The sequence below is a fragment of the Telopea speciosissima genome, chromosome 7 (assembly GCF_018873765.1).
Source record: "Telopea speciosissima isolate NSW1024214 ecotype Mountain lineage chromosome 7, Tspe_v1, whole genome shotgun sequence".
Lineage (NCBI taxonomy): Eukaryota > Viridiplantae > Streptophyta > Magnoliopsida > Proteales > Proteaceae > Telopea > Telopea speciosissima.
The window spans coordinates 57,432,675-57,553,912 of record NC_057922.1 but is presented as its reverse complement, the minus strand read 5'-3'; the positions used below and the strand labels follow the sequence as shown (position 1 = coordinate 57,553,912).

General features: G+C 38.4%; 4 protein-coding genes across 7 annotated transcripts; 3 read left to right on the top strand and 1 right to left on the bottom strand.

Annotated features, from left to right (window-relative positions):
• Positions 1 to 1,511: 1,511 nt before the first annotated feature.
• On the bottom strand, positions 1,512 to 22,450 carry LOC122667874 (SNW/SKI-interacting protein A). Of its 2 annotated transcripts, XM_043864328.1 has the most exons (3): positions 22,383 to 22,450; positions 19,927 to 21,744; positions 1,512 to 1,527 (listed from the first exon to the last, which is right to left on the bottom strand). In XM_043864328.1, the coding sequence occupies exon 2, from the start codon at positions 21,734 to 21,736 to the stop codon at positions 19,931 to 19,933; it is 1,806 nt and encodes a 601-aa protein (XP_043720263.1). In that variant the 5' UTR covers positions 21,737 to 21,744; positions 22,383 to 22,450; the 3' UTR covers positions 1,512 to 1,527; positions 19,927 to 19,930. The 2 variants fall into 2 exon arrangements, with proteins under 2 accessions (XP_043720263.1, XP_043720262.1); XM_043864327.1 differs by lacking the exon at positions 1,512 to 1,527 and having other exon boundaries at positions 19,917 to 21,744.
• A 4,903-nt stretch (positions 22,451 to 27,353) lies between these two features.
• LOC122668060 (probable inactive ATP-dependent zinc metalloprotease FTSHI 2, chloroplastic) lies at positions 27,354 to 57,615 on the top strand. Of its 3 annotated transcripts, XM_043864605.1 has the most exons (14): positions 27,354 to 28,806; positions 30,821 to 30,993; positions 31,376 to 31,477; positions 31,577 to 31,741; positions 31,885 to 32,025; positions 32,117 to 32,275; positions 37,659 to 37,744; positions 37,993 to 38,071; positions 41,039 to 41,161; positions 41,264 to 41,320; positions 41,420 to 41,641; positions 54,682 to 54,686; positions 56,512 to 56,521; positions 57,204 to 57,615. In XM_043864605.1, the coding sequence occupies exons 1-11, from the start codon at positions 27,489 to 27,491 to the stop codon at positions 41,633 to 41,635; spliced, it is 2,619 nt and encodes an 872-aa protein (XP_043720540.1). In that variant the 5' UTR covers positions 27,354 to 27,488; the 3' UTR covers positions 41,636 to 41,641; positions 54,682 to 54,686; positions 56,512 to 56,521; positions 57,204 to 57,615. The 3 variants fall into 3 exon arrangements, with proteins under 3 accessions (XP_043720540.1, XP_043720539.1, XP_043720541.1); XM_043864604.1 differs by lacking the exons at positions 54,682 to 54,686; positions 56,512 to 56,521 and having other exon boundaries at positions 41,420 to 41,636; positions 57,159 to 57,615; XM_043864606.1 differs by lacking the exons at positions 54,682 to 54,686; positions 56,512 to 56,521; positions 57,204 to 57,615 and adding an exon at positions 57,013 to 57,041 and having other exon boundaries at positions 41,420 to 41,637.
• Positions 57,616 to 60,764: 3,149 nt separating this feature from the next.
• On the top strand, positions 60,765 to 61,453 carry LOC122668727 (stellacyanin-like). The gene is made up of 2 exons (XM_043865263.1): positions 60,765 to 60,957; positions 61,065 to 61,453. The coding sequence occupies exons 1-2, from the start codon at positions 60,765 to 60,767 to the stop codon at positions 61,451 to 61,453; spliced, it is 582 nt and encodes a 193-aa protein (XP_043721198.1).
• A 3,410-nt stretch (positions 61,454 to 64,863) lies between these two features.
• LOC122668858 (dolichyl-diphosphooligosaccharide--protein glycosyltransferase subunit STT3A-like) lies at positions 64,864 to 106,280 on the top strand. Its single transcript, XM_043865412.1, has 23 exons — positions 64,864 to 65,064; positions 65,227 to 65,289; positions 69,210 to 69,265; positions 69,380 to 69,451; positions 69,655 to 69,760; positions 69,847 to 69,897; positions 70,894 to 70,989; positions 71,220 to 71,279; positions 71,358 to 71,471; positions 71,822 to 71,908; positions 84,934 to 85,037; positions 85,343 to 85,438; positions 98,033 to 98,153; positions 98,259 to 98,339; positions 98,443 to 98,574; positions 98,695 to 98,943; positions 101,151 to 101,294; positions 102,324 to 102,510; positions 102,640 to 102,737; positions 103,693 to 103,772; positions 103,853 to 103,940; positions 105,664 to 105,753; positions 105,874 to 106,280. Exons 1-23 carry the CDS (start codon positions 64,948 to 64,950, stop codon positions 105,940 to 105,942), a joined length of 2,361 nt encoding a protein of 786 aa, XP_043721347.1. The 5' UTR covers positions 64,864 to 64,947; the 3' UTR covers positions 105,943 to 106,280.
• Positions 106,281 to 121,238: the final 14,958 nt, after the last annotated feature.

The following is a 121,238-nucleotide window of genomic DNA, read 5'->3' as shown; positions in this document are numbered from 1 at the left end:
GAGATGATCTAGTCAAATTGGTTCTAAAGCCCAACGGATTTGTTGCTGAGTGGAAAGGTATGTGGGAACAGATCGAGTACAGAATACAAATCAAACCACTTGTATCCATATATCTCTAACCCAGCCACAAGTGCCAGGTTGTAATGCCAATCTAATTACGTGGATTTCATTTGCAGAGCTACACTGATTACTAAGAAAACAAGGATTGGGGAAGAGACTCACCTGTACCAGAAAAGTGGAGAACCAGGGCAGAGTCTGGAGTCAATTCCTCCCCAATTGGGGCCGCTGCAAGACTGTCAGAGACGGAGAAGATGAAGGGGCCTCCAGCAAATTGAGATTCAGAGTTAGGTTATGATTTACGAACATAAGACTAAAGAAAAAGGAAAAAAAAAAAAAAAGGAATTGGGGTGTTGGGGCTTTTGTTTCGTTTACCTTTTTTTTTTTTTTTTTTTTTTTTTTTGGGAGGGGGAGATTATTATTCATGTAGTAACTGTAACTGTTTGGGGACAAAAGTGGTTCCTGAGTTGTTGGATTGATTATCGATATAATGTTAATTGTTTCTACAGTTGCTATTCCTACAGTGAAGCTTCTGTGATATGAAACTTAATGGAGAATGGAGCTTCAGATGTTGCATGATCATACTGAAAGCAGTACTGATGTTGTGGATTTTTCAGCCCTGCAGAAAATTTTTATAGACATGAAAAAAGGTTGTTTGAGCTTGGAATTCTATTGCATCGAGTGAACATAGGCCAGAAGCTTTATTATTGCTGTAACATGGCAATGGCTGTAATATCCCTAATGAATGAAAACCTTTTTACCCCTGGTGCTATTGGATTTCAAGGACATCCTCCCAAGGTGTTAGCTGGATTTAATCCCAATATCATAGGACATGGCAGGTTCTTATGAATGTCAAACAAGATTGGGTTGCACCGAGCTTTCTAGAGAGCCACCACCATGCTTACCTTCGTTTGTCCCATTCTTGTTTTACTCTTCTCCCCATTAGTTCAAGCACAAATTTGAAAGTGAACAAGCTGGAGCAATCCACAAGGACCTTTAAGAGCTCAAACCCATATAACTGTACCCAACATAGATGAGGTGCATCACCAGTACCCCAATATTCAAGCAATAAAAATCAAATTGAGGTTCAGCAGGAGGCATCCACAAGCACCTCTAAGAGCTCAAGCCCATCTAAGTTTACCCAACATAGAAAATGACCCCAAGCGCCCAACAACCCAAACTTATCGTCTCAGAAGATCGAACATTAGCACATGACCAAGGGTCTCCAACTCAAGCAGTCAAGTTTCAGTATGGAACAAAGCAAAGTAAAAACCCCAAGAAACTATACTTGTCCACTAACTTTTGCGTAATGTACCAATTAAATGGATGTTTTGGACTGCATTTGAGGAGGGACCCAAATAAATCAATATTAAAAAAGAAATCAACCGGAGACAAAACCAGGTTTTAGAAGAAATCAGCAATCATATAAACCCTAGGTACAAAAATTCTCTGTGAATGTTACAAATTGAAACAAAAACCAGAATTTTTCATCTCAAATCGCATGAGCAGGGATCAAATAAACCCTACGTACCTGGGATTTGGTTGCTCTGAGCAGCGTCTTCAATCGACAGTCAGAAAACAGAATTTTTCATCTCAAATCGCAAAGACAGAACTTCACGGTTGCAGAGACAGCTTCTTGTTGAACAAGAAGAGACATACAAAGAGTACTTCGTTCGCTTGGCTTGAAGAAGAAGAGAGCTACAAAGATGGCGTTCTTCGATTGGCTTGGAGAAGAAGACACAACGGCTGTTCACATTACTATCATCTCAGTCCTTCGCTCAGCTTGAGGAAGAAGAGCTAGTACGAAAACTTCGATTGGCTTCAGGCAGGTAGTGGGTATGAAAAGAGGTAGCAGGAGTTACAGAGCGAGCTTCGATGGAGTTCCGTAGTGGAGGTTCTGTGTGTTCCTTTCGGTTGAGGAAATACCGAGTATTTTCACAGGACAATAAGGAGAGATACTCGGCCGTGGATTTTCAAACGATCAAAGCTGTTTTTGACATATTTTCTGACTTGTATTGTTAAAAAATTAATTTAGACAAGAGTGGACATTGATAATAAATGGAAAATCAGGTTTCCTGATTCGACTTGTCTTTCAAGAAAACCCTAGTGACTCGGCCTTGTTAAATCCAAATTAGGTGAATCAAGTTTTTTAATTTTTTAATATAATATATATGTATAAATTAGTAAAAAATAAAAAATAGAGGGAAAAAAATATGAGAAAAACAGATTAAATAAGGAATCACATATCAATAATTTTGAGCTTATTCCATTGAGTAAGAGAAGAAAGTTGGAGAGTTCAGGGTTTCTTAGTGTTTTAAAATACGGATTTACTATTTTACTCAACTCAGATTCTAAGTAAACCATAATTGTAAAACTGGGTTTTGATTGGGGCGAGTCACCAGAATTGAGTCAAATTTTGAAAAACCTGGTCAAGAGTGTGTAGACTAAGCCAGGGTAAAAAATGACGAGACTAGGTCATAAATGGTCTGAGTCAAATAAGACTCAGTATTTTTTACCCGAGTCATGAAAATATTGCCTAGTTTAATCGTTTTTTTTTAAATCATAAAACCAGTTCACTTAGAAACGGAGTTAACTAAATGGTAAATCCACAATCTAAAACAATAAGAAAGCCTCATCTCCTTGACTCCCTTCTCTTGTTCAATGGTATAAACTCAAAATGCATTGATATGTAATTACTTGATTTTTTTTTTCCCTCGATTTTTCTGTATTGTTATGATTTTTTACTAATTTATACATATTTATGGCATTATAAAAAAATTTTAAATGACTTATCTTGACCGGGTTTGACAAGGCCGAGTCACCAGGTTTTAATAGATGATGAGTCGAGTCAGAAAACCTAGTTTTCCAACAATGAAGTGAATTAGCTTTATGGTTTTTTAAAAAATGACTAAACTCGTCAAGTTTGTCATTACTCAGGTAAAAAAACCGAGTCTTATTTGACTCGGACAATTTATGACCCAGTCTCATCATTTTTTACCCTGACCTAGTCTACACAACTCTTGACCAGGTTTTCCAAAATTTTGACTCGACTTGGGCGACTTGCCCCAGTTAAAACCCAATTTTCCAATTATGCGTTTGGTGTAGTAGGAATGTCTCCCCAGTGATAAGCGTTTCTTATGTTCTGTTATTGGCATCAAAGAGATGTCTTTCTTATGCAGATCACCGCATTTTGATACAATTTGTTCTCTCGTCCATTCCTACTTATCCTATGTCATATATTTCCTTCCCTCTTAAAACTTGTCGGTCTCTTGATTCTATTTGCCTTTACTTTTGGAATGGTAGCGCTTCTTCTTCCAGAAAACTATCTCTCATTGCTTGGAATAAAATGTGTACGCCCCCATCACCAATGGAAGTTTGGGCCTTCGAAAGGCTTCAATCAATAATTTGGCCCTTATCCTTAAGTTGTGTTGGAGATTAATTAGTCAACCATCTACACTGTGGGCATAGGTCCTTGAAGCTAAATATTTTCCCAATAATTCTATTTTTAATCCCAAGATAATGGCCAAACGTGGAACTTGGTCTTGGAATAGTATTGTCAATTCTCTACCTATCCTTAAAAGCATGATTTTGAATAGAATAGGCAATGGTAAGAACACTTTCTTATGGGATGATCCTTGGATCCCATCCATCGTGGATTTCTCAATTCCCCAGTCTCTTAATATAAACTTACGGCGAGACATGGTAAGTCACTTGTGTTATTCTAATCAATGGAATATTTCTTTACTTTCATCTTACCTCCCTAGCAGTTTGGTTCAAAAGATCATTGGTATTCCCTCATCTAATGATGATGATGTTTGGTGGTGCACTCTCGCTAAAGATGGTAGATTTTTCACTCACCGTGCAACTAATTTTTTGACTCACAATGTTGTTCATTTTAATTCTAGGAGTACCACCTGGTGGAATTTTGTTTGGAAACTTTTCATTCATCCCAAATTTAAAATATTTTTCTGGCGTGTCTAACAATATGCAAGGATTCCAAAAAAAGAGCGACTCTTTTGAAATGGATCCCAGTCGATCCCCAATTGTTTACTTTGTGGATCTTCTATGGAATCTATATGGCACATATTCCTCTCCTGTAATTAGGCTAAGCATATTTGGGTTGCTGGTCCTTTGGGGTTGAGAACAAAGTTTCTCTCCTCTCCGTCCTTGGAATAATTCTATACCACTTTCCTCACTCATAATCGTCTTGATAAACAATCTTTAAAATGGTTTTTTTTTTTCTGTTTATTATTACCTGTTATTTTATCTAGGATGCAAGAAATAAGTTTGTGTTTGGGAAAGCTAAAGTTTATCCTATGAAGACTATCTTAATTATCAATTGTTGGATCTCTGATTTAAATATTCATCCTCCCAACCTATTATCTTATGCTGATCTTATTTCATCATACTTGGATAATCCCAACTCTTATAATTTATCCTCTCTACTATATTTAAACTTTCTTGTGTTACTTTGCGCAGGAGTCTTTAAACCAGGTTTAGATTCCTCAACCTAGGCTTTTTGCATTTTGTTAGAAGGACGGTTCATTTTGGTAGTTGCAGGATACTTGTCTTCTCATCATGGGTTGGAATCGAAGGTGATGTCGATAATCAATGATCTCAAACAAGCTTCAAAGATGGGCCTCAGGGTGAGAGAGATTTGGTGTTCAAACAAGGCAATTTTGCAATATGTTCCGCAACCTTCCCAGGATGCTTGGTCGTGGCTATTTTACCTACTCTTCTCCAAATTAATTCTCTTGCAAATGATGACATTAATTTTTTGGTCCCTCTTAATAACTATATTACTTTTTTGGTAACCAGGATTGCTCGTCTAGCAATCCAAGGTCATAAAAGTTTTTGCTATACAAAGGACAATGTAGATATTTCCCTTTTTCTCTAATCAATTTAGTTTTCTTTTCATGAAAAATAAGGGAGAGATACTTGTATTTGTTTTTTTGTTTTGGTGAAGGATAAATTTACTGAGCAAAAGGGCAAGAGGAACTCAAGGCTTCCTTACAAATGTCTAGAAGCCAAGGAGTGGAATGTGGCCAATCTGTCGTACTTGTCATTGATAGGGCCTTCCAGGCTAGGTAATGAACAACTATATTTGCTTCCCTAGACATAGCAACAAAATTACATTCGGTGAAATTTAGGAAATGCTTTGAATATCTTGAAGAAATCCAAGTGCACACAGAGGAGGAGGTGTAATCCGTGGTTGATGATGTCAACTATGTTAGGGCTATCGGATTCCACAATGATATGAGACAAACCCATCTCCATTGCACGATGAAGCCCTGTTCTCATGGCCCAGAATTCACCCATGAGAGCATCTGAGAAAGTAACTGGGATTGATGAGGCCAGAATAATATGACCTAGGTGGACGATCACTCCAAGTCCTCCATGGTTAGACTCCAATGGTAATGCCACATTGTGAGGACAATGGACATGGCGGGGAACGCCACGTGTCCTTTGCCTCATCCCTCTTTTGGGAAGAAGAGAGAGGAGACGGGGGTGTTGGAGTCGCCATCTAGAGGAGGGTTTAAGACCCATAATGTAAAGTTGACTCTCATGTGATGCCCATTGGGGACAGATTGGTTCATTGGTCTAAGTACGGGTCAAGTTACGGTCCGAGGAAGGTATTAGGCACCCCAATCCTCCCAGACTAGTCGGTCTTTCTATTACTAGACACAGGTAATGGCATAACATGCTTTTGAGAGGGGGGATGTAAAATGAAAGAAGATCGTAAGAAAATAAAATACAGGAGAGGTAGAGAGACACATAACCATAGGTTCGGCTGCAAGGTAAAGGTTAGTTACAGGAATGTAAAAAGGAAATACTTAGAAACTCAAATCCCAAATAAACCTAAGCATGATTGACACTAGGCTAAGCATGGTGGTGCAATGCATACACGTATACGAAAATGGCGATTTAATACATATGCATGGCGAAGCATAGAAACTGAAAATAAAATAAAAACATACATGCATGGCATGCGAGGGAACTAGTGAGAATGACATGGAGAAATCTTATACTATAAGGGATGAAGATCATGTGGAAGTATGCATGCATGCTAAAAGATGAGGAACATCATAAGAGAAAAGAAACAAAGTAAAGATAAAGATAGAAAAAAGGTGTGATCACTGTCTAGAAAGATGGGATCACACTTCCTTGGGAGATGCAAAACGGAAGTTAAGCAAAAAATAGCATGTATTGATTAGAATTAAGAGGTTAAGGGGGGACTTACCTAGTTAGATGAAAACAATGGTGTGGAGGTTTCCCTTTCATAGCTCAGGAGATTTATACGTAAAGCAAGTATCGTTGCTTATTGTGGCTTCTCTTGTCCCTTTATAAGTGAACACTTTGTTGCCAAGCCGAGATTACCGGATTGGTGTCTCCAAGCTTGACATTCAAGTCTCAAGTAGGATTGTAGCACTCAAGAGGTAAAAGGCGGTGGTAGGCTTTAAAGCTCATAAAAGGTGCATATAACCTTCCTCAATGTGAGACGGGGTGTATTTATAGATGTAGAGGGGTGTGTGCACTTCCAAATTCGTATAGGTATGGTTGGATTGATCTGGATCGTCGAAAGAAGGTGTATTTGCATCGATAGTGGGTATAAAGTCAAGGTAAGGACCAATAGATGGGTGGCAAGTGGTAAGTTGCCTTAGGGAATGTTTCTTGGGGCCTAAGGGAGCCAAGATTGAGATTCAAGGTGCCAAAAATAGTCTAGGTCACGAAAGGAATCGCAATCGGAGTAAAATATGGCAAGTTTAGGCTTTTACAGAGATTCGACATTGAAATCGCCCGAGTAGACATCGAAATGGATTGGAATCGCCATCGAGTAGTTATCGATGAATAGGACTGACATCGAGGGTTGGTGATTGAGTGTCGATTGTCATTGTCTAAATGTCGAAGTAGGATAGATAGTAGAGATGGACTATTCGACAGTGAAAGGGCATGGCTCAATGTCTATGGAAGGTGGTTTAAGTATCGACTCTGGGCCTTTGCGTGTTAAACTAGGTTTTAGTACCTATAGGCATGGAATTGGTTATTTGGGCCATGCTGGTTCCAAGGGGTCTGGGTCAGGGCTAGCCTTTCTAGGGGTTCTTGGAGGGTTTGGAGGCTTTGGTTTGGGCTCTAGCAAGGGGAAAAGGATGATCGATATACGGATTCGGGTACTGCACACTGACGCTACATCCATAGATACACCGGTTCTAGGCCTTGGAGGGTGCTCATCATCGTTATAGAAAACCTCCAGGGAGAAAGATAAAATGAGGTGTCTACACACGTCGCAATTGATCTTCACGAGCTTTGGATTTGGGAGACTCCGTTCATGCTGAGTAGTAACCAGACTTTCCCTCTGCTGTTGAGGCTTGGTCAGGGACCAAAGTTCGATAAAGGCTCATTGGGCCCTGGAAAACACTTCCTCCGGAGACCAAATCTTCTCGTTGAAGCATAGATCATTGTGGGCAACCCATAAGTACCAACAAATGTAGAAGAACATGCTTAGCATCTCAATTTTTAGCTGCTTAGATGTGAAATCAAAGTTGTCCCATTTATAGAGGATTTAGCTTGATTTTAAACACTCAAAGTTAGGCATTGTGAATGTGACATTACTCTGCCCCAGCTGGCTTTGTCCAGGTTCCAAAGGGCGACCCTGGGCCAAACAATCATGGCCAACCCGGCCCAAATCCCAAAGGTGAGTGTAAAACCCTAAACCCTCCCCGAGGAAACCCTAAACCATCGTTTTGGAAATGGAGTTTTGTATGAATGGTATGAATGGAGAAGTTTCTGTTCGTTACAACATCGTGCAAGAGGATGGTTACTGTTACGTGCGAGATAATCTAGAAATAAAATAAAATAAAAAAGAAATAATAGGGATAGAAAGAGAGGAAGAGAGAGATAAATTTGGGATAGAGTTTTGCTTTACAGATGAAGCAATGGCGTCTGGCTTGTTGGGAGGTAGCCTGCCTCTCTCAAGATAATCTCTAGAGAAAAATTAGGATTCCAAAAGTCTGATTTCTATTTCACCATTCACAACTAAATACACGTACAATAATTGGTTATCACAACTACCCACTTCCCACTCCTACAACTTCTCCTACATTTTCTCTTTAACTCATCCGGTTGCTAATAACTAATTACACACTTACTACTAATTAATAACTTAATAATAAATAAAATTACTATTACTAATTAACTACTTAATATTAATTAACTATTAAATAAGATACACATGGAGTACGTAACAATCCTTCCCCCTAAAATTGGTCTTGTCCTCAAGACCACTCAATTACAAATGAAAATTTAAAATAATTCCACCCGGATCCCAAATCTTGTTGGCAAAATTCCCAAGTTGCTTTTGTCGATTGTCAATGCTAAGCCCACGAACTCGTCGGTTCAATAATACTTGAAAAACCTTATGAAAATCTCGTATGGACCCGAGACGGTCAATCTCTGTTGAACAAATCGTTTCCATCCAACCGTTAAACAATGGAGGATACATCTGTATAGACCCGGGACGATCAATTTCCTCCACCATGCCTGGCTTTGATACCAGTTACCTTGGCCATGGATTTAGTTCCAAATTCGATGTTTCTGAGCCGGCCTCTTTTCATGCTTTCCAACGGTTGAAGGGCAATTTTGCCATATCCTGGTCATCAACGCAAGTTTATTTTGAAGCCATGCGAAACTCTAACTCAGACTTTGTTTTCAACCCGACAGGATATCTTACATCGAAACTCAGGATAAAACGGAGGGCGTCCTAGCCATTGATTCGGCACGGACTCTCTAGAATTTGGTCGCCTGCTGGTCCCTTATTTACGTTGAAGGACAACAGAGCCGTGTTTTACAATCTTGTCCTTACAAAAAATGTTAAAAGGTAAAATCCAAATTTTGGATTATCTATTTCACCATTCACAACTAAATACACGAATAATAATTGTTTATCACAACTAACTCATCCGGTTGCTAATAACTAATTACACACTTACTACGAATTAATAGCTTAAAAATAAATAAAATTAGTAGTACTAATTAACTACTTAACATTAATTAACTATTAAATAAGATACACATTGAGTACAAAATAATCCTTCCCCCTAAAATTGGTTTTGTCCTCAAGATCACTCAATTACAAATAAAAATTAAAATAATTCCACCCAGATCCCAAATATTGTTGGCAAAATCCCAAATTGCTTCTGTCGATTGCCAATGCTCTATGCCAACGAACTCGTTGGTTCAATAATACTTGAAAAACTTTATGAAAATCTCGTATGAACCCGAGACGGTCAATCGCTGTTGACCAAATCGCTTCCATCCAATCGTTAAACAGAGAAGGATACACCCGTATAGACCCGGGAAGGTCGATTTTCTCCTCCATGCCTAACTTTGATACCAGTTACATAGGCCATGGATTTAGTTTCAAATTCGATGTTTCTGAGCCGGTCTATTTTTATGCTTTTCAATGGTTGAAGGCAATTTTGCCATGTCCTGGTCATCAACGCAAGTTTATTTTGAAGCCATGCGAAACTCTAACTCAGACTTTGTTTTCAACCCGACAGGATATCTTACATCAGAAGCTCAGGATAAATCAGAGGGCGTCCTAGCCTTTGATTCGGCCTGAACTCTACAAAATTTTGTCGCTGCTGCTGGTCCCTTGTTTACGTTGAAGGACAACAGGCCGTGTTTTACATTCTTGTCTTTACAAAAAATGATGAATGGGATAATCCAAATTTTGGATTATTTATGTTGTAGAGGTTTTCATCTACATTCTATTGTAGAATCTATTGTCATAGGAGCTGTCCATTTTTATTGAATTCGTATTTCAAAGCATCATAAGAATAATCCACGTGAAGATTTTACAGTTATTTGTCAAACAAAACTTCTTCAACTGAGGGGTCTGATCCAACACTTTTCATGCTTTTCAACGGTTGAAGTGCAATTTTGCCATGTCCGGGTAATCAATGCAAATTTATTTTGACGCCATGCGAAACTCTAACTCAGACTTTGTTTTCAACCCGACAAGATATATAACATCAGAAACTCAAGATAAACCGGAGGGCATCTGAGCCATTAATGCGGCCCAGACTCTATGGAATTTTATCGCTGCTGTTGCTCCCTTGTTTACGTTGAAGGACAACAGGCCATGTTTTACAATCTTGTCCTTACAGAAAATGTTGAAGGGGATAATCCAAATTTTGGATTATCTATGTTCTAGAGATTTTCATCTACATTCTATTGCGGAATCTATTGTCACAGGAGCTGTCTATTTTTGTTGCATTCGAATTTCAAAGCTTGATAAGAACGATCCACGTGAAACTTTTACAGTTATTTGTCAAACAAAACTTCCTCAACTGAGGGGCCTGATCCAATATTTTGATAGCTTACATGCTTGTACCTATCTTATTCAGCTGTTTAACAAGAACCCCACTAGGGAATGGATCTTTCAGGCACCCATATTCTAGGGCCTGAGGAAAGAAAAAGATACTTGCTAATTGTCTGGGATAATCATGGACATTCCATTCCTACAGTAGTAGTTCGTAGTCCAATTATTTCATTTCTTAGAAAGGCTGGGTATACTCATATGACAAGGAAGCCTTATCCCGATTGGTAGAAATTTATACTTGTGCGGTACCCCCTTTATACAAATGTTTACCGCTATCCATGGACGCCCCAAGGCATCAAAAATTGTGTTAAGCCATATGACTCTGCACCACTAGATCTCCTTCGATATTGCCACAATTTGCATTGTCACAATGCTGCTACTACAATTCAACAGATCGATATGGAGTTTCACTCTACTCTGAAAGAGTTGTTAACTGCATTATATGATCGATTGGGTCCTTTATAATAAGACTTGTAATTATGCATGATGTGAACATGGAAGTGAAAGATACTACCACGAACTCGTCGGTTCAATAATACTTGAAAAACATTATTAAAATCTCGTACGGACTCGAGACGGTCAATCGTTGTTGAACAAATCGCTTCCATCCAACCGTTAAATATAGGAGGATACTCCCGTATAGACTCGGGACGGTCGATTTCTTTCGCCATGCTTGATTCTAATACCAGTTACCTTGGCCATGGATTTAGTTCCAAATTCGATGTTTTAGAGTCGGCCACTTTTTCATGCTTTTCAACGGTTGAAGGCAATTTTGCCATGTCCTAGTCATCAACGTAAGTTTATTTTGAAGACATGTGAAACTCTACCTCAGACTTTGTTTTCAACCCGATAGGATATCTTACATCAAAAGCTCAAGAAAAATTGAAGGGCGTCCTAGCCTTTAATTTGGCCCAGACTCTACAAAATTTCATCGCGGTTGCTGGTCCTTGTTTACGTTGAAGGATAACAATTCGTGTTTTACAATTTTGTCCTTATAGAAAATGTTGAAGGGGATAATCCAAATTTTGGATTATTTATGTTGTAGAGATTTTTGTCTACATTCTATTACAGAATCTATTGTCACAGGAGCTGTCCATTTTCATTGCATTCGTATTTCAAAGCATGATAAGAATGATCCACGTGAAGATTTTATAATTATTTGTCAAACAAAACTTCCTCAGCTGAGGGGTCTGATCCAATACTTGGATAACTTGTATGATTTTACCTATCTTATTCAGCTGTTTAACAAGACCCCCACCAGGGAATGGATCTTTCAGAACCCATATTCTGGAGCTCGAGGAAAGAAAAAGATACTTGCTAATTGTCTGGGACAATTATGGACATTCTTGCAGTAACAGTTCTATGCCAAATCTTCTTCCAAACTGATGGACGGATGTTGTCCTAGTTATGGTTGTGCGATGAGGATGCTTCAGCTGTACTTCGGAAATCCCTCAAGTTGGATAGGTGATGATATGCTAATTTTATAGTGAAAGAACCATTCCTGGAACCTCCCAATACTAGACGGTCCTCATGGGGTAATAAACTTAGGTTGACACTTTTGATAGCTTAAATGTCCGATGGGTGGAAGTGAATTTCCAGCAAGTCATCCCTCCATGTTCGGTTCCCATGGTTGATGATATTGGAGACCTTTGAGAGCTCATATAGAGGGGGGTTTGGGATTGAAGGTTGAAGGTAGCTAAAGAAGGGATCTAGTTGTTTTTCTATATATCAGCCTTTTCACCATTCCCTATGTGCCATAATAAACCACTTTTAAACGCCTTCTTTCCTTCCAAAATACTCCACCATGCCCATGATGGCTTGTTACCAGTTTGAGCTTGAAGAAAATCAAAGTTGGGGTAGTATTGGCCTTTGTGAATTTGGATCATAAAGAATTTGGGATGTGAAGCAATCTCCATGCCACCTTTACGAGAGGGGCTCTATTGTGGAGGATAGGGTCCTGAAGTCCAATACCACCCCGCTCCTTTGAACGACATAATCTAGTCCAAGAGATCCAGTGAAGTTTCCTCTCTTTGCACTTTTGACCCTAATGGAAATCTGAGATAGCTTTCCAGATAGTGTTGTGATAGGATGTAGGAAGAGAAAAATGAGAGGCAACATAGGAGGTCATTGACGAAGCTACTGATTTAATCATCATCTCACAACCAAAATGAGTAGAAGTTATTCCCTCCAGCCTTGAACTCTTCTAAAAGTTCTTTCTCAGATTTCCTTGAAAATTTCTGCCTTAGAAACCCCAATTCTTGCAGGTAATACAAGATATTTCCCTAGGCCATTTGAATATGGAATTTTCAAAATGCGGGAAAACCACCTCTTGAACCTGGAATGAGTGTTTGGACTAAATATGATAGTAGATTTCTTCAAGTTAATTTGTTGGCCACTAGCATTGCAATACAAGTCCAAACAATCCTTCAGATGGTTGATGTGATCAAGTTTAACTTCTGAAAACAAAAGGCAATCATTTGCAAAGAGAAGGTGGATGATTGGAGGCGCACGTTGTCTCACTTTGATTCCTTTGATAAGGTGAGCATTCTCCACCTCGCCAATGATAGAGCTTAGGACCTGTGAACAAAAAATGAAGATAAAGGGAGACAAGAGGTCACCCGGCCGAATGCCCCGAGTGAAAGAAAAGGAGCTTCTTTTCGAGCCGTTAATAAGCAAGGTATAGGAAACTGAGGAGATAAATTCAATGATCATATCCACCCATCTATTACAAAAACCCAAGCTAGATAAAGCATTTCTATTGAAAGGCCACTCGAGCCTGTCATAGGCCTTTTTCATATCAAGTTTCAAGGCTATGTATTTTTCTTGCTCTTTTTTCCCCCCCCCCCTGATGCTTAATATAATGATAAATCTCATGAGCAATAAAGACATTATCTGGAATTAAGCAACAAAGGTAGCCTGAGTGGGAGATATAATACCTTGAAGAGAGGTCTTGAGTCTATCCACCAAAATCCTTGTGATAACTTTCACCACAACCCCACAGAGGCTGATTGGTTGAAGTTATTCCGCAAGCTCAGGGTTTGGCACCTTTGGAATAAGACATATAAAGGTCCTATTCAACTCCTTTGGAAGAATACTCAATGAGAAGAACTTTGTGACTACCTAAAAAATGTCATCCTTAGTGATATTATAGAATTTGAGAAAGAAGAGAGGAGGGAATCCATTCAGGCCAGGGGTTTTGAGTGGTCCCATGGATGAGAGAGGCGCAGAGACTTCTTCCTCGATGGGGAGAGCATTGGGCCGTGTTGGTCTCCTCTATAATGACTGGTGTAATAGATGCAAGTGCTTGCTGAAGAGCTAAGGGATAGACTCCTTGGGATTGAACCACTTCACTAAAGTGATTATGAAGCTCTGAGAACACCTCCTCTTCTGAATTGGTCCAACCTCCTACTTGATTTTTGAGTTTGGGAATATGATTATGTAGTCACCGTTGTATTGTTGGGGCATGAAAGAAAGCCGAATTGGTGTCACCACAATTAATCCCGTGCATTCTTGCTTTTTTATGCCACATGATCTCTTCTCTAGCTAATTCTTCTTCCAGCTCACTAAGGATGGCTTCCTTTCGATCTTGGCGATGGGCTGAGGGGGATAAGCTTTGATGCATTTCCAACTGCAACTTAAGATTTCTAATTTTTGATTGGATGTGTCCACAATCCTCGTGATTCCACTTGATAAGAGCATCCCTGCAATTAGATGTCTTCTGGGTCCAAAAGTGTTGATCTGAATCAGGAGAAGTAAGAGACCATGAAGATGAAACCACCTCTTTGCATCAAGGGTGGTGAAACCACAGTGCTTCAAATCGAAATGGTCGAGGACTGATCGATTTGCCCCCGTTTGTATCCACAAGAAGAAGATTGTGATCAGATCCAATAGTCGGTCACATGAATACAGTTGCATTCTCGAATTTTATTCTCCATGCCGATTCGTTGGTTTTCTTGAATTTTGAAAAGAATTTGGGTGGGTTGGAGGCTTTGAGCTCAAACCCATTAACGTAGAAAACCAGTGATCTCTGTGAATTGTTTGAAGAGCCTATAGAACTCAAATGTTAACCACATTGTCACTGAATATACCAATCAAAACTATAATTTACTATGCCTATCTCATTATTTCATCATCTATCCCAATCACAAATTTGATTGTATGTTGAATAGTTGTTGTAATAGGCAAACTCTATGAGTGAAATGTACTCATCCCAGCTACCTTTCAAGTAAATGGCACAAGCCTTGAGCATGTCCTCTAGGGACTAAATGGTCCTCTCCGATTGCCCATCAGTTTGTGGATGAATGTCATACTAAAGTTCAACAGTATGCCCATGGCTTTCTAAAAACTACCCTAGAACTTAGATGTGAAATCTGGGATCACGGTTGGAAATGATACTAACTGGGACACTATGAAGGCAAACTACATTATCCACATATAATTTGGCCAATTTGTCCATCGAAAATGTCACTTTCATCAGGCTGAAATGGGTTGTCTTAGTCAAGCGATTGACAATCACCCGATGGCATCCATACCTCTAGTCTGCGAGGTAGTTCAGGTCAAAATCCATCGTGATATTCTCCCACTTACATTCTAGAACAGGTAACTATTGTAAAAAGCCACATGGTCGCTGCCTTTCTGCTTTAACTTGTTGACACATGAGGCATTTTGACCCATACGTGGCCACATCACCTTTTATTTCGATCCACCAGTACTTCCTCTTCAAATCCTTGTACATCTTGGTGCTGACGGGATGTACAGAATAAGGTGAACTATGCGATTCACTCAATACTTCATTCCTCAACTGCCCACCACTTGGTATACATAATCTGCCTCTAAACTTGAGGATGCCGTTCTTAGTTCGGGTGAAGTCCCGATCTTATTACTTTCCTTCTCGAATTCCATCTCTTAACTTTTGCAAGGTTATGTTGGTGGGCTGGGCCTCTCTAATCCTCTTTACTAGTGATGTTTGTACCACCAAGACTGCAAGTGATATGGTGGCACCTTCGATCAACAATTCTAGGTTCATTCTCCTGGCTTCTTCGATGAGTTGCTCACTAACGCTAATGATGCCAATAACAAGTGTCTATGATTTTTTTGAGGGGGGGGGGGGGGGGGGGGGGGGGGGGGGGGGGGGGGGGGGGGGGGGGGGGGGGGGGGGGGGGGGGGGGGGGGGGGGGGGGGGGGGTGTGTAGGTTACAACATTAGCCTTCCCTAGGTGGTAGTGAATGGTACAGTCATAATCCTTCATCATTTCTAACCACCATCTATTCTCATAGTAAGTTCCTTTTGAGTGAAGAAATATTTAAGGCTTTTGTTGTTGCAGTATATGTCACTCTTTTCACCATACAAGTAATGGCGCCAAATCTTCAATGCAAATACTACCGCCCCCAACCCCAAATCATGAGTGGGGTAGTTCTTTTCATAGTGTCGTGACGTATAGTCAACAACCTTGCCATTTTGCATGAGCACACAACCCAGTCTCAATTTCGGAGTGTCACTATACACTGTCATCCCACCTTGCTGGTCGGATGATTCAATACTCAGGTTGTGACCAACCTAAGTTTCAATTCTTGGAAGCACTTCTCACACTCCTCAGACCACTCAAATTTCATTCCCTTCCTTGTCAATTGGGTCATAGGGGCCGAAATGTGCGAGAAGTTTTCTATAAACCTTCGATAGTATCCGGCCAATCCCTGAAAACTATGGATCTCACCAACATTCTTTGGTGTTTCCCAATCAAGTATTGCCTTCACCTTCCCTGGATCAACTTTGATGCCCTTTTTCGAAACAATATGCCCCAGAAATGCTACCTGAGGAAGTTAGAACTCACATTTGCTAGATTTCACATATAACTTCTTCTCCCTCGGTCGCTGCAATGCCAATCTCAGGTGCTCACCATTTTCTTCTTCATTCTTGGAGTAAATCAAGATGTTGTAGATGAATACAATGACAAACTTATCCAACACATCTTAAAATACCCGATTCATCAATTCCATAAATGCAGCCAGTGCGTGTGAGGATTGCCACAGAGATGGTCCATTCCTCTCGTGGGAATTGGTCCTCCCTTCGAGGACCGAAAAATATGGGTTGCACAATCATCGGAGGATTGGGATCATGCAATCATATGAAATGGAGTCACCACCAAGGATTAGGGCCTAGGGCCCAATTGGTGTAGCCCTATGAAGGGCTACATGATTCCGTTTGGTCTGATAAAAAATTTGGGATAAGTGGTCAGGTTACGAGAGTGGGAAGGTGTTAGGCACTCACTTCGCCCTGGTAAACCGATCTTTCTACTAGATGTTTGTTTTCGAATATTCTTCCATTATAAAACGCCTTATACCAAATTATGTACGGCTAACCATAATGCCTAAACTATTTGAAGAAAAATAAACGATATTATACCAGGTATTATGTACACTACACATGAACACTTAGGAGTCTACATTGTGTCAAAGTCAAAGGTTAACAATAGAAATGTATATCTGCACAATGAACCAATGCGATTATGAAAGATGTAAGATGGAAAGTATCTCTTGGCTTAGGTGGAGACAAATGATTGACTTATTCTCTATCAGACAAAGTAACGACTTACAAATGTTAAGTCTTTGAGTCTTTGGCAGAATAACGACATCACGAGGTCTTGGGAGCCAGATCCTCGATCCTCAGACAGAATAACGACGTCACGAGGTCTTGTCTGCCATATGCTCAATCCTCGGATAGAATAATTACACTATTGATAACTCTCTGATCTTCAAGGAAATGGTATGAAAATGGGTTGGGAAAGTCGAGTTCGGATGATCCAGACTCTAGATAAGGTAATAAGGCTCAAGCGTTCAAAACTAGAAGTGGGACAAACCCCGAAACAAGCAAAACAAGCAAAACAGAGCTCTTGGAGACAAAAAAGACGAACTAGGTTCTGGGAATGCGTTTCCTGAGAAATCTTCCCCTCCATAAATGAGAGAGGGGACCCCTATTTTCGAACTACAGGACCACAGTGGTGATGTGCACTGAAGATGGGTTGTAGGTTTTTTCTCTTTTTTCTTGCAAGGGTATTTTTGTCATTTTATCCATTGATTTTAACGTTGTTAGTCCTACACTAACGGAATGAGAACATGTGTTAATTTTTTAGAAAAGTAGGGGCACACAAAATTTTCCAAAACTGACAGATGTTTTTGTAATTTCATGATACCTAGGGGAGATACGTGAAAATTTCCATTTTTATATGGAAAAATTTCAATTAAAAAACTTTAGAAAGAGTACAAAGTTGGTAGTTGATCTAATACATCTCCTGAGATGAGACTTCTACGAGAATGGTTTGATAAAATATGGGGAAGGGATGTAGTTCTTCTGTCCACTTTATTAATTAAATCATGATTTGTAAGTTAAAATCTTGAAGGCCAGAGCTGTGCTTCTTCTCGATCATGCTTCGGATATTAGAATAGAAAAGAGGAAAAAGAACTGTTTCTCTATTTTCGCATGTGTTGTTTTTGTTTGTTTACTGTGATACATGCTGTAATATATCTGAGCCTGCTATTTATTCTGCAACTAAGGAATATGAGACTTAAATTTCTTTTCTCATTAAAAAAAAAAATTTGATACTTTGACCGTTAGTCAAGCTCCTCGAATGGGCCTCTACATAGCCACTATTGGGAGCTCTTTATCTGCCACGAGAATTGGGCATATGGCAAATTTCAAAGACCAAAGCTCAAATCAATTATGGCCAACAATGTTTTGAGCTTTCTCAAGCATAGGTCTAAGAAATGTGATCAAACCACCCATCGAAAAAACACATGATCGTAACTACATTGCCGAGGAACACACCTAAGAACAAACAAAGTGCCTTACCTTGAAAACCCCAAATCAAGAAGCCAGATCATGGTTCTAACTTCAATATATAAGAATCGTATTGGCTAAAATTGGCTAGAGATCGACATCAATGTAGATCGACTTCAATCTGCTTATAATGGCATCCAACCCGAAAGCCTGATTTTATGGGTGGAAAGACGAAGGTCATAAACCAAACTGTCTCGCGCTACCTGACTGATATGAAACTAAACTCCCCTTCCATTCCTGGTCCACATTCACCGCATCAGCTTGCCTGCTTGGTGTGCTACATTTTAAAAAATAATAATAATTATGAAATAAAGCTATAAATTACAGAAGACTTGCACAAAGAGAAAATAGCAATCCTTATCCCTTACTACATTCCAGGTAACAGACAAAGCATCTCAAAACAGAGGTAAGTTCGAACAAAATATGAAAGTAGCCCCTTAGCCCCATAGGCCATTTGCTACCGGCCAACTCTGTCAAAAACTGCATCACCTCATTGGAATCAGTAAATGAATCCCCGACACCATTGCTCCCTGAAAACCTAAAAGCAGTCCCCACTCCTTACAGTTGCCTCCACCCTGTAGACTACACCACCAAAGTGTGTCCCCATAAAAACAACCTAATTATGGACAGAAAAGGGCGCGGCCCAACCCGCCAAGCAATCAAAAACATAAAACACTCAATTAACAACTAAAATGGCACGATCCTCATCTTGTAACTTGGAAAGAAAATCACAGAAATGGAAGCCATTTAGACCAAGAGCTGACGCAAAATCAAAGCATAAAACCGTAGAAGGGGGAATACAAAGAAGAGTAGTCAGCTGTTTGTCAAGGACAGACGTGGCTAGGAGAGAGATTGTGATAAACGCAACCCGATGCCTATGTTCCCAAATGAAATATAAAATGACAAGACAGAGACTAAAGAACCATATACATTCCAACCAGAATGAAAAATTAGAGGAACAAGAGAAAGAGCTTGGTGTACTACATTGATCCCTAGAGATGATCAATAACCAGAAACTTTTGGTTTACTTCCAACTAACCCAAGCCAGCAGAGAAGTAGAAGCAACTTGGACCATGGGAGGATACCATCAAGCAAAGAGGATGAACAGCTAGCCTTGTTTATCCTTTTCTTCTTCTGAGATTTAGTGAAGAAGGGTGATCAGATGATAAAAGTAGACCAATTGATGGATAATTTCGAAGTATACCATCTGTTCCCTCAAAAACATTTGTGCCCCTGAACAACAGACCCAATCAAAAATTAAAAAGACTCATTAATCCAATTTCAAGAAGCATTAATGATACACCAGCAATCATAGAGAAAAGCACACAAAAAATAGTACCTATTATTGTGTCTTCTTTGACAGCAAATAAATACGCACAAGAAAAATATCATCTCAAATATGCTTTTGCAACTTTGTTCAACACTTGATCAACTCTGGTTTATCACTTACCAAAAAAAAAAAAGGATGCCCATACCATCAAACTAATCTCTACAATTCTTCCCCTTCCCTGCATTTAACAAACAGAATTTGATAAACAAAAGCATGCTTGTCCTCCTAAAACCTTAGGCAGCAGACTTCACATGATATATGGGCAATAGGTATTCCAGAAACTTGTGTATGCATTACAAATGCAAAAATAAACTAAGACATTCGCATTTCTAATGTCCCCTTTCAAATCCAATTCGAGTTCGGCCAGAACCTTTATCATGGCCATCACGCATCGAAGATCCAGCACTTGCACTCATGGTCCCTCCACTACCAACCTTTTCCATTGCCTTCTTACCCTTCTTCACCTCCGTCAAGAACATATCCAATCCAAATGGATCTTGCTCCTCAGCAGCCTTTTCAAAATCAACTGGACCAGTTCTTGGAGCTGCCCTCTCCGGGGCACCTGTAAATCCTTTGTCAGCCTTGAAACGGTCTGTCTTCATAATCTTCTCCAGTTGCTCATCAGCACCTCCATACATATCGGCGTCAGCATCTTTCTTGGGTTTGTACAAGCTGGAGAGGGTAGATTGAGCAGTAAAGAGGCCTTTATCATATATGTTGTATTGATCATCCGTAGCAAATCCAGAGTCCATTCCTTTCTCCTGGTTGAACAGCCTCTGGTCATACATCACCTCACCACGTGCAGTTCCAGTACTTGCCATACCAAGTGCGACCTTCTCACTGATATCACGATCTCTATCCCTAGTAATCTTACTCTTCTTCCCCATTGCAGCGTCTTTTGCCTCCAACCGTCTCTCTCGCTCCCTCTCCCGACGACGTTCTTCACGTATCTTTTCTCGTTGCAACCGCTCCTCTCTCTCCTCCTTTGTCTCCCTTGAGGGCTCCCTATCTCTCTCTTTCACCCGTTCGCCATCACCCCTCATTTCGCCGTCCATCATGCCCTTGTCAACAGGGATAGGAACAGCAGCAGGAGCTGCACCACCAGTCCTCTCAGAACGAGCTTTCTGAGCCAATGCACGCAGTTCTTGCTCCTTCCTTTCCTTCTCTTTCAAAAGCATCTCTTTCTGAACCTTTGATCTCATTGCAACAGCTTCTCTAGCCTTCTGCTCTGCAACATACAATGACTCTGAGAGCTTGGCAAAATTGTCATTGATTTGAACCTCTTGTAGACCTCTTCCATCCGCTGCCAGACGTTTATCAAGTGGGATTGTATACCCTTTTGGATTTTTCCAATTTGAGATACAAGGAGGTATTTTCCAATCTTGTTGGTCTTTCACTGTTACAGGACGTGGGGGAGAATGCATAACTGGCACAGGAGGCGAACCAGAAGCCTTTGGAACACGCTTGTGCTTGAACTTTGGTGGCTCAAGTGGGTCCACTGGCATCTCGACCATCCGTATAATCCTCTCTTTGGCCCCTGAGTTGAAGGCTGCCGACTGCTGTGATGGTTTATACTTGATGAACTTGGAATCAGAGGACTGTTGTGGAACATTTTTTGGCTGCGCTGCACTCAGTCTCACATTGACAATTTTCTCGAGTGCAGCTTTTGTGCGTTCTGCTGTTTCCTGAATCTCCTTCTCCATCTCCTCTGAGTCCTCCTCCTCCTTCATATCTGCCGTCAGAATCTTTGGGATGAGGTCTTTATGCTGAGAGTACACAATCTTCGAAGCATTCTCGTTCTGTTTCACGATCGCATCAAAGGCAACACTACCCTGGGAGTCTACAGTGAGCGCGAGAATTTTTGAGCCAGGCTTTGCGTCTTTCCTGCCCATGCCAAGAGGATACTGGGCCACATGAATCTCAGGAAATGCGCCACCATCTCCGAAATCCTCAGGCTTCCGGGGTACGAAACCCTGACGCTTCAAGTATGGAGGGACAGGATTGATTTTAGCAGCAGCCGATCGCTCGGCCTCGCTGGAACTGAAGCGCTGCTTGAACCAAGGGTCATTCGAGTGATCATAAAGCGATGCCTTCGAGGACTTCACAGGAGGGAGCAGGTCCTTCAGAGCCGCCATGACGACACCAGAAGGAGAAAGAGAGACCCCAATGAAATATCAGGATTCAGCAACCTGGAAAAAAGAGAGAGTGAAAATCCATTAGAGAATAAAAGGCATGGGCCATACGAAGGGGGAAAATAGAAATTTAAACAACCAAACCCTAAACATAGATCCAATGATAACAAAGAAACCCCGATGAAATAGAAATTTAAAAAACAAAACCCTAAACATAGATCCAATGACAACACAGAGAGACCTCCGATGAAATAACAGGATTCAGCAACCTGAAAAAAAAAATCCATTAGAGAAAAACAAATAATCCTTATAGATAGATACAGACATGAAAAGAAACCTTCGTTAGACATCTTGAATCCAGAAAACAAAAAAAAAAAAAGGCATGGGCCTTACGAAGGGGAGAAATAGAAATTTAAACAACAAAACCTTAAACATAGATCCAATGATAACACAGAGTCCCCAATTCATACAACGGAATCAAAGAGACACAAACACATGAACAATTTTTAGATAAGATTTTGATAAAGAAACCAAAACCCTAAATCATGATCTCGTAAAAATTTACTCAATCTAATAGCCAAAAGCAAATTTCATCGCACATAAATAGAAACACAAAGTAGAAACGAACATGTAAAGGACGAACCTAGATATCGCTATGAGCTCGTCGTTCTCCTCTGGCCAAAATCTATTAATTTCGCAATCGGCTTCTGCTGCAACAGTAGTGAGGTGGATGACAACTTGAAGCGGCGATAGAGCGACGACCAAACGAAGAGCGTTTTCCCACATATATACGAGGAATTGCCTGAGTGCCTGACCTTTCCTAACTAAGAATCGGTACTTAAGTGGAATTCATTGGTTCGAGAAATCGGGATCGGATCGGCCGATCTCGATTTGAATCGGATCGACGGATTTGGATAGGAATCAGCACTGGATGATGGATCCCAGCTTTCTCAATAGAGATGTAAATGGGTTGAATATGGATCGATTAGGTGTGACCGGATATGGATACCCTAAATGGATATGGACGCGAAGCGAATCGGATTTTTCAACTATCAATTTACATCTTGACTTTTGTAATCTGGACCTTCCTCCCTCAACGGATATGATTCGTTGTCTTAGATCTTTTCTTTCTTAGCTCTTTTCCTCGTTCTGTAGAACCCAATGAGTCTTCAAGAACCCCCAACATCATTAGCTACTCAGTTATTTAGGGAAATAGAGTGCTACCTAGTGGCTTGCAGTACGCGGCCCTACGCCCATACATAGGGCCGCCCACCACACGCGACCAATTGGCATTCTTTCTCTCAACTATTTATTAGGGGTGTCAACCGGTCGAGCTCGATCGATCTTGGTCGGGCCTAGCCAATTTTACAGGTTGCACCGTGTCTGACCGTTTAGACATTCGGGCTTGCCTTAGGTGGACATGGTACGGTTTCATTTCGGTCGGTCGGTGTTCGGTCTTTAATCGGGGCAGTCTTATTCGGGCTAAATGGGCCTAAACCGGGCTCAAAACGGACTAATGAGCCACTTAAAGCTAAACGGTCTCTAAACGGTGTGGGTTTACTAATTGACATGCAACCAGAATTTTAAGTTCAAACCATCATACCATTGGGCAGTCATGGTACACCTCAACTCAAAGTCAAATAAAGCTTATCCCAACTAAAATAGTAGCACAAAACCGAATAGAAACACATCTAACAAAGTAAGTAGAGGGGGAAAAATAACAGTACAACACCGAATAGAAAGCACATCTAACAAAGTAAGTAGAGGGAAGAAGAAAAATTTGCAGCACAACACCAAATAGAAACACATCTAACAAAGTAAGATCTAAAAACTAAAAACTAAGTCTCATTTCACCTACGTTAGTGTATCTAACCAATAAATGTTAAATACCAACAAAGAAAAAAACAAAAACAGGAAATTTGGAGGGCAGGGGAGGGGAAGTTTATAAGTTAAAGGGTCGGACTGGGTCGGGTTGTAACCAGTCGGTCTAGGTCGGGCCTGGAATCGGTCGGTCCGGTTAGGCGCCCGACAGGCTAGGACCTCACACCGGGACCGCCCTATTACTAGGCTCGACACGTCTAGTAATCGGCCAGGGTCAGGTCGGGCTTTAATCGGGTTGGCTCGATCAGGGCTGCCGGGCCGGGCCTAGAATTGACACCCCTACTATTTATTAAGGAAAAGGTTCTCTGAACCTAAGGCGTACACTACCCCCCTCCCTCTCTCCCTATCTATAATCGGATAGATTATGTTTCAAATTATCTGAATTCAAATCTTGATACCCTCTAACTCAATACGGATATGGATGCAAATCCAAATTGGATTTTTGACTATTTGTTTACATCCCTAATTTTCTAGTGCCTTTTTGCCAATTGTAAGGGTTTTTTTGGCTGATTCATTCTGATTCAAATTGGAATCGGATAAGATTTATCGACAACTTATTCTGATATCGGATTCCGATTACTTGAGCTCTATTTCTAATTTGCCTAAATCGAGCCAAGTCAATCCAAACTTGTGTTGGATTTTGTTCAAATTGTACCGAAACAAGCCAAACTTGTGTTGTATTGGATTGCCATCAACTTAAAAAAGGGGTTGTAGTGAGATTTTTTTTCATTATTGCGTTTGAAATCTTTATCACTAAAAGCTTGACAAGCACTCTAACCCCACCCCCCTTTAAATAGTCTTTTGGATCATCATCCCTGTCTAGTGGTTGCCCCCTTCCTGGTACCATATCAACTTCATCTACGGTTTTCACGCCGGCCACTGTCATTGCAATCTAACCAACCATCTTCAGATCCAACCAAATATTAAACTTACTCTGATGATGATACGTACACAATTGATGATGTGTTTATTGTATTATGTACAATAGTCCCACAACAGTCTCGTAAGGGTTTGGATGTGGGCATATATTATATTGGGTTCCCTCCCTTTGTAGATAGGTTTATGCGGGTGAGTTCTTTCAATCGTAATATTGGTGCTTTCATTGACCCGTCCTTTGCGGTTGACTACTTGGGAGCGGAGACCTGGTGTTAGAGTGTGAGCCGCTAGGAAAGGGATACCTGCCGCTAGGCAGAATCATGGAACAGGGTGGAGCCGCCTAGAAAGGGCTACCTGATCCGGAGTGGGCCGACGAGGACGTCGGCCATTAAAGGGTGGGATAATGTTATGTACAATAGTCCCACATCGGTCCCCTAAGAGCTTAGATGTGGGCATATATTATATTGGGTTCCTTCTCCTTGTAGACCAGTTTATGAGGGTGAGTTCTTCCAATTGTAACACGATGCTACTGAAGCAGTTATTACTGCTACACATGAAAACTCACTGGTGGGAAAGATCCTCGTTGGGAAACCATATAGGAAACAAGCAGTTTATGAGGGACTACTGAAAGCATGGCATCCTTCTCATTATGTGTATGTTTGCCCTCACTAAGATGATCAGTTCTTATTCAATTTTACTCATGTCATGGATTTAAAGAATGATCTTTTTGATAGGCCATGGTCTGTTATTGGCAACCTTTTGATTCTGGATAAATGATTAAGGCCCGAAGAAAATGAATTCCCTCATGTGGACTTGTGGATTCAACTTCATGATGTTCCTATGGATCTTCGACAAGTGTGAATCATTTCCAATCTTGCTTCAAAGGTTGGACCTCCACAAAAATCATGGCGACCTCAACTTTTATTAATGGTGATCGGGTTGTCTTCTATAGATGTAGAGTGCATTTGGATTTTCATCGTCCCTTACGTTAAGTGATTCATATCAAATGAGGCAGTGTATTGTAATGACCCCGATCCAAGGACCAGGTGGGGCTCATGACACCAGAATCCAGTCGGGACCACACAGGAAAATATTCAATCAAGCATTCAATATAATCAAAGTGCATGAAATTAAAATAAACAATAAGCGGAAGATAACGATCTAAAAACTTAAAAACATGGTACTGATGACTCTAACGTCTATGACCCATACTCTCCAAAGAGAAGAATAGAACTTTTAAACATATTTACAGTCATCCGAGTCCAAAACCCTCATCAAAATAAAATAATTTACATCAAAAGAGTTGTATCCACATCAAAGTAATAGACTCAAAAAATGATCCTAAGATCATCACTCTTCATGTCTCTTGACAATAGCAATGCCCTTGCCCTAGCCCTTGTCCATGTCTGTCTCATTTGTACAAAAATAATCATTCAAGGAATAAGCTAACGACTAGTAAGAAATAACATTGCCAATCATGCTCACAATATAACAGTCAAATAAAGTTTCATTTTCTATTAGCATGACATCATTTTATAGCATTTGCAAACAATTGATTTCACTTTGTTCTTTCATTTGTTGGTACTCGAGTCATTATTTGATAAATTATCATTATAAGGCATTAACAAGGAATGACTACATCATCAGTCGTCATACATGGACAACGGAGGAGGTGATTCATTTCTCAAACCGAGAATATTAGGAATTTCAGAATGCAATATCTATACAATATTCTGGAAACAGGTACAATGATTATCCAAGAGACGATTACAACCCATAATAGTTGGTGTGTGCCATCAAAAAACTTCGTTAAAGTCAATTATGATGCGAGTTTGATTCTTGGTGCAACAGGAGGAGATCTTAGGTTCATCTGTCATGATCACTTCGGTTGTTCATTATTTGCAAATTCTGCTCCAACAACTTTCAACTCTCCAACAGTGGGTGAAGCTATGGTGATCCGATTGGCAAATTTGCAAGATATCACTTTCTTGTTATTTTATTTTGTTTCTTGTATTTTCAACTTTGTTAAGGGAGGTAACCGCTTGACTGACATCTTGACTAGGAGGGCACTATCAATGAAATGTATGACGACTTGATCCAATTATGATCCATGGATCTTGTAGATGTGTTCTTATTTTCCATGAATAATTCCCTCCTCGATTCCAATTCAAATTGGAATTAATAGAGGCCGACTGGTTACGGATTCAGAGTTTGTAAACCTTGCCCCAAATGCATTTTGTTGGATTTTGGACATTCATCCATGGCAAAATCTTCATACATGATTCAAGTTGCAAGCTTTAATTGATTAATTGAAAATTGGTGAAAATTTTCTTCACCTGAAGGGAAGGAGAATTCTAAAAGATTTGCTCTCTTCTTTTTAATTACGACTCGTTTGTGGTCAAGACCAGGGTTTTAAAAATCGGTGAATCGGATTGGAATTTTTGCCATTCTGAATTGGAATATTCAAGCCAAAAACCCCCGATTTCTACTGTTTCAGGCCTATTCAAGGGTTTTTGGACTGATTCTAGCTTACTACGAAGCCATCTGAATCGGTGACGGTCACCGGTTCCTGGTTTTAAAACCCTGGTCAAGCCAGCCTGAGGGGGAGTGTCCTGTAAACTGGATTTTGCCATTCTGTAGAACTTTTTAATGTTGTTACACTTATACGAATCATTGACGAGTTATGACTTATGAGCTCTTCATCTACACTACTGTTCGTTCGAGAGACGCGAGCTGTTCGACACCTCTAACCCGACGATGAGTTTCTTTCTGTTATATCCATTTCTTATCGCCCATTCTCTCTGTTCCACGCGAACAGTGATTTAGGGCAAAAAGTTTTTTTAATTCTTCTCCCTCGCTAGAGATTTCACATAATACGTGTTTGAAAATTGTCTGCAACTTCAATGTCTAATCGATCAAGTAAAACATTATACTGATTATCTCATTTCAATGTAAAGCTGTGGGTTATCAGTTCGTTTTTGTTGTTGTGTCAATTTCCATGGACGGTCTTAAGCTCGGTTGTTTGAGGTTCTCATATCTTCCTTCGAGGGATATACCGTTTTATCGTCGAAGTAGGAGTTCCTTCTATATACCTTCGCAGGTTTATTGTCATTCTAAAAGCACAGAAGAACAAAACGAAGAAAGTAAGAAGAAAAATGGACTCAATTTGCTCCAATACAGTGTTACTCTCACAGTTATATCTTCCTCGCTCCCTCAAGCTCATGCCGCAACTAAGGTTTCGGAGAAAAAACGTTCGGCCAAAAAGATGGAAGCCTTATCGCCGGAAGAATTGAAATCGTGGTCTCAGGGACTCCCCATTGTTACTGATCGGATTCCATACACCGAAATATTGAATTTGAAGGAAGAAGGGAAGCTTAAACACATAGTCAAGCTATCTACATCCAGTTTGAAGCAGCGGCCGGATACTGTTCTTGTGGTACTGGATGATTCGAGGGTTGTGAGAACTGTACTACCGTCGGTCCAAAGTGACGGAAGATTTTGGGAATCTTGGGATAAGTTACAGATGGATTCAGTTTGCGTGAATGCTTATACTCCGCCCATAAAAAAACCAGAAATTCCATCACCGTATTTAGGTTTTCTGTCAAAAATTCCACTCTCAATTTTCTCGCGTTTGAAGCCAAAGCCACAATCAAAACGGGCATTGGAGTTCCAGACGTTTCGTAAAGAGATGCAGAAGAGAAAGACCGAAGAATTAGCCAGATTGAGGGAAGAACGTGAAATGATGGAGAAAACGATCAAAGCTCAGAAGAAGATAGAAAAGAAGAATAGGAGGAAAGAACTGAAAAAGATCAAGTACGAAGAATCTTTGCTTAGGGCAAGGAAGGATTATCAGTATATGGCATCGGTGTGGGCTGGCTTAGCTCGGGATCAAAATGTATCAACTGCCCTTGGGGTGTTGTTCTTCTATATATTTTATCGGACAGTTGTTCTTAACTATAGGAAGCAACAGAAGGATTATGAAGATAGGATGAAGATTGAGAAAGCAGAAGCAGAAGAGAGGAAGAAAATGAAGCAGCTAGAGAAAGAACTCCAAGGGGATGAGGTAGAAGGTGATGAGAATGAAGAAGGAACAGATGAGAAGGACCTTTATCTTAAAATGGCTAAGCAGTTCATGAGGTCTGGTGCTCGTGTTCGTAGAGCACGTAATAAAAGGCTGCCTCAGTATCTGGACAGAGGTGCTGATGTGAAATTCTCAGATGTTGCAGGGCTTGGGAAAATACGGCTTGAGCTTGAGGAGATTGTGAAGTTTTTTACACACGGGGAAATGTACCGCAGAAGAGGAGTGAGAATACCAGGCAAGAGTTCTCTGTTTCATATTAGAGTTGGTGCTTTCATTTGAAATATTTTATATCCAGGCAAAAAAGGAAGGAGTGAATACAATGTCAAATTTCTTTGCATACTGTTAGGGTTAGTGCATTCCTTTTGATTAATGCTAAATATTGAGGCAATTTAGGGTTCCCTAACATCATTTTGAAGGTCATTCATCAATAAAAGCAGAAACCATATTTATAAGAATGATATATTTGTGATTTCATTCAAGACGTGTATCTTATGATTGTATTTCTGCACTTTGATTGGAGCAAAAGATCTGAGTGATCCTGAACAAGATCGTGTGATAGTATGGTATACATTTGCCTATCCCCATTTATGTTCTTCAAATTCTCACTGGACCATTTTAATGACTGTACCAAGTCTAACTAGATATGCAGATCCTGCAATTTATCCATATGACCATTAGATTTCTTGACTGAAGATGCTGCTGCATGGATATGATGATTATCTAAAGGAGGAATTAGCCGAAAGTCTGTTTGCACCACTGAATTTAGCTAAATGTGAGAGTTCCAGGTCAACCACCGTCTGGCCTTCAGATAATGTAGTTAGAGCTTTTGTTACTTGATGTTCATAGCATCCATTTTGACACTTAAAATAGGCCTAAGTATCTGACATCATATTATTTCTGGTTTGGTTGTGATGTTTATTACTTTATTAGTGGGATATCTGTTCTTGCCCAAAGGGGTGCGGTGAAATTGGTTTCGTCTTTCATCCAACCAGCTGTGTAGTCTGGTTTTGCTGTTATGTTAGTTTACATTGGTTTTGGTTTTACGTTTGCATGTTGTTGTCTTAGTTTCTTTTTTGGCTTCTCTACAAGAGGGTTGTTTTTTTTTTCAGACTTCTTTTGTTGACTTTGCTTTTCTTTTGGCCAAATTTTCAGGGCTTGAAACTTGCCTGTGTTGCATGATTTTGTTGTTATTTGATAAGTTAGCCACCTTTCCAATGAGACCAGGATTTTGCAAACACAAGTTGATTAGGAAAGTTATGACCAAATTACCAGTGGGCTATAAGTCCATGATGGAAGTTCTATTCTTGCATGAGTATGTTTATTTAGGAGTCCAAGGGTCTGTATTACCCCATGTGTTTCATATTTTCGTGAATAAATGGAATATTTTCTACTGTTTAGTTAGATTATTCTCTAATTGAAATAGTGCTTATTTCCAACTCTTACAGTCTTATTATTTATGAGGTCTATTCAGCAACTTTCTACACAGCTGGATTCCTCCCCCCCTCCCTTTCCAATGGATAACAAGAAGCTCCAATGGAACTACCAATGAATTGGCAAGGCAAAAGGTCATTCAACCAAGATTTTATTTTGGGGAAGATATTCCTTTGTGAGTTGTACTAGCTGTGAACTATATTGTAATTGTAATGGGTTAGATTTGTGAGCTATGGTCCTTTTCTCAGGATTGTATCACTATGTTTTTTCATGAATAAAATGATAATTATAAAAAGAGAGTCTAATTGCTTAGGAAATAGGAACCCTTAGTGCGATTATATATTCTTTCTTTCTTCTTGCGCAATTTTGAGCTGTCCCTATAGAAAGTATACGAAGCACTCTACACCCTTGTTTTCACGAGCCTACAGAAAATCCAATTTATTTTCTTTTTGGTCCATCTGGAACTTTATGTGTCCTGCATCACAAAATTAGTTGGTAGTCTGCCTTGACCTTCTTGACTTTTCAAACAATGTTAAGTAGATATCTGGGGCTTGCAAATTTCTATGTAAGCTTTGATTATTGATTAGGAACTCATCACTTTGGGTGTTCTCCTCTGTTTTATTACTGATTCTCTTCTAATATTGTTCTTCTATTTCATGCCAGTTCTTAGACCATGTAGGCATAATGCTAACAACATTTCTTTTGCTAGCACATTCTGTCCCATGACATTTAGGTTCCATCAAATTTACCATGGTGGGCACATCATAGGTTACTTAGCTTCAATGAAAGCATCTAATCAGATGATCATTGCTTTCTAGGTGGCATACTTCTTTGTGGTCCACCTGGAGTGGGGAAGACATTATTGGCAAAAGCTGTAGCTGGTGAGGCAGGTGTGAACTTCTTCTCAATTTCTGCTTCTCAGTTTGTGGAAATATATGTTGGCGTGGGAGCTTCTCGTGTCCGATCACTTTACCAAGAAGCAAGGGAGAATGTAAGCACTTTTTGTAACCTATCCTTTTTCTTTGGTTATTTAGTTTGGGCTTACTCTTCTTGATGTCCAATATCCATCCACATCATGAAATTGTTCTCTAACATCAATAATTGACATGCCTGTGTTTGTTATGTCTTTTTTCCTATATTTTCTTCTCTTTTTCACTGAATAAATAGAAGACATATGATGTAGGCAAGCAGCAGGTTAGTATGGTTCTTTTTATCCCTTTCCTGCATCAATCTTTGTTCCAGAAAAGCTTAGTTTTTTTCTCCCCTCAATGATTCTTGCTATTACTGTCGATGGTAGGTTGCTTTCTCTTGTCTTGGATATGCTTTTGTTGGAGGTTCACATTCACATAGAAATGATATTTCTTATTCTGTAGGCACCCGCTGTGGTTTTTATTGATGAGCTAGATGCTGTTGGAAGGGAGCGTGGTCTTATTAAAGGCTCTGGGGGGCAAGAACGTGATGCTACTCTCAACCAGGTTGGTCGGAAGATATTCAATATCTAAGAATGATGAATTATTGCCACTCGCTTTTAGTTGTACATATCTAATAGGTATTGGTGTTTCCTTGTCTTATAGCTCCTTGTATGCTTGGATGGGTTTGAAGGAAGAGGGGATGTGATAACTATTGCTGCCACAAATAGACCAGATATTCTGGATGCAGCACTTGTGAGACCTGGACGGTTTGATCGAAAAATTTATATCCCTAAACCTGGCCTTATTGGCCGAATTGAGATTCTGCAGGTAGTGCTTTTTACCGACACATTGATTCATTTTTCTCTCTTCGTCACATCTATTGGTGTCCTTTGTGGAATTTATATCTAGATCCTTGTTATGTTGAGCTTTTTGCAGTTAGATATAACTTATGATTTTTCCTATATTAACAGGTCCATGCTCGTAAGAAGCCAATGGCCGAGGATGTGGATTATATGGCTGTAGCTAGTATCACAGAAGGAATGGTTGGTGCAGAGCTAGCCAACATAGTTGAGATTGCTGCCATTAATATGATGCGTGATGGAAGGTCTGAGGTGGGACTTGTAAACTTAAGAGTTAAGACTAATAATATAAAATCACTCGAATTAGTAAAGGATTGGTAAAGTTTTTTCTTGATTTCCACAGATTACAACTGATGACTTATTACAAGCTGCTCAAATAGAAGAAAGAGGATTGCTTGATAGAAAGGAGAGAAGCCCAGAGATGTGGAAGCAACTAGCTCTTAATGAAGTAGCTATGGCCGTAGTAGCTGTGAACTTTCCCGATCTTAAGAATATTGAGTTTGTATTGTCCTGCACTCAACTCTTTTATTTCATATATTTACTTACACGTTGTCTCTTGTGTTCCTCTTAGTTTATAAAGATTTCTAAGACTAATATCCAACAGTATACGCTAGTGCAAAGAAATGGCCATTGAGCACCTAACAATGTTGAAGTAATGGATAAAAGAAGAATAAAAAGATAGGCATTGTATCTAATCAACTCTGGCTTAGCGTCGAACCCACTTCGGCAACCAAGATAGAACCACCAAGGCAAGGTAACGCGTACACCACCAACTAGTCCACTCGTTATCCCCTTCTTTGTTTGGTTCTCCTTTAGCGCTTTCCCTTGGCCCCGGGGTAGATAAAACAAAAGCATGGAGTGAATTGGTTTGACTCACCACTTTTTGATGACTAACAAGCACGGTATTCCGCCGAAAAATCTGTTGATGCATGATTCCATCACAATGGACGTAGAACGTCGGTTTTGATGCCTCCTTAACTGACTATAGCTGGGAGTAGAATGGGTGCTCCTTCATCCCTTCGAGAACATGACAGGGCAGGCAATAAGTGCCAACTTGCTTTTCTCGGGAAATCTAGATCGAAAATGGATAGGGAAGGGCGAGGTCCTCTCCCAATCAGTAGTATGCGGTCCACTTGGCAAGTCTCAAACTAGGACTCAAACTAAAACTAGGATTCAAAGCTAAATCCCAATTAGGATTACAACTCTAAATAGAACTCAAATAAAAGACTAAGCAAAATTTTAATAAATTCTAAACCTAATCCCACGATTTAGTGCTGGTGTAGGGGAAATCCCTACACCTACCCTATACCTACACTACTGCTGGTGTAGGGAAGAATCCCTACACCTGTGGCTGGTTTTAGACAGCCGATCTACATTAGATATTGGTATAGGACCTTCTTTTGGAAGGATGTTTGATGTATGGATGGGCCTTTCTCTGAAACTTTTGCAGGTGTTTCTGGTGTGGAAGTTATTAAAGATGCGAAGGTGTTGACTACCTCATTGTTTCTGTGAACAAATTTTGGACTATTATTATTTGCTGTGATATTAAAGATTGATGGGAACGACAGTTTTCTCAGTTATTGGGCTTTTAGGAGGACTCATTGCAAATAAAGGTGAAGGTTATAGATGAATCTGGATGAGAGAAGATGCTGGGGCCTATTCTTTGTTAGTTTCTGTTAAAAAATTATTTATCCACCCGTGTCCCCCTTTGGATAGTTCGCCGTGTTAGAGCTCCTGTATGATATACATATTGTTTCCTCCCTTTCCTACAAGGTCGGCCTTTTAGAGGAAGCGGTTCCAACATGGTATCGAAGCAGGCAAGGGTTACGGTATCGAGTCCCCCCGGGAGCGGGCAGGTGTTAAAAAATTATTTATCCACCCGTGTCCCTCTTTGGATAGTCCGCTGTGTTAGAGCTCCTGTATGATATACATATTGTTTCTTCCCTTTCCTACAAGGTTGGCCTTTTAGAGGAAGCGGTTCCAACAGTTTCTCTTTTTTGAAGTTATTGAAGATACAAGTGAGAAAAATTATCCTGTTGATTTAGTGGAGTGCCCACTTCCCACCAAAATCCAATTCCTTATAGGCATAGTGGTGAAGGTGCATTTTGATATATTATGCTCACCAAGTGTCTGTTTGTTATGCTTCAAGGATGTTGAATGGGTATACTCCACTTGTTTATCCACTGCCTCTGCTTTTGGGGCATCGGTCTGGAGTTGTTAAGGAGCTGAATGTCAGCCAGACAATGCCACATGATATTTCCAACCTATTATGGAGATGGAAGAAGCAGCAATTCAGTAAAGGTAAGAAACTGTGGGCCTTAATCCCTGCGGTAGCCAGTTGGAGTATTTGGCATAAAATGAACAATAGGTCCTTTGGGGGCTTTGCTGAACTATAAGGTTTCTTCAAGGGTTAAGGCTAAGATATTCTTCTGTGCAGTAATGCACAGAGACTTTTGGGTGTCGAATACTTTGGATAATACAAGATCACGACAAACTTTTTCCTTCTCCCTTGTGTGTGTGTGTGTGTGTGTGTGCGCGTGTGTGTGGAGGGGGGGTGTTTGTGTATGGTGATCTATGTGTCCTCATCTCCTCGACACTTTAGAATAGAGGCCACACCTATGTCTGCCACCTTACATGTTTCTAAACTACAAAATACTATATCTCCAGGTAGTGTAGGCGATATTGTAGATCTCTTGGTTTCCTTGGCGTGTAGCGTTATAACAGCCCCAAGAGGTGTGGTGGGCTTCATATTAAAAGGTTCAATATAATCTTGTGTTGCAACTGCTTATCTCAAAAGCTCGATGATGTAGATAGATTCTCGGTTCTCATGTGTAACAACTAGCCACTCCCTTGGCATGATATTGTCCACTTTGGCCCCAAGGGCCTCACGGCTTTAAAACGCGTCATACCAAGTAGAGGACTCCTGACCCCGGTGGTGGGGCTAGGACACCGAGGATGCTGTGTCCTGTAGAGTGGGGTGAGGCTATGCCAAGAAACGAGGAGGTGAGACCTGGTGAGGTGAGCCAAGAACTTTAGTCTCACGTCAGTTAGGGAGGAAGATCCTGAGCTATTGATAAAGTGTGGTTTCCTCTACTTGGTATGACCCGTTTTAAAGTTGTGAGGCCCTTGAGGCCAAAGCGGACAATATTATGTCCCGGGCCTAGAGGAGGGGTTGGGTCGTTACATCAAGTATACCCACAAGAACCTAAACCAGAAAGGGGGCCAGGTTCATGGACCAAGTAATGGTCCATCTCGTGGGAGCTTGAATTAGAGTTTTAGTTTGTTTTATTTTTAATTTCTATTTAAGTTAGGATTTAGTTATTAGTTAATAGTTTGGGTTTTAATTCTCCTAAGTCCTAATCAGATTAAGACTATTAATTCAGTTTCTATAAAAGCCTTGTAAGGGCCATTGACCATAGACGAATTTGGTTATTGAATGAGATTGATTTGTCTGAAGTCTGTGTGAAGTAGTGTGGGTGAGATACCCTTAACCTGAGAGATGTTCCCTATCCTTCTTCTCCTTTCTTATACTCTGTTTTGCTGCTACAAGTTTTCAGGCTGGCTTCTTTGATCACCTGAGGCTGAGACTGATTTACTTATCAGATTAGAACAGGCCTTTGGGGGTTTCAAGGCCCTCCCAGGCCTGAGATTTTTTTTTGGGTGAGTTAAGAATTCATTACCAAGAAACCCCTGAAGGGGAGGAGGAAAAATACAAGAACAAAAGAAGACTAGCAGCACCCAACTGAAGAGGGAGGGACAAACAGTTGCAACATAGATAAAGGCAGGCCCCATGAGACAACAATGAGCTTGTTCCTTGGGGTATCAGAGACACTACCATGTGGCAACAAGTGAAGTTTAGAGCTTACACCAAAGAAGATGGAATTCCAAATCTTATCGAATGAACGGGAATTGGATGTCCATTTGCGGAGATTGTGCTCCATCCAAATGTGGTTAATAGTAGCAGCAAAGGCAAGCTTACTGGCGACATCACAGATCGAATTCCGAGCAAAAGTCATATGCATCCATATCCATTCACGAGCAAGAGGGAGAATTCTTCTATTACAAGGCCAGCACTTACCTAATACCCTTTTCCAAACAATTGAGGAGAAAGGGCAGGAGAAGAAAAGGTGATCTACATCTTCCACTCCATTCCAACATAGCGCACATGCTAGGGAGACGGTAATTTGCCGGTGGATGAGGAAGGACTGAGTTGGGAGGCAACACTAGAGGGCTGTCCAAACAGTGAAGCTGTGACGATGTTAAATCAAACAATCTTATGCCAAGGAATTAAAGTATCTCAAGATCTGACATGGTTCCAAGCAGAAAAGGAACTAAAGATGCCGTTGGAGGAAGGGAGTCAAACTACCGAATCTCCTTTGGTTCTCTGCCCAAGGGGGAGGGGGTAAAGAGTTCCAAATGGCAGCAAAAACTGGGGAGTGGGAAGGGGGGGGGGGGAGTTCACAAACACCTTGGGAAATAATGGAGGCAACTGAGGAGAACTTACAGATACTTGAAGAATATATAGCTCTATCTCCCACAACTGAGTGAATAACACCCAAGGGATGCCAGTAGTCAAGCCACAGAGAGGTAGATTCCCCATCAACAATCTTAAAGGAGATGACATCCACTGCTAGAGGCCTGAGATTCAGGATTTTGCGCCAAACCCAAGAAGCATCATAGTGGATGGAAGCTGTCCAGATGGAATCCTTATGGAGAAGACCAGAGTAAACCCAATTAACCCAAATGCTGTCCCGCTTAGTCACAATTTTCCAGATCAATTTGATCTTCCTCAAGCCAAGGCCTCCCTCATTCTTGGAGAGATCAAATGGCAGGCAAACTAATTGGGTGAAGGAATCTGGAGGTATCACCCCCTTTCCAAAGGAATGCAAACATAATGGATTCAATTGCCTTGATAGAAGACCGTGGCAGCCAAAAAACACCACTCCAATATATGTAGGAGGATTAGAGGCCTGAGATTTTAAATTACTCTGAATCCAGCCATTAACTTGGCCTCAGATTTTGGGAATTATTTGAGTCAGCCAAGAGGGAAACTGGAGTTTTACCATGATCTGACCTCTTGATGATTGGGTTAATTTGAAATCTCTTCTCCTCTAGAATTTCAGCTTCAGATTTGAATTTCTTCAATTACTTTTAATCCGACCATTGGATCATCCCTATATTTTGAAGGAACCTTAATCTATTTATTTGTGATTGATTTATGAAGTTTGACCTTCATCTGAGAAGATTGACTTTGTTGACTTTTTGGGTGATTGGACTGTCATATTGGGATCCTGTTGTGAGATTAGGTCTAGTGGGTAAGGACTACAACATTGTATATCAATATAACAACACCCTTCACATGTGCAGGCCCACACACCCACACACACGGCTCTGCATGTGACACCATCACGTGCCACCAAGGGTACAACGCACAAAACCCCTCACAAATACCAAGGATCGAACACCAGACCTCGTGGCTCTGATACCATATTACAATTGTTTATCCCAAAAGCTCAAACTGTTAGGTAAGGACTACAACAATGTATATTAACACAATAATATCCTGAATTTGAATACTGGATCTATTATTATCGTTAGAAGTTAACCATGCGTGTAAATGAGCTGCCCTTTGCAAGTTGCTTATGATAGGCCAACCAGTGAGAGGCAGGGAGGAAATGTCTTTACAAAGCTGAGGTCATCCTTATTTTGTGCTATCTGCTTATGTCATTACTTATTAATGTTTATGTTCAATAGTAGATCTTTGACACTTTTGGCCTAGTATACCTGCAAATTTGATTTTCTTGTCAATATCGTTGCTCCTCCCAATTTTATGGTTGGGAATTGTTGTACAAGTGCTCAGATGGGATATTCATTGTATTGTCTAGGTCACAATTGCACCTAGAGCTGGCAGAGAACTTGGCTATGTTCGAGTTAAAATGGACCACATGAAATTTAAGGAAGGAATGCTTAGGTATGAAATCTTTCTCCAAGCCATACTGTTTTTTCATTTTGCAGACGTTCTCTAAGATAGCAACTAAAAATGAAACAGTTATAATGTAGAACAAACAGTTAGAGGGAACCTACACTTAAATAAGCTAGATTCTTGAAGCTGTGGTTGCACTCTGTGCCTCTGTGGTTTAACTTCTTTCTTTTCTAATGATGTCATGACTGCATATGGAAAGCATCTTCATAATATTTTCCGTGTGACTTCCAATACAGCCGGCAATCGCTTTTGGATCATATTACTGTTCAACTGGCACCACGTGCTGCAGATGAGATCTATTATGGTGAGGATCAGGTAAGAAAAGTAGTGTCTTTGTTACTTAATTGTTTTGATGATAAATATAGAGGACAGATTCATGCACGGCTTTGCAAGCCATGCATGTAAGAGGGCGGGGGCTTCGAGGGGTAAATAGAGGGGGGAGGTTATGTCTTTTTGATTCCATGTGAGAGTGGGACACGACCATGCATGAAATCTTTGCCCATAAATATATATGCCAATTGTTTCTTGCAGGAATATCTGATGGTTTGTTTGGGTTATAACATGGTGATTATGCAGTTTGATGTAGCAGCTAATGGAGTTTCTGTAGGTTTCTTCATAATTTGATCTTCACCTTCCTAATTAGCATCAAGGATTATACTCCTGGATTTTATTTGTCGAGCTGAGTGAATCTGTTCAATGGTCTTCATACGGCTTGTGTCAGTTCTTCACTTCTTTGAATTGTCCCTGTTAGCATACCCAGACCTTATGCTACATTTTGAGAGCAAGATCCGGCTGTTCATTTGAAACACAACTAATGCCAATAGTATGTTCGAGTCTTGAATCATTACTAAAAGATTCTTATGGAGTTTTGATTAAAAAAAAAATTAGTACTGTAAGGCTGAAAACAGATGGGAGTAATCATTGGTTTTTGTCACACCATAGCTGAAGCAGAGCAATGGCTTCCAAAAGTAAGAGTGCTAGAGTATAGATGATACTGAACAATAGCTTCCGAAATTTCTTATTCACACGATAGCAATACGAGAAATTTCATTAGCCTTAAAGCCGTTGAAGTGCAGTCCTATAAGAGGAGCCATGGCCCCATTTCTTGTGCACCATTTGATGCGGATCCGGGGTCTGAAAACCCTATTCGGCTCGCTTATGGGCCCACTCGGATAATAGATAACTCAAATCTAAGGTGCAATAGCACAATTGTAAATAACCAGAATTTTCAAGGGTTAACTAAGTAAGCAGAGAGAAGTTGGAAGCAAATGTAAGGTATGGGACATGGGGGAATAAAAGCTGAAGCAAAAGGGTATTAAAGTAAACTAAAAGCATAAAATAAGAAAACAATAGAATCGTGGGGAGGAGGTGATAGATATGTAACAATAAAAAAAGAAGTTAATGATGACTAAAAGACAAACCAAAAGAGACCTAAAATATCGAGAAAAGGGTAAAGAGGCATCGTTTTCAACCTTGGTCACACACGACACCAGAACCCAGGCGACAACCTATCTTCTGGTGGAAGAGAGATCTCCCTCTAGAGAACTTCGATCGACGAAAGACTAAAGGGTTTTGTTATAAAACCGGAATCCTGCAACCAAACCAAGGCAAGGAGAAGAGAAGAGAAGAGAAGAGACAGCCAAAGTTGTGGGAGGCTGCCTGCGGCTAGAATAGAATGCCTAACCGCAGGCCCCTCTCCTCTATTTATAATAATCATCAATAAAAATAAAATGGGGACTAAAATACCCCTGTTCACGACACTGTTCATGTCACTGTTCACGTGAACAGTACATAGTCCATAAGACCAAAATAGCCCTAGAAACTCAACAGGTTTGATCCGCAACACAGTGCCTTCTATGAATTAGATACCAATAGACCCAACGGCTCATGAAGGAAGGAGATTCTGAGCCTGCTATTGAACCTAACAGTAAGTACAAATCCAGGTCTGACTTGGGTTCAGTGTTCACAACAGGTAGGCTGTTAAGAACTGAAATTATAGGATCAAATCGCAACCCCGGCCTGCTAAATCTCAAACAACAATCCTGCTCCAGATTTTAATCAGTAAAGTAAACTTTGGTAAGATATTCGTCAGCGGGAAAACAGAGATGCTCTTGATGGCTGCAATCGGTTAGCAACATGGAAAGGAGGAAGGGAAATAATGAAGGAGAATTAAAGAAGAAAGTTGAAATAAGGAGGGAGAGAAAATGAAGGGAAGGAGAGGAAGAAGAAATCGAAGAAGGAGAATAGAAGATGGAGGAAAGAAAGAAGAGATTTCAGAGGAGGGGAGAAGAGGTCACACGACCATTGCTATGTACCAACCGGCACCATAAACAACTCAATTAAGAGAGGAAGAAAATGAAGGGAAGGAGAGGAAGAAGAAATCGAAGAAGGAGAATAGAAGATGGAGGAAAGAAAGAAAAGATTTCAGAGGAGGGGAGAAGAGGTCACACGACCATTGCTATGTACCAACCGGCACCATAAACAACTCAATTAAATCAATTCATCAAATCTAAAACTTGCGTAGGTTACAACCTTGTATTTAAAGAAACAAATCTAAGACTGATAACTGAAATAAAATCCTAAATAAAACTCTAAACAGAAAGAAACAAATAAAGACTCTTAACTAAGACTGATAACTAAAATAAAATCCTAAATAAACCTCTAAACACACTTTAAAACCAGCTACATGCTATCTTTAATTCAACCCTATCTAAGACTCTATCAATAGCAATAAAAGGAGATTATAAATAACTCAAACTCCTAATCGACCCAGTTTCAGATAAACCCAACTAATAATACAAAGATATCTAAACCCAAAACTTAATTGGACCCGGTTCGTCTTCATATGGGTTCCCCAACAGGTTTGGGCTGGTCCAAGGAATTCCTCCTTCATCACCATTTTGCATTTTATCATTCTTTTTATGGTGATCAGTATTTAAGTGTTTTTCACTTTAGACTGTAAGGTTCTTTTTCACAGTACATACCCACAAATTTTCCAAATAGTCACTAACAGAAATTCAATAACCCTTGAAGCCTTCGAAATGCAGTGTTATAGGAGAAGCACCATTGCTCCATATTGTAGTTCCATTGTTTCTGCATTCTAGATCATCAGGTTCTTGATGGCTAGTATTTTGACTCTTGACTCTGGGCTTGTGTGGACCATTTTTTTGTTTGCAGTTATCCAGATATCTAGAGATCTACTTATTTTCTGGCCCTTTTGTTTCATTAGTCTTGGGCTACTATGATGCACTTGAAGCCTTCTAATCTGATGAAAAATTGCAGTTGAGCACGATTTGGTCAGAAACAGCAGACAATGCTAGGTCGGCTGCACGGACTTTAGTTCTCGGTGGCCTTTCTGAGAAACATTATGGGTTATCTGACTTTTGGGTTGCAGATCGACTTAATGTATGGTTAATGGTTTCATTTTTCTTTTCTGTATGGTGTTGCATAAAGTAGCAACTACCGTATAAGTGATTTGTGACTTGCAACTTTTATCTTTAATTCCAGGAGATTGATTTGGAGGCCTTGCGCATTCTTAACATGTGTTATGAACGTGCGAAAGAGGTATCCTTATTTATGTGGAAGAAGCAGTGGTTAGTAACCATGAATTAGATATTTTACTATATTGACCACCATATTCCATGTGTCATGTGCATGTTTCAGATCCTAATGCGAAATCGAAAGCTCATGGATGCTGTGGTCGATGAACTCATTCAGAAGAAAAATCTTAGCAAGCAGGATTTCTTTCGCTTAGTTGAGGTGCATGGCTCCCTTGAACCTGTTTCACCTAATATAATTGACATCAGGATCACAAAGCGCATGCAGTTCCAAGAAATGATGATGAACAAGAAGGGAGCAGATGAAGGGAGCAGTGCGTAAGGTTCATGGCAAATATTTTGAATCCTGTGTTTTATGCCATTATCATCATCACTTGGTTTATTTAGATTCTTCCAATTCTTGGCATTTTAGTCTGATAAGAAAAACAAACTGTGCTTCTGGAGCATTTTTTACAAAGATTTTGCTGTTGGACTCCAAAATAACCAGGGAAATTTTACTTACATGGCCCTGATGCAGATCTGAAAGTGTTTTGGTCTTGGGTTGTTTGAGTTATTTTATGTCTTTGTATGAACCGGTTGGTTCAGTTTTAAGTTATGGTCCAGTCTAGTGGTCTTTGATGCTAGTTGCTTTTACTTTCTATTTTTATTTATTAGTAATTGTCACCCATTAGTTCACATCAGTTTAGAAACTGATTGTGCCTTGTACTCCAAGCAAAGGGGGACCAAATTGGAAACTTCCTAATTTGGGAACCATCTAAATTTGGACCCCTTCTGCTCCCTTCATTATTCTGTAAAGCAACCCAAGAGAGCACAAGAGAGCCCACGATTTCTACTTTAACTTATTGCTGCTGTTTGCATGCTTGATCTGATTCCTTGCGGTGGGAAGCCTGGGAGGCTGTTATCGACTTGTGTTCTTCATCCCTACATCACTCTAAAGCCATTAGAAGGTTCAGCCATTCAACAATTAGTCCACTGTTGAGGAAGTTCAGCCATTCAACTCTGTTAGTTTCTAATTCTGTCCCTTAACCCTCTAATTTCTTATTCCCCAAGCCTACCACCTCCACTCCAATCCACCCATCAGAACTGGCCAATATTTTGATCGAGTTTTAGTCCACCCAGGAGGGAAATTCGATCAGAATTTCGGACCAAACTGACCACCTGACCTGCCTTTATTCATCTTCTCCCATAATTAGTCCCTGTGCAAGTTTTCTGTAGTTTTCAGTCCAGTTTTGAAATCGGTAGTATTGAGAGGGTGAATATTCACCCTCTCAACAGTAGAAAGATTTGAACTTGCTGATTGCATAGACGCCTTTGGCATTAACCCCTACTTTGTTTCAGACCTATACCTCTACATCCCTGTCCTATTTCCAGTCCCTGAACTGCTACCTAGCAGCCTGACTCTCTTCTATTTTGTTTCATACCTTTTCCCATCAGCTTTATTACAGCCTGAGTATTTTAAGTGGGGTTCATTCCCTGATTTAAGATCCTGTTCTGGGATTGATTGAAGCTTTCAGATCTGTCCTACATTAAGTGGTATCAGAGCCAAGGTTGTGGCAGGGCCAGGGTATGACAGAGCCAAACTTGGGGCAGAGCTAGGGCGTGGGAACCTGTTGTGATCTCAGATGCTCCCGTGTGGAGTGGGTGATGGGGAAGATCTCAGTAGCTCCCGCTTGGAGGAGGAGATTGTTGGGGTTCCGTGCAGAAGTGAAAAAAATAGTCCCACATCGGATATGAATGGGGAATGTTGGGGGGTGGTTTGTAGGTACTTGGGGCCTTGGGCACCCTCTCCTTAATCGCTAGCTTTTCAAATCAGCTTCATTACAGTCTGAGTATCTTAGGTGTGGTATCAGAGCATGGCAAGGAACCACTCTTTTGGACTTCCAGGTCCACCTGATATGATGGATACTATGATGGAGATGTTCAAACAACTGAATAAAAAGATCACTGAAAATCAGAGGAGCATCGAAGATAGGTTGTTAGCAATGGAGACTCGAGTTGCTGATCCTACTCATGACTCTCATATTCCACCTGATGAAGCGAAGCATCCGACTCACTTTGCAGCCAATATTCATAACTGGAGGGTATAGGAAGGCATCCACAGAGGGTTCCAGCAGTGCAACCGACTTTTGAAGAACATCTAAGAAGTTATGGTGTAGCCTAGGAAGGCTATCTCACTAGGACCAATTCTGGTAGAGAATAGTATCCGGATCTAAAATAAAATACCTGCGATAATGATGAAATGAATGATGGGGATGATGAGAATGATGCTGATGATGGTAGTTGGATAGGTGCAGCCCAGAGTCTCACTGGTTGCCAACTTTGATCGAAGGAGTCCCACTTTGATCCCGTTGGAGTCTCACAAACCTTCTTGCATCTCACAAGGAAAACACTCACAAAAGGAGTAGACATATATCAGATTTTTCTTGGATTCTTGGATGATTGAGAGCTCGCCCATGATTTCAATTTATAAATGAAGGCATGGAAGAAGAACTCGCCGAGATCTCGGTAATATCTTGTTTTTTTGCAAAGCCGAGACGAGATCAAATGCAAAATGGAGAAATACATTATATCGGCTGAGATCTCGGTGGTCTCGATCATCTCAGTGGGAAATCTTGGTATACAGACACTTATTTAGGTGGTCTTGGTCATCTTGGTGAGAAACCTTGGTATACAGATACTTATTTATGCCAGAAACCAGGACAAACACTTATTTATGCCTAATATCATTTAAGTATTTACTTAAGATAATATTTATAAAAAAGCAAAATATCCCCCTATTTGACTCCAATAAAAATAATTTAAAAAGCAAATTCGAAAAGGATAAAATGTTAACCCCCCAGTTCAAGAACAAAAACTAGATTTTCGGCGGTAGGTGCAATTTTCAACTTTTAAATGCTGCGGTTTTTCTCAAATAAAAAAATTCCATAAATCTTAATATTGTAAAACATTGCTAAAAACCAAATTGCGTTAAAATATTAATTTGTTTTGATGTCTAAAAAAATATTTTCATTCAGAGTGATTTTGACAGCATTCGCGCATACCAAATTAAGTTTGACCGAAACATAACTCCTTCAATATAAATCAGATTTAAGCAATCTTGGATTTGTTTAAAAGCTTTGTTGTAAAGTAACAACTCATAATTTTAATTCTTTAATACTGTTTGAAAGGTCTTTTTGGGTTGAGCAGTGACTCCCCATTTAACTTTGGTTGTTACGTCTACTTTGTGAGTGTATTTCTTCATCATGTTTGGAAGCAGTGACACTACAGAGGTGGTCTCGAGTACTACTTCTCCTACTCAGATGGTGTTTGACAACCCAAATTGTAATGCCCCGGAACTTGAAAATCTAAGTGTCTTCCCATTTATTTTTGCCCAGGGGTATTTTTATAATTTATACACCTCAAAGGTAATTTCATAATGTACTACTATCCTTTCTTTGATGCCTTTATAAGTAGAACCTTTCTTAGTTGTGACCTTGCTTTGGTTGGCATTGTGATTTTTATGATATTTTAAAAATAATTAATGAGTGTCTAGTTCCTTATTTAATTAGATTAGTATATTTAATAAACAATTAAAGGGGTTAGCCTAGTGGTTAGAACCCTTGATGGGATTAAAGTGGTCTAGGGATCAAGTCTCACTAGCTGGATGGGATGATATAATTAAATTTTTTTTTTTACCTTGGTGGAAAGCTTTCCAACAAATCTTTCAAACAAATCCAAGATTGCTTAAATCTGATTTATATTGAAGGAGTTGTGTTTCAGTTAAACTTAATTTGGTGTGTGCAAATGCTGTAAAAATCGTTCTGAATGAAAATATTTTTTTACACATCAAAACAAATGAATATTTTGCTGCACTTTTGGTTTTTAGCAATGTTTTACCATATTAAGATTTATGAAATTTTTAGATTTGAGAAAAACCCAGCATTTAGAAGTTGAAAATTACACCTATTGTCGAAAATATAGTTTTTGTTCTTGAACTGGGGGGTTGACTTTTTATCCTTTTGGAACTTTATTTTTTAACTATTTTTGTTGGATTCAAATAGGGGGATATTTGCTTATTTATGAATAATATCTTAAGTAAATGTTTTTAAACAAACATTTACTTAAATGATATTAGGCATAAATAAGTGTCTGTATTGGTTTCTGGCATAACTAAGTGTCTGTACTGGTTTCGAGCCAGGTTTCCCCAAGTTTCGATGGGTATAAGTGTCAAAACTTGTGAAATTACCAACATCTCGTTCGAAACCAGTTAAAACCATGCATTTTTTCAAGTACCTGGCCAACTCGTCTCGGAAGTTGGCGAAACAAAGATTTGTTTCCATGTACATAACTGATAACATAAAAAATAAGGAAATTTATCCTAATTAACTAAAACACTATAGTTGGTCGATATCTCCTTGGCAGGTCAATCTTCAAATTGCTCTTCAATTCAATCTCCACCAGCTGTCGTGGGGCCCACTCAAACCTCGAAGTAATCTTCTCTTTAGTTTTTACCGCAGGGAATTTGTCTTCAAGACTAATCTTATCACAGCTGGCGGTGGGGCCACACAAACTGTAATTACTTCTAGAATTATCCCCGTACAAATCAGCAGACTGGATTGCAATTAAATCCCCTACAAATCAGCAAACTTAATTGCGATTAAATCTCCCAAATATAACTGATCGATGTCCACCAATTCTGGAAAATATTCTGCAAATAATCTCCACTTGACAGGCTGGCTGATAGCTAATATTTCTCCCAAATAAGACCGATCAACTTGGCCAGAAGTTGAACCAAAACAACTACTGTAGTGTTGGTTCTTAGTTGAACTGGCATCTACATTAGGCAATTTGTCAAATTTCAAAGCCAAACACAATCATATGGTCCATTGTGTATTGAACCTTTTCACTTAAGCACTGTTTGGTAAGATGAAAAATGTTGTATAATAAAGTAAAAGGAAAAGGTTCTCTCAACCGCCAGGGTTTCTCCTACGCCCTTTCACATGAAATTTTTTAATAGTTTTTCTCTCCCAAGAAAAATGAATAAAATATTTAATGGGAGAGGGCGTATGAAACTTTGGCGGCTCAGATACCATTGGCCTAAATTAAAATATAGAAGATAATACGAATAGCAAGTCTTTGACTTAGTTGCTCAAGTGTTGATGGTATTATTTGGGGATATTTCATTTTGTTTTTGTTTCAATTTACTTTTTAACTTTCTCCGCCCAACCAAATGGAACTTAGTATCTTAAACCTTTCAGACCTTGACCAAAAAGGGCTGTTGATTGTGCAACATGGTAATTCTTTTGAAACCTATTGCATAATATATACAATAACTAGAGTCTTAGATAGTAGTTGAAAAATGAAGTAAAATGCTTCCTTTTCCTTATTATTCTGTACAAAAATTTTAGGGAAATGATTATTGTAACTTTTAGCAAGTCTTTGACTTGGTTGCTCAAGTGTTGGTATTATTTGGGGAGATTTCATTTTGTTTTTGTTTCAATTTACTTTTTAACTTTCTTCACCCGACCAAATGGAGTTTAGTATCTTCAAACTTTCAGACCTTGACCAAAAAGGGCTGTTGATTGTGCAACATGGTAATTCTTTTGAAACCTACCACATGAGTCATGGGTGACATGGACCATATGGTGACAAAATTTGGACTCCAATTAAGCTTCCATGCTGTAATGCCCCACATTCTTATTCCTATATTTTAATAATGGATTGGATTGTTATTTTTTCGAATATTCTATTGCTTTAAATTCTGTTTAGTACATTTTAAAATATTATTCAAGTGAATTAAGTAATATTGAGGTTATTATAATGCGTGTTATTTTATTCTGTTATTTTTAGTGTAAGTTATATAATACACTATGGTGCATGTGTATATTTATATATGGTTTATATAACATATGGTTTGTATTAATTTCATAAACTAAATGAATAGTGAAGTATGAGATGGCAAGGTTAGTAGTAATCAAGTTTAACTAATATTAACTATGATTAGTTAAGAGTTAATATCTTTGATTAATTAAACTAATTGGAGGTTAATAGAGTTAGTGGAATCTATGTGGTGGTAGGCCATTGGACCACGTGTTGCATCGTGGTGTAGCCACCATGTGCATGCCTAGGAGGAGGTGGCTGATATGTGGCAGCCACTAGGAGGAGGTGGTGGCATGGCTAGGACTGCCACAACATGCTTAGAGAAAGCGTGTGGTGGCTGAAGCATGAGGTGGACTGCCACATGGTGCTGAGAAGAGGATAGGTGGCAGCACCATGGCTTAGGGAGAAGTGGAGTGGCATCATATGGTTCAGCCAACTAGCTTATGGAGTTGAGGTTTGTTCAACAGTTAGCTAATTGAGGTTTAAGTAAGCTTTGACTAAGGTAATAAGGTCTAAGCTGAGGTTATAGTTATCTAAATATTTATTAATTTATAAATATGTAATTAAAGTTGATTAGAATTATAAGGCTGATTATATGGTTGCTAATTAACAAGATGATATATATGGACTAAGCATGGTTCAAGACCTTGGCGAGATCTCGCTTAAAACTCATTTTTTTCAACTAGCGAGTCAAGATGGGAGGTGAAATACAAAGTTACACGGACTCGGTCGAGATCTCAGTTCGACCGAGATATGGACCAAACCCATGTTTAAAAGGGGAAAGATCTCGATCGAGACAGTCGAGATCTCGACAAAAACTCGACTGTCTTGGTGAACTCGACCAGGAAACCAGTGGTGAGCTGATTTTTGAGCTTTTGCCACCTTGTTTCGATGGAAAACTTGTCGGAGACGTCAATTAGCATCCTACTTGCATCAAACTTGCAAGATTTGTTACAAATCATCTCAAATTTGAAGAAATTTTTAAGGTAAACCATTTTTCCCCTAATCTATTTTATTTCCAAAAAAATTGTTCAAATCTTGGTGAAATCATGTCAATTTAATATATGTTACATAATTTTGGCCGATCTATGACTTGATGGAGTCCGAATTTTTTTTGTTATTATTTTTTTTAGGGAGAATGTTTTCCGTGTCGGTGGCATAAGCTGCGCCCAGACACATGGGGGTGGGCGAAATGGCCACCCTGTCCCCTGAATGGCAGGCCCATGTGTCTGGGCGAAGGCTGCGCTGCGGCACAGAGAACATCACCCCTTTTTTTTAATTTTCTGCCAAAAAAAGATTTTTGAAAAAAAAAATTGAAAAAAATAGGATCAATAGTGATTATTTGGAAATGATTTTTGTGTATGTTGGACACCAATGTGGCACCGTCTGAGCTTTACTGGCTTTGGAAACATGGCTTGGAAGGATAGAGGTATATCATATATGTTAACATTGATGTGAAATGCCCTACTTTACATTTCTAATGCTTATTTAAGTTGTTTTACATTAATTGAATGCTTTGATTGCTTTCTATTACTAAATTATGTGTAGAGTAGGGTATTTTAGTACGCCGTCGCCTACCAACCTAGGGTCCGAAGTGAAACTCCTATTTGCACTTTGTTTTTGCAAAATCTGATAATGCCATTGTGTTTAAATGGCCTAAAATAGGCTGAGTACCAAGTTTTAGGCCCAAACTAGGTCTAAAACCCACCGAAATCAGCCTTCGAGTTCCAAAAAAAAAATAAAAATGCACCAACTCACTGAGATCTCGGCCCAACTTGGTTTTTGTGCTGGGCAATACCAGTACCGATACCGAGTTCTTGAACCATGGGACTAAGTGAGATTTAGGATTTAACATACTCTCAGCAAAACAGAATCGATTCTGAACCTAGGAGAAGGAGGAAAAAGAAGAGAAGGAAGAAAGGAAGAGGGAGAGAAGCTGGAACCTTTGGAACTGCTGTGGAATTGCTGAGATTGTTGTAAGCTGCAGAGAAGTGAGTTATGGAAGAACCCATAATTGGTTTAGTGAATAGGGAAGAGCAGTTTGAAGAAGGATTGAGATCTGAAGTCAATTTGAGACTCTATTTCTGAGGTTTTACCTTAACTATTGAGAACTGGAGATGAGCAACAGAGGACCTGGAGTTCTAATTTGACAGACAACAAGGGGAAAAAGGAAGAAGAAGAAGAAGAAGAAGAAGAGAGCTTGGAATGGAAAGAAGATGGTGCTACTGGATTTCTAAGCCATTGGAAAAAGAAGAAGTTAAAGAAGAATTTGAAAGAAGTTTGAGCAGGAGGAAGGACCCAAATGAACAGAGGAGAAACTTAGCTCTTGGGCAGAGCATTCTGTCCAGGAACCGGTTGGACACAGATTTGACTTTTAAGCGTTTTTGGGCCTTGGGATCTTGCTGGTGATGCAGATCCTAGCCTCCTCGAATTGAAGAAGCCACCCTAAGCCTAGGGTTTTAGTAGGAGCCTTAGTTTAGTTTATTTTAGTTCTATACTTAGTTTTTATTTTGTGTTTTTAATTGAACCGGTTTAAATTGGTTGCATCCAATTGGTTCAATTGGTCTAATTTAAGTGAAGTGATCCGATTGGCTAAGAGGGTCTTATATCCTATTGGCTAGTAGGGAATCTTCTTTTATTTTAAGTAGTTTAAGTTGTTTTTAAGTCATTAGGGTCAATTGAGTCTTTTTATGCTTTTTGAATTGTTTTAAATCACTTAATTGTACCTCTCCACGGTTTTGGATGGAGATTAGAGTTGTATTAGTCCTAGGAATTAGGCCTTTGGCCTCCTATTTAATAATAGATCGTGGGAGAGGCTCCCTCACCAATTATGTTTTAAAAAAATCGTTTCTTTATGCTGCTGCCATGAATGCTGCTGCTTGCTCTTTGAGAGTGTTCCTTGTGGGTAATATCAAGGAGGCCTTGTGAGTCATATCAAGGTGGAAGGGCTGGTGGATTCCGGCGACTCCTTGCATCTTGTAAATCGGGAGGTCCTGCTCAAGCTCATCTTCAAGCTGCCATTGAAGAAGCTACAATTCAGTAAGTTATTTTACTGTTTTAGCATTCCCCTCCTGCTAACCTTCCAACCTAAGCTTCCATTAAAACCCATCGATCCCTTTAAAGTTTAAACCCTAGATCATCTAAAGTCTGTCCAGTACCATTCCTTCATTAGAATCCACCCAAAACTGGATCACAGCTGCCTTACACCACACCCTACACTTGACCTAACTCCCAGCCCCGGCTATCCATAAAACCCTTAATTTCCCTCACCATCATTGAAACCCAAAACCCTAAGACCTGCCCAGACCTAACCAGCCTACAGAATGTAACCCTATTACACTCAAACCTTCCCCATAGTGCCCTTATCACTCGGCCAGAATCCCTGTCCAGAATTCCCCCTCCCAACCCTAAATTGATCTCTTTTCCTAAAACCTAAAACCTGAAACCCTAAACCTAAAATTTCTGAAATTTGAAAAATTATTCAAATCTAACCAAACCTAGTTCATTAAGACCTCTAAGACCTGCCTAGTTTAATCCTATAAACTACTTTCCCATTACCTTACCCTAACCTTAGAATTTTGACCTAAAACTACACTGCTGTCTTATTGTAACTGCTGAACCAGCAGCCCCCTTAGTTCCTTTTGCCATTGATCCTATTACCCTGGTTCCTAGTGGGATTACTCCTACCTAGGACTACATCAGCTGGTTTAGTTCATACATGTATTTCAGTATTGAATGAGCTTTGTACGATTGTAGTGGTGCTTGCACGTACTGAATTATCTACTGAGCGTAGAGGTGATCAAATCAAAAGGAAACAAAGGTGAGGGATCATGTACTGTAATGTACTATTTTTGTATGAATGTGTTGTTTATATTTATGATGAAACATTATCAGATTCTTTTTTTTTTATGTTTCTGTTTCATATGATTCAATAGCTTTACGTTGATAATGTGAGGGAACAATACTAGTAATGTTGAATAAATGTATGGCTGATTGTACACTTGAATGAATATATATATTATTGATTAACGTATATGCTTGAAGTGTAAGGTGAGGGATTCATATGTATATGGGATACAGCCATATTATGGCTGTATGTATTTGTTTTATTGGTTAGCATGATATATGGTTGATGTGAGGGATTCATATACTATATTGTATTGTTATTTAATTGGTATGTGTTTGGTTATGTGAGGGAAGCAATACATGTAATGTTTAGTTTTATTTGTATTGAGGTATTGGCATAAATATAAATATGTAAGGAAATCTTATTAGTGTTTATTTATGATGTATGCTGAAATGTATGAGTTTGGTTTTGACAGTTGTGATGAGTTATGTAGGGAATCAGAATGCTATGAATTAATAAATGTCTGACTTGTTTGCATGGTATATGAATGTGGGATTATGGTATATAAGCTGTTAAATGAGGTCTGTTGTTTGTATTTGAGATGTCTGTATTTGAGAGATGAGAACATGTGAAAGAGTAATGTGTTTATATATACAAGAGATGTAAATGTGAGAATGTGAAATATGCTTATCTGAACATCAGAATGAGTTATGTGAAAAGAAGCATGAGTTATGAGAATATGTGTATGAGACTGGTAATAGTAGAATTATGAGAACATGACCCTGTGAATAATGCTTTGTGTGTGATATAAAGTATGTGATGATGATGATGTTAATGACGGAAAAGGCATGTGAAAGAAAGTACAAGTAAAGAGATGAATGAGAATGATAGTTTGAGGATATGTTTATGAATAAGAAAGAGAAAGTACTAATAGGGAACCCAACATATGACGGCGATACGCAGCGGTATGTTTGGGAGTGTGCGACGGCGATGCGAAGCGGCACAATAAGAGATGTGAATCTAACGACAATACGTATCGGTATGACTGGGGTGTGTGACGGCGATGCGGAGCGGCACAAACCCAGTGTAAGGCGGCGATACGTAGCGGTATGACTGGGGATGTGTGACGGCAATGCGAAGCAGCACAATAAGAGATGTGAACCCAGCATATGATGGTAATATGAATCGGCATGACTAGTTTTGTTTAAAAGCATGGAAGACAGCTCCTGATCGTGGCATGTCCTTATTACCATGATATGTGTTATGGCAGTTCAGTAGTTAACTAGACTTATATTTTTAAACGCCTCATCATGAAGATATTTGCTTGTTTCCTGATTCATTGATACGAGTATTAGATGTTTCTATATTGATATTCAGGTATATGATTACCAATGTGTATTGTAAAATGATTCCTCACTGAGCTGTTAGCTCATCCCTGTTGAATACTTCTTTTTCAGATGATAAGTTCAGAGAAGAGGTGTGTATAGCCCCCAACTCCTTGCCTTGTGAGTGTACAAGGTGCACCAACCTAAGAAACAATATTTGATAGGAGTATTTGTGAGCAGAAGGAGTTATGATGTGAGAAAGACAAAGAACATTTTTTTTTAATATGTTTTAAATTTACAGAGTTTTGTATACATGTTAAGACACCAGTGTTTATAGTGTTTTGTTTGCAATATACTTCACAACTCTTATTTAATTTTTTTTTTGGGTGAATAGAAAATTCATTAACCAAAGGGAAGAAAGTGAGGGGGGGTGGGAGAGGGAAATACAAGCACGAGGCAATAACAAACCCCTGCCTAATCAGGGGAAGGAGTTACAAAAAAAAGGGGGGAAGATCCCCAACAAAATAGCGCACTATAGAAAGGGGAGACGCCTGAACTAAAAGCAACCAAATCCATCCATTGTGAAGCAAATTATCCAGGATCCATTGGTCACGACAGACGGCATGACCTCTAATATCCGAGCTTAGGGGAAAAATCCTCTCTGCGCAAGGCAAGGAATAGGCAATGTAGGGATGATTCTTAGGAAAAGGAGGGGAGCCAGGTTAAGGTGGCGAAAAACTCGAAGGGAAGGGGGGGGGAGGGGGCCATGGATTGGGGCACAGAGGGGGGGCAACCCAATGTTGGAGTTTAGGCCCAAACGTGGGTGAGCCGGGACGAATGGGTTAGAACAATGGGTCGAATGGTTAGAAGGAGCTGACCCATTAAGACCAGCAGGATCAGCCAAAGAGAAGCGGGTGGTGGGCTGGGCCTGAGAAGGAATGGACAAAGGAGTAGGGACTACAAGAGGGTCCACCCTAGGGGGAGCAATAGGGGATCGAGGGACTAAAAAGGATTTGATTTGCCCTTTGAGGAAGGGGGTAATCCCCAAGTTCAAAGGGTCAGGCCTGGGAGAAAACGACAGGGGGTGGTTGCTGGGAAGAGAGACGTCAAGGAGAGGGAGAGGGTCCCCAGACTGTTGGGACAGGGGAAGATCATTCGCCAGAGAAGGCGATCTCATCGCAGAGGTCTCCTTTTCAAGATCGACTGCAAGGATCTTTGACAGGTTGCGATTGGTCAAAGCCATTCGATCAGATGGAGAATTGAGAGAAGCGGAGAGGTCAACATCACTGACAGAGCTTGAGGCCAAGGCTGCTAAACGGTTTCGACCAAGGGGCAAAGTAGAGTTTAGGTTTTTCCTAGCAGACAAATTGATAGGCGAAGTCGGAGTTTCTCTCGGATGATGGTGTTTCTGGCAGGGGCTGGTTTTGGATCTTCCACGGGAGGGTAATCTGTGTGCCAGAATAATTCTTTGGTCTTTGGCAGTGCTTGGTTGGGTCGACAAATCACCGCTAGAAACAGGGATGATAGTCTCAGCATTGGTTTCTTCAGGGATCACAAGGGAGTGAGCTCTCCCTCTGGAAAGTAGCCTATTCTCCTGCATAGTTCGAAATCTCGTCTCGTCTCGCCATTTCGGGCTGGTCTAGATTTCTGAAATATCCGAAATATACTGAAATTTCGCCGAAATATTTTTTTTTTTTGCCATATTTTGGCACTCCATCTCGGTGGGTTTTTGGCTATATTAAGGCCTGATACTTCATGTACACCCTTATTTAAGCTAAATAAACACATTTAAACCTTCATATTGCAAAAAAAAATGAACTCAAAGTGGTGTTTTGGGTTTGCACCCTTGATTGACAGTAAACAGTCGAACCCTGATGTATAAATAATATACGGTTTAAGTACTAAAAGACATAATAAGAAATTTAAACAAAGTAATGAAACAAAAATATAGTCAAATTAAGCCTTTAGTTTAAACTCATAAAATCATAAATGCATAAGTTTATAAGTCATAAGTCATAAACTCCATAATAGTCAATAGTTCAATACTCAATACACAAAGTATTTCTACAAAATTTACCGAATTATACCGAAATATATTATTCAATACACAAGTATTTCTACGAAATATACCGAAATTTCTACGAAATTTAAACTTTTTTCATGTCGGAAGCCCATCTCATCTTGGTAGTGTAGAAATTTACCGAAATTTCGGCAATATATCGCGAAATTTTGAACCATGTTCTCCGGGGTAGGGTTAGGAACTTTGATATATGATGGCTGAGCGAGAGAGACTTCCACTTGGAGGTACCTTCAGTGGTGACTTCACCCCTAGCATCAGTGGTCTTTGGTTGGCAGAGAGAGGAGGCGTGGCCGAAGGTTTTGCATATCAGACAGTGGGGAGATGACCAATTGTAAGCTACATTTTTCACAAAAGAGTGCCCATCCTCTTCATCAACGGTGATGGTTGAAGGGAGAGCTTCATTTGCAGAAACTTCAACGCAAATACGGGCGAATGCGAGCCTATCCTTCCTACTGGTTCTGGCATCTGAGTGCAGGGGGGTACCAAGGACAGAACTGATCAAACTTAAGCCTTCTGAGCACCAGTAATGGATGGGCAGCCCATGAAAGGAGACCCAGAGTGAGATAGAGGAGAGGTCAACACGCTGGAGCTTGATATGGCGAGTCCATTGCCGCAAAAAAAATAGTTTTCAACCCACCAACCACAGCCCTCCTTCCAGGGCATGATTCTTATCGTTGGAGTCAGAGAACTTGAAGATGGACAAACTATTCCCCAACAGGTAAGTCTTGAAAGACCCTAGAGGTTTCCATTGTTTGGAAAGAGAGAGCTTAACAATGTTGAATGGCGGGCGGTTACCAATGATGTGTCCAACGAGAGCATTTTCCCACAAGGCGGCTTCATCATCAAGGAGACCTGAAGGGCAAAGTGCAACCTTAAAACCATCGACAAAGGAAGGGGAGACAGTGCAGATGGAGACCATCAGAAGATGAAGGGGGTGCTGGACCGAAGAGGGACTTCCAAGCAGGACGAGGAGGAGAGGTAGAAGGGGCATGGGATGGCTGCGGAGAGTGGGAAGGGGAGGAGCAGGAGAAGAGGTTGAAGAGACCTGGCCGGAGGGGCCGGTCTTGGAGGCTGGAGAAAGCAGGGGTCACATCCACTTTGGTTTTTTTTCAATCTTATTCACAACTCTTATTTAAAAGTCTTCATCTATGTATGTATGTATGTATGTATGTGTTGTATGTGGGTTGTGAAATTTATACATAGTAATGGCGATCTTTGATTGGCGCATGAGTGCAGGACCTTTTACCCTGTCCAGGTTTATGGTCGTTACACATATAGTAGATATTTAACACCACATTTATAGGATCATCCCCAAGCCCAAATAAAGGGCACATAAGTGGAAGGAAAAAGTACAAGCAAATGCGTTCTACAGTTAAGTGGACTCAGTAAGTACTTTGATGTGTAGCACAGAATGGCCATATTCCATTCCTTGGCTTTCAAGACTTTGTACGTCTGAAGCTTTAGACTGTACACATGGTTATCCTATTCAGTAAATTTTTTCTTGACCAAAAAAAAAAGAGTTAAAGTACTTTGATGAAAATAAAATGTGTTATCATTTTTCTGTTTATGTGAGAAAATATATATTATTTTAGGACCTTAACTCTCTTTCTTTCTCTTGCTTCCTCTCTCAAATACTTTCACACACACATGACACACACATGCATGGGATGAGGCAACAATGTAAGGGCCATTTAGTTGGTCTTTCATTAGTCTATTTTTTAGTTACACGTAGAAATTCCTTGCATTGAGTGGTTCAACAAATGTTAGATTGGAGTCAGTTTCATTCAATTATATATCTAAGCCACATATGAGGTACTAGAGATAATGCCCTTCAAGAACAATGAATATCAATGACTTTTTGAATATCAGACTGAAAAGGTAGAAGCCTAGTAATACACAGAAATGGAGAAATCATCATCAGCCAATCTCTTGGCTGAGATGCAATTTAAAATTAGTGGATGATATGAAGGTGGTTTGTTAAGAGCAACTGGCTGAAGTTTTTTCTTTCTTACATTTCTTTTTTTCCCCTTTGTTTTTTTCCTGGGTTATTGTCAGCTCCCTTTGTCTTTTCCAGGTTCTTTTTCAGCTCTTTTGTGTTCCACCACTTACCACTCTTTCAAGTTTTGCAGTTCTTTACTTGGTGTGTACCATGCTTTCTATGGGGCTCTTAACTCTCATTGTCAATTAAGTATTTGTCTATTTCTACGCATGAGAGAGAGAGAGAGAGAGAGAGAGAGAGAGGGGGGGGGGGGGGTGGGGAGTTTGTCATGTTTCTTTTTGCAAGCTCATTGTTTAGCATTTTTGCTAACTTATCTTTTGATTTCATGCTCTTGTGGATTCATTATATAATAATTTTCTGGGGTAAATAACCTTCAATATTTTACTAGGTCATTCTCTGGCTGAAATTTGCTTGTTCCCTGCTTGGCAAAACCATGCATAGTCACGAACAATAAGCAAGAAATAATTTTCAAAATTTTCTTTTAATGTTAATGTTTCACGTCATGGAAGTCTTTAAGAATTAATTGCCTCTCTCCATTTTATTGTCATTCCTGGAAGGATACTTGGTGCTCAAATAATAAGTGAACAAGTTAGACGAGCAGAGAAATTATAATAAAATTAGTGTCAGGTCCTTCCCTTTCTCCAAAATAATGTTCCTTTCAAGCTGGTTGCTCTAAATTTTAGACTGCTTTAGTAGTTTGCTCAAATCAGAATTAATTTTTTTCCATTTCTCCAGGTTCAGTGGCGTCTGTTGTTTTATTATTGAGATCTTGATTCAGTACAAGTATCTCTTTCAGGTTTCCCTCAGAGGCTCTGTTGGTGCAAACTCTTGATAAAGCTAAAAAGACAGAAAAGGGTCAACAATACGACTTTCAGGTGTACCTTGATGATGGCTAAGGAACCTCTGAGGCATCTTAACTTGAAGATTCGGGCCTTGCCCCAGAAACAATGAAAATATCAATGATGCCAAAGTGGTTTGAGTTCCATACCTGCTTTGTGGTATTTGAAACAGACATTTTATTTTATTTTATTTTTTGTAATCTGTTAGGAGTCGATATCTATGAAATGTCTTGAATCTAGCAGCAGATCACAGCTTAGTGAAACAGACCCTTTAGCATCCATGATTGTTATGTGATTGCTGCTTCCCATTTTGAAAAGAATAAAGTGGATGGGTCTGTTTTTAAGAGCAGTTACTTCATTGAGTAGAAAGGCTGTAATGTTAAGAGTCAGAATGTTAATTTTTTTTCTCTTTCTATTTTCTGCTCTAGACCATCTTCAAATATAACAGGGATAAATTATAACATCTTAAGAGCAATGCAACTAGAGCTTGTTGGCTCAGGGAGAGGGCCAGCAGAGGTTCAAACCTAGGATTAAGTAGCTGACATGAACGATCCAGTGGAAGTGTCTAACCCTATCCAACATGAGAAACAGGTATGTTGTGTCAGGTTAGAGCTATTTACTAAAACCTGAAATTTAGAACTCTTTATCTACTGCAACTAGGTAGGCTGCAAGTAATGAAATGATTTCATTTTGACTTGGTACAGCATAGAGTCATGGTTCATAAGCAATTTTCTAAATCAGATCTGCCTACATGCACCAGCTGTATCAGAACCGATCCTAAGAAGTAACTCCAACCTTGGAAACAGTCTGGCTGCTTTTAAATTTTCTTCCAATACTATATTACGATGGTGGTTTAGATTTGGACAAATCACATAGGCTATGTTTAGTTGAAAGGGATATTAAAGGTTAGGGAATGAAAATTTTCAAACCTAAAAAAGAAAGTTTTGTAATCATTACACCATGTGATTGTATAAACTGCTTAAATTTTATACCATATCTAGTAATGATACATTTTACATGTAATTTTTATTTTACATTTTAAACTAAAGGGAATTGGATGCAAATTAAAGTGGAATTTAATAACCAAATATAGAATGATTTAGAGTTAGTGATATACTCACATGGTGTAATGATTACAAAAATTTCTTCTTTAGGTATGAAAATTTCTCTTCCCTTTCCTTTAATTCCCTTTGCAACCAAACAAAACCATAGAAAAAGTTTTAAAACGTCAAATAGGCATCGTTTGTGCAATCAACCCACCACGCTTCCAAGTATAGGTATGAGGATTCTTATTTTCCATCATTATTTGGGGAAAGAATCAATAAGAATGTGTGTAGAAGCATCAATAGAGCAGACATTCTTGCCTTTCATGGGGGCGAGACGGTCATTTTGCCCCCTCGATGTTTAGATGTAGGGCCATGCTTTCCCCACAGAATTCTTTTTTCCCTTTCTTTTTTTTATTCTTAAGTTGAGAAATTTTGAGAATTACATTTTTTTTGGATTACCAAAGTAATAGTTTTTAGTTCCACAAGGACAATATATACCCTGTGTGTATATTGGAGGGAGAGCTACAAATTTATAACTGTGCCATGGACGCCATGGTCCATTTCTGTGATCTTGAAGTGTGTCCTTGGTGTACCATGCGGTGGCAAACGTGCAACCTCCTATGGGGTTCTTAATTAATTTTTGGGTAAATTACACGTCACCCCCTGATTTTCAAACAAAACTCAAATCACCTCTGGTTTTTTAAAATACTCATCTGTCCCCCTCTACAGTAACGGTGTTAATTTGTTGTTAGTTATTGGTGTGAAAGGATTATTTTACCCTTGTATTAAAACATTAGAATTAAATTTACAATACTACCCTTCAAAATCTATGTTTGGATGTCAAGAGTAGTTTAGAGATTTAAATTTATTTAATTGGTTGACATCATTTAACAGCATAAAACTAACGGTAGGGATTAATTTGTCATATTGGGGTCTAATATAGGGGTGATTTGAGTATTTTCAAAAACCAAGGGATGATTTGATTTTCATTTGAAAATCAGGGGGTGACGCGTAATTTACCCTTAATTTTTTTATTAGAGGATTAAATACATGGGGATTTTGAAAGGGAAACTCTTGTTTTTCATTTAAAAAAAAAAAACAAGAAAGAAAAATCATCAAAATCATCTTGTAACCAAATTAGTCGAAAAGTTATAGTGTTATTTTATTGCCCTTTTATAACATATCTTTTTCCCATTGATGATCAAATCTTGTTATTTCATATGGATAATGACGATCTCTTAAAATAACATAATGATAAGTCACTTTTAAATTATTTTGAAAATACAATTTTACTTTTGCCTAAATAACTTTTGTATACAAGACAATGGGCAAGGTTACGACTTCTCACCTCACTACCTTAGTGACAACAAGATGCATCCATTATCAAAATGAGCATGGATCAGGTTCTCGTATGAGAACCATTCTCGTACGAAAACCTGATCCAACCTCTATCAAAACAGGGGGTGAAAAAGAAGGGTGTACCTTATTATAACCAAAGTGGTGAATTGAATAGTTGAAAACCTTTTTTGATTGTTTCTGCACGTTTTTTTTAATATGCATATGAAATGACAGGATTGTAGTTTCATTGAAAGAATAAGTGTGTTATTAGTAGGGGTGTAAATGAATAGCCGAAATCTGTTTCCGTATCTATGTCCGTATCCGTTTAGCACTATTCGAATCCATCTGAAAGCTAAACGAATGCGGTTACGGATAGGCTATAGCTATCCGAAAAGCTATGTTTACATGTAAATGGATAAAATATCTGATCCGTATCCGTGTCCGTATCCTTTTAGCACTATCCGAATCCGTCCGATAGCTAATCAGATGCGGATGCGGATATAACACTATCTAAGTCGAATCCGATCCGTTTACAGCCCTAGTTTTAAGAGGTGCAACCGGGTCAAGTTTTTAAAACCGTAGCCCAACCCAAACCCAGGCCCAGCCCAGCCCAAGTCCCAAACCTGGACCTACCGGGCTCAACGCAGCCCAACCCAACCCTGATTGACTCTGGTAACCTCTATTTTTTTTCATATCAGGGTTAGTAAGGTCGGGTTCAACCCAGCCCAGCCCAACCATACCTGGACCTGGAAATCTCAATCCTAGCCCTATCCGGCCCAAGCTATGTGAAGGTCTATGGTCTTATACGAATGTTACCAACGTACCATGGTATTCGGCTACTTCTCATTTTGAAATCCCACAACGGCTATTCATTCAAAATCTCCAACGTCCACAAACCCACGACCATCCACCTTCCTCGACCTCAACATGTAACTGTTTATTTAACTACTCGATCGTAACCGCCAATTCTCACCTCGTTTTAAAAACTATTTATTTTCATATCCATCCTCTCAAACATCTCCTAGAAGAAGAACTGAAGAATTGAACCCATCTCACAACGTCAGAGAATAGAGCCTTAATCAATCACGTCTCACGAGATAGAGAAAAAGTAATTCCTCATGAAGAGCAACAACAACAATATGGCCTCTCTCTTGGGTGCCTTCTTCTACACATTCCTCATTGCAATCGCTAATGCTTCAAGTGAATTCAAAGTTGGTGATAGTGTGGGTTGGCGAGAACCTGATGCCAACAATACCCAGATTTACAATCAGTGGGCTGCCCATAACAGATTTCTAGTTGGAGATTCCCTCAGTACGTAATTATTTCAATTCTCTCCAAATTCCCATTTTCTTCTTCTGTTTTGGCTTCAAAAATCTGTTTTTAATTTATATATGAATTTCTGTTGTTTCTTTCTGCAGATTTCGAGTATAACAAAGAGGACTCAGTTCTTGTGGTGGATAAATTTGGTTACTATCACTGCAATACAACAAAACCCATCTCTGCATTCAATGATGGAAAGACTGTAATAAAGTTAGATAACCCTGGACCTTTCTACTTCATTAGTGGAACACCAGATCACTGCAACAATGGACAGAGAATGGTGGTTAACGTACTGGGTTTACATCCAATCCCACAATCTCCTCCTCCTTCTTCATCATCTATTGCTAATCCACCTCAAACTTACATGAATACTGACTCTCCTTCACCATCACCAAATCAAAACTCAGGAATCTCCATCACCAGTACTGTTTCATTGATTCCCTTTGTTTTGACTCTTGTCATTACTTCAGTTATGTCAATGGCATGAGTTGTTGCACCATAACACCTACATTGTTATTTTATGATTTTTATGACCTTAGTAATTACTTTATTATTTTCTGGGTTGTGGAAGTTGAAATCTCAGGTTTGGACTACAAGACACCACAGTACAGTCGAATTTGTTTTTTCTATGTTGATTGATGTACTAGAGTTGATACTTAATTATTAGTTCTTTTATGGTGGATGAACGTTGTTGGTACTTAGTAATTCTCTCTGTGTACCATTATTGTTATCTTCTCATGAAAATAGAAAAAATTACTGCGTATTTATTTATTTTTTTTCGGGTTTTTGTTTTTGAAAGATATAAATGGCCCTAAATCCAGGGACTGTATTGATCAAACATTATGGATGGGGAAGCGTTGCCTGGATTTCTGATTCGTAGTTGGAAAATCAGGTTTGTCTTTCAGTAAAACTTGGTGATTCCGATTTGTCAAACCCGGTCAAGGTGACTCATGTTTTTTAAAATTTTAATGTATTAAATATGTATAAATTAATTAAAAAAAAATATGCAAAAAATATGCAAAAATAAATAAAAAATCAAGGACTCACGTATCAATGTATTTTTTTGAGTTTATACCATTGAAAAAGAGAAGAGCCCAAGGAGTCGAGGAGTTGAGGGTTATTGTTTTAAAATACATTATTATTTTACTCAACTCAGTTTCTAAGTCAACTGATTTTATGGATTTTAAAAAAACAACTACAATCGTGACTCTGAGGGTTTATGACCTAGACTTGTCATTTTTTACCCTGACCTACACGACTCTTGACAAGGTTTTTCAAAATTTTGACTCGACTCGGGTGATTCACCCTAGTCAAAACCCAGTTTATTGAAAAGTAGATCTCACTCTATGTCCCTACCCCACTTTTGTGCCGAGGGTTTTTTTTTTTTTTTTTTTTTTTTTGGAGTTTGAAGTCAATCTGATTTTGCCGACTGCCTAAATAATTTTAACAAATAAAGATTCCTGAAATATGAGGCAAAATATGCAATACAAAGTGGTGTTCATCCTGTTTGAGATAATGCCCTAGAAGAACCTCCAATCACGTATATATTTGCTACAAATCATATGTTTATTTATCTTTTATTTTATAAAAATCTTAATAAAATGACAAACCCTTTAGGAGATTTGAATCTAACCTTGTTGAGAAAATTGTAGATGATCATACAATGATGCCGCTTGAAATTTCAAAGATCTTTATTTATGGAATACATACCACAACCTGGTATTTCAAGCTTCTAAATTATCCCCTTGCCAATATGATCTTTAGATCTTTATATATCTCTAGGATGGATATCACTAGCCCTAAAGTCCAATCTAAGCGAGATGCTAGCCTCCTAATGTTCGTATCCAGAATACCCCTTGGACTTGTCATACCCTTGAACAAGAGATGGGGACAAAAATACAAAATTTCCTTTTCAATAAAACAAACCACAACATTAGTTTTGTAATGAGAGAAATAGATTCTATTTTTACACTAATAAATATAAACATTTCGTGCAAAATCCTTTTAAATCTTTTCAGACTGACAATTTGAATGTACACATACACTTTCTTAATTGTCAATGACAATGGGACATTAATTAGTAAGATCAACACTCAACACATTTTTTTGGTAATAAAATTCTTTATTAAAATCAACGTGAAACGTGCATGGAAGGAAAAGAACACAACTCTTGGATCCATGGAATGGAATTGAGCCAAACCGTCGTACAAGTCACTGACAGTGCCCTCCGAGCCAGGGAGTCAGCCATGCTGTTAGTCTCCCATGGAACAAAGTTGAAAATATAACTTACAAAATATGAAAACAAGAAGGTAAAATCCTCCAAGATTGATCGAATCTGCAAAGGCGAAGATGAACAATCATTTTGAATTTGGGTCAGGTAGGTTGGGTGCCTATTTTTTAGGTCATAGGCCCTTTACCTAGGTGGCTACTCCCTTTTTCGGTTTGATAGGTCCTCTTGCGACATCAGAGCGGTCTATCTCATAGGCAATCCTCCTCACAGCTTCCTACGTCTATAGCCTGGCATGTACCTAACCTGTAGATTGATCAGAAAGCCTTATCTATGCGAGTCATTCTTTCACCCAACAGAGAGATACATTTTTGGGTCCTAGACCCTCATTTAGGTGAATAGGATGAACATCTATCCATTACCCTTTTTGCCACCTCATCATCCAAGAGGGAGAGAGTTGAGACTCGAGACCACTGCAGTCTGTCTATGGGTCTGCATTTGCACCCACACCATCTAATATGGCAATATCTAAATTGGGAATCTCAATACATGTAATCAAAATATTTACACAATATTAATGCTAACACCCACCACTACCACCCCCCACCACCACCAAATCTATTGTCCCAAATGGTATATTCTGTAGTGTCCATTACAATGCCACTTACTCTACTTCTGAAAGAACCCCTCTCGTCTTCCCTCCTGATATTGTCACCGACAAAGCCCCGTTGTTGCTTCTACGCCATTACAGGCTATAAAATAGATAATCTTTCTACACATTTATTGTAATTTTAATCGTATTTAGTGCAATATTTCACCAGAAAAAAATTCAGTTTTGTTTTTTTTTTCTCCCATTTTGATTTGTAAAAAGTTTTCCTTCACTTGAGGCGAAGAAGATTAGGATTTGGATCCTCTACGGCTTGGATCGGAGTCTAGCGACCATCATGCTGTGCTCAACTCATAGGCCGCCACATGGAATTAATACCGATCCAATGGTTGGTAAATGGCGATAATTCAAAATTCAAAATTGTCGCTAAAAATAAAAAAAATGCTAGACCACCATTTACCAACCATTGTATCAGCATTAATTCCACGTGACAGCCTATGAGTTGAGCGTAACACGATGGCCGCTCAATTCCAAACCACAGAGGATCCAAATCTAAAAAATTAACGGTCAAATATGTCGGCCTCTCTATTGTCTGAAGTTGTTCATACCCCTAGGAGTTTGATTCAACGACAATTATGATTGGGAATCCCTCCACCCATTTGCTCTTTTTATTTCTTTTTAAAATTTTAGGCCAATACCCTGTTCGATACCAAAAAGTGACATTTTTTTTAGGTCTATCGGCCTGATCCGACCTATTGTTTTAAAATGCGAAATCAATGATGGATCAGTCAGTGCCAATTCTCATCCGAATCGGATTGGAATTGGCTGGAATCGATCCCAAGAACCTTAGAATCTGCCCCCAAGAACCCTAGAATCGGTCATCAAATCCAAAAACAAGGAAATTCTAGTGTTTTTGGGCGTGAATCGGCCGTATTAGATCGGTTGGATTGATCACGGCCGATTCTATTCTAAATCGGCTGATTTACCGATCCGATTCTTAATTCCCTGGCCGAACGTTCTTACTACGAATACGAAGTTACGAACTACAAAGTCAGTCGTCTCTCGTCTTGTTGGGACCTTACAAAACCCCTTACCTGGGTTCGTCATCAGTGTCTTCTTGAACCACTTTGCTCCGTTCTCACCATTAATGGAGGTACCGGAGAATGGCAAAAGTGCGAGTCTCAGGCACGCCTTCGGGAATGTTTTCTGCTTCTTTATCCTCCTCCTGATTGGAGTTCTCGCCTTCTCGATCCGCCTTTTCTCTGTAAGACCTCCTTCTTTGTTGTCTCCTATGCTTCATTAATTTCTTAGATCCGATCGTTAAATCCTTCTAGCAATACAACTTCGCTTTTTGGTACTTATCTCGTGAATTAGTGTGGATCTTGTCGCATTTTGCAGACTCATTACTTGCCTGATTGATTTACAGGTTATCAAGTACGAAAGTGTTATACATGAGTTTGATCCTTACTTCAATTACAGAGTTACTCAGGTATGCATTTTATTTTGTCGATAAAATGAACTCTTCATGAATCTATAATGTATGTTGACTTTCGTAATCAGAGATTGCTTATTACGGTATAAATTTATCCAAACATGTTATCAGTATGATAATCTTGTTCGAAAACTTTTCTTGGATTTGTCAAATTTCAAAATTCTATTCGTTAGAAGCTACATGCTGAAGTCTGTTTCTTTATGGAGGTAGTGACAAGAAATCCATGTCTTAGGAGCATACATTTTTTTTAACCTTGTAATTTCATAGATTTCATGTATATAGTGGAAGTAATAATTTCCAGGAAATGGTACTTGGTGCAAGTACCAGTACTGGCCCCTGCCCTGATACGCCTTCTTCTGGAGTTCCCATTTTTGTTATGCTATAAGATACTGCAGTCTTGCCTTCTAGGTATGATCTGTGCTACCTTTAAGGCATGGTATCGGAATTTTTACTCAAATTTACTGGGTACCGTTGATTGCAAAATTAAGAGTGATAGTAAGTTACATTATATTTGTAGGATCTAAGTTACATTTGGAATGAGGAGCCTTCAAGTAGTTGGAAATTCAAAACTTGTTTCAAAAGTCATTGGTACAGTTTTGTAAAGCCATAGAACAATATTTAAGAGCCATGTCAATATGTTTCTATATAGCACAAAGGCAACCTGGTTAGAACTGACCAGAAACCATTCAAGCTACTTCTAAAATTATCTAAGGGGCCCTCCAAAATTCTCGAAAGATTTATGGTGAAATGAGATCACCATACAGGTGAAATAAGCAATTATTCACTAAAAAGTGGATCATGTTAGGTAGGCTAGTAACTTCCAACAAATTATTGCTGATAATCCTTTTTTTGGGAGGGGGTGGGGGAGTAAATTATAGAGTCATAACTTGCAAAACTTTAGGGTATAAAGGCAGAATTAGAGAGGCACTACTCCACCAAATTTCAGCCCAAACGAATGAAAATTTGTCTGGTACTTAGCTCCTATGGCCAGGCTAAACATGTGGATCTTGAAACTTGTTTTCACACCTTGGAAGTGAATATCTCTGAATTTTAAAACTAAGTCATAGTATTAGAAAATGGAGCATGTTAGGTAGGTAGTAACTTCCAACAAATTATTGCTAATAATCCTTTGGCAGAATTAGAGAGGCATTACTCCACCAAATTTCAACCCAAACGAATAAAAATTTGTCTGGTACTTAGCCCCTATGGCCAGGCTAATCATGTGGATCTTTAAACTTGTTTTCACACCGATCTCCGAAACTTAAAATTTAGTCATAGTAGTAGAAACTCTTTGCTTGCCAAAATTGAAACCAGCAAGAAGAGCAACAAAGGCATGTTTTTGTGCACTTACTACATAGTGCCTATGGAGAAGACAGTGTGCAACACATCAAAATAGCAGAAATACATGAGCAATTAGCAAAAGAGATAGCCTCAGGAACCGAACTGTTTCTGTATTCAAGAACCATAAATTTCATTTATAATCATCTTCTGGAGGAGTATATATGGACACTTTAATTTGTACTTCTACGAGGATAAGAAAAACAAGTCCAAGCCTATAACAATTACAGTTTTAGAGACTCCCATGAGTTTTTTAACCCATTGGATGAAAAGATCAAAAAGTTTTAGCAACCAACATTTCTCTTGGACAATTTCAAGAAGCTGACAGGTTTTGAAATGAATAACACAACCAGAACTGTAACAAGAACAAGAAGTTAGGTCTAAATCTCACGAGAGAGTGACCTGAACTATTAAATGATGGTCACTGGTTGTTTAAATTAGAGAATCAATCAAGAGCTGAACTAAGGAATCTCAAACAAACAGCTGGTTCTTGATTCCTATATCATGATGATAAAAACATGGATTATTCATTATTTAAACTAACCTGAAAATTGTCAAAAAAAAAAAAAAAAAAAAACCTGAAAATGGATGGGAAGGAAGATAGAACAACCCAGAATTTGCAGGAATATAATCATATATAAACAGTAGCAATAAAGCTTGGTATGCTCCAACAATAGGTAGCAAAATGCAACAAACCAGTGAAAAAAGCTGGACTTTGGTTCATATCTGTAGTGATTCCCTTGGGAAGACTGAGAAACTTCATTTCAATCTCAAAAACAGAAGTAAATTGTCTTTTCTTGACACATTCTAATTTAGTTGATACAGTCATTATACCTTAATTCGCAAGTCAGGGTCAATGCGCCCAAGGCTACCAAGGAGCCTGGACGCCTAGGCAACGCCTTGATAACTATGTTATATAAGTCTCAGAGCTTAATAACAGAAACAGTAAATAGACGCCGACAGTGAATAGCAGGATTCGATGGAGTACACCAGAAGATAAAACCAGGATCCAGATTTGCAACAATTGAAGGAAATCAGAATAGCAAGCAACTAGAATAAGAAGAATTACGAGTCATAGCAGAAAAGACAGATCTGATTATGATAACAGAATGTAGAATGAACTTAAATCTCAGATCTGAATCAGGAAGTATTATTGCTGAAAGAGAATGGTAGAATAATATGTTCAGAAACAAACCAGAAGCAGTCGCAATAGTGGCAAAGGTTCTCAGCAGTTAGCAGAGAACCTTTGTTCTAGTACTCGTAGCAGTCCAACAGTTAGATAACAGAATATCTCAGGGAGATTAGAAGAGGGATATGGAGGGAGCAATGGGGGGGGGGGGAATAGAAGGAAAAAGAGAAGGACAAGCCTGCTAGCAATAGTGTTGTAGGTGTGATAGAAGAGAGAGAACACAGGTGAGAGAAAAGTAGAAAAGAAACAGAACTGTGGGGGTTAAGAGAGACAGATAAGAGAGGAGAGGAGGGGGATGGGGAGCTCTCAGGCACCACCTTTTCAAAACTGTATTCTATTCATTCAATCAATTGATTGGGGGAGAGGTTTACAAGCTTTAAATAAAAATAGTAAAAATAGCAACTAGAATTCTATTCAATTTAAACTTCCTAAACTTGTAATAAAGTTCCCTAGATAACTTAAACAACTTAAAAGCTTTTCTAAAGAGATCCCACGACTAGGATGGACCCCACAACTGATAGATCTCTATCTAATATACTTGTAAAACAAAATAACTTCCTAAGTAATAGCTAATGTGCTCCACTACTAATACTACCTAGTAATTAAAATACTGATTCTTTATTCAGAATTAAAATCCTAAATATGGGCTTATAAAAGTGACTCCATTACATCAATAACCCAAAAATTAGGGCCCACCCCTAACCTGTATTGAATTCTGGCCCAAATTTAATCTGGGCCTGCATTATTAGTTTTCCTTCCTGGTTGAGTATAGTGGTTGTTTTTTAGGTTTTCTGAATTGATTGATGAAAGTGTTAAATTACTATATGAAAATAACATTGTCATGAAAAATTAACAGAGTTTCTGGTTAGGTCATTCAAGTGCCTTTTTTTTTTTTTTTTTTTTTTTTTTTGAGAAATCTAATATTAAGTGCAGCAATGAGGCTATGAAAATAACATTGTCATGACAAAGCAGAGTTTCTGGTTAGGTCATTCAAGTGCCTTTTTTTTGAGAAATCTAATATTAAGTGCAGTAATGAGGCTATATAGCCCAACAACGAATAATTTAATGTTGAGGCTGGCTTTTTATTTGAGATTTTTTTTTTCCACTCTCTGGTTTTTAATTGGCTTCTTATGATAAACTGGATGGGGATTTCAGCCATAGTCTGGCAGTGGGTATATGCTCTTGAAGTTAAACTGCTCATAATTGTTTTGGGTGGTCTGAGATCTGTAAACTACAAAAAGTTGAACCTTTTCCCCTTCAATTTTTTGGGATGGCTCATCTGGTTATGCACTTGTGTGTGAAATGAAGTATTCTGCATAATTCAATTGGTCTATTGCTTTTATTTTGATTCTTGACTTTATAGCTGCTGACTCCCATGTATTTATTTCAGTATCTTACAAAGAAGGGCATATATGAATTCTGGAATTGGTTTGATGATCGGACATGGTAATTTGTATTAATATTGTGCTTGAGGACATCTACTTATTTTTTTTTCAGCTAATTTTATTGTTAAAATTCCAAAATGGTTCTAAAAACATCGCTCATCTTATTTGTCTTAAGGTATCCTCTGGGTCGTGTGATTGGTGGAACTGTTTATCCTGGATTGACTTTGACCGCAGGTTCCATCTGGCGGTAGGTTTCCTTTGATTTATGTGCTTATTGTTCTTTACAATATTGATCTGCATGTTTATTTTATCTCTGTTAACATTCTCTTGTAGTGTTCTGTTCTTTTATGTTTCTAAATTTTTCAATTGGGATTTGTCAGTCTTCAGAGCTGCTAATATAATTTTCTCTTTTCATTTTTTTTTTAACGAGTATTTTCTTTCTCATTGCAGGTTGTTGAATTCTTTGAACATTCCTCTGTCAGTAGAAACTGTCTGTGTGTTTACTGCTCCCATATTTTCTGCCATTGCCGCTTGGGCGACCTACCTTCTGACAAAGGTTTTCTTTTTAGTGGCATTCATTCATTGTTGGACAATGGAACTTGGCCGCATTAATTATTGATATTTTTATTGCCATTTTAACAGGAAGTTAAGGGTACTGGTGCAGGGTTAACAGCTGCAGCTCTTTTGGCTATGGTAATTTCTAAAGCCACATTTTAAAATTTGAATCGGGTTCTTGGTAAAGGTTTTAGACTGTATGGGAACAACAGTGTATTGCTGTTATAATAAAATCGTTGTTCTCACCTTCTTCTTTTCTCAACTCCATTTGCCCCCAATGCAGGGGACTTTCCCCTTTTATTCTAGGCTGTGAGACCATATTACATTCTATTTGATTTTTCAACTACTTTTTATAGCATTTTTTCTCCACAAAGCAAATATACTTTTGGGCTGAAAGTGAGCCATGAGTTTAGCAATTCTTCATTATTGTTAAGACACTGTTTTTGTTTAGTAGGCATAGATGTGCCTTCTATTAAAAACACTGCTTCAGATAATCGGATTGAATGGGTGATTAGGGCTTCTTCAGATTCTGCATACTTAAGGCTCAAAACCTCAGATTTCATGTTTCTGTGAAGCAAATTATGAAACTTATTAAATTTGATCTGACTTTCTTCAGTTGGAAAATTTGAGGATTCTTCTTTAGGTTGTCTTCTGGTACCTCAATTAGGGCTTCCCCATGTACATTGAAGGTTTCGAATGTGTTGCACATGCCACTCAGTCATCCATTGCATCTCCATCATCTTTCCTTGCGGGGATTGATTCACCCTTGTTCCATGACCATGTCGTGTTCTCTCTTGGGAAAGGCTAGCTTTATTTAAGGACTCGTAGGAGAGTTGTAGGATTCATCATAAGATAAGTTGGTTGTATCTAAGTACCATATTATCGTTTGGTTACAGCAAGTGGTTTGTTTAACATTCTTGTTGCTCAAATTGGGAAGTAAATAATATTTTCTGTTGCTTGAGTCTCTTTTTTCCTTTTGCTGTTTTTAAACTAGTCTTTTCTCATTTTTAGTTAATATGTAGTTCAGTCTCTGTGCACTTTTTTTTTACAATATATGGTTCGATCTTTATCCGTGTGCCAGCTTTGATATGACTTAAAATAAACTAACTCTCCTCCAATATGTTTTCTTTGTAGGTTCCATCCTATATATCTCGATCTGTGGCTGGCAGCTACGACAATGAAGCTGTTGCTATATTTGCTTTGATCTTCACTTTCTATCTTTATGTGAAGGTTGGACTTTACTAGGAGTTTCATGCCTTATCCCCTTCGTGTTTTTAGTTTTAGTTTTAAAAGAAGGTTGACTCATGGAATAGTTGCAGTTGTTTCTATAAAATATGGAAATGGTTTGATCCGTTCATAATCACCCCATCATTTTTTTTAGTCTTAGCTTTCTATTTGACATGAAACTTTTATTATTCTTTATGGTTACCGTGGCCTGCTAATGACAATAAATTATGCAGACTTTGAACACGGGATCTCTCTTCTATGCCACTTTAAATGCTTTATCATACTTCTACATGGTAAGTGTTGCATTATGAGGTGACTAGTGTTCTTCTTTTCCCTTTTATTGTATTTATGTTTCCTGGTGGATGGCTCAGGTGTGCTCATGGGGTGGTTATACCTTCATTATTAATCTTATTCCGATGCACGTGCTTCTGTGCATTGTGACTGGCCGCTACTCTCCTAGGCTGTACATTGCCTATGCTCCTCTTGTAAGTGTCTTCTGCATTCAGGAAACTGGAATCATGATGGCAAATGAATGGTGCATGTATTTTAACAAGAAGCACACTGCTTTCTATATTCATTTTTTAGGGGGGGGGGGGGTGTGAAGCAGCAGCCACAGCTTGTATTTTCCATGGTTTGATTCAGTACAAACTATAAAGAGATTGAGTTTAAATAAAATACAAGAAGCAATATTGATCTAACAGAGGAATGTCTTCAAAAGAGCCATAAATGATCCATTCTTGGAAATTCTAGTTAAAGTTTTACAAGCCTTTCTTTTAAGATCCTAAATGACAAATTCTCTTCTTTTTGTCAATAAAACACAATTTTGCTGATGCAGGTTGTCCTAGGTACATTGTTAGCCTCACTGGTTCCTGTTGTTGGTTTTAACGCAGTCATGACATCGGAACATTTTGCATCCTTTCTGGTGAGTTGCAAATTGATCAATGATTGGGGATCTTATTTGGTGCTTTTCCCTTTTTTCTGCATAATATATTTTTTGTCCCTTAGATGGTCTGATACGTGGTATCAGCTGTTGCAATTTGTTCTTGAAATGGTATCCAATACCATATTGTTAATTGCTTAGAGTTCCTGTGTCATTCTTATTATTAACTTGGATTATGATAGGCACAGTTGCATTAACTTGGCCTCTACTATCGGATTCAAAAATAATTCTGTACTAATGGGGCCCAAGCCCAAAGCTTTGACTCTTTTTATGCATATTTCTGATCCTAGGGTATCAATAGGCATAATTATATTCCTTCCTCTTTGGCAGTTTTCAAGCTTCTTTTTATCTGAAAGACATTTATAATTGGATGTTTAAGGTGTATCGGTTTTCATTTTTTTAGGCTATCCCTGACTAGACATGGCGACAGTTGAATCATAATAGTGGCTATAGGTATCCAGTAACTAGGAAGATAGACTCAGTTCCGTTTGAATCCCTACTTGAACTCATTTATTTAAAAAAGAATAGAAAAGCAAAGAGTTGATGCGTTAGCATGGTTGGACTGGAACGACCCACTTTGGAGACCTAAGCTGAGATGCACTGGCCCAACTCGGTTTTTTTATGTCAAAAGAGGGCTTGTAGATTACATAGAAGCAGTCTGTTATTTTATTTTATTTGGGTAGATTATGTAGAATTTATTTCGTTTATTTTCCTATTTATTTGGTTTTTTCGTTTACCTCTGCAAAGCAGGGGTGCTACGACTGCATACCATAGTTGTCAAGGCGGCAAGACAACCTAAGGCGGTGGAGGGGTTCCTAAGCGCTTAGGCGGCAAGGCGCCTGCCTAGGCGCCCAAGTGTTATTTTTTTTTTATTTCCCCTCTTTTCTAACATTATTTAGTATGCTACAATATATACCTTGTATCATCAAAAATCAACATTAAGCCACATCAAGTCATAAAAAATCAATATTAAGCAACATCAAGTCATCAAAAATCAACATTAAGTCACATTAAGTAATAAAAAATCAATATTAAGCCACACAAAGTCATAAAAAATCAACATAGAACTAGAAGACAGCAGAACTGAAGAAGCAAGCTATTGGAAATTTGAAACAATCAAAACATACATTTGGTTTATACTGTTCTTAGAAAATATGATCTTATCAATAAGTAATTAAACTGCTCTCGATTTAGAAAAATATTCTTGTTATCTAAGAAGTTTGACTGATCAAATGATTTTATTTTTACATGAGACTTTTTGGATTAGGTAGAACACTAAACCAGCTTTCCAACAAATCCAAGATTGCTTAAATCTGATTTATATTGAATGAGTTATGTTCTGGTCAAACCTTATTTAGTGTGCGCGAATGCTATCAAAATTGCTCTGAATGAAAATATTTTTTTAAATATCAAAACAAATGAATATTTTACCGCCCTTTGGGTTTTTAGCAATGTTATATTGTATTAAGATTTATGAAATTTTTAGATTTGAGAAAAAACTCAGCATTAGAAAGTTGAAAATTTCACCTATCGCAAAAAATTCAGTTTTTGTTCTTGAACTGGGGGGGTTTACTTTTTATCCTTTTGGGATTTGATTTTTTAACTATTTTTATTGGATTCAAATAGGGGGTATTTGCTTATTTGTGAATAATATCTTAAGTAAATGTCATTTAAATGATATTTGGCATAAGTGCATAACTAAGTGCCAGAACTTGGTCCAATACCAATTAAACCAGTGTAAGGCGCCTTACACTATGGCGGCAGTCACCTAGGCCCCTAGAGATCTGCCTGGATGCCTAGGCGGCGTCTAGGCGACGCTTTGACAACTATGCTGCATACATTATTACCCTCCCCAGACCCCGCATTGGTGGTAGCCTCGTGCCTTGGGTACACCCTTTTTAGTTGTTTTAGTAGTTGCTATTAGGAGCAAGGTACTAAAACTCGGGTCTCGATGCCATCTCGGTCCCTCAAAAAACCGAGTCGAGTCGAGATCTCGGCGAGTTGGTGCATTTTTTTTTTTCCGACTCGAAGCCTCAACTCGGTGGGTTTTAGACCTATTTTGGGTCTGAAACTTGGTATTTAGCCTATTTTAGGCCATTTAAACACAATGACATTATCAGATTTTGCAAAAACAAAATCCAAATAAGACTTTTACATCAGACCCTAAGTTGGTAGGCGACGACGTACTAAAATACCCTACTCTACTCATAAATGACATAATTTAGTAATAGAAAGCTAGTAAAACATTCAATTAATAATAAAACAACTTAATAAGCATTAGAAATGTTAAAGTGATACATCAAATTGTTTAACAATGTTACAACTATCATCACATAAACTGAGATTGAATCACGTATTCAGTCCCCACTCGTGCCACATAGTCTTCCCATGACATAATGTTGCTGCACTGTTGCATATAGTGCTCCACAGCCATGGTACAAAATTTCGTGATATATCGCCAAAATTTCGGTAATTTCGACACTACCGAGACAAGATGGGCTTCTGAAATGAAAAAAGTTCAAATTTTGGCGATATTTCGGTATATTTCGTAGAAATATTGTGTATTGAGCAGTATATTTCAGTAAATTTTGGTAAATTTCGTAGAAATACTTTGTGTATTGAGTATTGAACTATTGACTATTATGAAGTTTATGAGTTATAACTTATGCACTTATGACTTTATGAGTTTAAATTAAAGGCTACATTTGACTTTATTTTTGTTTCATTACTTTGTTTAAATTTCTTATTTTGTCTTTTAGTACTTAAACAATATGTATTTAACTATTTTATACAACAGGGTCTGACCGTATACAGTCAATCAAGGGTGCAAACCATAAACACCACTTTGAGTTCATTTTTTTTGTAATATGAAGGTTTAATGTGTTTATTTAGCTTAAATAAGGGTGTCCATGAAGTATCAGGCCTAGATATAGCCAAATACCCACCGAGATGGACTCCCGAAATATTGCAGAAAAAATGCAATATTTCGGCAAAATTTTGCCAAATTTCGGATATTTCGGATATCTCGGTAGGCCCGAGATACCGATATATTGCGAGATATAGTACTATGTCCACAGCATTCAGGTAAGAGTTGTCATCAACATATGCCAAGTCGCCTATCCTAGGGTATAACTGTTGCCATGAGGCGTGAGACGGTTGCCATGAAGTGTGAGATCCACTGCTACTGTCATATTGAGGCATGTATGGGACTGGGAATATGTGCCTAAAACCAGACCCAGTGCTTTGATTGTCAAACTCATGTGTTGACTGGCCAAACTGGCCATACGCACTATATTCAGAACCGGTGCTCTCCTGGCCATAATCATAGTCATGATGAGGCTGAGATGAATGCCACGACTGATGCTCACTAGTAGTATCTATACTCATGCTTCCGGATGTGAATGTACTCTAGTTGGGAAGAAGAGAGGATTTTGGGGGTTATGGACAGAACTCACCGAGATATGGCGAGTTCTGTTGAGTTAGGTGGGCTTTTTAACTGTTAGGTGGGTAAAAAAATGGACCGAAACCGAGATCCAATCGTCGAGATCTCGACGAGATATTGGACTTTTTAATATCGCCTATGGTCTCGTCTCGGCTTTTCGAAATACCGAGAAACTCGGAGTTCTCGAAGTATGATTAGGAGTCTTTCTATATCTTTAAATATCTACATGTAACCTACAATGTGAAGACAGAATTGAAGAAGATAGTGAGTTATGTTTGTTTACGGTGCTATGGACTGTTAGGTTGTGAGCCTTCCCCTTCCTCCCTCTAACACAATTCCTTTCCCACTCTCAGGTACGAGTTACTTCCCCTCTCTCTCTGATTCCTCCTTTCATAGTCTATTTCCCTATCCCAGATACTACTCCTTATTTCCCTCTTCTTTTTTCTAAGTTCTCTATCTTCCTCACCTGCTAAGCTTACCGTGACCATAACTGGTTTCTGTATCGACAATTTCCAGATTTGGTTGAGTTCGTTGGAACTCCTTTAAGACAACCAAAGAGGACCCGATATTCAGGGGTTGGGTCACATCTTTAGGGCGATTCAAACCCTAGAACCCTACCTCTTTTACTTCCCCTATCATGAGATTCTTACCTTGAATATCAGACCAAACCTGCAACTAATGCTACCTTCTATTTCAGGAATTTATCTTAGAATCATTGCTTGCTTATTGAGGCTTATTTGGGTTATACTCCATAGGGCCGGTGATTGCTAACTTGTTCCTAAGATTTCCCGACATTTGAAGCTCCCTGTGGAAAACCTGATTGAACTTAAGGGAATACGCCACCACTGGTTTCTGTTTTGATCGAAGATTGAAGACAATTTCACACTCGCGGGTTGTTATTTGATTTGTATTTGTTTGATTTCCTTAAATACCTTACCTATATTCCTAATCCTCTTCAATCCCTTATTTTGTTTTGGTTCCAAGATAGTCATCCCTTTTAATTCATATATTTCTTTCTATCCTGCTTCATTGTCTTCCTAAGTTACCTTTAAGATTTTGTTTAAATTACCAACCCATTTGAAACTTCAGTTTATTTACAGAATTGCTATTAAACTCATTATTGGAGTTGTCTAGTACTTGGATGGGCCCATACCGATCCCAAACGGGGTTTTGTTGAATCCAGGATTGCACCAAGAGTATTTTTGAGCTTGTTATTGCCATTGGCTACTAAAGCCCCATAAAGTTACCTTTTTTTGTTGAGAATAAGAAGTTACCTCGAGTCACTGAAGGAATGATCTCAAGGCCTAGCCACTCACAAAGGATTGAGACACGAGGGCTGATATCATGAGAACAGAGTGCTTTTGTCAAGAAGTTCAAACTCTCATGATAGATGAAGAAATGGGCCAGTCAGAAGATGAAGCTTCCCTAGTTTAACATTGAGATTTTGTGATTGTGAGACTTGAAGAAAAGGATATAACTGTTAAATGCATGTATGAAGTCAATACAAAGGCCCTCTTACCATAATATCATGAGTAGGCCAACTTTGTTACAAGACGCAGCTACTTCTTCAGTCAGAAAGATTTGTCGGGGTTCTGTCCTAGTTTCTTAAATTCTTATCCTGCTGACAGTGAGGACTGAGGATCCAACGAGAAGCCTCCCCACATGGCCCTGTGTGACCATGATGCTTTCAGGAGAACATATCAATGCTTGAACACTGTGAATACTTCCAAGCAAGCATTCCTAAATGGAGTACCGGTGAAGTCAAAAGGGTCTTTCTGATGTTGAAATCAGCTGGGAGCGACTGAATGAGTTAAGTGCATATTGTGGCAAGGTCAACACACAGTTGCAACAGATAGCTGAGTGCATAAACAGTGGGGACATTCATTGTGGGGAAAAAAACCATGGGGGAGAGTAGGATGTTCCTGTTGTCATGCACTTCTTATGACCAATTGATGAGGTTTAAATCTACCTAAGTGTTAGGTTTTAGAAATACTTAGTGGATCAGAATTGCAGACCAGTAAATAAACCATAATTGAGTGAAGTTTAATATCAAAAGAATGACAGATCAGGTGCGGGCCAAATTCTGATCGAATGTTGTAATAACAGAGAATGAGATACCCAAAAGCAGAATTCAGTCCAATGGTTAGATTCAGAATTAGAGCTCAATCATACCAGTAATCTCAAAAGAGAAATAGTAGAGGCAGTATAGGAGAAATTATGAACAGCAAAGCAGTATGGGAGAACTTTATTAACAGCAAAGCAGAGATCCTGATCTATGATACAAATGTAAGACTAAAATTAGGTTAATTTAGTCCCAAGAAAACCCACAAATTTAAAATAGAAACAAACAGCAGAATTAGAAAGTTTGTGAAATCAACCAAACCAGCAAGGAATTCTCCCAGCTTTGGATCGAATGATGCTTGTATAGGGTAGAAACACTGCTGAAAGTTTCAATTGATTCTGATGGTTGAGCTGGAAGATATGACAGCAACTCCCAAAATAGAAACTAATTCTCTGCAGACCAAACTAGCCACCAGTTTGGGCTCTAACTTGGATTGAGTGTGGGATCTATGGAGAGAGGGCTCTGCTGCAAGTTTGATGAAGTTCTGATGGGTAGAAGTGAAGTTATGAGGGTGGAATGAAAATAGAAAGTTAGTGAAAATAGAAGGTTTCAGCCTGTGGAATGGGTGGAAGTGAGGATTGAGTGGAGTGAATGAATGGGGGATGGTGTGCTTCAAAACCCAGCAGGGTTTGTTGATGGGATGGGGAGTTATGAAATTAGAAACTTGCAGCCAAAGGGGTTTGCAGGGGTGCAGCAACAGCTTCAATCGAAGGATCAATCAGCAGCAGCAACAGTTGAAGTGGAGGGATGTCTTCGACCTTCGGATGGTGATCTTCAGTAGCAGCAACAGTCACAGGCAGCAGCAGTTGAAGAGTCACAGCAACAGTCACCAACAGAGCTCGAGCAGGGTAGGAGGAAAAGAAGAAGATAGGAGAAAGGATGGATAAAGATGCTTCGGCTCTCTCAACCAGGTTTCTCAACCCTTCAAGTCACAATCAAAACTTGAGAAGGGAATCATAATTTGCCAAAAGCAATCTTCAGTCAACTGTAAAATTGTGGGGGAGACAATAACAGCCTTTACAATATAAAGAGGGCAATACTTGCACCTCAAGTAAGAGAGAAAATAAAAACTTTACGTAATAAGTTGCAACATAAAACAGAAACTACTCTAATTAACTAGGACTGAAATAAATTAGCAACATAATGCATGGTTGTCACGTCGTCACGGCGATCCAAGTTGGTGTAGGGGTGTCATGTCGATATATCGACATGTCGCCCGCCATGGCGATCCTATCGACCGTGTTTTATTTTTTATTTTCTCTATTTTAATGTCATTTAGTATGCTATAATATATACCCTATAACATAAAAAATTAACATGAAAGTGTACTACTAGTCTACTACTCTACTATGGTTTAATTCATGAAAGTGTAATATCCATTAGTGTATATGAAATCATGGATTATCAAATAATTGATAGCAATAGTCTTGCTGATAATAAAGTTGAAAAATCATGAGAGTTGAGATATGATTCGTATGAAAGTGACTACAAAAGTAACAAAACAAAAAAACAATTACAAGAACGTAATTTATATTGAGTGAATAAAGCTAATAAACAACCCATCTAAATAAAAAAAAATTTGCTAATGTGAATATGTGATTGTGTATTAGTCAATAGTGTATTAGTGTTTTCTGTTTGATGTTTTTTTAATTTTTTTTATGGTAAGGAAACAGCATTAAAATAAAAATTGGTTAAAAAAATTATTGTTAAAAAATTAAGTTTTATAATTTGAAACAACCATGTCACCCGATATGGCCATATGTCGTGGTATGGCGTCCATGGTGGCGCCATGACAACTATGACATAATGTAATCTTCACTCCTTCAAGTGGTCCCCACCAAAGGTGATATCGGTCAGCACTTGAAGTACCAAAATCTGTCAATAAAAATTAACAATAATGCCCCCACAATCTGGGTTTGAGAGACCCAGCAAATCCCAGCCCTATTGGGCTGGGCCAACATAAGGTTGGTTGGCTCAATGGCCCATTGGGTCGGTCCACCAATTGGTCAAGTGAACCAGCCCTTCTCCCATGAGTTCCTGTAGTGTATTTCTTGCTAAACAGCTTGGCTTCTGCATCAGCTACACTTTGATTGAACCCTGCTGTAGAATGAGGGAATCGAATCCCCAAATCTCAGATTCATACAAAGGTTGGATTCTGAGATCTAGTTCTATTCCGATGCAGATAGGCATTCGAATATTAAAGAACAGCAGTTGGTATTGATCTCAACAAATAAGAGAGTAAGAAAACAAAGATTAAACAGTGTATCGGGAGTACGGAACAGCAACTGCGAACCACAACCTGCTGAACAAATAAGATATTCAGAAAGAAAAAGATTAAACAGAGTAGCAAGGGTTAGGAACAGCAACTGAGAACCACTGATGCAGGGCAGGAGCTGAAGGTGTATTTTCGCAAGAAGAAAAGGGGCAGCAGGCCCCAAGCTCAGGCCTAGCTCTCAGCTAGGAGGCCCAGCCCAATTCATGGGCTTAGATGGGCTTATTAGTTTCGCTACGTAAGTTTTAATTTGAGATGTTTAATTTGATTTGTTAAGTTTCTTAGTTAAACTATGTTTTTCTTTTACTTAGACTAGGATTTAGCTTTCCTATTCAGAATAGGATTATACTTGCTGTTTTGCTATTTAAATTTTGTAAGAGCCAAAGCTCCACATGATTTATTGAATTGAATATTGAAGTTTTCTCTGCAACTATTGAGGGAATCAACTTGCATGAAGCTAATAGGACAGAGGGAATCTGTTCCTGAGGTGGGAAACCTGATTATCTTTCTGCTATTTTCATACTCTGTTATCTTCCATTCAGGTATAATCTCTGATTTAGTATTTTAGTTTCAATTTATATTCGCTGGTCAGTAGTTTACATTGGGTATGTTATTCAGTTACTTCAACCTCATTAATACCCCCATTGTATCCCTGCGGTTGCCCTGTTTTAGTATTGTTTTCAGCCAAATTTCTATATCAACCACAACCCAATCTGGCCATCAGATTTGGGTGATATTTGGGAGTTATTACGTCAACCCCAAAAGAATAACTCGATCAAGGTTGGTGGAATTCTAACCAGTGGATTTGATCTTATAGGAAATCTCCTATTTTCTGCAAATCTCTATTTCAGATTTGGTGTTTTCAAAATTAATTCAAATCTATCCATCCGATTGATCTCATACTTCGGGAATATTATTGGGCTGTTGAGAGGGCAACTCAATTTTAGTTTCAGCCTAATCCAAGTTGTTGATCTAATTTAATTTTATAATCCCTATTTGCTGAAATCTAAGTTCAGATTTTGAGTTTCTCTAGATTCTAATAAATCTCAAACTGACCATTGGAGCTCTCCCATTTTTTGAAGGATCTCTATCCTCTATATTTGTGATTAAAGAGCAACCTAGTGCATTTGGCTCCTGCTGCTGCAGGGTCTGAGAGGGGCAAATGTACGCAGCCTTATCCCCTGCTTCACACGAGAGTCTATTTCCAAGTTTTGAACCCACAACCAACAGGTTGCAATAGCGCAACTTAACCATTGCGCCAAGGCTATTCCTAGAATTTAACTCTCACCAGAGGGTTGAATTTTCTATTAATTGTTGGGTTGATTATCTAAGTGGGGTTCATAGTTCCAAATCTCAGTTTCGCAAGAAACCGAGGCAAAACCATAATGCGATATCACTTTGTACCTGGTTTTGACATGTTTTGGCCATATTTCGGTAATTTCGCAAGTTTCGACTTGAGCCATCTAATATAAATTCACCTATCCCTATTGATACTTGTCAGAACTTGGGAGTTTCGACCTGAAACTGGTTGAACCACCTTATTTATGCCAAATATCATTTAATTAAATGTTTCATTTACTTAAGACATTATTCATAAATAAGCAAATACCTCCCATTTGAATCCAATAAAAATAGTTAGAAAATCAAATTCCAAAAGGATAAAAAGTCAACCCACCCAGTTCAAGAACAAAAATTGGATTTCGACGGTAGCTAAAATTTTCAACTTTCTAATCTGGGGTTTTTCTCAAATCTAAAAATTTCATAAATCTTAATATGGTAAAACATTGCTAAAAAACAAAGAAGTGGTAAAATATTCATGTGTTTTAATATCTAAAAAATATTTTCATTCAGAGCGGTTTTGATAGCATTCGCATGCGCAACAAATAAAGTTTGACCGAAACATGAATCTTTCAATATAGATCGGATTTAAGCAATCTTAGACTTGTTGGATATCTAAAAAATATTTTCATTGGTTTTTAGCAATGTTTTACCATATTAAGAAAATTCAAATTTTGTTCTTGAACTGGTGGGTTGATTTTTTATCCTTTTGGAATTTGATTTTCTAACTATTTTTATTGGATTCAAAATTGGGGGGGGGGGGGGTTGTGTATTTATGTATAATATTTTAAGTAAATGAAATAACAAATATAAAAACATTTACTTAAATGATATTTGACATAAATAAGCGAAGTTTCTGGTTTGATACCATTTTCAAACAATATACACCATCAAACTTGGGTCAAAACCACTAGTACCATTTTGAGTGTTCTTTATGCGAAACTAATGCATGGATTGGGTTCAAAATGTTAAAAATAGTCAGCACAGCCAAAATCAGGGCAAAAAAACAACTTCTGGGTCTTGAAACCAAGGTTTCGAGTTGGCCTGGAAAAAGTACCAGGTTTCAACTGAGATACGGTCGAAACCTGGCATATCTCGGTTTTAGGGCTGGCCGAAACCGGCCTTGAAACCGAGGTTTAGAACCTTGGTTGGGTTAGCTTGGGATCTTGACTGGGAGGTATTCTCTCGACCCCCCCCCCCCCACCCCCACCCCACCCCACCCCACCCCACCCCACCAATCACAAGCTACTGAACTCTACAATCAGAAACTCATAATTGACTGGAATACAAGGTACTTACTTGAAAATTGAAATCAGTTTGTAGAAAAGAAGAAAAAAAGAAGAGAGGATATAACCCACTAGAATCACCACAACAGTAATAGAGTTGCATCACCACAGAATTGACAATATCTATAGCTGATTGAATGAACAAATCATGGGCTGTAGTCCCCTCTAATGATTTATTTATTCAAAGAGAATAAAGAGAATCACAATGGAACTCAACAAGGGAAAAAAAAAAAAGAGAGTATAGGAAACCCCTTAGGTCGACAGCCCCTTTTGAAGTGTCTCAACTACTTGAAACACTTATGGAGAGGATAGAGTTCTCACTTATTGGAACTTTATTACCTACTATTACAAGTAACTAATTAAAACAAAAACAAACCAAATAGAAAAACAAAAACAAACCAAATAGAATACTAAAAAGGAGTCCCACAATGGGGACTGTTGCTTGTCCATAAAGGGCCCAAAACTGGGTGAACTGAGTTCATGACTGAGTCAACTCAGCTGAGTAACTGAGTTGTCTCACTTGGGCTCTTTTTGTCCTTGGTACTTCTTTGAGTACATTTGATCTGCATCGCCAATGGCACCAATGGCATTTGACATAAGTGCTATTGTATGCATGTTGGTTCCATATTGGTTCTTCCTTGCATGCTAGGTAGGTGTTGTTGCAACCTAGGGTTTCAAAACCCTGATTTGGTTACTTAGGGCCCCCCTCAAACTAATCAATCTCAAATAAAGTAGATAGTGGTGATTCTGTAATTTCTAAAACAGTACTGGACCCTTTTGGAAAGGCAAAACAGAATCTAGGATGAAAATGTAATTAATTCTGGATAGGAGGATTTATCTGTAAAGAACTCAAACGAAGGAGCTATTTTAATATCAGAAAGTATGTAAGTTTATCAGAAGATGCATGGTATGAGTACTTACTGGTAAATATTTCTGGAATTGCATAAACAGTAGACCCAACCTCAAACAAGTTGATCAAACTCTCTCCTCGAGCAGCCAAATCAATCGAGCTGAGATCCTGACCCCCAGACCTCTTGGAAGTATAGCCAATAACAGACTCAATCATCAATCAGTGATTCAATGAAAATTCAAAGAAATCAATCCAGGTGGAACTAGTAGAGCCAGTATGGTTCTTGGTTTGGTTCTCACAGCCCCCTTTGAGTTTCAATCTGAAACTAAGTAAGATGAAGCGCCTCCAACAGAGGAATACCTCCTCAAACTCAGTCTTTGCTGAGTTGAATCGATGGGAGTTCCAACAGTTTCTCTCCCATCAAGTGTAATGTCCAGAACATAGTACAGCTAATAGAAATTACAAACACCTCAACTAAGAGAAGAATATGGATGAAGATAAAGCAGTTTACCATGAACTGTTGCCTAGGTTGCTCATCAACTGTAGATCAAGGTTGGCCCATCAAACCCTTGAGACGAAAAGAGGCCCATTCTCTGCCAGGAAAACCATTTTTCATTAACCATACTTCTGCCAGAGTTGATTACATATGGGGGCATAAATAGACTCAACCCAGTGAAAGATGTAAGAAGCTTTCCTAACCTATCTAATCCCCTTCCCCAAGCAATAACAACTCTAGAAACCATCCAAAAACTAAAGACCTAAATAAGAAGCCATATATTCCTGTCATTCCAACCCATGTAGCTGAAACTAAACCCAAGGTCCATTAAAGGGAAAAAAAAACCCAAAAACCAAACTAATAACAGTCTATGGGGCTTGGTGGCTGGCTGCATCAATAGGCTTATCCATGGACCACTTGGTACTCAAACTTAGAAAAGGTCGTCCGTGAATTCTCCTAGTGATCCTCCTGCCTGGATCCAGGTGAGCGTAGTGCTTAATTGGAGTTCTGCCCTTGGTAGAGCCTCTTGAGGTGCATGGGTCAAGCAAATGATTGGTGCAGCTTTGACATCAATCACAGAGGGTAAAAATGGAAGCAGAAAATATACTATGACCTCCCATGTATGAAATGATGACTGACATTAGAGAAAAAGTTTGAGAAAATCTCTGGGGCATGTGTTGCTTTAGGGGCAGGGAGAATGAGATTTTCATCTTCCCATGGGTCATGGTTGGTAGTACAACTCAAATGGAAAGGAAAATCTGTATATGGTCTGCATAGTTGGTCTGGCATACTTTCTTTGTCTTTGTATTTGCATGTTGTTGAATCATAGGTTTCTGGATTTGACACTTGTGATACTGTCTTACTAAAAAAATTGAAGTTTTCCAATGCCAAATGATGGAAAGCTATTTTGGGAACCCCCCCAACACACACGCACATACAAAAGCTACTTGTGGAATATGGCATATTTATCTGTAACATGGTGCTCGCCTGGGTGCCTTGGTTGGTGACATGACAACTATATATTGATTAGTAAAGAAAGAACTATTGATGATGTTGAATGAAGTCAGTCAAGTTCTGTGGCCTCTCAGTTGTATTTTTTTTGGCAAGAAATGAAATTTATTGTGTTTGATATTTCTAAGTGTTTTGTATTCTTCTGCCTTTATAAAATGTTTCTTACTTTTTTTTTTTTTAATAATTGCAGGTATTCATCATTATTCATGTGGTTGCTTTTGTATATTACATTAAAGGGCTTCTCTCACCAAAAATGTTTAAAGTGGCTGTTGCTCTTGTCGTGTCTGTTGGCATGTAAGCCCCATTGGCATTCTCTTAAGTATATATGATGCTGAATGGTACTGGTAAAAAGGGGCAAAGAAATGAGCTTAACAAATATTTGGTGCATTGGCATCCTTTGATGCCATTATGAATTTATGATTGAGATTACAGATTTATGCTGTCTAGAGATTGGTTGGAGTTGTCATGTACTATTCTTGGTTGATAAAATGATGTTGTTACCTTTCTAATTATCTGGATTGGACTGTAAACTATAGGATATATTATAATGTGCTTTTGCACTACAACAAGAACACTGAAATAATGTTTTAACTTTTCAGGGTAGTATGTTGTGCTGTGGTAGCAGTTCTTGTAGCGTTAGTAGCTTCCAGCCCAACAAAGGGATGGAGTGGGCGTAGTTTAAGTCTTCTTGATCCGTAAGCATCTATTCTTGCATTTCATATCACTATTGTATAGTTTTGTGGCTATTCAAATGGAGGTGTAACAGAATTTCTGATTAAAAGTATCATGCCCAGCTAAAGCTGATGAATTTCGAAGGTGATCATGGTTCAAAGCACAAATATTTACAATATGTGATTGACTTATTATTGAATTGAAATCCCAGTCATAGGGTTGTAACTGTCCTAGGCATAAGCAGTACAATGAATGGAACGTTCCTGCAATTAAATGATTGATGACAAGATCAGTCGTAGATGTGGAATGTGTGAGAAAACCAGACACTAATCAACCGGCACTAATGGAGGAAAGAAAGAAAGAAAGAAGAAGACCAAGAGCAAGGGTTTAAAGTATCGGTATCGTGTATCGTATTGGTGGGGTGATTTTAGGAGACGTATCGGAGGTACGTATCACACGGTATGGCGCAGCAGAAGGTTCAGATCTGTAATAGAGAGACCAGATCTAGTTTATAGGGAGGTTAGGGATAGGATAAAGGGAGAAGACTGAGGTTTCAAGATCAGATTCTGATCTTGGATGAAGAGAGAAGAAGAAACCGGGGGGGGGGGGGGATGAGAGGGAGTATCATGAGAGAGAGGAGAAGAGATGAGATTGGGAGGGGTATAGAAAGAAAGAAAAGATGTTGAGGAGAGGGGAGGGATAGAAGGTGATCAAACACACCTGCTGATTTCCAATGAAATCCAATATTCAATTCATTCTTCAAATCTTTTTTTGGTTGTTGGATTACATGAGTATATAAAGAAAATAAAAATGACTCCTGGACTCGAGCATTAATCACATAGAAGCTAACTCCAGTAAAGCATTAAATTACCTAGAAACTAATACCAAGTAAAATTAATTACTTAACACAAACTTTGGACTCCTACATAGAGAAACTTAAAAGACCCAATTTGAAAATTGAAAAGTCTAACTAAAGCACCTAGAAAAAAGAAATCAACTCATTAACTAAGCCTAGGAAAATGAAAAGACACTTTAAGAAAATTAAACTCAGGTCTGGTGGCTCTTTGGAGTCTACTTCATGGGCCCCACCAGCAATAATATCGCAGGGACTAACCCTGGCTAGCTGGGCTTAATTGAGGCTGGTTCTTGGTTGGTCTAGTTCTGATGTGGACCAAAACAACATGAGGGATCTTTTTCAGGTTTGATACTGCATCATGCTATAGATACGTGTGGAAATGGTCAAGATACACATAGAAATACACTTTGGAGCAAAAAACATTATAAATAAGAAATATTGCATTTTGTTTCCTTGATTTGATTCATTTCTCAGCAAAGAATCAAAGCCCTAACCATGAAATTTGAAAGATGTCACAAAATTGAAGTTTTGCGTGAAAACTTGTCTGTCCAGGTGCTGTTGGTGCTTTCTGGTTTCTGGAATCACGATTCTGAAGTCACATGTGCCTTTTAATGTGCGTATCGCAGTGTATCACATTGTATCACACCGTATCGGCTGATACGATACGATACGTACTGATACCTTTTTTCAATCTCTAAATCAATTGTATTGAGAGTATCAGTACATATCGATCGTATTGTATCGTATCATATCACACCGTATCGGTTGATACAATGCGATATTGATTGATACCATTTAATAAAAAAAGAGATGCACGTATCGGCCGAGACGAAACGTACGGTGTGATACTTTAAACCATGACCAAGAGAATTGGAGTAATCTGCCCATGGTTGTGTGTTGAGCAGCTTATTACAAACCGTGGGCCTTTACCTTTATTTATGAGCGCATAATGGTAACATAATCGAACTGACTTAGGCCGGATTTGGTATGATTTCTATTTCAATTTCGAATTGATTTCTTGAAATAGTCAACAAATAGTTTTTTGGTCAAGAAATTGAAATGTTTTGGTTGTATCAATATGAAATATTTTAAGAATAAAAAAATCCATTTGGTAGTTCACTTTCTGAGAATAGATTCTATATATTTCTTTGGGAAGGGTGGTGGTGTGGTGGCAGCGGGGTAGTGGCGGTGGCGGTGGCATGGAAGTTGTGGTGGTGGTGGTGAGACCATTAGAAGAAGAAGGGTGGTGTTTTATTTTTAACATGAATTACTACTTTGCCCATCAAATTAACCATGGAGCAAGAGTGAATTCAAATGTAACAGCTCCTCAGCTATTTCAGAATTTCTATTTCACTGAAATATGGTGCAAAAATCAAACCAAACAATATCCAAAATGGAAATCACCCCATAAAATTGAAATAGAAATCATACCAAATCAGGCCTTAACACAAGTAATTAACAGTACCTAAAATACCCCAACACTAACTATGCGTTCAAATATAAACTGACTCACTTAACACTTCCCCTCAATCTAGAGCATAGACATCACCCATGCCCAACTTGGAGCATCCCTGTAGAAAAACAGCTTAAAACAAGGCTTTGGTAAATTAATCCCCAAGTTGAACATGAAAGCTGACAAACGGAGTGGAGATTAACTTCTTCATTATAGCGTCCCAAACAAAGTGACAATCTACTTCAATATGCTTCGTCCTCTCATGGAAAACATGATTATTGGCAATATAAATTGGTGCTTTGTTACCACAGAACATCTCCATCGGCTTATCAGTAGAATAACCAAGCTCTTAAACAAAGGACCAAAGCCGCATCAACTCAGTAGCAGTGTGAGCCATAGCTCTATACTTTTGCCTCAGCACTGGAACGAGCGACATTAGCCTGTTTCTTGCTTCTCCACGTAATAAGATTGCCGCCAAAGAAAAGTACAGTACCCTGTAGTTGACCATCTATCGCCATCAGCTCCAGCCCAGTCAGCATAAGAATAACCAACCATATTAGTATGATCGTGACGACGGTAAATAATTCCCTTTCCTAGAGCACCTTTGAGATATCTCAGTATATGACAAGCTGCCTCCCAGTGAACATGCTTAGGTGTTTGCATAAACTGACTAATCACACCAACAAAAAATGATATATTCGGTCAAGTAATAGTGAGATATATCAGCTTGCCAACAAGTCTTCGATACTGATGCTTACCTTCAAAGTCTTTGTCATCAGAAGCCCCAAGTTTGACATGAGGATCCGTAGGGATATCTATAGGTTTACAACCTAACATCCTTGTATCACTCAGAAGATCAAGAACATATTTCCGTTGAGACAAACTGAGACCTTTCTTACTGCAAATGACCTCAATACCAAAGAAGTAGCGGAGAGCACCCAAGTCTTTCATCTAAAAATTCTTAACCTTTGTGATCCCAGACATATCAGTACCATAGACAATTATATCATCAACATAAACAACCAGTAAAATAACTTTGGAGTCCTGGCGACGAACAAAAATGGAGTGATATGATTAACACTAAGAGAAACCAAATGTAGGAACAACTTTGCTAAACTTATAAAACCATGCTCATGGGGACTATTTCATCCGATAAATAGTTTTGTGTAGCCTACACTTTCTCAATGTCCTCCCCTTGAGCAACATACCAAGGAGGTTGCTCCATATAAACCTGCTCATGTAAGTTACCATACAAAAAGGTATTCTTGATGTCTAACTGGTAAAGAGGCTAATCAAGTTAAAAGCCAAAGAAATGAGGATCTGCACAAAATTTAACTGAGAAACAGGAGAAAAAGTTTCAAAGTAGTCAACCCCAGAAGTCTGTGTATTGCCCTAAGCAACCAGTCAAGTTTTCAACTGCTCTACTGAACCATCAAGGTGATTCTTTATCGTGTATACCCAACAGCACTTCACAAGGTCCTTACCAAGAGGTAGAGTAACCAAAGTCCAAGTCTTGCGAGAGTGCAAGGCATCCATTTCTACATACATTGCAGTTTTCCACCCAAAGTGATTCAAAGCTTCTTGATAATGGGAAGGAATAGTGTGAGATGTAATGGACATAGCAAATTGACGAAGAGAGATAGGGAGATGAGATGTAGACACATAATTAGCAATTGGATAAACTACCAAGGAAGTTTGAGTACAAGAACGAGTACCTTTCCAAAGAGCAATAGGAAGATCAATGTCAAAGAGAGGATCTCTAGGTAAAGAGGCAGATGGTAATGACGGAGGGACGATTGGCACAGTTGGTGGTTGCTGTGGACGGCTCTTGTAAACCTGTAAAGGCACCGTAGGAGGGACAGTAGATGGTGCAGAAGGTGTGGAATCCAATATCTCAAGGGGAATGGACAGAGGAAGAGGAGGTGGAGTGGAGGTATGGGACCCAAATTAGGAACCAGACCACCAAAATAGGGTGTGGTCTCAAAGAAGGTAACATAACACAAACAAATTGCTGATGAGAAACACACTTTTGGGTACGGGAGTACCCCAAAAAATACACTTGGTAGACCGAGGAGATAACTTATTGGAACCAGGACGCAGATAATGCACAAAACATTGACTACGAAAAATATGAGGTACACTAAACAAAGGTCTATTAGGGAAGACCACGGAAAAGGTAGTATGATTACGTAGGACAGAAGACGACATCCAGTAATAAAAAAACAAGTGGTCAGCATAACATCCGTCCAATAAATTTTGGAACATTTATATGAAACATTAAAGACCTAGCAATAGCTAAAAAATGACGGTTCTTATGTTCCACCACCCCATTTTGTTAGTATAGGAACAATTGGTCTAGTGAATGAGGCCATTATCACAACAGAACGACGAAATCTCACGTTGAGTAATTTCAATTGCATTGTCAGTACCATAGTTCGAGAACTCGCGAGATCTCGACCGAGATCTCATTTTTTTGAGAGGTGGAGTCGAGTTGGTATACGAGTTAAAAAATTACACTTTCTCGGTCGAGATCTCCTGTAACTCGAGATCTCAGGTCGACCTAGATCTCGATCCATCTACTTCTTTAAAGTCACCTAACTCGACAGAACTCGATCGAGTTTTGTCCAAAAGCTGTTTTCTTCCCCATTTGAAGGTTGCGACTCATTTTAGCTCTGGGAATTCTTTAGTCGATCACATTTTATGTAATGTAACATTGTTAAGCAGAATGATGTATTGTACACTTTAAAATTTTTAATACTTATTTAAGTTGTTTAGCTATTAGTTGAATATTTTGCTTGCTTTAATGCTTTCTATTACTAAATTATGTGTAGAGTAGGGTATTTTAGTACGTCGTCGCCTACCAACTTAGGGTCTGAAGTTAAACTCCTATTTGGACTTTGTTTTTGCAAAATCTGATAATGCCATTGTGTTTAAATGGCCTAAAATAGGCTGAATACCAAGTTTCAGACCCTAACTAGGTCTAAAACCCACCGGAAAAAAATACACCAACTCGACCGAGATCTCAGTTTTTCCCAGGGTCGAGTTCCGAGTTTTAGTACCTTGGTCAGTACACAGTTTTCAAACAAATACCAAAACAACAAACAACAACAACAACCATAACCTTATCCCAACTAAATGGGGTCGGCTACATGGATTTGATAGAGGCTATGACAGTAAAAGAAATAAGAGAAGTAAAAGAAAGTAAAAGGAAGTAAAAGGAAAAGAAGAATAGAAAATAGAAAAGGAAAAAGTCAAAGCAGTAGTCAAAACAGCATCCCAGGAACATTCCCCTACAAGGGGTCGGCTACACGGGTCTTTGTCTTCCAAACAACTCTATCTGCGGTCATACTAGGATCGAGCCGTACCACATGCATATCCTTTCTTACCACTTCTCCAATAGTCATTTTAGGCTTGCCCCTACTTCTTATAGCTCCGTCAAACTGAATCTGGTCACTCTTCCTTACCGGTGCATCCAAAGGTCTCTATTGGACATGACCATACCACCTCAAGCAGCTCTCACGAAGCTTGTCTCGGATTGGTGCAACTCCCAATTTGGTTCTAATACAATTATTCCTTACTCTATCTCTCCTGGTCTTGCCACACATCCTCCTCAACATCCTCATCTCCGCTACACTCATCTTATCTATGTTACTCTTATTAACCGCCCAACATTCTGCTCCATAAGTCATGGCTGGTCTTATTACTGTCCTGTAGAATTTCCCTTTAAGCTTAATAGGCATGCGTTTGTCGCATAACACTCCCGATGCACCTCTCCAAACTGAACTCTTATTTAATTATTAAATTGTTTGAAGCCAGACACATTAGAGCAATCTCTCAAAAGATACATCCATGACATGCAAGGGTGATCATCAATAAAGGAAACAAAATGATAGATAGATACCCAGCTGAAATGCCAATGCAAAGGGGAAATGCCAGAGGTAGTAGATGCCGTTGTAGACTCGTAGATGATGAAGCCACATTAAAATAGTGTAAGCCATCCCTCTCATATCCACCACCAATCATAGTCTTTTTTGAGATTCTGGAAAACACAATAAGAAGGATGAAATGTATCGGGGCAATTAAATTATTTCGTCAATTGAATTACAAATAAGAGATTAAAAGGCAACTTGGGAACATGAAGTACTGAAGATAATGAAAGTGAAGAGGAAAGAGAAACAACACCATGACCAGTAACACTAGTAAAGGGTTCATTGGCAAGGGTAACTTGTGATGGAAGATCAGATTGCTAAAATGAAGAGAATCAGTTAGGCTTGTCGGTCATATGTGAGGAATCGCTCGAGTCAATGACCCAAGGAGTAGAAGATGAGGAGGTGAAGCATGTGGGTATACCTAAGTGTGCTAACGTAGCTGTGGATGTAGAAGAGGATGTCTCAAGTTGTTTAACGCATTTCAGAAGTTGATTGATTACATTAGTATGGGATGAAACACTACTAGTAGATGTACAACCATGATTAGTGTCAGTAGAGGGCACCACTTCAGTATTCTTATCAGAAACAGTAGTTTTTGCAAATTGTTGTTTTGCCCACTGAGGTTTGCCATGCTTTATCCAACATTTATCAACAGTGTGATTGGGGTGGCCACAATGAGTACACCAGCGAACAACAGGATCAGTAGATGGATTACCACGAGTGGCCATACCACGTCCACACCAGTCCACGGCCTCTACTAGAGACACAATCACGACCACCATTATTAACAACAAATGCTGAATTATCCTTGCAGGAGGGAGTGGAATCAGATTTAACCTAAGAAGGAGACACAACTCGCTGAATTCTGCAATATGCTTCATTGATTGAGGGAATCTTCTCACCAGCCAATATTTGACTCTTGACTGGTTGAAGATCGGAGTCCAATCCAGATAGAAACTTAGCTACAAGAAACTCAGCACGTTGAGATTTGAGAACATTGATTTTAATGTAGTTCTAAATTGGTAGGAAACCAACTAGAAGCCAATAACCAGGATCTGCCATGAACAGGGTAGTTCGAATAGGTCAAAATAGGTGTTTTTGGTTAAATTTGGGTTAGAGTTTAATGGGACCTAGAGTTTGATGGTGGGGTTAGGTCAAGTTGATGTAGAGTCTATCAGTGAAGGTTACGTTAAGTTTTAACAAGTCTAGGCCTTTCAATTAGAATCCGCAGCAAGGTTAGGGTTAGGATTTCGGGTTTTTGAAAAGAGGAAAAAAATGGATTTTTAGGGTTTATGATGGTTAGATGAGGGAACCACTTGGATCGAGTTTTCCTTAGTATGAGAGGAGACTTCGATCAAAGTTTGGTGTGATTTGGCTGGCTGGTTTGGTCTGGACAGAATTTAGGTATTGGGATTTGGGAAAATTGAAAACAAAAGGGAGAATCTTAGGGCTTGGGCTGTGAGAGGATTAGAAGAGGAATTGTAGGGGATAGGATGATTTAAACTTACTGTAGTTGCAGACAATCCTTGGCAGCAGCTTGTTTGAATGGAGAAACTTGAATAAAAATTAAATTTTGCACAAAGAACACCAAAAGAAAGCTTCAAAAGAACCACCCGGGCTTCACACGGCAATGTGTCGATTGGATCAAACACCAATCCCACCAGCCTTGATCAAACACAAGACAAAAATCTTCAATGGAGAAGAAGAGCAGCAAAAAGCTTTTCATTAATATGAAAATTCGTGTTCAATGTTTGCCCCCCTTTCAACCTTATATAAAAGACTCAAAAATAGACTCCCACACTAAAAAGGAAAGGCCTAACCCAATCATTAACCTATTTGGTTAACCTAAATTGACTAAGAAACTGAAATACTGAAGGAAATAGACTCAAAACATGCCTGAACTTCTATAGTCCTAATCCAGCCCAACTTACATAACAATTAAGTAGTCACATGACCACTTAACCAAGTCACATAATTAGTTAAGTGATCACGTGACCACTAACCAAATAAAAAGAAGGGAATTATCAGCGCCACCCCCTGACGTTTGCTTATATTTTAAAGCACACCAACTAACTACCATAATATCAATCATTACCCATTTTTGAACGATGTTAACCTCTGAAATTCCTTTGACCAAAATACCCTTTACACTAAAACATAAAAAACCTAGATTGATCCAATGAGAGAGAGAGAGAGAGAGAGATTAGCCAATCAGATTGATCCAATGACTACTTCCAATTTTTAAACTAAAATTGATTAAAAAAAAAAGCAACATGAAAGAAATCCACAAGTTACCCAGGGTGCATGTTAGTGGACATCACCACAAACACAAACACTGCAGCAAGCAAAGCTCCTCAAACCATTTCTCACAAGGAAAACAGAAAGGGGACAGGAAGGTTGCAGACTGAACATGTATGAAATTCATATTTGAAAAGAATAAGAACTTCTATAAATATCCATAAATAAAACCTATTCTATCTCCTGTAAAATCTCATTTTTACAAGAAGACTCATGTATGAAAAACTCTTGAGAACCCACATTAGATAAGTTAAAGCAAAACCCACATTTATTTCATTATAAACAGATATCATAAGAAGCATGATGAGAGCTGTCATGGTCTTGAAGGGAAGCCATTGTGGTGAAGAGGGTCAGGCCCAGTTGGAACTTGCCTCGCTGAGTCTAAAACAGAGCCTGAAGAAGATCCTCTGTTTTGATGATGCCTCTGAAACAGAAGGGTTTCGGGTCCTTTACTAATCTGAAACACAGAACATCGTTGAAAAAGAGAAACAGAAAACCCGTTGCATCAATGCCGGAAGAATGGCAGAAGCGTTCGATCCTCGCCCATGACTTCAACGGAGAAGGAATCCTGTAAACTACAAAGACCGGAAATGCTCCAAGCTACAAACCCTCAAAGAAAGAAAAAAAGATTATTTTTCTTATCAGTGTTTATGACTGAAAACAAAAACTGAAAAGAGAATGCATCACAAGTAGAGAATTGGGGAAGCGGAAAACCTTGGAAAAGAGATTAATGGTTCTAAAGAAAGTGATTCTTAGATGGGGATTCCTTGCGTTCTTCCCCAATGGCAGTCTCATGTTGAATGTTCCAGAAAGAGAGGTCTACTGCCACTTTCTTGTTTCTCAGGAAATCAAAATCTTCGTTTCGCGCATAGGGTTTGAGTAAATCCCAAAAGTTACCCCCAACGCCCATGCCTACTTTAATCCACTGCACGCCCAGTAGAACACCAAGGATTCTCTAACAAAAGAATAGTTCTTTCGATCCTATATCTGTATGATCTCACTTCTGGTAATGCAATAACATACAACAAATACCATCACCACCACCACCACCACCGTTACCAGAAAGTTGAACCAGAGCTCCACTGACTCTTCCTGCTTTAGCCTGTACTATCTTGCGCGTATAGTGTGAACAGTGCCACTGCTCGTACCGCAACGGCCCAAAACAATGAGTAATAACGTTAAGGAGTAAAAGCTAACCAAATTTAGTTTTGGTTGCCGGAGTAGGTTTCTTCTTCAGAAGACGGTAGGTCGGTGGATGTTCTCCAAGGTCGTCGGTTGAGTGTGAGGAAGAAAAAGGGTTTGTGGGTGTTTTAATTGAAAGGGTAGATTAGGTACTTCGCCAACTAAGAAGGGGAGAAGTGTCTTCTAAAAAATATTAAGCTGTTGACATCACCACTTAACAGCTTTGAACTAACGGTAGAGGGTCTGTATGTTATTAATTTGGTAAAGCAGGGGAGGCGATTGATATTATGGTAGTTAGTGGGTATGCTTTAAAATATAGGCAAACGTCAGGGGGTGGCGCTGATAATTTCCCAAAATGGAAATCTACTAACTAATCCCGTATGTAACCTTATTACCCATACTTTAGGCCCAAAAAGTGGCTTATTACATTGAAAACTCATGGGATTAAAGGCCCAACATGTATATAACCCAACCCTAGACTTATTCTTAATAAACAAGCTTATTTTGGTGATGAATCTGCATCACAGTGGAGAGGGGCTGATAGACATTGAGTTCCTCCCACCTGCCTTTAAGTGTACTGTAGTAGTCGCTAACTAATTTTCCATTCTGCTTGAAGGTAAAAAACTTTTCTTAGAGATCATATATTCTTGACTTTTTTGTCGTGAGAAAAATTCTCTTTGAGTTCATCCCAGACACCCTTTGTAGTCTTATGAAACATGACATTAGCAGCTACAAAGGGTTCCATGCTATTCCGAAGCCAACAAAGTAAAGTTGCATTCTCAGATTGCCAATCCTTATAATTATCAGCAGTGGGAACTGGTGGAGTCATAGTTAGATAATCCATCTTACCTTTAGCTGTGATCATGGTTTAAAGTATTGCACCGTATTGTATTGGCCGATACGTATCGGTATCGCAGTGTATCGATACGATACAGTGAGATATGTTTTTTTTTTTTTTTGAAAAAAAAAGAGGTATCAATCAGTATCGCATTGTATCGGCCAATACGGCGCGATACAATACTCTCTAGACATACCTATACTCCCAATACGATTGATTTAGGGGTTGAAATTTTTTTTAAAGTATCGGTATGTATTGTATCGTGTCGGTCAATACAGCGCAATACAATGCAATACCATTGTGATATGCATATTAAAAGGCATATGTGATTTCAGAATCGTGATTCCAGGAACCAAAAAGCACCTACAACACCTGGACGGACAAGTTTTTACTCAAAACTTCAATTTTGTGACCTCTTCTTTCAAATTTCATGCTTGGGGCTTTGATTCTTTGCTGGAAAACGAATCAAATCAAGCAAACAAACTGCACTTTGGTTGAATCAAGGATACAAACTGCAATATTGCTTATTTATATTGTTTTTTGCTCCAAAAGTGTATTTCTATGTGTATCTTGACCATTTCCATGCGTATCTGTAGCGTGCTATTCGTATTTTCGATACGATACAATATGTCTCTTAAAATCACCCCATCGATACGATACACGATACCGATACTTTAGACCTTGGCTGCGATATAGACTTCCACGGCCTGTGCACAGAGAAGATAATTGGAAGGAACATTCAACTTGATTGTGGTGATCTGGACATTAACATTGTCCACAGGAGGTTTGGACTCTGCGATGAAGATGTAACTAGATGCCGATGGACAGCGGCAATCAAAGCGCCAGAAGAAACTGATGTTAAACCTGAAACCCAAAATTTGGGTAATAAAGAGAAACAGATAGAGGGACACTAGATGATCTGCAAACTATAATCAAACCAAGCTGCCAAGATAGACAATATTGCCCTAAAGAAAGGCTGAGACTCTATGATCAGATGAAGATACGAAGAAACCCAACACAGGTACCAAAACAGAGTACCACCAGCTTATGGAAGGGAATCTCTGGTTGCAGCAACAATAGGGCTCAGATAAGGCCCAAAGTGAGATCGAGGAAGCAGCACCTGATGACCTTTAAAAGCCTCAAAATATCAACCAAACTGATCTGATTTAATATCATAAACAGATTCCTCCAGAAAAATAGATCTCAAACTGCATTGGTGATGAGAAAACTTCAATTACTCGATGTCCAGAACTCAGATCAGCACCATATGGGTATTTACTTAGATAAGAGACTTCAGTGCCCCAAAAGATAAGTATAATCTGATGGATGGGTTAGGAGTAATCGAGGATTCAACAAACTCCAAAAAATCTGCCAAAACAGGGTACTGCATACATCATACTAGGATCATCAATAAAAGATGATTGGGGGGGGGGATCTTCATAGCAATAGGAAACCCTAGTTCTTCATGATGTTGTTTACTAGGGTTTCAGACATAAGAAACAACACCACTGGTTGCTGCGGACCACAAAATTAAGAAAAAAAGGTGAGAGGTACTGGATCTTAATGCTTTGATATCATGTGAGAAAACCAAAGCCTACTAATCAACCAGCACTAATGGAGGAAAGAAAGAAGAAGACCATGAGAATTGGAGTAATCTGCTCACAGTTTTGTTATGAGCAGCTTATCACAAACTGTGGGCCTTTACCTTTATTTATAATAACTTCAGTACATAATGGAACATAATAGAACTGACTTAACACAAGTAAGTAACAGTACCTAAAATACCCCCCACACTAACTATGCTTTCAAATATAAACCAACTCACTTAACAGAATGCATTCTCAAATTTGGAGTCCCCTAATCAGCATTTAGTGATATTGTATTTTCTTATTCTTCTCCCCCACCCAACCCCCTTTTTTCTGGCTATTCACGTACCTTCCCCCCCCCCCCTCTCTTTATAGTTCTACCATTCCAGGTGTTGAACCTAGTTTCTCTATGTGCTTGTTTATATCTGTTCTCTCTTTTGGATTTCTAATACTACTTTCTGTGGAATTGGAACAGAACTTATGCAAGCAAGTACATACCCATTATTGCTAGTGTTAGCGAACATCAACCGCCAACCTGGCCATCATATTTTATGGACATCAATGTTTTGGCTTTCTTGGTTCCAGCTGGCATTATTGTAAGCAATACCCCTGTTCATTGCATATCATGCCACTGAATGTGGAGTTTTATGTTTTTGTCTTACCACTTTGTGTATTTTAATTGTGTTCCTCATTTGTTACAGGCATGCTTTTTACCCCTTTCTGATGCGAGCTCCTTTGTGGTCCTGTATATTGTAACTTCAGTATATTTTTCTGGAGTCATGGTAAGTAGACCTTTAAAACAGCTAACTTCATCTGCTTTTCCTCATGATTCTCTAGTAATGATATTTAACATCCGTAATATCTTTCTTTTATCATATGTTCCAGGTGCGTCTTATGCTTGTTCTGGCTCCAGCTGCATGTATTATGTCTGGAATTGCTCTTTCTGAAGCTTTTGATGTTTTGACACGATCAGTCAAGTTTCAGTTGCCTGGAGTATCTGGCAACTCTCAATCTGGTGTAAGGCTTCTTTATGTTTTACTCTTTTTGCTTGTTGACTTGTACACATTTTCAAACTATTCAAACAACTTGTAGTCTGGTTTATGAAGTAATATCTCAGTTATGGTCTTGTCCTTTAAGGCAGGGGATACCACTTCTAGAACTGTTGATACTCAAAGTGATATGGTGAAGACTGAAAAAGAACCACCTACTGATAGAACTGAAGACACTACAAAGGAACGAACCTCAAAAAAGAAGAAGAAGAAGGAAAAGGAACATGTGGAGAAACCTTCTCTGAAGTCTCAAATCCAAAAGAGGCTTTTGGTTTTACCATTAGAGGCATCTGTTATTGCTCTTCTCTTACTTGTTTTATTGGGCGGTGTTTATGTGGTATGCCAATCTCGTCTTTGAATTGTGTCTCTGTACAAGTTGATATCTTTGCACTGATATTTACCGTATCTTATAGCTGTTAGTTAAACACGGTTATCCTTAGGTTCCATCTAATGAAAAGGGGCACGTGTCTGTTTTGTGATTATTTCTCATTCTTCGTTTTCATTTTCATTGTTAGAATATGTTTCAAGTGTTCAGGACTTGGAATGATTCTTGGTTGATTTAAGCTGTAGGAGATTTTTATATTGTAGCTAAGCTTTTCTCCCAAAGCTACCACCCACACAAGTAGGTAAGATCTTTTGCAGATAAGAACCCAATTTACTGCACGAAAAAGGGGTCTGATCGGAGTCTAAAATTCCAGCAAAAAAAAAAACCCACAAATGACCTATAAAAATACTGCCCCCCCCCCCCCCCCACAAAAACAAAAAAAGAAAAAAAAAAGAAAAAAAAAAGAAAGGAAGGAAGATGAAAGCATAGAATTCAGGTAGATCATTGTCACAAAAACCAGGAATACTAACTTGATTTCTCCAACCACCTAATTTGACTAGGCAAGTCATTAATGGTCATCGTAATTGGTAGCCTTGTAATAATATTCATTTCATGTTAAGTATGTGCTAAGATGAATTTTGCACCCGAAACCGTTCTCAAGGTACCGCTCCAATATTGGGAATTCTTTTGGTACGTATTCATTGACATCTGAAAACAGCCTGAATATAATCTTCACTATATCTTTCCTGAAAAGAGAACCTGACAGTCTGCTCTCCCTCCTTCTGTGTGTGTCCTAGAAAGGGTTCCACAGTCTCTCGCATCCCCCTCTTTATCTCTCTTTGATCATTTATGATTGCAATTGTGTTCCTAACCCCAATATAAGTATTTTGGAAAATGCAAATTACTATTTATGCAGACAAGTCTTTTGTAGCCATTTTCAAGCTTTCAAACTATCTATTGTTCTGTAACATTGCTTTGTTTCCTGTTTCCTGTGCACGCATGCTCCCTTGCTCTATCAGTTGGTCATTTTTAGTGAGGATAGGATTGATATCCTCCCTTCACCTCATTATCTGATCTCATATTGAACTTAATCTTACTGAACAGTGATGATCATATTCTTCCTTCATTTTTATGTTCTTCTTTACAAACGAAAGGAAAAACAAGTTCTCCATAAATAGAGGGAAGAAAGTATATCTGTTTTTTTTTTCGTTCAGGGGGGCGGGGGGGGGGGAGGGAGAGGAGTTTTTTTGTTTGTTTTACATTATTTGGGATTGTGAAGTTTGTCACAGGCCTCTTCACTGCACTTTGAAATCTTGAGCAGCAGTCACAGTGCAAAGTTTAAAAACAAGAAAGAAAGCCGTGAATCTTATGGTTGATGTAGTAACGCTGGTGGGAGCCGGCTCGAACCCAATTGTAAGCCCAGATCATGAACTGGGTCCAAGTTTGGTTGTGGTTCAGTAGGATAGTAAAAGTATATTTTATTTATTTTGAATTATAGTGTAATATCTTATATTGGGGGAAAGGAAACCAACATGCCCTGAATACATCACAAAGAGTCACTTGAAATGAAAACAAGGCAATTGTAGTATGAATTGAATGAAATGCACTGGAGATTAAGTTTAGACAAAATTCTAAATTATTTTGATTGTTGTCCTTTGGTTTTTAAAGTTAAATTAATAAAGAATCATGTAATCAAGAGCAACGGAAAAGGTTGCTCCGTTGTGACCAAGTGGTGGAAACAGCCTCTTTGCAAAAGCAGGGGTAAGGCTGTGTACATTATGACCCTCCCCAGACCTTGCAGAGGCAGGAGCCTCGTGCACTGGGTACGCCCTTTTTTGTTTTTTAAGAATCATGTTATTCCCTACAACAATGAAGAAGAATTTCATAATGAAGATATTTTTTATTTTTCCCATTGCACAGCTTTTCATGCTTGTTGAATTTCTTATTTCTGTTATGTTAAAGTGACATTGATATTGTGTATAATAGCTTATTTTTAACTTCTTGTTAATGTATGAATCGACTGCAGTGTGGGTTTTTGATTACCCTGCCAATAATCCTCGTCATGTGCGCATAAACACACATACACATACAGTACAATAAATTTTTGGTGGTTCCATGGCTCCTTTGTTATTATAATTTGAATGGATTTGCATTAATTTAGATGCTTTTTGCTCATCTACCTAAGTCCTTTGATTATCAATAGAGGTTTCTCTGTGTAGATTCATTGTGTATGGGCAGCGGCGGAAGCTTATTCAGCTCCTTCAATTGTTCTGACATCTCACTCGCATGATGGTCTTCATGTTTTTGATGATTTTCGTGAAGCTTATGCATGGTTGCGCCACAATACCGAAGTGGATGATAAGGTGACTTTGTCTTTTGACCCCTTGCAGTATAAAGTGGCAGATTTGGGTCAATTTAGTTATATTATTAGAGATTGAACATGTGATTATGCTATTATGTTTGTTTCTGATCATTTTAGAATGATCACTTAGAATTAATGGTAATTCGCCTTTCAAGAATCGGTAAAAATTAAAAGCATGAGATTGATTTTCATCACCATTACCTAGTTCAATGCATACTTTGCTGGAGGATGTGGCCTTGGATTAGATGGGATGATGGAGCAAGATTTTTGTAGTTGACCCCATCCTGCTCGGTGAGGCTCAGATAAGGACAATAATGACAGAACCATAATGAAACCTTCAGCCATGGTTTCTCCTAGTATTTCCCCCTTGTTCTATTCATCTGGTCTTTAACTTCTTGGTGAGACTTGAGAATGTCCTTGGCATTGTAAATGAAGGTTGTGCTATTTACTCATCTCTCTGTATATATGGTTACAACCCAACATTGTGAAAGAATAGTTGCTAAACTATTTTTTTTTAAACAGATCTTATCATTATTTTCATTCTGCCATGAACCATAGAATAACTTTCCTGCTAGTTCCATGTCATTTATTCTTGTTGGCATTATTTCTGGTGCAAGACCCATGACAAATTTTTGAGGGTTGGCTTCTCATAAATGTTTGTAAATCATTGATAGTTCCAGAATAATTGAAAGGTTATTTTAATGATTGAAAAGCTTCTGTCAATAAGATAAATGATTAAAAGGATTATATTCTATCCATGCTTATCCTTAAAAATGTATTTATATGCTTAAAATGTATGTATTGTGAGGAATTCTTTCATTCTTGTACTTCATATTAAAAGACAAATTGAGTTTTAATGGTCTTTGTAATATCTTTGTTTTGGCACGTCATCAATTTCACCAGATAACATTTGAGACTCTTAGATTGTTTTAAATTATGGCTTTGAGAGTTTCTTTCAAGCTTAAGTGGTATATGGGTAGCTGAATGAAGAAATAAAATAAACTGGATGCTTAACAAGGACTTCTTGCAGGTTGCATCTTGGTGGGACTATGGTTACCAAACAACTGCTATGGCTAATCGTACAGTCATAGTTGATAACAATACCTGGAACAACACACATATTGCAACAGTTGGTACTGCCATGTCTTCTCCAGAGAAGGCTGCCTGGGAGATTTTCAACTCTTTGGATGTAAAATATGTTCTTGTTGTCTTTGGAGGTGGGATTCCATATTGTTCTTTGTTCTGTCATACTTTGTTTACTTTCAGAATTGGCTTCCCTAACTGTTAGAAGACCACATGTTAACATACAGCAACTGATTGTTATGAACATTTATTCTGATGTTCAGGTCTTGTAGGCTACCCCAGTGATGATATCAATAAGTTTTTGTGGATGGTTCGTATTGGAGGTGGTGTTTTTCCCCACATCAAGGAACCCGATTATCTAGTAAGTTGGCATTTCGGATTGCATGGGATATCAAATATCAATTTCCTCTTACAATCAGATTGTTGTGGTGAATGCCACTGAATCTAGCTGCAGCTTAATTGCTGATATTGGTGGATTGTCTTAGAGCTGTTTGGCAGTGCATATTAAGCTCTTATTGCTTATTGCAGCTCAATAACATCTTTTTGGAGTTTGGGACACTGCAAAAGTGATTTTTAATTTTGAAGAAGGGTGCAACGGGCAACAATTTGGGACCTACGTACTGCTTATTTTTGTGCATTCAATGGAACATCAAAATTCAGAAAAATGAAAAATAAACAATTAAACATGGGATTTTCTTATTGACACCTCTTAAGGTGTCAACTTTGAAGTTCTAAATACACCTATAGAAGTGTCATTTAGACAATCCCAATTAAACATTGAAGGACCACCAGTGGGCTCTTTCTTCATGTATTACCAAAATAGCACTTGATTAAGTATGTCATACCAAAACTACCCCTCAATAATTTTTTTTATTTAATAGTTTACAGAAGCAGGATCTCATAAGTAGTATAATTATGTTTACAGTTTACAGGTATAGGCGTATAGCTATAATTATGTTTCCTTTTCATGCTAATAAAAATAGTTGTGTTCTTTTCTCTGCTCTCTCTCTATCTCTCTTTTATTTTAAAGTAGAAAATACATGAACTATCTACTTGTCAAATCATATATTTTGGATATTATGTGTGTGCACATGACCAAAAGGATAAATGAACATACACTCCTAGATTAATGTCGAGGTGTATGTGTATGATTTGTATTTTGAGGTTTATTTTGTTGTCATGCTAGTTAACATCTTTATTCCAACACAGAAGTTTGACAAAGAAACTTTAGACATGCTCGTAGCTTACATTCAACTTTTTCTTTGGTTGTGTGGTAATTGAAATATTACTATTTCCGTCTGACTGCTATGCAATAGAGAGATGGTCAGTACCGGATCGATTCTCAGGCCACTCCAACCATGTTAAATTGTCTCATGTACAAACTCGCGTATTATAGGTGTGCTCACATCCTATACTTTGTTTTATAACTTATATCTTGTGTATGCTTTATGTGTTCTCATTCTGTTATTTATTTAGGTTTGTGGAGACAGATGGCAAAGGATTTGACAGAGTAAGGAGGACTGAAATTGGGAAGAAGCATTTCAAACTTACACATTTTGAGGAGGTAACAATATGAGCATCATCTTTTTGGCATCAATTTTGCTTAGTGAGTAATGTAATTTAGTCATTGGGTGATGCATGATTGATTAGGGAACTACTACCATAAATGGTTAGAATATGAATAGCATGCTGAGCACTGTTTTTGTTGATGAATGCTGTTCCTTTCCCAGCGTCTTCCTTGCTCGATAGTTTAAGCAGTTACCCCTTGAACTGATACAGATGAGTCACCTAAAGGGCTTATTTTATTGGATATCAGCTTTGGGTTGGGTTATGTATGTGTTGGGCCTTTGATCCCATGTATTTTCTTTGTAATAGGCCACTTTAATGGGCCTAAAATATGGGTAGAAGGTAGGCATACGGGATTAGGCTTCATTACTTTAGTTAGTCTTTATTTGAAGTTGTTTCATAGGTTTTGAATTCCCTCTGCGTGAGAAGGTTTCCTTTTATTATTATGCTTCTTATTTATGTTGCTTAGCAATAGGATTTTACTTTCCTATTCAGATTAAGACTATTTTTAGTTTTCTCTTTAAATAGCTTGTAAGAGCATTGGCTCACAAACAAGTTAAAGAATATGGAAGCTTGTTTTCCGCAATTGAGCTGTGCACTTCAGTCATGGTGTGAAGCCTTAGTGGATCGTGGGACTCTGATCCATTGGTGGGAAAGCATTGTTATCTTTCTTTATACTCTGTTTTCTGCTAGCGAGGTACTGTTCTAGTTTTCCCCATCGATTGATCTTATTATTACGAAGTTCTATTCTCAGTTTGAACTAGAACATCAGTCATCACATAAGCCTACTAATCTTCATATAGTTTTTAACCATTTAACATCATTCAGGCTTGAGATTACAACCTCCAATATCCCCTGTTTCTGGACTGTTTCTGCCAGATTTGTTTTAGTACCTGAAACAGATTTAGTCCTCTGTTAGGGTTGAGACTTGGGGGCATTAATGGGTGTTCCATTACTGATCTTCGACTGATCTTAAGCTTGGTTCTGCTGATTTTAAAAATCTGCTGTTTTTTCTGTTTAATATTCTATTTCAGATCTGGATTTTCAAGTTACTTTTAATCTAGCCTTTAGATCAGATTCATACTTTGGGATTTGATTTAGACAACCAAGAAGGGACTTCAATTTAAGTTTCAGACTGATCTGACTTCCAGATTTTGATTAGTTAGAGATTTCCTATTATCTGATTTTCAATTTCAGATTTGATTGAATCTTCAATTACTTTTAATCGGACCATTCAATCTTTACCATCTTCTGAAGGACATCTCTACTATTTATTAGTGATTGCCTGTCAAAGTTTGAGCTTCATCTGAGAAGGTTCACTTTTCTGTTTACTTTTTGAGTTTGGGTTCGCTTGGAATCTTTAAGGGAGGTGTTTAGCCTGAACCCCCACCATGAACATTTTGCAAAAACTGCATTATGCATATATTCTGTGGGCAATTTTCTTGATTTGTCCTCTCTAAGCATAGCTTCCTCACTAACCCTTCCCTGCTCTCTAGATTGTAAGGCAACAGTCTTCGTCTGTTAGCAACAGATGTCTCAAGCAGACAATCTTCAGGCACACACGAGTTTCTATCTGAGAATGTGAGAAATATCTTACGACTGGGGCGAACCTGTTCATCTAGGACATATTCTGTTATTTGAGCTCTTTCTTAACTGCAGTAGGATGAATGCATTGAATGTGTATGAAGTGTACATCTAGTTTATTCTTCTGATAATTTCAGGTATTCACAACACATCATTGGATGATGAGGATCTACAAATTAAAACCTCCAAAGAATAGGATCAGGGGAAAGGCAAAGAAATCAAAATCGGTAATTTGGGGGGGGGGGGGGATGCTTGATTGGAAATTCTATTCATTTGATCTTTAATATTCTGTACTAGCTGGAAACTAAGAAAAACTCATTATACTCTCTTTTATTGGGTTGTGGTAGAGTTCAAAAGGAAGCACGGCAGCTAGCTTGAAACAAAGCGGGAGGAGAAAGAGAAATCCTTGGCATTAGATACTTTTAACTGTTTTACCAGTAGCCAATATCTCAGGTTTGTTTTAATTATTTCATAGGTATTAATGTGTCTGAGCCTGTAGAGAGGGGATTGGCACTCATAGTTGCTCGGTTGCCTCTGATAGAAAATTTTGAGCCTTTTGTATCCCACCTTGTATCATTTGCTTTCTTTTCCATTTATGAGTGATGAATGAATTTTTATTGGCCTTGGACCAGTTTCATAGAAGGAAGAGAAATCATGGTACAGATCCTTGTCACAGTTTTGTTTTCAATAGTGTTACTAGTAACTTGCAGAATATTTAATCCATTCACTTTGCTACAGTGAAACTGTTCATGTATATTCTCTATTCCCTATTATCTGATTGTTTTGCACCTTATGAATGTTAGCAGATGTTTGAACTGTTCATACCTCTGCTTGTAAATGCTCTACAAGGTTGGTTTTACTTGATTAGGTGTTGGGCCTAATTGCAACTAATGAAGCAGAAAGCCTTACAGGTGAATGATATACAGGTGAATGACATATGTATGCTATAAGAAACTTGATGGACACAGCACAAGTGAAAGGGATCTGGTGATTCAGTTGTTTCTCCAGAGATCTCTAGTATCAAAGCAAGTAAAACCCTTTTCCAAACCTGCTATATTGAGGCTGATGAATTCCATCCGAGTCGAAAGACACACACACCTACAATTGGGAAAACAACACACCCACAAGAGGTGAAAAAAAGTTCCATAAAATTGCCACCCATGGACCCCTCCCAAAAAAAAATGTAGTATCTTTTTCTACCTATTGAACTTATGGGTCTTTAACCTAATTTTCTTTTATATTTTCAATAGATTTGTTTTGAAAAAAATACAAAAGATGACCTGCCCAGGTATGTTTCTTTGCCATGTACAATTAGGAAAGAAGACGAATACAGAAACACATTCAATAAATATCTTTAGGGAGTTCTGCAGATTCCTTGGCGGCACGCCCTCACAAAAAAAATGTGTCTCACACACTCTCCATAAAACAGTCCCTTATTGTATGATTCGTAACCCACACCTCCTATTTGCCCCAATTAGTATGTATCTTTTTTGTCGAAACAGGGAGCCTTCCAATGGGTAAAGTTTTCACTACTGAGAAATAAGGGTCCTGAAGATTCAAACCATATCTATTGTATTTGTCTCATGTGGATTTATGTCCTGATGCCCACTGCAATCTGTGTGGCAATGGAACAAGTATGTTACTCCTTGGTGGGCTTGTCAGATATTTTTCTGGGACGGGGAAAGGGTGCAGGGGTTTGCAAACGAAATGAAAAAAAAAAATGGAAATCTATTGGCATTTCTTAAAGGTGTTTATTTTGAACTCAGTTCAAGGCCATTTGTGAAGATACTTGATTAATTAGATGGGCGTGTGGAGTCCTTGTTAGGTTTGAAACTATATCATGATTCATGACAAGAACCGTCATGATTATGTATTATAAAATAATGCAGAACAGAATTTATGTTAGATGATGGTACAACAATATATGGCATTAATCCGATAACAACATATTTACTTCCATAGTAAGCAATTGGGGTGCTTGAATGATTTAAAATACATCACTAGGCAGGAAATTTTCATAGAAAACGGTAGAGTTTGGATTGTTGATTCAGTTATTGCATTCCACCACATATTTGATTCAAGGGAAAAAGAATTGTGTCTGGGAGTATGGTCTATGTCAGCACTTCCATGAGTCTATTTCTCTCCTCTCCATACGAAAAGACAGCTCTGCCCCCCCCTTTTTTTTTAAACCTATTGAACTTATGGGTCTTATTACTTATAACCTAATTTTTTTTTATATTTTCAATAAAATTTGCTTTGAAAAAAAAAAAAGAAAAAAAGGAGAGCTTGCCCAGATATATTTCTTTGTCGTGTACAATTAGGAAAGAAGACAAATACAGAAACACATTCAATAAATTTCTTTTGGAGTTCTGCGCATTCCTTGGCACGCCCTCACAAAAGAAATGTGCTTCACACACTCCTATAAAATAAAACACTCCCTTATCGTATGATTCGTAACCTATCCCTCCCATTTGCCCCAATTAGTATGTCTTTTTTGTCGAAACAGAGAGCCTTCCAAGGGGAAAATTTTTCACTATCGAGAAATAAGGCTCCTCTTATTGAAGAGAAGATTCAAAGTATATCTAGTGTATCCGTCTCATATAGATTTATGTCCTGAAGCCCACTGCAATCTCTGTGGCAATGGAACTATAGTGCCAAGAGTTATAAGTATGTTAGTCCCATGGTTGGCTTGTCAGATATTTCTCTGGGACTGGATAGGGCACAGTGGGGGCTGTGGGGGTTTGTAAACGAAATTAAAAAAAAAAAAAAAGGAAAAAGGAAAGAAAGAAAAAAAGAGGAAATGTATTGCATTTCTTAAGGGTGTTTATTTTAAACTCATTTCAAGACTTTTTCATTTGAAACTATATCATGATTCATGACAAGAACCATCATGTTCATGCGGTCAACATATTATTATAAAATGATGCTGATGAAAATTTATGTAAGATGATGGTATCATTGTGATATACATAAAAATATATCCATACAGGTGATAGTATGACGGAAAGGTCTTCTATGACTCGACGACTGTGTGGGTCCCCCATCATTAATACACCCTAAATATCATGTGTTTTACATTCTTCCAGGACGACAACCGACTTAACCTGGTCAATCGTAACAGCTCACCATCCACTTAGTCGGATTGTAATATAACTGACTCGAACTATATAAGGGTCACGATCTGACAGAGGTAGACACATTTTTTATTACTCTTACCGTTTCTCTCTCATATTTACAGTTGCCCGATTCTAACTTAATCATCGGAGTTACCACGAGTTAATCTCGGGTCAATCTGACCATTCTCCATCTGTCTTACAAGTCTTCCATCTCAGCTTGGACAGAATATAGCGGCAACACATGGTACAACAATATCTGGCATTAATCCGATAATAACATATTTACCTCCATAGCAAGCAATTGGGATGCTTGAATGATTTAAAACAATCACTTGGCAGAAAAATTTTCACAGAAAACGGTAGAGTTTGGATTGTCGATTCAGTTATGCACTCCACCACCTATTTGATTTAAGGGAGGCTGATAGATATGATAGTGGTACACCGTATGCTAGCACCATATGTTTATATCTCTCTTCTACCCTTGAAATGACTCCCTTACCCCTCAAAGGGTGGAAGAGACAGAAAAAGACACATAGGGCGCTAGAATACCCAGCCTTCTCCCTTGGTTTAAATGCCTTTGTGATAAAAATCTAACCAATGCTGGATGATAGCCTAAGCTTATAGCCCTGTTGGGCCATTAAAAGAGCCTGCATTTTGGTGAATTAACTTAAAGTTTTGCATGGCCCCATGTATTATCTGATAGAATAATATAGGATCAATATAACGGATCAGTTAACACAAACAATATACAAGTTAACACAAATAATATACACTAATGCTGATTTAAATTCCATAATGCTTTTAGAACATTCTCTTGAACACTAAATTTTTTCCCCTTATCAGTCTTGTCTATTCCTCTTTCTATGTAAATTGTTTAGGGGAAAGTTTCCATACACGGTCGTGTAAACCATGTATGTGAGAGGGTGGGAGTTCCAAGGCATTATTAATGGGTGGGGATTTATGACTTTTCCAACTCTTTGTGAGAGACCCTCTCACATACACGGCTTACACAGCCGTGTATGAAAACTTTTCCCAATTGTTAATAGTAGTAATTAATGGACGATGTTTCCTTTATATAGATGGGGAATAGGAACTAACTCTAAAATAGAGTACAGCTGAGAGTTTTCTATAATAAGGTTCAATTGTAAGTAGGTCCACTTAAATCTTTACACTATAAGGTGGTCATCTGAAACCCATCAACTCATTACAGAAATCATTCTCAGGTCTCACCCAACCAACCCTGCCAACTAAAACCCATCTACTAATCCGACCCCATGTGCATAGCCTATACATGAAGAAAACATTACATTCTCCCACTTGGGAAGCAACATGTCATCGCTTCAACCTTGGATTTAAATTGTGATTATATAGAAAGTGTTAGAAGTAGCTCATCTTAAAATTTTACAGCCTTGGTCCAAGCAAGAACACAAACACCCAATATTACACCCTTAGTCCAAGTAAGAACACAAACACCCAATCGTAAGCCTTATCACATTTTAAGTCGATATGAAACACTACATGTCAAAGTGTCTGCATCCTCACCCGCTTATTGGGCTACACACGTGTAAAGCAATGGTATGAAAATTGCATGTCATAGTGATCAAATATGTAAAATCAAAATCAGACCTAACTTCCAACTGATGTCATTAGTTACTCCATCGTTAGGAGTACATTGGATTCATCCTTCACATGGCAAACAACCACCAAAACTATTAGATTAGCTAATTCGTATAGAAGCTCATTATATAAGCTTCAATTAAGAAGCTCATTGGGAACAGATCCAAAAATCATCATATACTAGCCCAAGTTGTTGAAGTGAGTAACTCTACTAGCTCGCGTAAAAGTATATCCTCTAATCAAGCTCTGGCACAAGAGATGGATAGCACTACATACAAGTACAGAATAACAAACATAATATGGCCATAACAAAACAAAATAATAATGAAAATGCCTAACAAAAAAATATTATTAAATAATCAAGAATAAATATTGTTTGTATCAATAAAATTTGGGTTAAATACACATACCCCTTATAATGCACCCAATATTCCTCATGCCCCCCTAAGGTTTTGACAAGTCCACACGCACCCCCTGAAAATTTCACGTACCATCCCTACTTTACCCCCCTAAAGCCACTTAAGTCCAAACCGTGATCTTTAGGCATTAAATGCAATAAACTGACCAAACTACCCTTTCTTGCAACCTTTTCTAAAATTTGAAATGACTTAATTGCCCTAACCTATTTGTTCATTACTTGAAAATACATTTTTGCTCTAACCTAAAGGGAGGAGAATAAGTCATCTTCAACCTCCGACTTCTATACCCAGCGGAAACCAGATTTCTTGTGGGAAGGAGATTTTCCTCTGGAGAACTCTGATTGACCTGAGATTTTAAGTGTAGGATTGCAACTCAAGGTCCTATTGATACCCACAACCGTCGACTCGAAATAGCAACCAAGAAACGAAGGAGGAGCACCTGAAACAAGACTTGGCGGTAACCTGCAGAACCAGCGGTGATCCCTGGTTTGATCTCACAGTAGCGGATTGATTGGGCAATAAAATTATGGAGGTTGGGTTTTTTGATGCAGTGATTCCAGCCCTCAAGTTTGAAGGTGAAAGGGTTTGCAGGGAGGGAGAATGATCTTGGTCTGTTGGGCTGCAACTTCCATTAGAAACAAAGGTGGGAAAAGATACAGAAAAGAAAGAAGAAGAAGAAGAATGCAATAGAGGAAGATCTGATTTGAAGGAGGATCAAATCTGGAGTCATGCAATTGCACCTGAGCCATTTTCAAAAACAAAATCCAACAGATTTTCAATTTCCAATGCATGAGACCAAATTGCACATATCATGTTGCCTTAATAATATTTCATATTTGAGCACAAAAGCAAAGGAGCAAACTTTGCGGCTCTATTGCTCAGAAGTCAGAAACCATCCGATCCAACAAAGCACTTATTAAATTGGTTTTTCAAACTTCCTCTACTACTTCTCTATGAAAAAAAAAAAAAATCTTTGGACATAACCAAATGATAGAGAAATTCTCATTGGATAAAAAGGAAAAACAAACACGGCCAGAAATCCGTTAAGGTGACAACAGAACAGATAATCCCATTGCGTTCAACTTTAGACAATAACACAAAATCTTACAGAGAGTTTCGAAATGAAGAACATTCGCAGGTTCTCCAGCGCTATAACACCAAATCGGACAAAAAACTGGTGTGAAATACCGTGAGAGAATTGCTGTAATTGTTCAAATAATGACGATAATACATGGAAACAGGAATTCCAAAGTCGAAATGGGGAAAAACGGAAATGGTGTTTTGAAGAAGAAGGTGAAAATTTTCTCCACTTTTTTTTGCTTTTGAAAACTTTTTGCTTCTTTCTCCAATTTCCTCCTGCTCCTCCTTTTCTTTTCTCTTTTTCAGATTTGAAAGGGCAACTCTCGGACTGCAGTGGTGCAGTGTCTCAGACTCAGACTCAGACTCAGACTCCCAATATTCACCCTACCTCTGCCGCCAGGTCTTGTTTCAGGTGCTCCTCCTTGGTTTCTTGGTTGTTGTTTCGAGTCGACGGCTATGGCTATCAATAGGTCCTTGAGTTGCAATCCTACACCTAAAATCTCAAGTCAATCAGAGTTCTCCAGAGGAAAATCTCCTTCCCACAAGAAATCTGGTTTCCACTGGGTATAGAAGTCGGAGGTTGAAGATGACTTCTTCTCCTCCTTTAGGTTAGGGAAAAAATGTCTTTTCATGTATTGAACAAATAGGTCAGGGCAATTAGGTCTTTTTAAATTTTAGAAAAGATAGAAGAAAAGGTAGTTTGGTCAGTTTTTGGAATTTAAGGCTTAAAATTAACCATTAATTTGGACTTAAGTGGCTTTAGGGGGTAAAGTAGGAGTGGTATGTGGAATTTTCAGAGGGCGCGTGTGGACTTGTCAGAACCTTAGGGGGGCATGAGGAATATTGGGTGCATTATAGGGGGGTATGTGTATTTAACCCATAAAATTTGTACTCCCACTTACAAAGTACATCTAAGGACCCAACGAATGAATTTTTTTTCTGTATGGTTCCCTAGTTCCTCTCACAAGAGGAGGGTGGACCCCACCTGGGTATACTGTTCGGTCAGGTGCCCCGGGTGGGTCCCACCCCCTCTTGTGAGAGGAACTAGGGAACCGCACCGATCAAGAACCGTAGACGATAATTGTCTCCTAACTAATCCCATATGAATAACATGCTCCTGATAAGCCTTCAGAGCTAATCCTTTTGTTAGTGGATCTGCTATCTTAGCATCAGTAGTAATATGCTCAACAGTAATCTGTGAATTTTGAATCTTCTCTCTGATCAAGAGATACTTAATATCATTATTATGTGAGAAGTGAACTGCAATAGAGTTGTCACAAAACATCCTTAGTGGACTGGCTATAGAATCAATCACCTGAAGCTTTGAGATGAAGTTTCTCAACCATAAAGCCTGAACTGTCGCCTCATAACACACCACAAACTGTACCTACATAGTAGAAGAAGCAGTAAGTGTCTGCTTCACACTCTTCCATGATACAACATCTCCAGCCATCATAAATATGTAACAAGATGTTGACTTAAGATCGTCTAAACACCCTACATAGTCAGAATCTGAATGTCAAATCACCTTGAGTGCATACGTCCTCCCGTAGGCAAGTATAAAATCACTAGTACCTTAAAGATACCTCATGACCTTCTTTGGTGCTACAGAATGTGCCCAACCTGGATCACTTAAGTATCTTTCAAGCACATTGATGGCAAAAACAATGTTGGGTTGAGGACAAACTTGAGCATACATAAGTTTACCATTGACAAAAACATATGGTATGTCTTTCAACTGAGCACACTCAATATCATTCTTTAGACAGTCAGACTTCGAAAACTTATCACCCTTTATAATGGATGCTTTCAAAGAAGCACAATTACTCATGTTGAACCGCTTCAACATTCTGCCAATATATGTCTTGTATGATAAATCAAGAACACCGCACGACCTGTTACGAAGAATCTCAATCGACACATATGATGTCTTACTGTAGTTAGCAAATTCGGATGCCGGAATTATTCGAACGGAGAATTATTCGGAATAATTCGTTTTGTTAATTTAAGAATTCGATAAAAAAAAGGTCAAAGAAGTGGACAAAATAAAATTAAGATTTAAAATTATTCGTTCTAAAAAATTTAATTTGGACAAAAATTTGGACGTTATTTTTAATATTTGTAGTACATGTTTACCATTATGAACCAATTATCATATGTGCATAATATATAAATGATATAAAAATTGGGTTAACATTTGTTTCATTAATAAAAAATCATAACCTATAGGATCTCCCTGTAAGGATCTCAAGTTAAACTTTGGGATGACATGCAATTCTTGACTATATAATTTTTTTTGATAAGCCTTGACTATATGATTGTGATTAAAACATTAGGTCAATTTTTTACCTATGATTCAAGTTGAGACCTTTTGAATTGATCATGGATATTTTATTGAGTCGCGCGTGCCAAATGTTTGTTCTTAATGATTTTAAACCATCAACCACAAAAAAAAAAGGAAAAAAAAATACAGTTACTCGACCATTTTTTTATTGTCTAAGTTCTAACCAAGAATTTCTACCAATAAAACCATATTTCTAACTAAGAATTTGCATAGTGGATAATTAATGTTTATCTTTTTTAGGTAGTCATAAGCTTAATTGTTTAATTCATTGAATAATTTCCGAATCCGAATCCGTTTTTTCTTTATTACCAAAAAAAAAAAAAGGATTTTTAGGGTTTTTTTATAATGACCAAATAATTCGGTAAGTCTTTATTTATTGCGAATTTTCCTGATTCTTTGAGTCTAATTCAGATTTGGGTGAATAATTCATAAACTTATCACCCTTTAAAGCCCCCACTAGGGCAATAGATTGAACACAAGGTGGGGGATACCTGCCTTAGCCAAATTTTGGCTTATTTAAATTAGCAAGACTAAGACTCGTGGTCTCTTTGTTGTGCACGATCATGTGAGCAGTCCATGTGCCATGTGTGCTTACTACTTGCCTCGCGTGGCCCTTTTTGCATGGGCATGGCCCATGCCTTAGCATGTTCTTGTTGGCTTATGCTTTTCCTTGCTGACAGATGTCAAATTCAAGAGGTTAGCCCATGTGGCATGCTACCTTGGCTGCCCCTGTCATGTGAAATTTTATTTATTTTTTTTAAAAAAAAATTCTTTGCCACGTGGGTGTCACTAATTGTGCCACCACACCAACTCATGTCCACATCATATTGATCTAATCTTGAGACTCGGAATGACGTGATTCCAGGTGTGTTACGAAGATGACTCAACGCACAATGAATCTCCAGTACATGACATCTTCCATTTCTACCATTTGACTAGCTTAAATTTTTTCCGACGATGACCCATCTGCGTGAACCTACATAATCATTATTCAAACTTTACATACACATCACCAAAGACTTCCACATGCTACCAACACCTTATTAAACACCTCTAAATGGTATATACTACTAACACCATACTGAACACCATTACCATACTTGTTACCAACAATGATAACACAACCTTAGAACTAACCCATTTGCTGAGGAAAGTAAAAAAATTAAAGTAAAAAATCCATCGATTGATATTGCCTAAATAAATAAAGGTTACAGAAAACAATTACAAACATAGTGGTTGAGAGAATTCCATATGATGTAAACTGTAATAAAGATAAGTGAAAGGACAAAGTTTTCCTCCACAGCCTGGTGAACGTTCAACCGCCATCCTAGGGTTCACAAACAACTATAGGGTTTTAATATATTCTCCAAAATACCCTCTTGATACCCCTATGAGCATCTGAACCTGCCTAGGTGAATGAATTCATTGTAGTTGAAGGAAAACTCAGTCCTAACTGAAATGAAAAACTTCTTACAAAAAAAAAAATTTGAAATGAGATTTTTTTTTGCAGTTGAGTAATTGTAAGGTTATTAAGAAAAGAGTAAACCAAATCATAAAGTGAAGAAATTTGGAAGAATTCAGTGTATAGCCTCAATAATCCTACAATCAAAATTCTCTTACGCTCCGTTTGTATGACAAACAAAAAGGGATGGAAAACTGTGTGAAGGTGGGTCCTACATGTTGTGGGTTAGGTTGGCAAGGAAAGAAAATGGTATAAGTACTTTTTAGTGGGATGTGGGATTTGGTGGGCGAGAGAGGAAAGGGAGGTGGGATGTGGGATTTGGTTGGAGAGAGAGGAAATGGGAGAAATAGGCACAACATGAATTTTTCCATGAATAATATCAAAGTTTTACTAATTTTGGTAAGACTTTGAAAGTAAATGGGGGTGCGAATGAGATGCTTCACCATGACAAGAATAAATGCAATTAATGAAGTTGTCCGGTAAGTTTTCCACTTCACCTAACCAACCACTCATATTTATGATAGTTTGTGGGAAATAAATACAAGTTTGCCACCCCACCTAACCAACCACTTATATTTGTGGTAGTTTGCAGGAAATAAGTATAAGTTTTTCACCTCATCTAACCAAACACTTATATTTATGGTAATTTGTGAAAAAAAAGTACAAGTTTTTCACTATATTTTTTGACCTTTTTCACTTTTCTATGTTAAACAAATAGGGCCTTAGTGAAAGGACAAGAGATAAATAAATGTCAATCAGATTCTATTTCCAAAGAACAAAACGCACAAGAGTAATTTATATTATAAAAAAAACACACACAATTTATCTCATGTGTAAAACTTCATTTAAAAGTTGTCCAAAAACAACTGAAATTTGGAATGTATATTTAATTTTCATAAAAATCTCCAAACAAAATTATTAATCATTGATAAGTCATGAGATGATGAAGATGATATTTGACTTCCAGTCAAGTTGACAATAAATCAACTTAATATATGGACAAGTCCAAAGTCTGGGTGAACCATATATGCCAAATGAATTTTCGTGACGACTTTCTACAACAATATTAAAAAGAATTGAATACAATAAATTACTACCCCACAATCTATTACTAATAAGTTTAGAGACCTTTGTAAAGTTGAATGAGGCTCCAAAGTATTAAAGCAGAAGTTTTCCTTCACTAGTGGAGGAGGAAGAATCTCTAGTTCACTGGTGCTATGACCATATCCATCAACAAACTCCTACCCCCTATTGACAAATTCGAAAATACCATTTCCTTGATCATCTCACGATACCAATGATTATGGACAATGGATTCTTCTTTTCAGCATGAGTGAAGGAAAATTCAATCAAATTATTAAATAAAATTGATTCAAGTTAATGGAGAATCCAAGGAGCATGCCAAATGTTTATGGAATGGCCATTACTCACTTTCCAACAAACTAAACTTCTTATAATTATATGAGCATTTCAGTGCATAAGGCTCCCATTATTTCTTTGAATTATATGTTTGATATTATTTCAAATCCATAACTAATTTTAAAAAGAGAAAAATTAAATGTGAAAATAATAGATTGAGGGAAATACTTTGCCTTCAAAATTCTACATCAAAGAGTCATTGGATTATCAAGAATTCTCCAACCAAACTTTATGAGCAAAGATTAATTTTAACCCTATCAACAAGGTAATATAAAGATAGGCTTTAGCACGGGGAATGAACAAAAAGGATACCTAAATAAAGGTAATCAAATTTACTTTACCTAATGTTTTAAGTATCCTAATGTAGCATCTGATACTAATAGATATGTATTATATTTTTGAGATGACAATGTAATGCTTTAAAAAAATGTATTGTCTATATCAGGTCAATATATATGACCGGATATGGTCGATACTTATCGATATGCTCAGTACATCTCTTAGAAACTATATAACATGATTCATGACTATAAAACACTTATCGAGAGTTCCTGTAAGACATTCTAGTTAATTTTGTTTTGACAAAATCAACTTGATTCCATGCTTCTATTGGAAAAAATGACTTAGTGTTGATTTCATCATTTGGTGAATAAATAGCCTACAATCAAGTATCGAAACTAGATTTCCACAAGAACAATTTTCTATCAAAACTTTTAATTTTTTACTCAACTATTGATTTTTAGTGTCTATTTTTCTTTTGCAATGTATCTTCTTTTTTTTTTTTGGTAAGATTCTTTTGTAATGTATCACTAGATTAGTGGGGAAAAACTGAATGATTGCATCAAAGTTAGCAATATATGTGCATCTAAACCTCAAATCTTTCTCAAATAGAAATGACATTTTTGTTTTTGTATTAATACATGTAAGAAACCTCATCCTTTATATATAATCAATTGAACGCGCTTTTCTTGTTGTACTTTGTTCTTCTCTTTATATATAACATATTTTATATAGAAAAAAGAACTCTGCCCAAGAGTGTGGCCTACGCCAGCATTCCCATGAGTCTATCTCTCTCTTCCCATATGAAAAGACATTTCTGCCCCCTTGTTTTAAGGACAGAGATAAACACATGGGAGTGTTGGCATAGGCCACACTCTCAGTTAGAAAATTACTTCCTATTTTTTTGATAAGTATAAATTCTCATTCAGATAAATGACATGTGATAGACAAAGTTTGGATATAAACAAAAAATCAAGGAGTGGAGTATGATCATATTGTCTTACATGCCAATGACAGAGTTTTCTTGACTAGGGGATGGACAAAACCAATAGATTTTTTAGAGATAAAGTTGCAGACACAAATTACAAGACAATATGATAAATTAAATATATCCTTGGGTGGAGAAGAAACCACTAGTGGAGGTGTCATAGACAACGACCTATACGTGCCCACTTTGATGTCTGGAATTTTGCCTGATACCAGCTGCATACGTGTCACTTCTACCAAACTAGTAAGTCGGTATGACTTAGAGATTCTCTCGGCTTTCCATTCTGACTCCACTTTCAACACTGTTTACTTGACCATTGTTTGCTCTATCCTCCGACCCATGAAGATGGGGAGAATTGATAGTAGAAATTCAATGGTTAGTTGCACTTGCAACGTAGACTTTTCATTGTCATGCAAAATTACAAAAAGAGTAGAGTTGTAACTATTGGTCATTATGGGAGAGTGATTAACATTATCAATAGCCTCTTGATGAGGACTAGTAATAGAAATTAGAGTAGCTTTAAAACCCATAACCGACAAAAGACAAGGAGAATATATAGCTGCATAAAACTGAACTCCTTCATTCTTGAGTTGAATTGCATGAAATGAAGAGAAGAAATGATGGACGTTGAATTGTGTAACCGATTGGCAAGTAAAATGAATTAATGGTCGTTGAATTGATGGTTTGTTACTTGAAACAGTCGATTGAGTTGGCTGAAATGAAACGTTCTTTGCCCCTAACCTGCCACGTGTCTCTCCAAAAAGACTGAGTTAGCTGAGGTTCATCTTCTCCGGTTACGATAATTTTCATTGATCGTCCTTGCTACCTCATCAACTGACTTTGAATTTTTTCCATAATGTTTCTTCTTCCTCTTACTTAATAAGAGAGAAATGGTCAGATGTGGCCAGTTGTGGGGTGGGTATTTAAACTTTAACAAAAGACTCACTAGAAGTAATAGGATCCAACATGTTCTCAAAGATGTCATGGACAGAAAACAATAGAAATTAGAAAATCCATAAACAAGAGATGGTGCATTTTCATCCATATGAACGTTTAAGTTCATCCCTCGTGTCTCCACTCCATACCTTCTAGGTGGTGTAGAATCACAAACACCCTCTTGATAGACCACTACACAACGAACGAAAGTATATCCATAAAAGAAAAACGTCCCAATTAGAAACTTATCCATAGGGAGGAGAAAACTGCATCCTCAACCCTAGGAGGAGGAGGAGGTTCCGGGGATGGGTGTGGAGCAGGAGGTTCTATTGAAGAGGGGTAGAAAGTGGGTAGAGTCTTTGAAGAAGCCCTAATCAGTAATTTATCCATAGATGAAAGACCACCTTATGCAGAGAACTATTCACAGGGAGGAGAAAATGACACTCACAAGGAGGAGAATATGACACTAACAGGGAAGAGACAATTATTTTCAATTGAGTACAATTACACCCCATTTGGCTCACATTTCACTCCAAGGCACAAATTTCAACTACTTTCCATTTTATATATTAATTATTTATAGTGTTTTATGTCTTAAAATTGTATTTCACATGTATCCTAATCATTTCCATGCATATCTTTATTACATCTCTTAAAATCACCTTTGTTGACCTAGTTAATAGAAGTGACATGATACAATATGTTTCACTATTGGAGATTACTCTTGTCTTTCTTTCTCATCAGTAACTGACAGTAAATATTTATAAGGAAAAAGGACTCTGTCCGAGAGCATTGCTCTTGCTCCTCGACAGAAGATTGGGCGAAATTAGCACCCCCACCCCCATGGAAGGCGTAAATCCCACTTTGTTAATGCTTCGCTCCAATGCTGGCATAGGAATCGTACACCCAGACAGAAAACTCTTCCCCATATTTATGAATGGAGATCGCTAATAGCTGTCCAATATTTATTAACTTTCTTTTGTGGGGTGTGGGTGTGATCAGTTGTGGGTTGGGTATCTAAACTTTAGCAAAAGACTCACTAAAAGTAGTAGGATCCAACATGTTCTCAAAGATGTTATGGACAAAAAACGATAGAAATTAAAAAATCTATAAACAAGAGATGGTGCATTTTCAACGATATGAACGTTTAGGTTCATCCCTCGTATCTCCACTCCATACTTTCTAGGTGGTGTAGAATCATGAACACTCTCTTGATAGACCGTTACACAACAAACGAAAGCATATCCATAAAAGAAAGACGTCCCAATTAGAAAACCTATCCATAGGGAGGAGAAAACTGCATCCTCAACCCGAGGAGGAGGAGGTTCTAGAAATGGGTGTGGAGCAGGAGGTTCTGTTGAAGAGGGATAGAAAGTGGGTGGAGTCTTTGAAGAAGCCCTAATCAGTAATTTATCCATAGATGAAAGACCATCTTATGCAGAGAACTACTCACAGGGAGGAGAAAATGGCACTCACAAGGAAGAGAACTTCACTCACAGGGAAGAAGATATGACACTAACAGGGAGGAGACAATTACCTTTCAATTGAGTACTATTACACCCCCATTTGGCTCACATTTCACTCCAAGACATAGATTTCAACTACTTCCCATTTTATATATTACTTATTTATAGTGTTTAATGCCTTAAAATTGTATTTCACATGTATCCTAAGCATTTCCATGCATATCTTTATTACATCTCTTAAAATCACCTTTGTTGACTTAGTTAATAAAAGTGACATGATACAATATGTTTTGCTATTGGAGATTTTACTCGTCTTCTTTCTCATCAGTAACTGACAGTAAATATTTATAAGGAAAAAGGACTCTGTCCGGGAGTATTACTCCTGCTCCCCGACACAGGATTGGGCGAAATGAGCACCTCCCATGGAAGGCGTAAATCTCACTTTGTTGATGCTTCGCTCTAATGCTGGCACAGGAACCGTACACCCGACAAAAGACTCTCTCCCATATTTATCAATGGGGATCATTAATACCTGTCCAAGAATTGCCACTTTTTTTTCTTTTTTTTTTTTGGTAAGGATAGTTAA

Excerpts from the sequence above, each read along its gene's own strand:
- LOC122668060 (XM_043864604.1), top strand. The coding sequence starts at position 27,489 with ATGGACGGTCTTAAGCTCGGTTGTTTGAGGTTCTCATATCTTCCTTCG. Across the intron at positions 30,994-31,375 it reads ACCAAGAAGCAAGGGAGAAT|GCACCCGCTGTGGTTTTTAT; the intron begins GTAAGCACTTTT and ends CTTATTCTGTAG. Across the intron at positions 37,745-37,992 it reads TTTAAGGAAGGAATGCTTAG|CCGGCAATCGCTTTTGGATC; the intron begins GTATGAAATCTT and ends CTTCCAATACAG.
- LOC122668858 (XM_043865412.1), top strand. The coding sequence starts at position 64,948 with ATGGAGGTACCGGAGAATGGCAAAAGTGCGAGTCTCAGGCACGCCTTC. Across the intron at positions 85,038-85,342 it reads CTTGTCGTGTCTGTTGGCAT|GGTAGTATGTTGTGCTGTGG; the intron begins GTAAGCCCCATT and ends TTAACTTTTCAG. Across the intron at positions 85,439-98,032 it reads AGTTTAAGTCTTCTTGATCC|AACTTATGCAAGCAAGTACA; the intron begins GTAAGCATCTAT and ends GAATTGGAACAG.
- LOC122668727 (XM_043865263.1), top strand. The coding sequence starts at position 60,765 with ATGAAGAGCAACAACAACAATATGGCCTCTCTCTTGGGTGCCTTCTTC. Across the intron at positions 60,958-61,064 it reads TCTAGTTGGAGATTCCCTCA|ATTTCGAGTATAACAAAGAG; the intron begins GTACGTAATTAT and ends TTCTTTCTGCAG.
- LOC122667874 (XM_043864328.1), bottom strand. The coding sequence starts at position 21,736 with ATGGCGGCTCTGAAGGACCTGCTCCCTCCTGTGAAGTCCTCGAAGGCA.